The sequence below is a fragment of the Microplitis demolitor genome, chromosome 1 (genome assembly GCF_026212275.2).
Source record: "Microplitis demolitor isolate Queensland-Clemson2020A chromosome 1, iyMicDemo2.1a, whole genome shotgun sequence".
Taxonomy (NCBI): Eukaryota; Metazoa; Arthropoda; class Insecta; order Hymenoptera; family Braconidae; genus Microplitis; species Microplitis demolitor.
In genome coordinates this window covers 1,414,733-1,535,716 of record NC_068545.1, presented here as the reverse complement: position 1 = coordinate 1,535,716, position 120,984 = coordinate 1,414,733, and the positions used below count along the sequence as shown (strand labels likewise).

Genomic DNA, 120,984 nt, shown 5'->3' with positions numbered 1-120,984 from the left:
ATCACATCTGGAAAAATATATTCTCTTTTACTCCGTATTCGGAGTAATTTTTACTCCATAACTCCGAGGGGCGGAGTAAATTTAAATAAGTAAAATTCGTAATTACCTCCGAATTAACTCCTGATTTTTTACAGCGTGAATGTGAATGTTGATTTAGATGTTTTGTAATTTAAAAAGAATGAAATAATTGTCAATAATAAGACAAACACTTGTGATGGGATTAATATGGTGTGGCTGGTGTGTTGCGATAAGGAAAATTGATTTCACCCTCACTTCTCACCCAAATGTATATGTATATGGGGATGAATGTTGAATTGCGTTGACGTTCATGGGACACTGCGCAAACTGGGTTTTGTTACGCCTCTTTTTTATTGACACACCCTTTTAAATAATTTAAAAAATTATTTTATACTACAAACAATACTCAACGCTGTGATAAAAAATAAAAAATGTTAAGTGCTTAATTAAATTAATCAGTTGATAAAAATTTCCGGCGGGAGAAATTTATGAAATTTGAATTTTTATAAATAAATATACTCATATTATTTTCCCACAGTTAAGATTATTAATATAACAGCTAATTTAAGTCAACATAAACTAAGTCAAATATCTTATTCACCGTCACGTGTGTGGGAAACCACAGTACCCTCAAAAAATCCCCAAGGGCCACAACGTAGACCGCAGACCCTTTGCAGAAAAATCATTTAAAAAAAACCTCATTCGGACTTTATTTCCGCGCACGTATTTTTTTCTATCGACTACTGGATAATGCAAATATCGATCAGATCTATTATGAGATCAGAAAGTTTATATATATTGGAGTAAGTGTATGGTGTGACCTTATTTCAGTGTACTGGACCCCTGGAAACGGCCCCAGTGGTGACGGCACGCGCCAATTGAGCAGAGATTAGCCCGCAAAAGGGTGCCGGTATAAAAAAGTGTTTTATATGACTTATTAGTCATATTAAATATTTATTATGTCCGTATAACTTATCACCGGGCATTTTTTACTACAGAAATATATCTGACGTTGATTGACGTCTCTTATCAGCGCATGTGTACTCAAGATTATTTTTTATTTTTTTCTCGAATATTTTCATTCTTCTGAACCCTCGAAAAAAAAGTAAAGATTTTGGGAATACTGAAGATTTGAATAAAATTTTTTAAATATGTTGCGTTGTCTAGATTTTAGAAGGAAGTCGAAGTTTGTCTTGATGAGTCAGGACGATAAAACTGAGTGTCCTGGAATTTTTTATGCTCTGGAATGATAGAAATTAAGTTGAAGGTTATTTTGAATTCCATATAATTTTGGCCTTAGGTTGCTGTTGCAGAAAAATATAAGACACTTTTTACTGTTAACCCAACGGCTGTCTATTATAAATTGAAGTTAATTACAAAGAAACAAGCTTGCAGTTACACGGAATTTTTTAAAAAATCACTGTCTTAAAATTTTGAAAACTTTTTTTTGTCACTTAAAGTATGAGTTTCAAAAAATTATTTTGTTAAAATTAATCAATACTCCAATTTATATAAATAAATTTGTCGCTTATTTTTTGAAAAATTAATTTTTTAACTCACATAAAAATTAAATTTTAAATTTATGACGTCAGTAGTTTATGTCAAAGTAAAAATTTTCTAAAAATTCCTCACAATACTTTTAATAAAAATTTATAAATTATCAAAATAATTGAAATTAATAAAAAAAAACTTGATAACAAATTCTCACGCAGCTTTTGCTGGTAATTACGGTCGAATGAGCACTGATGACACTCCCTAATAAAATCCTTAGTTCCTATACAAACTTGTCACAATAACTAAAAAGCCACACGTGACTAGTTGGCCACTTGACAATCATCATGGGGAACTAAAACGAGATCATCTAGTCCTTAACAAAAACTATCTCGTCACTTTATATTGATACACTATAAATAAATCCACTATTTATTATTCTCAGCCTTTTTATTCATTACCAGCATTATTATTTCTGTATCACTAATACAGCTTTGATTGCTCTAACAAAAACACCGCAAAATGTAACAATGGGGTGAATGTGTCAGTCGACAGGGATGCTGTATGGAGCATGGGATGTCCCAGTAGCTCCACCCACGTCTGCTCCGCCTCGCTAAATTAAATTTAAACTCACTGTCGGCCAGTGCTTTTCGATTAGTGAAATCACGACATTCGTCACCGACACGTCGTCTTTCAATTTTATATTTTATTACTTAATTTTTTTTGCGGTACAGCGAATTTAAATTTACCAACTACTGGAAAATATCATTATTTATTAAAATATTTTTTTTTAATGGTAAGTGTTGAATATATACAAATATGAGTTTAAGTATTAGTATAAGCATTGATAATAAATTATTAAAATGATAAAAAAATAAATTATATCAGAACAAAGTGTGTATTTATAGTTGTGAACAAAGTGCTGGATGTTGGCTGGCATATCTGACGAATGTCAGGGACAATTTAGTCAGGGTGTGATATCAACTTCCTTTTTAACGCAATGTAGGCTAATTTGTTTAGTGATTACCGACAAGAGAATCCTTCAAGAGAAAAACATTTTTTTTTATTATATTATAATTATAAAATAGAAGTGATATAAAAATAGTGACGGTGTATATGTATATAAATATATATACTTTTTTTTATAATTAAACTGATAAAATAATTTATAATTAGCCGATGCTGACGTACGGTACGAATAATGGAGCGACAGATGCTGAGGATAGATCACCAGCTACGTCACTCATATCTGGAGACGGCGAGCTCGTCGATGACTCGGGAGATTCTCCAGGAACGACCAGAGACACTGAGGAAGAGGCCATGCTATCTGATGAATTTTATTCTCATGATACTGATGATGAGGAGGATCCACTTAGGAAGAGAAAAGAATCTTTGCCTGTATGTTATATATTTTTTTTTATATAATAAATAAATATATGATAAATGTTGGTGACCCTAAAGTTGACAGACAATTTTTCAAGTTTTTTTTTTTTCAACAAATCGATGAAAAAAAAAACCAAAAAAATGCACGTGTAGAAAATTTTAAAAACTACAGGTGCAATTTTTTTAAAAATGTTTTTTTTTTAATTTATTGCTTGAAAAAAAATCCAAAGATTATTAGACGGGTAACTTCAGTTTCATGTCATTTTCTGAGGGTCTGTAAAAATAATTGTTTTTTTTTTTTTTTTTGTGTAAAATTTTGAAAAAAATTTTTTTAGTTTGATGGTTTATGTGGTGGCCGTCATTCAAGTTCGCCGACGGGTCAAATTGGCACGACGGGAGTTAGAAAATTATTTACAAACAGTCGGGAGCGTTGGCGACAGCAAAATGTTAGCGGTGCGTTTGCTGAATTACGTAAATTGGTACCAACACATCCGCCGGAAAAAAAATTATCGAAAAATGAAATTTTGAGGATGGCCATAAGGTAAATCTTTATAAATTTATATAAAAAAAACTGAGTAATTTAAAATTAATTAATTATTTTCAGGTACATAAGACTACTGACAAACGTATTGGAATGGCAGAAAACCCAAGATCGCAATGGAACACTTCAGAACCACGTGAAAATAAAATGCGAGCCAAATTTAAATCATTACCAACTGAAAGCTCAGTTACTGAAAGAAGAAAAGTCGGAAATAACCCGGCGATTTGACCGTTCGCGTGTACCATCTCACGGGCACTGTGATAAAAATGGGAATGATTTGTTGATGATCGCGCCTCTGGTCGCGCCCAATGTCCCCCTCAAACACGCGGCCTCGCAGAATCAAATAAATAATCAGCCAAATCCCAACCACAACCACAACCACAGTCGCAGGCTGTTTCAAAAACACAATACTCTTATCGTTACAAATGTTATGACCAACGGTAACTCGTCATCGACGTCGGCACCGTTGGTTTCCATAAATAATAACGTACGGAGTCCCAACAAACGTTTCAAAATCGAGCGGGACGAGGAGGAAGGAAGCGTCAAGTCGCCAAGGAATAAAAGGTCCAAAGTCTTCAAAGACTGCAAGAACTCTGAATGAATTGTTTTATTTTTATTATATATATTTATTATTAATTAGTTAATAATTTGTTATTTATATTGCATCCGTTTAATTGTGCAATTTAATACAGATACTGTAGCTTCCGCTCAGTGTACATGTACATATATAGTAATTTTTTATTTAAAATTTAATTTATTTATTTATATATTTATATATTTAATAGACTTAATTATGTGAGATAAACTTTGTACCTAGTGCTCTTGCGCTTGGATCTCAACATCATCAACTTGGACGGTAGATCATCGTTGATTTCATCGTTAGGTGGGACCGGAGTTGCTGGACGTTCCTCGCCCTGACTCATCGCCCGTCTCGGTGGTAATTCGATTATTTTGTCCGAGGATTTTGTTTCGACACTTGGGCACTTACCGATACTGACATAACTTGCGTCGCTCGTGCGTTTGGAAATTACTTCTGCGTAACTTGATCTCGAGCTTCGTGACTTAGTGCTCACACTGACGTCTGAATCTCTTTTCTTGCTGCAATTATTGTTAGAAGAAACGGTATCTATATTTGAGGGAAGATTGCCGATGGTTGATTTTTCTACATGCCAGCTGTGGCGATTTCTCGTTTCATAATCATCTGAAACGGTTCTTCTTTCCGGGGCAATCGGTTTGTGTTCGGGTGTAAAATCTTCGCTGAATCTCAGACGTTCATTTAAACGCTTCAATTTTGCATCTGAATTATTGTCTTCATCAAGGATTTCGTTTTCGCAATTCTGCCTTCGGATTTTTGGCCGAGTCGTTCTGTCGTTGAACTCAAGGTCTTGGCTGTTGCGACGCACGACTTCGGTATTTTTGTCATGTTTGTCATCTTCGCTGCTGTTGCTGATCCAGGTGTAAGCATTTGAAGCATCGGAGGCTCTTTTCGGCCACTCGTTTTCCGTTTTGAAGTCGTAGAGCTCGCGAATACGTTGGCTGATTCGCGCTATTTTGTCAATGGGATCCAGTTTCTTGGGCAGCTCGTTAAGAAATTCATTGTCGTTCTCGCTTTTAGAGTTTTCTGAATGAAATTTACGAACTGGCCACTTGGGTGTCTCTTGCAGCTGCATTGAAGCTTTGCGCTCGACGGATAAACTCTGCCGAGGCAAACTAGAGGGCAGTTGGTACTTAGCAAAAGTCATCCACTTTGTAGCAGCATTTTTAGCGAGTCTGTTGGCAATTTTTGGCGGATCTGAGGGATCGCTGATTTTGGGAATCGGTACCCAACGAAAAGACAAAATTTTTTCATGACCTACTTCAGTATTCCGACGATCAATCCGCCGATCTCTTGAATCGACGTCGGAGCTCATACTTCTGCAAGTGGGTTTAATTACTCGCGTTTCTTCTTCGAAACTCGGCATGCGACGACATTCTACGCTGGGAGACAATTTTTTCGGAGACGCTGGCTCTGGCCAGGTGGGGTCCAGCTTATCATTGGCACCCGGACTGAGCTTTTCTGCTTGCGAGGACTTTCGTTCGGTTGAAGGACTTCGCGAACTTGACCGTGATCTTGGAAGCCAGCGAGATGGGTTCAGTTTGCAAGGATCACTACCTTCAGTGTTGCGACGTTCTCCGATACGCTCAGCATACTTTCGAAGACGATCGACATCTGCGCTGCGGCTTCGTTGACTGCGGGGTGAACGAGATGGTCTCCGTTGACCGGCGCCCAGTGGGCCCATCCTGTCCTAAGCGAGGTGAAGTTTAACGTAGTCCGATATGTGCAAGAGACCGTGTTCTGGTGACGCGATATGCAAACTCGTTCCGCAGATACGGGAGTTTATCATGGGATTGTGCAGTTCGGATATTTGGCTGCTACATGCGGCTGCTGGGTCACCACTCGCTGCTAAATATCCGCTCCAAAATTCATTTCCTGGGAATGCGTTTCCGTCCCAAGCGTATGTTACTACCAGAAGTTTGTTTGCGTCTGTCGAACGGACTAGTTTACTGTGTGGTTCTCTTAATGCAAAATGTATTTTAATATCTGTTAAGAAAAAATTTTTTAATTATTTTAAATAATTAGGGGAAGGAAGAGGGAAAAATTAGCTCCCTAAATTTTTTTAAAAATTATATTTCAAGCTGCGAAATAATTTTCTCAGAAATTTTTGTTTAAGGAGGTAAAATAGACCAGGGGCACTTTAGGTCACTCAAAATTTTTCTAAAATATTCAAAAAATTTTAGCCTGATAAATCAAAAGTAATTTCGCTGAAAAAAGTGAAGGTAATTTTTTAAAAATTACGAAATTATAAATTTATTACGAACCTCCTAAATAATCACCATTACCAGCACCGCCACATTTTTGTTGACTAAAATAAGCGAACATAATATCCGATACATATTTTAATTTTCTATTCATTTTTTTCAATGCTATTTCGAATGTTTTCAAAAAATACATTTCTTGATCATGCATTATTCTCCAGACACCTAGAATTAATTAAAAACTTTGCTGATAAATATTTTTTACATTAAAAAAAAATAATTATTATTGATTGGGCGTAAAATACCTAGACCAAAACCAACAACGTGGAGAAATGCTGTAGTATTTTGTTTCTCAGCCCGAGTGTTAGCTTCCAGTAGAATTATTTCGACTGACAGTAAAGTTCGCTTCATATAATTTTCTACGTCAAAAATTGTCTGGTTTGTCAAAGAAATATAGCGTTTGTTTTCTCTGGACCTAATTCGTCTCACAGCTTGCTCGTAAAGTGGGTGATAGTCTTCGCCGTAGAACCGCGACCAGAGGGTGCGCAGTTCTCGTATTTCCGGCACCCCGTCCACAGAAGGCCCGTAACTAATTCCAATAAACAAATAAATAAAAGTAACAAAGTACACAAATAATTAAGTTACCCATTGTCCATATTATTTTGCAAAGGAGTGATGACGATATCCTGAAACTCCATAAGACGCGATCGCTCGAACCTGGACCCAATCACACCCATGATAACTCCCCGAGGTTGGAACCCGTCCGGATCATTGCAGACGACTCCGCGGTTTTCGCGAGCTCCGTCATTTATGAACTCAGTGTGCGAGGACACGACCATCATAGCCGACAATTTTATTTCGTCATAAGACAGACATTTGGACAAAACAAGCGGTTCCTTTTCTTGATCAGTGCCGACAAATTCCCAGCCGCCTTCGCCAGTTTTTTTGTCTATCAATTTCCATCTGTCATCGGAGCCGTAAAATGCCACCGCACGTTTCTCCAACAGTCTCTGGGTAAATTGTATCAGGCCCATATTTTTGTATACTGATTTCTCAACAGCAGTCCCATGTTCTCGTTTGTATTTCAACCAGCCAGCTATCAAAGGAAGCATGGCCTCATGGATTATTGGATACGCCGAGTTTGAATTGAGCTGAAAAAAAAAATAATCGATAAATTATAATTGTATAAAATATATAGTATATATAAAAGACTTTTACCTCAAGTATGTCAGGTTTAATTCCCCTTTCTTTTAAAAACGAACACCTGACTGTCTTTATTGGAAATTGAATCGGAAATATTTCACTTCGCTTCATTAAAGTCGACAGAGTTACTGGCGGTGGCATACAAACATGCAGGCAATTGTTAACCAATTCTTTGGTATCGTCATCAAAAGGAACTCCATTCGGAGATCCCAGAGTATTTTCCCAGGATATTTCTGGCGGCTCCATTATAATCGGGATCTTGGGATCGTCAATTCGTAAATGCTTCTGAAATTTAAAATTTAATCATTTTTTTTGGTATTGAGTTTGCGTTAAAAATAAAAGCTACTTATGGAGAAGGATTCTATAAACTACAGATAATCTATTAATAACCAAACTGTTTAATTACACCAAGGACGTACGGGCCTTTGATAGTTGAGCATGAAATTGTCTAAAGAGTGGAAAATGCAACCATTCACCCACAAACGCTTAACGTGTTCTACGTTATTATTTATGACTTAGTAGTAAGTAGTAAGTAGTAAGTTGTAATAATACAGTATTGATATATTTATATATGATAATAAACACAACTGAATAAATAAATCTGCTTAAATAAAAATAATAAATTATAATTAATAATTAATCATATAAATTAATTTTTAAATAATTAAAAAAAAAATTTGAAATTTTCTATTTAATTTTTCCCTTTTATTTTGTTTAGAAAAATAATTAGTCAACTCACCCGACGAAAGCAACAAGCAAATATCGACATCACTTATTTTTATATTTAATATTTAATATTTATAATAATGATGATAATTAAGTAATTAAATTACTTGGTATTAATTTGGTAAGATATATATTTTAATTTGTGTAGACCGTAATTGTTTTAATGGTGATTAAAATAATTTAATTGTTTGATAACTGACAGGAGAATGAGCTTTCGAACGTCGCGGTTTCGACTGACGGTCGCGGAGCAGAATTTCGCGAGTGCGCAGAAGGGTGAAGTGAAAAAGTTGTTATCGACATTCAATACTCAATTTTCTGTGTAAAAAGTAATTGAAAATTTTAATTGTACATTTTTGAATTCGTAAATTCACTCACTGTAATAAATTTTGATTTTTTTCTATTTATTTATTTAAATTTTTTTTCTACTTGACCTTGGCTGCATACGCGCTGGTAAAGTCAATGCCTTAATGACCTCTTGCGAAAAATACCAGCACTGGGTTCGAACACTGGACCTTAGGGTCACTTGGAAATTTAAATTTCTATGACGAAATTATGCTCATTTTTGAAAAATAAAAAAAAATAAAAAATTTTTTTATTTTATGAATAAGAATTTTTTTTAATCGATTGTTGGTGAGAGTCCGACTGATAGTAAGCCTGCCTTTTAATCAGTTGATAAAATTTCCTGTAATTAACTACGTAATTAAATTTCACGTAAAATAAATTTTTTTGAATTTAATTTAAAATTCCATTGACTTAAAATAAAAAAAAATTTCAGAATTAAGTCAAAAAATTACATTGCAAATAATAATTATAAAATACTTACCTGCATAAATTTATACTTGGAAAATAAATTAAATGTAATTAAAAAAAGTAAAATAACTTTTAGATAAAAAGATAAAGTTAACTTGGGTTAAAATATTTTTACAACTTGATAAATTATTTTGAACAAGATGTTGATTTATTGAGTGCGTGTTTCACACTTTGCGATCTTTGCGATTACTATGAGTCATCACTTAATTTTTCAAGGAATTTATGTGTATATATATATATTTATCTACATAAATAAACAAGTTTATTTTCATTTATAATGTATGTAAATTACTCGGCATCGGAAATTCAGATTTTCTTATAATTATCAGCATATCATAAATATTCTGACTAAACTCTTGCTGATAAAATGCAGCACCTACTTATTTTTATTGAAAATTTTCTGATACCTGTTTTCAAATATTATTTTTTTAGTAATTAAAGTAATGAAAAATGATGATAATTTGTATGAAATAAGGCAGTACTTAGCAGAGTACAGTGTAGTATAAAATATTTATATGTTTCCCATGAGAAAACCGAAGTAAAGTAGGTAGGTCGTGTCTGACCGAGAGAATGGTATGCGGACCATCTTCATCCAGAGAAGACGTAGTGTAGAGTGCACATAAAAAAGTCCCTCTCTCTCGAAAAATTACCAGGAACGTAAAAGCGGGCCGCTATTAGGCCCTCCCTACTCGCTTAATATTCAAGGGAGATAATAACATTTGCCTGAAACTATTATATGATTAACGGTACTCGTAACAGAATCACTGGCTCACAAGCTAAGTACACAATATACCCAACGTTCATCCAGTCATACAACGGTCATACAAACACAAACACACATGCAAACTTATCAACGACTCGAAGACTTAATGTTTTATTTAGCTTTTTCTAAAACTTTTAAGTCGCGAAATCTCTTACGACTATTTTATACTTAACAACTTTACACTTCATTCAAATCTTTGAGCATCGAAATTTGTACCGACGATTTTGTTATAAAAATACAGGCTTAGTTGGACGCTACAAAGTACAAAGTTGTTAAGAGAGAATTTTTAAAACTTTTTTTATCTACGGCAAAAATCAGAGTGGGTGTGGATTTTATTTAAATTCGAATTTACTCCAACCCGGAGCTATGGAGTTGAAAAAAATTACTCCGCGTATGGAATCAATAGGATTTTTTTTTTTTAGTTCGGTAATTTATATTTTAACCCGCGTTCACTCTGATCGAAATTTTGAATTTTTAAAAAATTTCTCTATGGAGTAAATTTTGTTCTGAGAGTAAATAATTAACTCCGCTAATTTTTTGCAGTAAAAAATTTACAATATATAAAATTATCATAATTGTCCTTGGACTTAATTTTAAAAAAAAATAAAAGTATAAAAATTCATTAGTCGATTCACCAAATTAATTATTTATTTACTTAAAAAAAATAATTAATAAATTTGAATTAATTAAAAGTAAAAGTATAAAAATTAATGAATTCTCTATTTTAAATAAATTTTTATTTATAATTTATTCAATGCAAATTTACTATCAATTATTATAATAATTAATAAATTAATAAATTTTTTTGAATAAATTATAAATCAATGAAATTTTTCTTTCGTAGTAAAACTAAAATTTAATTATAGAATTTTTTTCACTTAATTATACAGAGGATGTCGGCATTAAAAATAATAAATAGCAAAATGATTAGTCATATAAATAAACAATGATAGTTAATATCAAAAGTGAAGGGAATCAGATAGATATATCATTACACCAGCAAGGTTCCCGCAGCATACCCGCAGCACAAGTCAATCATAATTCTTTCCAACATAAATAAAACCTGTACGAGGAAGTCTTGTGTGTAGAGTTGAGTCAGTAGGCCTAAAGTCTTCCGGTCTATCATAACAAACCGGGGTTCAGGACTGGTGAACACGTACCTGAGGTGGTCTCACCATCGAGGCTCCTTTCAAACTCGTTTGTATACCGTTTCAGTCTTCGGCAAGGTGTGGTTCTCCAAGTCTTGTTCAGGACAATGTAAACTACGTCAATTAGTGTCGGGTTTTCGCGCTTTCCCGCGGTCTTGTAAAAAAAAAATTCAAATTTTCAACCTGAAATTTAAATCCGACTCAATAAAAAGAAGTAAAAATTGTGTCTAAGACACGAGTCGCCTTATTAAAAATCTCGGAGACTCCAACGTCTACATTAACTGTTTTATCGGCAGTATAAACATTTAAAATTTAAATTGTTGTAAAAATAAATATTAGCTTACACATGAGTCTTTAGACTGATGATAATCAACGTGTTTGCGTCAAGATAATACACACTGTGGTTAAGTATTAGTAGTTTAATAACTTGTGTGTGACTAATGACTTGAACAGTTGGCTTTAGTGACAGCTCACAAATAACTTAAACTCTTAAGAAAGTTGTTACTCCGTAATACGTATTATTTTTATTCAAATTATTGTCTGCAAGCCAGTAAACGTCGAGATGAATTACCGTAAGTTTAACAAATTATTTAAAGCAAACAAAGTCAGTGAATTTTTTTTTTTATTGATAATTGACAGCGCTTGGATGTCATTGTTGTTTGATTCGGATTTTTTTTAAATAAATAAACACGAGTTATTAAAAATATTAAAGCATTAATAATTAATGGTGATTACTATGATTACACAAGTGAGGATCAGACAACTGGGAAAAAAAAAGTTCAATGTACTGTTTCGCGTGCATGCGCGTATATCCTCGTGGTATACAGTCGATATATATTTTTATGGTTATTATATATATATACATATATATATTATTTATTTATTTATATTTGTATTCGTATGGACAAATATGAGGGAAATTTTATATGGAATTAAAAACTTATAATTTGCTGGATTTAATCCTTGATTTTTTGTAGCAAAGTTACATAAAAATCCGTTTGCTGCAGTTTTATTTATATTTTAAAATTACGTAATTATATAGAATAAAAATATTTTAGAGTTGCGAGGGATTATTTTTTGGTTGATGTTAATAAAAGTTAATTAATTATTTTTTTTGTTGCGAGATAATGAGTAATGAGTAAACGGTAGATAATAAATGGGGAAATTTTAAAAAATTACTCGTCTCCGGTGACAAAATTTCTCATGAAATGACGATTTATATAATTATACATTTATATGTGTATATATGTATATATGTATGTACAATTATATTAGAAACGTTTGATATGTTGTGAGATATATGTATTTATTTTTTTTCTATAGAAATAGTGGTGATATTATATGTTTATATGTATATATATTTCCATATGAGTATATTGTAAATATATATATAGATATATACTTGTTAAAAAAACCTTGTACTCGTTTTTTGCTAACAATGTGAATAAGTTCGTTGAAATGTCAAGTGGTTTATTTTTTTCCATTTTTTCTCCATTTTAACAGTCATCAGGATAATTTTTTTTTTACTTTTAAAGTAATTTGATTCATACTAATGACACAATTTTTTGCTATACAATAATTTTTCAAATAAATACATACTTATTTTTTTTAATAAAATTATTATTAAAAATTTTTTTCATAAAGACTGGTATTAAAAAAATTTAATAATATTTCATAGACTTCATTATTGAACAAGTATAATAAAGTTTTTTTTAAAGATTTATTATAAAAAAATAATAAATAATGAATTTTATATATAAATAAAATATTTAATGTTCATTCCATTAATTATTATTATTTTCTAACACATAATGAAATTTACTCTAACTGTGATAGAGTAATTCAATTTTCCATGTTTTGAATAATTAAGCTTGAAGCTAGACGACAGAATAAATACCGAAAATATATATAAACACTAATGTATGTATACATATGTATACATATGTAACATAATTTAAATTCAATAAAATTCAAAGAATTATATATGAAAATATTGAGGATGATCAGCGCCTTGTCATCGTACCGTAAAAAATCACGTCTCCTCATCTGAAGTAAATCGTTTGGAAAATAAAGTTAAACTTGCGCTCTCAATATTCCACTAAATTTATCTCAGTACATCGCATAATAATAAGCATATAATACTAAAACCTACAAATATATATTTCTGATTGATTTTGTACACAAAAAAAAAATTTCTTTATTCAAAAAATTTTTACCCGCCAAAAAATTATGAATTCAAAAAAAAAATTCTCTAGATGCAAGGAAAAATTTGTAGTTTTGAAAAAATGTTTTCTGTGTATTTAAACTTCGGTTTTAAATTATATTGAAGATTTATATTAATCTGCTTATATTAATTTAATTATTATCATGACATTCCATTTGAATTCAAAAATATTTAATTTCATATATAATATAATATAATAATAAAATAAAAACATATTTCATAACATTATTTTATAAAAATAAAATTTTGAAGTCACGTGACTTTTATTTAATTTTAAATTCCCGTGTAAATGGAAAATTTCATTAAAAATTCATAAATATTATTTTCTCTGTTGATTAAAATAAAAAAAAATACAACAGCGACACATTGCATGAATAGTGAATTGCAAGAGAAATAAATGCGCTGAAAGAAAACGCGAGACACGACAGCCTGCTGCTGCTGCTGCTTTCACTGGCAGCGTCGCCAAGTGATTTCCTAATTCGCGCATTCCTAAACTTGAGCCCCAACAATTAACGTACATACTCTTGCAGTATGAAAACGAGGATTTCATTCATTAAACTTATTTTCAATTATATATTTATATACATGCGCGTTCGTGAGAGGAATCATCAAATTATTAATAATAATTATTCATTTTTATTTTAATCACTATCTTTTTTTTTTTCACATTCAATTGTCATTGAATTCAGGTCAAAATATATGTCTAACAAGGTCATACTTTTTAAATTTAGATTAACACTACACTTATGCGCACGTATGACAAGGATAGAAATTATAATGTAAGAGAGAATTGTGTCACTTTTCAAGGCTCTTACTTCTAATTTATACTGAAATGTTAATAAAAAAAGTTCATTTAAATACTATGTGATAGTTTTGGTATACTTTTATATATTTAATTAGTGTCGGGTTATAAATTTTCTTTTTTTTTCGTGCACTTGCGTTAGAGTCAAGTGTCTCGATTAAGATTTATATTAATGATTAATATTTCGGTTCGTAGATTTTATTTACTGATTAAATTTGATGACTTTTTTTGGTTCGGAGATCGTGATTTGAATAATTATTATGAAATTAATGAAATATTGATAAAAATATAATTGAGTCATTTCTTTATTGTATGAATATTTATTATGTAACTGTTGAATATGATTATGATTATTGTTATTCATATATTTTTATTAATACCGATAGCGTTATTTATATTTTTACATTCGAGAGAATTTTCGAAATTTTTATTTTTATTGAGTAATTTTTTTTTGTAACAAATTTTGGTTGAAAAATTTTCCAGACAGAAAGGCGTAGGTTCTAACTATTAATGTCAAAAATTGATAAGCAGATAAAGTGATACTGATAATGATAGTGATTGTTAATGTCGTTTGAAATTGACGTCAATTAGTAATAAGTTGAAGTTTACTGTGATAACCTTTTGGTCATGAGGAAAAAATTTTTTAGATAAAATTTTAAATTTCGAGATTATGATTTTTGATTAAAATAATTTTTAAAAATTACTGCGAGATAAGTTTATTTTAATAATTATCAGCAGAATAAATTCTTGAAACAAGAAATAATTTGTTGTTAAAAGTATTTTTTTTTTAGTTCAGTATAGTCTGAAATGTAGAGCAACTAATTGCGAGGTAAACAAGATTCTGTGCATTGAAATTAGTTGATTAGTATTTGAGTTATCATGTAAATTTTTTTTTTAAATAAAAGTTTTTTTAGGAACAACTTTTAAGTCAACAAAAGTTTTTTTTTTTATCAAAAGTCCGCGAAAAAATAATTTAGATTTACAAAAATGTAAAACTACACAAGGAAAAATTTTCTATAAATTAGTGTAGGCCTGAAATTTAATAACAAGATTTAAATTAGAATTAACTGATTTTTTCGCGGTCTTTTATAAATTTTTATTAAAAATAAAAATTAGCATAATTATTTTTTTATTTAATGAAGACCGTAATTTTTTTTCAGTAATATTAAAGCTAATCTTATTGTGTATGGCCACAAAAATCCTCGGATTACCTGATGGTGCGCCGTTAAAAGCATGCTTTGACTTAATTCCGCACCACAGTACGACAAGTAGTCTGGCGTCATATCCGCCTTACGAAATACGAGCCATTGCAGGACAACACAGGATCCACATGACCCTTGGAAGTCCCCAGGGCTTTGCATTTCAAGGATTCATTATTAACGCCCGAGATGTTGAGACCGGTGAATTAGTCGGTGAATTTATAGATTTGCCGAGTACTGTCCAAGCGCTCCAATGCACTCCCGGCATAAACGTAAGTAACGATTCCCTTTATAAAATAGTACCAAGAACCCGGACCCTTATCATTAATCAACTTTCCAATACCGGCGAATACTGAATAATAAATGTAAAATATTTCCAGAACACGGTGACCCATAAAGACAAAGTAGAAAAGCGTAATTTGGAGCTCGATTGGATAACGCCTGAGGATTACGAAGGAACAGTTATTTTCAAGTATGTTAAAATGTCTTATGAAAAAGACAGTTTAATTATTTATTTAATAAAAAAAGTAAATTACGATTGTACAGTGATAGTAACAATTTTTTTTTACTGCAGTTCCACTTTTCTCCAAGATTACGCAACATACTGGGTCGGCGTGGAATCACCGCGAATAACAGTTTTAAGAGATTCTATCCAAGTGATGACGACAATACCACCACCAACAACCGAAAGAACAACTACGACACCGTATTATGAGCTTGATACCCAGCAATCGGTTGGTATAATTTATCCATTTATTCTCCCCCTTTTTCATCACATTATTCATAGTAATAAATGATAAACTAACATTTATGTGTCTTGACACAATCTCATAAATTATTTACAAATAAAAACATCCAGCTAAGAATTACCCTATCAAATATTTTATGTTTTAAATAAAATTTCTTTGTTTCATTTTAAATTTTCAGTCAACTATTTTTTATAGTCAAGATAAAATAGACAATGAAATTTCGAATTTCCCGCACTAGCAGCCTGGCCGACTTGCCCCTCCCTTTTTAAAAATTACTTAAAAAAAAAATTAAATTTTTTGTTTGACTTAAAATTTTCAGTAAACGATTTTTTGTAGTCAGGGTAAAATGGACAATGAAATTTTAAATTTCCCGCGCTAGCAACTTGACCAATTTGCCCCTCCCTTTTTAAAAATTACTTTAAAAAAAAATAAAATTTTTTGTTCCATTTAAAATTTTGAATGATTTTTTTTTACCCAAACTATTTTTTGTAGTCAGGGTAAAATGGACAATGAAATTTTAAATTTCCCGCACTAGCAACTTGACCAACTTGCCCCTTCTTTTTCAAAATTACTTTTAATCAAATAAAATTTTTTGTTTCATTTAAAATTTTGAATAATTTTTTTTCAGCCATACTATTTTTTGTAGTCAGGGTAAAATGGGCAATGAAATTTTAAATTTCCCGCACTAATAGTTTTTAAAAATTACTTTTAAATAAATAAAATTTTTTTCTTTAAAAATCGATGTCCGTTTTGCCCTGTCTTCCTTAATTTTGTAAGACAACAAATAAATCTATTGAAGAAAGTATAAAAGGATTTAATGTCACGGTAAAAACAGCAAAAGCCTATTGTAATTTATTGAATAACATCGCAGGCTTGTAAAGGAATAATTTCGTCATTGAACCAAAACATGACTTTCTTAAATCCATTTATAAGTATATATATTTATATATAATATTAAATACTACTCAATGTCAGTCTTCCAAGGCCTTCTCCTTAAACTGACAATCGCGCCCATTCACGTGAATAATCGCGTGAGAAAATTTAAAACTGATTTCTTACCGTATTTACTTTGATTTCTCGTGCTTCCCTTGTTATCCTGTGGAAAAAAAAAAAACAATAAAAATAAAAATAAAAATAACAATAATATCATAGTTATAGTTGGAGTAAATTGACTTACATCATTTATAAACTCGTCCAACATTGACATTAAAATTAATAGCCAGTACTTTTTTTATTTGTTCATTTTATTCGTCCATTTTTTTTCCTCTCGGTTAATATTTTTATTGTTATTTTGCTTTTATATAGACTGAGTCAACAAAACGACATCCAATATACGAGGGCTGTGGTTCGACAAAAAATTGCTTTGGTAGTTCCGACAGATGTATCGAAGAAGGACTATGCAATGCTGTTGTTACGGTTGAAGTCAAAGGAGAAAAATATATTTTTGAATTATTGGGCATGTCTTCAAAATACGTTGCCGTTGGTTTATCTGATGATCCTAAAATGGTAATACATTTTCATATATATATATACTTACTGTAAAAAATTTTGAGTCTAAGTATGAGGTGTTTTTTTTTTACATGAATTTGGATTGAAATAATATTTGAATTCACTCCCGATTTTTTACACTGTATATTTTTAAAATTTAAAATAAATGAATTAAAGGGAGAAGACAGCGTAGTAGAGTGTACTGATGAAAACGGACGTGTGGAAATACACATGTCCTGGAACAATGGGAAGACTAATTCAAGAATAGCTACACCATCAGGAACATTATCTATCCTAAATAGATCAATCGTAAATGGCGCGCTTTACTGCAAGTTCACCAGAGATAGAACAACTTTAGTACAGGGACGTGAGTTTGATTTGGCGAACAGAGCTTACTGTCTGCTTCTCGCATCAGGAACTTCACTTAAATGTAAATACAATCAAACTAGTCCTAGTATACTTGTATATAATAGACATACATACATATATATCTATGTTACTTCAATCAATTATAGTAAAGTAAGCTCACAAGTCTAATCAGTCAATAATAATCATCAGACGTCTCGTTTGATTTTAATTGCAGCAAATGGTGTAGGATTTCATGATCTCGCGTACCGTGGCTCAGATAAACCAATAAAATTAGCTGATATACGTGAAATTGTTGCATCGAGTGATTTACTTATACGAATTCACGGCGCTCTGATGATTGCGTCCTGGATTGGTACTGCGTCCATCGGGATTCTTATGGCGCGTTATTACAAACAGACATGGCTGAGGTCACCAATTTGTGGCAAAGATCAATGGTTTGCTGTAAGTAAATAATTTTTGGTGTAAGAAAAAATTTTTTCCAAGTCCCAACTATTCCTTCGAGTCTGGACCATGGTGGCCACCCAACGGAAGTTAAATTAAACACATGGAAAAATTTATTTCCATAGTAATTTTTCCATGTTCATTTAAACTTCCATCAGATGGTCAACATGGACCGGCTTTACTATGACACCACAATATTTAAAAAAATAATTTATAATTTTAGTGGCATAGATTCTTCATGATATTGACCTGGTCAATGACGATAGCAGCCTTCGTGATAATATTCGTCGAACTCGGTACTTGGAGCACAGAAACGCTCCATGCATCTCTGGGGCTCGCTACAACGGTATTAGCATTCGTCCAACCATTTATGGCTGCTTTGAGGCCGCACCCCGGTACACCTAGACGACCGCTTTTTAATTGGGCCCATTGGTTTATTGGAAATGCTGCTCATATTTGTGCGGGTAAATTTATTGATTTTATTTATTATCCACTTCCTTTATCAATCACAATCTTATTTACTTATTTATTTATTTATTTTTTTTTTTGCACAGTAATTGCGCTGTTCTTTGCGGTGAGGTTGAACAAAGCCAAACTTCCAGACTGGGTGGACTGGGTTCTTACGGCCTACGTTGTTTTCCACGTCCTCACGCACATTATACTCTCGGTAAAAGGAATTTATAAATTTATAATTAAATGTGACGACAGTAACAACACGTGTAATGACACTAATTGCTCGGTCTTGTGCGAAATAACTCGGTGACATTTAGTCACGTGAAGGCACGCGTGAAATAGTCTTTGAAGTAACATAATACTTTTAAAATTAATACGATAGATTTGGTATCACTTGTGGCTCATGCCTTTGCACAATTATAATTTTCCGTAGAGTTTGTGATTGACGTTTATGTAATGACTTGATAATGATAATAATTTTAATCAATAAGACAGCTGGTTAATGATACAAATGTGTCATTAAGGAGCTTTAATTATTTAAGGCGCCTTTTTTTCGGACAATCAATAAATTTGTTCTTTACAGTTTGCCGGTTGTGCTGCGGATAGACAAGATAATCAGAGTATCAATGCTTTTCCAATGAAGGACATGCATGTCAGAGGGTCTATAGGTCATACTGATTTAAAAAGAGATGCACCTGTAAGTTTTATTAATTACAATCAATTAATTATTTTTCGTTGAAATTTAACGGAATAAATATAAATTTTTTATGCAGAGTAAAGTGGGCAAAATAGATCTTATAGAATTTTTATCACTGTTGTGGGGTAAATTGGGTCATGTAATATTAAAAAATTCAAAATTATCCAGGAATGATTTAATCAAAATTTTGCAAATTTTTTTTTTCTCAATAAATTTAATTTTTAGTCGAATTGATAGATGACCCATTTTACCCCAAATTTTTTTATTAGACCGAAAAAATTTTGCATATTTACCAGAATTTGTTTTGTTAGCCCATTTTACCTCTGTTCTAATTATTTACTAAATAATGAAACAATAATTTATAAATAATAATAATAATAATAATTATTAATTACAGCTGGGTGGATTAAGAAAATTAGTATTCGGTGTTTACTTTGTAATAATTGCCGTATTTGCCGCAGCATTGATAGTAATCACCGTAATGGCGCCTATCGGAGAATCATGGGACAAATTTACTCGAACAATATCTACATATTAAGCTCCAAGATCCCTATAAACACCGACTCCACTTAATAATTAATTTGTTAAGTAGAGTAAAAAAGAAAGTAATTAAAATAAAATATTATAAATAAGTAAAGCATTTATGACAGCAACAATACGACAAGCCATTTGGGATAATTCTGAAAGCTGTAAATTAGGGAGGTCTGGTGGCTTTCGGATAACAGGAGCTACCCTATCGAGTTGCATTCGCAACTAGCGTGAAACATGTGATTATCGGAGCTTTGGATGGCGAACGCCCAAGAACTTGGTTTCCTTCCGTCCTTCCTGCAGTAGGCTCCGTCCTCTCACTCAGTCTCAGTGTCTACCACATAGTCCTCCCATTCTCCGATCCCGCAACTAGTACCAGCACTCTATACGATGCATACTGCTAATCGAAATTACCCTTCTAGTCGCTTGACTACGCGAGTACAACCCATCCATTGTGCCTACAATCTATACATATACCTTCGACAAATATATTTATTGGTCGTACCGAAAATCAACAAAGAATACACTGAGAAAAAATAACCTTTTTAAATATTGGATTTTCTGTTAACAAAAAATTGTGATATTGGAAATTTCTAATCTGATATATTTTTAGGAGAAAAAATTTGAGATTTTATTTAAAATCATTTTCTTAATTAAAGTAATCTGATATTTTTTCAGCTCTATCGATTTTCTTCATTTAAAGCCGCATTAACTACGATTCGGAGTTGTGAGTATAAATGTGGCAGACAAGACAAATTTTAAATTATTAATAGAGTAAAAAATTAATAAAATAAAATTTTGAAAAAATGGGCATTTAGAAAATTTAAAAATTTATAAGTGCATTTTTTATAAATATTTTTTTTTTTAATTATTTACTCTATTTATTTATAATTGTAAATTTGCCTGATGTCTGTTATCGGAGTGAATTTTACTCTGAGGAAATTAAATAAATAGACTCCGAACTTAATTCATGATCACTCCGAAAATTTTTGACAGTATGTCAAAAAAATTATTCTCCATCTATAAAGTTAAAAAAAAAATAATTTTCATTGACTTACATAAGAAAATATCGTTTTTTCCAAAAGTTATTTTTTTTCAGTGTAATGTGAAAATAATTATCTTGTTATCTTCGTTCTCTTGTGTACTATTTTATTTATTACGTGTGCTATATTTATATGGATACACCATATATATTCGAATATATATTATCGTGTTATCTGCTACTAAAATGTTGACTTGCAGAAATACACGATATTGTTATAAAATAAAAAAATATTATTAATTATTTAACAATATTGTTAATTAGATTTAGGAATTGTTTAAATTTTTTCCAGTATTAGAAATACTTAATTAGTTTTTTTTTATTTTGCTACGATAAATCCGAGTGACTCGATAATAATTAATGAAATTTTTTTTATAAAAATAAATAATTATTACTATTGTTATTAAATAATCGCGTTCACTTGGTTAGATTTAATTGGCGTAAAAAAATAATTTAATTCAACGAGTAAACAGATGCATTTTAGTAAAACAAAATTAATTATAAGAAATTACAGAGATAAAAAACTTTTTTTTTTTAAATACACTAGAATGAATAATTAATTTATGTATAATTAAAAATAAAATTTATTCGGTTTATAAAAAAATTTGTAAAAAAAAATCGATTAATTTGAGCATTTATATTTAATTAGTAATTAATTTTTTTAATAAACAAATGTATAAATATTGTAAAGTTAATAAAAAAAAAATTAACCCATGTGAACTTTGTTTTATTTTTTTTTTTAATTTATATTTTATTTTGTTTAAAAAAATAATTAAATTGATTTGGGGGTCAAGGAACTGGGGGTAAAAAAAATGAAAATAAAAACGTAAAACTCAACAGAGTAAACTCTTATCCCTGTCTGACCATTGAGAGATATTTGGTCGTGGACGATAGTGAATGTGCGCATAAAAAAAGATGGCTGCCGATCGAAGAGACGCAAAGGCGTCTGTTATGCGACGCGTACGCTGAGCTGTACTACTATGCAGCACCAGCACAACTACACCCCCAGGGCGAACAGTAATATCAGACTGTAGTAAAACCGAGGGTAACTTTACTCGGGGTTACTGTTAAACGTGAGCTTGTGATAGTATCAGAGTATGGCGGCGCCACATTCGAGCATCCCCTCAGTTCGATTGAAGACACCGGCCGGCTTCGACGTCAGCCTGTCCCACGGTCTTCATATCGCGCTTTTTTACCTCCATCGTACTCTACAGGCTACGCAACTTTACATGCAACACACAAGTGCCCTCGAGTAACCCGTGTACAGATAAATAAGTCGAGTATGATTAGAAACCCTCTCGTTCTGCTAATTCTATCACCCACTGATTCAAGTGTTACACAATCCGCGACGTAACTTTACTGTGTTGTGCTACGTGTGTTTCATTTATTTACTTTTTTATTAGTTTGGTAGTTGGCTCAATATATTTTTCGTATGTTTAATAATAGTAATAATGAGGAGAGATTTACTGGGAATTAAAAAGTTATGAGAAAGCTTTATGATGTTTTAAATGTCAGCATAATTAATGAGAATATTAAAACAACAGGGGACGTTGTTAATGAACACGAGCTTTGATAAATAGTGGGTGGGTGAAATTAAGGGTGGGTAGACGGGATACATTGTTATTCCCTCGGCGTGATCAGTCGTGAATTGAAGGCTTTAAATATCAAGTGTTGATGAGTGAGAAGAAAAATTTATATTTATATACAAATAAAATACTGAGAGGAAGTTGATAGTATTTACACGAAAGCTTATGGAATCAGTCGGTTATTTAAATTAGATTTATTTTGAGTCGTGACTTATAATTAAATTAAATTTTTTTAAATAGAGTTGCTTTGGAATAATTATTTGTTTAACTCATTTACCTAGTGTTCAATTTTTTTAATTTTTATTAATCAAAAATCGAAGTTCGAAATTAGGAGTGAAAATTATTTTTTTGTTAAAAAAATAGTCAGTATTAAAAAAATTAAACATTGTATCGTAAAAAATCGGGAGTAAATTAGGAGTGATTTCAAATTTTATTAAAATCCAAATTAATTCCGCCACTCGGAGTTTCGGAGTAAAAAAAATCTCTTATGGAGTAAATAGAGTTTGTTTTTTTCAGAGTGACCAGAGTGATCCAGATTTGATTCTAATTCATACTCACCCATTCGGAGTTTAAATATTTAAATAAACCCTCCGGAGTAAATTTCACTCCGAGGGATTTAACCCACATTCACTCTGCAAATTTATTCCAGTGTGGGTAAATAATGAGTTAAACAAAACAACTTGAAATAAAAGTTGAAACAAAACTTTATCAATCAATAGCTGATTGTTTTTGTTTAAAAATTTCCTGAATTAGATTGTACAAAGTTAGATTGAGTTTAATATTTTTTTTTTGCTATAAATTTTTGATACCTATTGATATTTCGTTGGCCATTTCACGTGATTATTTTGCCGTGAAAAAGTTATATCCAGCACTCGACAATATGCACGATAATACGAGCCGAGGTCCTAAAATCTAGTGGATGTGTTTCAGGTCACGCAAAGAACTCCAACTAAAAATAAAATAATAAAGATAAAAAAAGTTATCGGCAATAAAGAGTTGGTTTATAAGACAAAATAAGTTTGCTAACTTGTATGTATTTTTTGGGTATACCTGACTGCTCAATTGCTTAACCCACCCGTATTTTATTTCATTTAATGCCTGACAAATGGAAACCTGTATAGCGTATACTTGAATTGGAAAATGTTTTTGTTAAATCCTGAGTAGGTATATATAGATCATGCTCACATACAACACATTGAGCATTGAGTATATTGCCTACAGCACTCAATTGAGAACACACTCACTCACACATTCGCACACATGCACACAAAACGTTTAATCGCAGGGAAACATACTCACTTCTCTTATAATGCGTCCGCGTCAGACTTGTACCAGCTCTCTCAGTTATTCAAAGTAGAACAATTGAAATTAATTGTCAATTGTCTTTAAATCATTTGTCAATTATCTAAAAGCTTTCTCATTATTTAATATAATAATAATAATAATAATTAATATTTTAAGTTAAGTAATTAATAATAATAGTTTAGTCATCCAGTTAATACCGAAATGAATTATTTTTTTGTCTAGCAGTGAATGAGTTTTTGAAAGTGGACATAAAAAAGTGAGTGAAGCTATTCGGCCAGGAGATGTTGGAGTGAATAACGAGTATATCAATCAAGTGTCCGACGGTTTAGCTAGTGAGAGTGTATGTTGAACGATGGCTGTAAAACAGTGCTATTACTTAATCGTGACTGTTGGATTGGCCGCAGTGGTTATCTCACAAAATCCCATTGATGAACGGACCACCTTCGAAGCTGCATTCCAGGGTAAATTTCATTTATATTATTATTGGTTAAGTACTGAGGTATATTTAATAAAGGTGGATGCTAAGGCTACAAATCAACATGGGTTTTAATAGATGTAGATTTATGGTTGTGGTGACAATGCGGGTATTGTTATCAGTGTAAGTGCGTCGTAATAACACCCTCAATATGCTCTATAGGGATGACTACAGTCTACTTCTCTTACTACTACACTCACTATTACTTCTACTCCTACTACTCCTACTACTACTACTACTACTACTACTACTACTAGTGCTGCTGCTATGACTAATAATGATAATACTAGTGTCATTGCTGCTCTGGTGTTGTTGTTGTTGTTAGCATGTATATTCATATATGAAAAGGGATGCGTACATTTACTCAGCAATAATGTTAATGGCAAATGCCACACTGCGTTGTCAGGTTCACTTTGTCTCTTTGCTTTTACCAACTCACTAATGGCTAAGGTAACAATTAATAGGACTGCTTACAATAGTGGCGCGGTAGAAAAAAAAAAAATTTATAAATTGAAATTTAATGGACGTTGACTTGAGTAGGAAAAAAGTTATGGAAAAATAATTAGCTTCCAAGCCCGTTGTGAGCAACTACCGCGCTTTTCATTCCGAATTTAAAGCCCCACTCGCTCGTTATAGGCAGGGGTCATATTTTTTAAAATAGTAAATTATTGGATTTTTTAAGACAATTTAAATCGCTGCACACATGTAAGAGAGGGAGAGTAAATCTTGGATTTTTTCAGAAATTTTTTATTACCTCTGCTGGTTGCTTATAACGAGCTTGGTTGCGAGCTAAAAATTTAAAGCTAGTGGTTCATTTTTAATATTTAAAATTTTTTTGTGAGAAATAAATTTCGTGAATAAAAAAATAAAAATTTCCATGAGTTTTTTGAAACTGAAAATAAATATATATTAATTAAAGTAAATGGTGAAATAAACGGGAAGCTCGTGTGTGGAGACGGAAAAAAAATTCAAAAATGTACGAGGTTGTAAACTTAAATACCGTAACTTTTTTCAATTTACTTTTCATCAAATAACAAATCCCAATCTAACGAACTGGCTTTCATACGATATAATTATCGTTCATTTCGTCGAGTCAATATGTATATAAATTTTTTTTTTTTTCGATCACACATTTTTCTTCCTCTATTTGCCTCTTGTTAAATGGAAGAGAAAATTTTTTTCATTTAAGCTAAAAGGTGAATGTAATAGGTCACAGGTGTGACCTTTTTGTCGCAACATTCTGAAATACAATATTTATTATTATTATTATTTTTTTATTTAAAAAAAGTCATTTGTTGTGCACAAAGAAATATTCCTGTTGGTTTGAGTGTTAGTAAAATAACGCGAAATTACAGAAATGCTGGGGTAGGAAGTGGACGATGGTAGAGACGTTAAGTTGTTCCGGTGTGCGTTATATGCACTCTTCACTATTTACTCGAGAGCTTTGAGTACTTTTTTTTATAAATATTTTTTTTTTCTTTTATTTTTTATTTATCCACCGACTTTGCGTATTTTTTAAGTAAATAGATTTATTTTTTTCCCTTATATAAATGTAAATAATACTATTTTTGAATAAGTATATAAATCTTATTGAATTTCACGCCAATTAAATTAATTTCACTGCTTCAATTTTTTTTGGCATTGAAAAGTTGTCAGTATTTATATAATTGGATTCCGGAGAATATATTTTCCCAGGAATATATTATATTTCATGAATATAATATATATAAAAGAATTTATAGAATACATTTTTTTCGGTAGAAAAATAATGTATATTTTTTTTTTGCTTTTTAAAAAATTTAATTATGAAAAAAAAAATATTTTTGTGCAAATAAAAATTTCTATTTAATTGTAAAAAAAATTAAACAGTTTAGATTAAAATATGACCGACCTTAATTAAAAGGTTTTTTTGAAAATATGAAGTCCATTTATTGTGTGATGTAAAAAGTAACGTAAAAATGGCCACGGAAAATGGGTTTATGATAATTTAAATGACTTTCTTTAAGGTCTTTGTGTTTAAATAAATTTTCTTGATGAGTTTCCAGAATTTTTTCATAAATTATTGTTTCATTTCATGACTGAATTAAGTCTTGTTTAAACTTTGGACAAAATAATAAATCGTGCGCATTAATTATTTTCTACAACTCAAGTTCCTGCTTTGAACACAGCTTTTCAAAGAGAGTACTTTCTCGAGATGGAAAACTTCCTGCTTCGTATCATCAACTTTTCATGTTCTTATATATATATATATATATATATATATATATATATATATATATATATATATATATATATTAACGTGATAATTATTATTATTTTAATTTATGAATATTGTAATAATTGAAAATATTTAATGTGACGTTTACCTAATTTTGAAAATTCATAACGCGATTGGCAATTTTAATTTTTGAGTCCGTTGCATTTTTTTGGAAATCGATGAATGGGAGTGACATTTTTTTTTTTTGAAAAGTTCTTCATATAATAAGATTGTTGTTCTCATATAATTTTATTGATGTTTGAAATACGTTCAGTAAATATCAAGTAGAATATAAGATATGAAAACTTATGGCCTGTCATATTTTTAGCTGAGGAAATAAATTCTTATATAGAGGGCTCGTAAAAGGGGAGCCTAAAAAAAAAATAAATATTTTTTTGTCTAATCTTTTGCAAAATTTCCGATCGCCATTTAAAGTTTTTTTTGCGCAAAATGACGCAGTTTGAAAAATTTGAAAATTTTATTTATATTTAACAAATATGAAATCGTGTAAATTTATGAGTTTCAAGGCAATTTATAAATGAAACCATGGAAAAAAAATTGCAAAAATAAATTACGGTTAATTATCAAAATTTGAATTTTTCATTGTAATGGACGTACATAAAAAATTTTCAAAAAAAAATAAATTAAAATTTTTTTATTAATGCTCATTTTGTATTCCACAGTTTACATATGTAACATATATTTAAATTAAAAAGTTAAATATTTATGAAAACAGAGCAGGAAAATTTGAAAATGTAATGACATTCGTAAAACAATAATGTACTTTTCATCGCGTTAGTAAATATTAAAACTAGACGTGTATAAATGCACATAAACTTTCCTAACTGTAGAAAATGATTTAAATTTTAAAATATCCGCACTATTTCTTTGTGAATATTTCACTCGCACCTTTACTGTTACAACTATTTTTTACATTTAACATTTCCACATAAAACTCTAAAGAATTTTCATGTCACGGATTTCGCTGATCCAATTTGATATCGAATTTTTCCATTGGCCTTTTTTTATTTATTATATATATATATATATATATATATATATATATATATATATATATATATATATATATATATATATATATATTTTTTTTTATGAAAAATCGCGAGTGTAATAAATGATACGAGTACATGTTTCGTACAATGAATAAAAAATATCTAAACGTCAAAATTTACGTTAAAAACCGGCGGTAGATTTTGTTGCGGCAGAGCTTTTTCCGCATAATAGATAAACTACACAAATAGTGCAGCTCATCTGTACATATAATTTGAATACACTAGTCAGTATTTACAGCATCGCGATGGTAATCGAGTCTATTTAACAGAAATAAATATGTCTGGTAATTGAATTAAACAGATTATTGGCAGATGGCAGATCAATAAATTTATTTCGTGTCTTATTTAACTCTAATCCATTCAAAAATAATTGAATTATTATTTACAGAATACTTAATCAATGTCATTAAATAAAATTAATTAATTGGAATATGGAATTTAATTATTGCTAATTAATTATCACTCAATTTATAATAGTAAGAACACGGCTATTTTCTTTAATACCCTTTGAAAGAGATGTTAATTTTTTTCTCATTATTTGAAGATAAAAATATGAAAAATAAAATTTTTTAATGTGATTTTTTTTTTATTTTTCATTAGAAGCTTTTTAATAAATTTTTTGTATTTTTTAGTGAGTTCAACTCTTGAGTAAAAAAAATAACAAATGTAGAGTGAAGTAGATCAAAGGAAAGAGTGTGTTTAATGTTTAGAAGAGATAAAAGAATAAAATGAAAATTAAATAGTAAAAAAGTTTAAAAAAATTCATTGATCTTTTTTCGTCTTCGTTTTTTATGTCAATAAGTATATACATATACATGTATATATTTTGTACAAATTTGCAGTAAATTTGATGTTAAAACCTCGAGTGTTAATTCGCTCAATTTTGAAAATCATGAAAATCCAAAAAAATCGAATTTTTTTTCAAAATTTCCTATGGTAATTTTACGGTATAAAAAATAAATTATCTAAAGATTTTTTACTGTAAAATATGAATTTTATGTCACTCAAAAATTTTGATATTTTATGAGATTTCCATTTTTTTATAATTTAGTGATACGAAAAAAGAATAATAGTAGATTTTTTTAAATCACCGCCCAATGGAATTTTTCGCACGAATTGGAAAAAAAAAAATTTCTTAGGGTAAAAAGAAATTTGTCCGACTCCGAAATTCTCTTTGTTCAAAAAAATTTAGTTTAATTGAGGAAGGAAATATTATTTCGCGCTCAAATTTCTTTTATTTTTTGTGTGTCTAGAAAAAAGTCAAAGAAAGGGTAAAAATTTTCGAGAGATTTTTGTCGAGTGCAGAATCGTATATAACGAGTTTGTTCTATTTTATTGCTAGCTTTTCCCATTGTTCATGCATTATAAAAGATGACAAGATAAAACAGATTGTCACAGAAAAAAGATGCTTACCTATTTTCTCGTTTCATAAGATATACATCTTGCTTTCATGCGCACACCCTCGACTACTCCTTCAAATAGAAATAATATTCGTCCTATATTTCATTTATTGTGCATATATATCTCTCGAGACATAAATTTATTCATTCGTACATACAATATGTGCATATGTTCACATATAAATATTTTCTAAAAAAATTTTGAATAAGTGGTTAAAAGAATCAACAAAATTTAGCAATGAAATTAAATTCAAATTTTGAATCTTAGTTAAATTTTGAGCGGGAAAAAATATCTCTTTCTTTTTTGTTGCAATTATAATGGTACATTTTTTAAATCGAAAAATGCGGGAAACATTTTCCAATAGTTTTTAAAAAGTGTCCAGGTTCCGTAGTTAAATTGCTTGGGGCTATAGGCCGGATATACGTGAGAAACTTGCGCACTCAAATCGCAATCGATATTTAAGGCCAGTAGGTGATAAAAACAGATTGAAAAATTTAATAAAATGTATTGAAGTATAATATAGACTTTTTTTATTCATAAGTATATATATATTTGATTTAAAATATGAGTTGGAAAAAAGTTTAAAGATATGAAATACTTGATGTGACTTTCAAAAGAATAAATAAAAGATCTTACGACTGAGTTTTTCTTTGGTAAATTTTCAAAAGGTCACATTTTGATATTTTTCAAAATTTTATACTATAAAATTCAAAATATCAATTTTTTATAAATTAATTTTTTAGTATGCGATAAAAAAAAATTTTCCATAAAAAAATAAACAATTTACATTGTGACTACTATATGTATTATAAAAGTACTTACATGAAAAAAAAACTCATACATTTTTATTAAAAATTTAAATAAAAAAAATATTTAGATTTTAATAATCATTTAAGTTTACTTACTACAAACATTTAATATTTAAATTATTTTCTGTCTGAAAAATAGTTGCTGATATAAAATATTTCGAATGAATAATTAATGTACATATATTTAAATATATATTTGCATATGAACTAATATTTCTAAATTCAACAGATTTGGAGAAAACAAATTTTGAATAAAAATTAAATTCTATTACTATCGATTTTGGTTTTTTTTTTTTTTTTAGACATGTCATGTTTTACTAGTAATTTAATTGTCCGCACGAATCGTCTTTTAAAAATATCGCGGGACATTTAATATTGATAACTAGAACGATAACAAGGAATCGTGCCGAGTTATTTATTTTTGAAGCTTTGAAAAGTTTTAACATGCAAACAAAATTTTTTTGATTTATCACAAATTTCATCACTTGCTCCTTTAAATTTTATTTTTAATTAAGTTTTTAATTTCCCGCCCTACATAAAAATATTTGAATAATAGAACTACATTATTCCCGATATTAAATACGTCCTCGTTAAATTATTTACTGCACAATAATTATTTTGTACGTTGGTTATTAAATGTGTGTTCGTACCCATCATTGATTGGTTTTGTCAGCTTACATATATTTATGGATAAAAATTTGAATTATTAGAGAGATTAATTATATTATCGATTTATAATGCTTCCAATTGTTTACCTAGTATTAGCAATTATTATTTACCGATTAATGATGCCATTATCCGATGATTGAAAATAAATATCCAAATTTACTGGACAAAACAAAATTTATTGTCAAGTCTTGAAATTTGACTTTTTTTTTAAAAGAAGCGGGATACAAATTTCGAAATTAGTTATGAGGAAAATTATAATCTGGTATTTAATTTTGATTGACAGCTAATTTTTTTGAGTATTGAGATCGATCCCATACCTAAAGAACTTTGAAAATTGTCAACTTTTGCACTTTGAACTAGACAATTTGAACTTTGGTAAATTTAAATTTTGGTAAATTTGAACTTTCCTTTTTCTTAGGTTTTACGTGCGTGGAAATATAAATTATGTAAACCTATACGCTTGAAATAGTATGATACCTTTTTTCAGGGGTTTTGTGTGCGTGAACTTATAAAATATTCAAATTTTCAAAAGTTTAAATTTACAAAACCTGAGAAAAAAGGTAAGTTTAAATTTACCTAAGTTCAAATTTACCAAATTTCAAATTTACCAAATTTCAAATTTACCTAAGTTCAAATTTACCAAATTTCAAATTTACAAAAATTCGAATTGCCAAAGTTCAAATTTACCAAATTTCAAATTTACAAAAATTCGAATTACCAAAGTTCAAATTGGTAAAGTTCAATTTTCAAAATTCATTTGATTGGTTACCATTGAGATCTGCAGTGATTTAATTAACCCGAAATTAAAAAATTATCAGACTGAAATTAAAAATTGTCAGACTTGAATTCGAAAATTTGTATTTTAAATCGTAAATGATCTACGGAATCCTGAGGATCTATGAAGATCAATATAAACCAGAAAAAAAAAATTATATTGGTCTAATTTGATCTTGTTAGATCCCAATTATTTTTTTCCAGGTCGTCGCGGGAATAAGAATATTAAAAAACGATGATAGTTGTAGAATCGTTGAATTATAAAGAATTGGTACGTGAGATTTGATAAATCTAGGTTTCAGGTAGATGCAGTTCGATTCGGTATTTCAGCATTTCCTGTCGCGGGAAACGCCGGAGGGAAATCTCGGAATAGAAGCTCGGGTAAAACGCTCAGAGACTCAGCGACAAAATTATATTAAAAAGTAGCAGTAAGAGAATCAGTTGAAGTCATACGATACAATAGCTCCAGAATTCATTTAAATTCCATTTACTTTACAACTATATTTTTAATCCCTAACTTTACTTTATTTGTTTATCATTACACCATTTTTTCCCCAATTAAATAATCATTTTTTTTTTTTTTTTTTTTTTTTTTTATTACAATTTGCTATAAATTCTCGTACTATAAATTCAAATCAAATTCAAGTTATAAATAAATTTTCCATAGAAATAAATTTTTCACAGTCGGGGAATAAAAAAAAATGTTCGCGACACTTTTTCTGAATAAAATAAAAGAGAAACGGTAATGAGTGGTGTACGCGTCTAGAATTGCTGAATAGTTTTGTATGCCTTTGATGTAATATTCGCACAGGTATCACCCCAGGATATATGATATAGGGCATTACATACATTTCTGCAAGCATTCATCCATATATATATATCTACACACACATACACAAAAATATATACATATATGTCCTCACTCCCTTTCGCGCTTTATCTTGCTTGCTGATTCAATGTTATCTGGAACGTGAGTTTTGTCAATGAATCGGATATCTATTCAACTCTTATGAAGTCACACGTGATTGCTGGGTAAATCAATAGCACATACATATCAAACTTTCGTATTATTTAGTATACGCAACTTTTAAATAATAATTATCCGCGTAATTAGTGACAGATGTCATGCCAGACGTCATTTATACTGTCTATACCGAGTATCAATTTACCAAATTTCCTAATAATTTATTTATCAGTTAATAAATCAACATTCTATATATTTTTCTATGGAAAACAAAACCCATCAGTTAATTAATTATAATTGTTGGCACATCAATTTTTCTAAGTTTTGTTTACATGGAGAAAAAATTATAGGAAATGTTCCTAGTACGTTTATGAAATTTCATTCCATACCGTTATGGTAATGACTACTTGGGATTATGGGATATAGACCCATACTTTCTGGGAAAGTTCCCATAAGTATGGGAACAATTCCTATCATTATGGTAACAGTTCCCATATCGCATGTGAAAGAATCATGGTAATGATTACCATACTCATAGGAATAGTTCCCATAAGCAAATAGGAACCAATCCTATAACCACATTGTAACGGTTCCTATAATATTATGGTAACCATTCCCATAATTCCATAGGAACTATTCCGATACCATATGGGAATTATACCCATAATTATAGGAATGATTACCATAATATATATGGGTGCCGTTCCTATAATCAACATTTCAAAAAAACCGGTTACTATGCAGTATGGAAACCATTCCCATAATATATTGTAACTGTTACCATAATTTTCTCTCCATGTAGTTTGAGCTTAGGATTTCTCTAGGATTCAGAGAAAGCTTCTCAATAATGAAATTTTTGAAAATCATCGATTTTCTAAGCGGGAAGTTAAAAAAATTTAAGTGCGGGCTGAAATTTAAAATTCTATTAATACATAAATTATTCATTTATAATTTCCATAATCGTATTAATGTTGTTTTTTTTTCTTTTCCTACGCTTTGTTAATTTTCATTTTAATTACATTTTTCGGTTCTTATTTTCTACCCCCTTATGGCAAACACCGGTAAGTATGGAAAGTAAATATAGGAGCCGCCTCGTTAGCTTCTACTGGTGTATTCTACGCGGTAGCGGTCAAAGTACTTGCAAGTGCACCCGCTGCAGTCGGAAGACTCAAAAGTCGGGGGTTTTAAAAATAAAAATTCGTGTAACACTTGTTGAATTTTAAGACAAAAACTTTTTGGTATTTAAATATTCGGTATTTTATTTTTGAATTAATTTAATATTTATAATTTAGTTATTTTTTATTTTTTATTTAAATTCAAAAGTTTTGCAAACTACGGCTGAGTTTTATTTTATAGACAATTAGGCGCGATTTCAAAATGATTACGGTTTACGGTTTTTTTTTTTTTGCAGATTAAACCTTTTGTTTTTCTGTTTTATACTTTTATGGGAAAATGTTTCGGGAATATTGTCAAAAAAAATTCAAACCGGAAGTCTAAAAAGTTTAGGTTCTACGGCCATTTAACTGGTACGCGTGGGTGGAAGTCAATGGAACAATAAAAACGCGGCATTTTTCGTAGTACGAATTTTTTTGAACGAGAGTAAAAAATTAAATTATCTATTGCTTTACAAAACTCATTTGACATTTAATTTTCTATTAGACGTGATTCTACCCACTTACAATTATTAGGTCCTTGTTATAAATTTGAAAAAATTCGTATTTGAAATCTGAGCAGATTTCCGATACGAAAAAAAATGAAAATTGAAAAGTTTCCATTAAGAAAATAAAAAAAAAATTTGAATTTATTTTTTTAAAGTTTTGCAATAATGTTGAGTGAAACATGTAAATCCTCAAGCAAATCCTAAGCGTTAGTCGACTCTGTGATTCACGGATTAACATTGGAGGCTTTCAAAACAAATACTCATTCCAGTCACCCTCTAGACAGCTGCGCTAGGAGTAGAGAAGAGGACGCTTCGACTCAATGGACAGTTGACTAGAACGATTTAGGTGCTTTTCCTTTAGTGAGATGCTTGTTCTGTCACTGCTATATATATATATATAGCAAAGTAGTATTTGAGGTTCTTATATTTCTGTGGGACGACGATGTCCCAGTCGGAGGGTTGCTATAGAAACCCACCCCTATTTCTTTAGCTGGCTCAGAGATTCTCAACCTCTTCAACTGTAATCATTTGTCCCGACAGATGTAAAAAATAATAAAAAAAAAAAAAAACATAATTAATAATAACTATAACACAAATAAATAAATCACAAAAAAACCATTTATTCCATCGCTAATGAGATTTTTTTCTATTGACCCAGTTCGATGATAGATTCTTTTTTAAATTAATTTCGTGTTAGCTAAGGTAAAAAAATATATATAGTGTACAAACGAGCGACGGGTGATAAAAAGGAAAATAAAAAGTTTGAGAGTAATCAGAGCGAATCGATTGATATTGGAGTCTTATGTTCATCAAGCAAAAACTTTTCTATCTTTAGATATATTTTATTTATGACAAAAGAATGAGATTAAAAGTTATATTTAACAACAAAGTATCCGCGATTTAAAGAGTTGATGGGTAACAAAAATAAATGCAAAAATAATTCATTGAAAAAAGTTATTGAATGGTTTGTTTGGTATATTGTAAAAATATTTTGTTGATTTTGCATTTTAGTTGCGGAAAATTTGTTTGGAAATTTCTCTGCCTGGAAATTGAAGCATTCAAATGGCTGGAAATCTTTTCCGCTTGAGTATCACAGCTATGGAATTATATGTTCATACATGTACATATATATATATATATATATATATATATATATATATACAGATATCCAACGTGACAGGTCGTACGACCGACATGACCACAATGTGAAATTGTATAACGCGAGCTAAAAAATGTTGGATATTACACTAAAATTTATCGTCAGTAAATGTTATTTTTATTTTTAACAATTAACACATTACCAAGTGATAATTAATATTTATAATAACGTTAATTTTAAAAATAAATAAATTTCCACGTCATCGTTGAAAAAAATTTTTTATAATTTAAGCTCTTGCCATTTATCTATTAAGCCAATTACTCACATTCTACTATTTGTCAAAAAAATATGTGGGTAAATAATAATATAAAAATATTTAAAAAATAATCCAACATGATTTATTGCAGGAAGATGCGGTCACAATTCACCCTGCGAGCAGCTGTGTTACGAACTTCACGATGGAATGTATGAGTGTGATTGCAAAGACGGATTTATCCTTCACAAAAATGGATATAGTTGTGCAAGTAAGTTATTTTGTACTTTTTTTTTTCGTAATATTTTATAGAAAAAGCTAAATGTTTTTTTTTTAATTTAATTGAGTTTATTTGATAAAATATTAATTAAAGTGTACAAAAATAATTAATTAAATTAATTAATTGTACAGACATGTGATAATTATGAATTGTTTATCAAATAAACCTCGGCCACTCGAGTAATTCAAGAGCCGAACATCCATTTATTCATCATCCTCGGTCCGAGTCCCGGTGCGTCAATTTGAAAGTCGAATATGACTGTTAGCAACTAAGCAACCATACCTCTCTATGAAAACTTTATCGAGGAGTCCATTAAATTAACAGACAGAGAAGTCCTTAGAAATTCGCAATTTATCTCATTACATTAGCACAACAAGTGCCGCATGAAAGTTTATCAAAAAGTATCGACAGACAGAGAGTGAAAGAATAAATAAAAAAAAAAGCTCTCACCACTATAAGAAATTTAAGTAATAGAGTGTTATTAAATTGTCTCGTAAGGTCTATTTTATCTGAGGACTTTCAATTTTTATTATCTAAAGTTCGGGGTAAAATGTCAAGAGGAAAAAATATGAGAAACACTTCTTAAACACGTTCGATCTCTCTCTCTCTCTCTCTCTCTATCTATCTATCTACACAACATATTGGATTTTTTTGTTATTCTCGAGGTGTCGAGATAGCCGCTTATCACATACAGACACACATGCACAACACGTACATATTGTAGATACTTCGAGTTCCGGGTTAAAAAATTTTATAACTCAAGTATCAACTGTATAAAGCGAAATGTATTTTTGCTAGTTCAATAGTTTACTTTTTTATATATATATATCAAATAATTTTATCTACGTCTACGTCTATATTTACGTGTGTGGGTGTGGGTGTGGGTGTGGGTGGGTGGGTGAGTGCCAATGGCAATGGACGACAATTTTAACGTAATAGAGCATGAGAGTTTTCAGTCACGACAGATGGTCCTTTATCAATTGTCATGAATCTGTGTATATAAATATATATATATATATATATATATATATATATATATATATATATATATATACATATACATAGGCATATATGAAGTGACAAATGATATCGTAGAATCGTAATAGCCATCTTGAAACTGAGATCCCTATGCACACTAGTGTTCCATGATAAGTCTCATTATAAATCTGTCATATATTTATATATATGCATTTATTATTACTATCAGTAATTACTAAAATTTCTTTGGAATTTTTTTATAAAAGAAATCGTTTCAAAAATCATTACCGTATTGAAGTTTAATGTGAAGACAGCGGAAACTTTTAGAAGACAATTTCAAACTTTCTTAAACTTACTGAACTTCATTGAATTTAAATAATATTGGAAAATATTTGAGTTTATGCATAATTTTGTGTGATCGAGTATACGAGTTTACTTATTAATTTTTAATCTGTATTTTGGGTCACATGAATTTCAAATCAAGCAACTTTACAATTTTATAATTTTGAAATTTAAAATTGTCAACTTAAAGTTTTTCATATTTATCATATGTAAGATTAGCGAAAAAAATTTTTTTTTATTTCCAGTAGCAAGTATTCAAAAATTCTTATTCGGAAAAAATTAAATTAAATTCTATAAAAAAATACCTCAGATCGGAATCGAACCGCCGACCTTTCGCTCTGCGAGCGGCTACTTCGATCCTTTTAGAATCCAATGAAATTCTTCACAGAAAATGTCAGAATTTTCTTTACCAGATTCAATAACTTCTTATCAATTATTTTGAAATTTCTTATATACCATTAGCGCAATTTTACGAGCCGGAATTAGAAAATTTTGAGAATAATGACAATTGGTCAGAAATAATATATCTCGAAATTTGATTTACGAAATAATTACCCTAAAATATTTGTAATATGATTGAATATGCAATTGAAACCAGGCAGTATGAAATATAATAATTGAAGTAGACGTCAAAATATCTTAAGTATTTGAAGCCTTAGAGAAATAGCTGGCGATAGCGTATATAGATCTTGTATAATTAAAACAAGCCGGATTGGTGGAAGTGAGAAAACAGAAGCTTATAAACGAATGGTATTTAATTAGAGAAACCGCTAAATTGTGTTAGTGATAAATGTTGTATGACTAAAGTATATACATGTATATGTATAAGAGGAAATAAATGTAAGGGAATAAGGCGGATTGAAGTTAATCTAGTTGACGCTAAGACATATGTACAACTTACCCTCTGTTAATTAATTAACTTAGCTTACATTTGTTGACAATGGCTCTCATAACTATTGTAGTTAATTGAGACACAATATTTTTAACAGAAATTTGAATAAAAAGCCCGTTAGTTTAGGGGAAATCGCCTACTTCCCTATCTGAAACTCCAATCTCCTTTTAATGTTATACTACTCTAGGGAGATGTTTAAGTATTTAATAATACGACGACTTAATTTATATTGTAAGATGTTAAGTTAATTTTTGAATTTTATGTTATCAAATTTACTGGCTTGGCTACTTGGTAGTATTGACAATGCAAGCGGAATTACCTTTTTAAGTGAAAGTAATTAATTTCAGTTTTTCTTCGCCAATTTATATACGTTCGGCAGTAAATCTTCCCTACAATCGCCACTTGAAGGATAATTCATTGGATTTACAGTTAGATCATTGTTTCTCAATGGATTTATAATACATCCCTATAAATTCTCACTTGTTGGTTTTACACGGAGGAAACGACCGGTCCGATAAATGTTTTATTTTATCACATAAATAACCAAAGCTTTTTAAAACCGTTCAAAATTTTTTTTTGCAAAATTTTAAACTTCAGAAATTGTTACCGAATTTTTTTTGTTGCTTGTTCATCTAAATTATGACATATTTTTTTTTTTTACTAAATTTATGAATTTGGTAAAAGTAAAAAAAAATTTTTTCATTTTTTTGGAAACACCCAATTTTGTCCAAAAATAAAAAAATAATTTTTGCTGCATATGAAAAACTGTTTTTTTTTTTTTTAATTTAAAAACCGATAATCAAAAATTGTATTGATTAATTTTTTTATGGAGGGTTAAAAGAAAATGGAAAAATTTTTAAATTTCTCAAGCTGCTCAATAAGAAACGGCTTCAAAAAATCATAAAAAGTCTTAGACAGTAACAGAACAGCTGGATATTATTAGAAGTGAATTGACTGACACTGACACTGACAATATTTAATTAAAATTTGAAAATAAAAATAATTTATAATTAATTTTTCAACGAGCTGATGACAGACCAAATTAAACACATTATAAAACAAGCCACTTTATATTCCGTTTGTGTGTAAATGCAATCACATATACACTTGTGATCACGTTGTGTTGACGATTGTTAATTGGACTGGTGGATGAACTGAGTAATTAAAATACTAAATTGAATATACATATACATATCTACAATATAAATAAATTCAAATTTTTAGAAAATTATAAAATCCATAATAAGTTTACATTCATTATGGGAATTTTTGCTACTTCGCATGACCAACAAGTTCATTTAGAGACTAAGGGCAAAATGTGATACCACCAAAGGAAAAAATTTTATTTACCAGAACCAGAGTTGGGGCAAGTTGATCATGACGTAGTTCAGTCATTTTTAAATAAATTAGGATCAAGATTGTTTTTTATTGATCCAAATTATCCGATCAATTTTTTTCACTAAAAATTTTGGCTGCGCTACCGGAAGTGGCCAATTTGCTCTAGAATTTCTCAGTCACCGTAAATATTTACAAACAGAGAAACAATTTTCATTAAAGTGGTGTTTCATTTTCCCTTAGATCTCTCTTCCATTATTATTATATATATATATATATATATATATATACATATATTTCGATGCATAATGTATAGATGCTAAGTTATATAGACACAATATTACAGAGTATTAAACTATCAGTACATTTGTCAAGTACTCGATTGTCTGAAAAGTTTAGGTAGCTATCAAGTCTTGAAATTTCTAAAGTCATCCAAGTTTCAAATTTATGTATCAACCGATTTTGCTTCCATCATAGATACCTATATACATATATATAGATACATATTCTCTTACATAAGACTTTACGATACCATCATTGTGTTTCCCTGATATAGAACTTTATACCAAAAACTTTGCCCTCACACTCTGAAACTTAATACTTGTTCTCTTTCTTTACATCTTCAGAGTACAAATCAAGATTTTTTTTTTTTTTTACGACTTATCTCTAATAAACTTCAAGGATCGTTATCTCGATAATTTCAATAACAATCACGCTTTTAAAAATAGAAGATAAAATAATAATAAAAATTAAAAATAGAATTTTTTTTTCATCAAACCCTTACTTTTTTCATCCACAGATTTATTATCACGCGTCTCTTCCGGATTTGCTGCAATTTTTCCCAACTTATTCTACGTCATAATTAACGCCGTAACAATAGACTGAAAATTTATAATTTGATATTTACAGAGGCGGGATTTTTTTTTTTAACAATTTGTTCAACACTTTTTTCTATCAAATTAAATTAATTTTTTTTTTACAATAATTGATGGTAAGGTAAATAAAATATATGTATATGTATATGTATATGGTATTGAAATATATAGATACTGATTTATTCAGAGGTAGTATCGTTCAGTTGTGGTTACTGGGTGCTATCGATTTGCCAAGAGTGACGCGAATTCAACCCCGTGTACACCCTTTCGAGTCACCTTCTGCAGTTACGTGTGCGTTCTTGCGCAACCGTAACATCCAATCTCTCGGTCTCTGTACCATCATTCTATTCGTTTTAATATACGTGTGTATATATCTCGCCATCTATCTATATATATATCATCTCTCATCTGCACATCGCACTCTATACAACCGCACATATGCGTGCGCAAATATCCCATGAATCGTTCGCTCTAATTTCCGCTTAACGGAAACTCATCGGTGGGATACTATTCATTTCTCATGTTTAATTCGTTATTATATAATTTTTAAATATCATACTCAACTTATTAATTCAATGAATATTTCAAAGTACTGGCTGAGTTTCATTTACTATTTTCGATATTTATAATCCTATAATCTATTTATTCTGACGATTGATAATATTTTTAAATTCATTATTCAGAAACGAGATATTTTTTTTTTTTACCAACTTATGTTCTTTAAATAATTATTTTTGAAATTAAAAAAAGTTGAGTAATTAATTTAACATATATTTGAATATTGTCATTGTTTGTAAAACAATGTCGAGCTCTGTAAATGACAATGGATTTTTTAATTAAACTCGTCAGTTTAAAAAATCGAAAAAAAAAAATTTTATTTTAAATAATTATTATTTTAGAATTTAATTGAAGATTATTTGTTAAACTAATTGATCGAATTGTATAAAATTCATCGTAATTGAAAGAGTTCATCGAGACAGATCTCATTAAATTTTTTATCCAATCAGACTTAGCCGCGCTATTCAAAGACCAAAAGGAAAATAATTATTTTTTAAAATTAAATAGTCCAGCTTATGATCCTTCGACCGAATGAACCGATTACCATTTTTTTACCAACTTAAAAGTTAATGAAAAAATTGATGGTTTAATTTTCAAAATTAGTCTAATTCCAAAAAAAAAAATTTTTATATAAATTTAATTTTTTACCGAGCATTTAAAAAAAAATAACTCAGATTTCGATTCGTAATTTTTAAAAAATTCAAAAAATTAAATATTTAATTAAAAATAATAAAATAAAATTTTTTCTATAATTTAATTAGATTTTTCCTAAATAATTTATTCACATCGATCCTTTTTTTTCAATTCCAAATCTATTTATCTAAATGACCATGCAGTATTGACATTCCTAACATTTAATCAATAAGATTAATCGTAAGTTCCTTTTCAGGTTTTTCTAAAAAACCGACGATGAAGTCGTTTAGCTATAGACCCGTAGCCGGTTGCCGGTTACCGGGTAAATAGAAAAACAATTTTAAAGAAACACTGTGGTCAGTATACTGAGTATACAAGTACATATAAAAGTGTCTTTCACCTCAATTCAGCTCCGTACAGCTCCGATACAACGGACCTGTACACTACCGATGCATTTCACTTCCGCACAACGACAACAAACGCGTATACGTAACAATAGAACAAAACAACTACCGTATCTTTTATCACCCTAGCCAGTATGCTGGGGTAGTATCGCGAGACCACTTTTGTGTTGTGAATAAAAAATAGACGAGTGCACTTTCTTTACAAATACTCTAAAACCCCTTAGACTCTCTCGAGGATGCGTTACGGAAAAAAAATATGTTTTAAAAAAAATAATACAAAATATACTCAAATATATATTTGTAAGTCGGGGGCAAAATAGGCATATTTAAAAAAAAAGTAATTTTGTTTGTGGTCTAGAGAAGTGGGGGTAAGTTGGTCACCGGAAGTGCAGTTTCCGAAATTTCGGAGCGACTCATTTTACCCCGAAATTTTACTGTACTTTAGAGAGACGACTGAAAAAAATTTAAATAACAAAGATTTAAAAAAATTTAATGATGGATCATTTTACCCCAGTGTCTACTTTAACTTGGGCTCCCTTGTGAATTTTTTTGTTAAAGTTAAAAGATGAACAAAATTTACTTAACTTTTCTTATTGCCACTGCAGCGTTAGTGTTCTTATTCTTTTTAACAGTAAGAGACACTACTTTGTCGCAAGTAAAAGGCAAAATGGGCAATTTGCCGTAAAATCGTTCGTTGAGAGAATCTTTCGCCACTCGGAATTTAATGAGCCTGTCTCCGGGTTTAGTTCTGCTAACTTAGGGGACGAACAACCTCTCATCCTCTTTTTCTTTACATCAATAACTAAGAGACGATAATTTAAATGCGTTTATCCAAGGATTTACTAATTTTATAAATTTCATTTATTTTTATCACTCATCAACAAATAATTAATTAGTTAATTAATTAATTAATTAATATTTTATTTATTACAGAATTGAATTCAACATCACCATCGGCGACTGATTCTCGCGATCCTTTTGATGACACCGACAGTGATGAAGAAACGGAAATAACGATTGATGGAAAAGAAAATATTTACTATATGCCAGATTCATTGTTTACAGTACGTTTGGAATCACTGAGGGAAAAATTGAATCTAACAGACAGAAAAAACCCTCAAGATTTATCTAATGAAATTCCGAATGATCCCATTAGTTTTCCAACATCAGAGGTAACTAATTTTGAATTTACAAATGAATACTCTATATTTGTCTTATTTTTTGACACAGGTTTCACTGTAAAAAATACGAATTCCTACTTCATTTCGCCATTCGGAGTTCTAAAAAAAAATAATTCCGCATACAGAATAAATGGGATTTTTTTTTTTTACGCGAAACAATTTCGGAGTAATCTAGATTTTATTTAAATCCGCATTCATTATGATTCAGAGTTTTAATATGAAAATAAACTTCTTTGGAGTAAATTTGACTCCGAACCGGAGTTTCAGTTTGAAAATATTCTCCCCTAAATTTCAGTCCGACCCAAAAAATTTAAAACAGAACGTTTTCTAATACAGACACATTTTGTTACTGCGTATTTAAAAAAATATTTGAAAAAAAATTTGAAGTTAATTAAACTGCTTTGCATTAAACCTCGGTATTGAATTTAAAAATGAATTTTATTCTCGAGATAAATTATTAAATCGTAAGTAAAATGAAATGTAAAGAAAATAAGTTTTTCATGTAAAATATAAAATTCAGCGCAAGTATAAAAAGTTTAAATAAAAAAAATAATTATTTAAAGTTTTAATCTGAAATGTCGTTACGTTACAGAGCCCAAACTTGGAACAGAAAGTTCCGGTAACAACGGAAAACGTTGTGACAACGGAGCCAGCTTGTTCTCTGGACTGTGGAGCTGCGGGAAATTGTTACGTCGAACAATTTCGTAACGACGAGGAAGGCGATGGGAATGGAGACGATGTTGCTCGCATTGACGACACGAGACCAAGGCGGAGCTCTTACAAGCAAAGATGTCAGTGTCCACTCGGCAGAACTGGGGATCGATGTCAAAACGGTTTGTTGATTTTTCATTTATAGTTATAGATTGTCGTTTCACGTGATGATCGTTGGAACGGAAGGTTTTTAATTAATTAGCTGACTGGTGCATCAAAGCCAATAAATTAATTAAATCAAATATCAATACATCGGATTGCGAGTTTTAATATCACGAGTAATTAATTTAATTTATTGGAATAACTATCGAGTTTCAATAGTAAAAAAAAAAAATTAACATAATTTTGTGACGATCGATTGAGTAAAACCTACGGGAGAATTTATTGAAGCCAAATAAATTCAATTGGGTATTAAAGGAAAAAAATATAAATAATGAAAAAAAATAAATTTGAGAAAGGAATAGATAACGAGGATCTTTTCATTTTTCCACTATAAATTCTCTAAGGACTATTAAATGAGAGGATCAAATCGATTTGAGAGACACTACAAGGAAGCATTAAAAATAAAAAAAGAGACGTCAAATTATTGGAAAACGATTGACGCTACCGATACGCTGGTTCTTTAATTTCTGTCCACTCTACTTCTGATCATTTGTTTCAAGGATTTAGCTCTTGGGTCACTTTCGCTTTCCTTCTTTTTTTTTAATACAATTATACGTGTATACATGTCCTTTATATTCTCCGTACAGATAAACTTTTATTTTATTTTATTCCTGTAACTAAATAATCTCAAGTTAGTTTTAATTTTGAAAACTTTGTCTTTGGGTTTTAGTTTTTTTTTGTCTGAGACTTTTGTACGGCTCGGGAGTTTTGTGTGCCTGTTTTTCTTCTCAGTTAATATAACGACCTAAGTTTGCCTTAGGGTACGCACGTGCCTAACGAGCAAACAACTTTATCGTACGAGAGGTGTGAAGCTGCGTGGTCAAGTGATAAAAGTATACACCAAGTTACGGCATGGGGATTAAGAGATACACGCATTGTCTAAATAAATTAAAACCATAAATATCTGAATTAGCTAACGGTTAGAATATTACTTTTATTATTCAATTGTGTCCACAATTAGCCACTTACTCGACATTTTCAAAATTAATCACCAATTCTATTGCAAATTAAAAAAAAAAAAAAAGACTTGGAAAGTTCTTGTGGAAAATTTCATTAAAATTTATTTCAAATATTAAATTTTCAAATCGAAACGAACAAACTTTAGAAAATGAAATTTTTTTTACGAGGCTTCATCTAGAAAAGTTTCAAATTTGACTTCATTTCTCTCCGACACGTGCGACAAGCCCTGAGTTTAGATTTTCTATCGAATTTCTATAGAATTTCTTAGACGGCGATTCTGATCAAAATTAAGGCTTCCGTTAGACGTTTGGAAGCCTCGGGGTATCAGACAAGTCTCCTAGAAGAACATTACCACCGGAAAGTGAAGGAAAAAAATTTTTTTAAGTACCGAATTTTGAGTCTAGATTTTCTATCGAATTTATTAGACGGCGATTCTGAACAAAAGTTTTTTAAAATATTTCAAATTTCAAATTTTCATGGCGGGAAGTTAAAAATCAGGTTCATAAATTAGAAATTAACTTGTAAAAAAAAAAAAAAAAATTATAAAACCCGTGAAAACATAAAAATATTATGTCAAATTTTTTTTAGGTGTAAAAGGTTTATGAGGCAATCCACCCATGAACCCTCTCAAGCCATTAAATATCCTCGCATTCTCCTTACAGAACTATACACTAGACGTACTGTTCTCAGTTAAAGTCTACTACTCTAGCTTTCACATAACATTACATCACCAGAGGGAAAATACCACAGGGTCACATATATAAACACACTGAGAGAGCGTGAGGTCTTTTGGAAGACTTATAACTCCAGTAGAGGGTGCATGGTATAAAAAAAAAAATAAAAATAAGTCATAGGACAAAACATCGACTTTTTCACTCGACATTCACACACACTACCCGCCCTTTACGAGTATTACGTGTCGCTTAATGTAAAACAACACACGTGTCTCATCTATCCTACATAACACGTCTCCAGAATATCAACATCTCACGTTTATGAACATTTGTATTGGCAGCTAGACGTTTTCTCAAGCAAAAAAACTATAATAAGATGAATAAAAAATACATATTGTTAGATATGTAAGTTGAATTTATTTAAGACACGATTTTATTTACATACAAGACACGAGTTAGTATATTTTTATGCTTCTTAGCATCAAGTATAGTCACGTAAACCATAAAGGGCATCCTTTGAATGACCTATAACTTGCCGTACGAGCACTCAAGACTCGAGACCCAGGGCTCCTTGTTCAATTCTCCACATGTAAAGTGATACTGGGTAGCAAAGGGTTCAGAACTATCACATTTCCCAATTGTTGTTACAAAGGGGTTGCTCTTATTCTCTGCGCTGTATATCCCAGAGTCGTAACACATTAACTTGGTTAATTATAACGGTGGTATTCCATCCCGAGTTATAAAAGTTTAATTTTCTCCTTATTATCATTTGATATTTTATATTTCTGTATATGAAATAAAAATGGTTGGGCGATAAGTTCAAGCAACCGGTATAAATATACTTTATGAATAATTTAAAATATGATACTTAAAATACAATAGAGCTGAAGCGAAATACTTTAAGTATCAAAATTTATGTAATCAAAAATTCAAGTTTTATTTATCGTGTTTAGTATCATCGTTGGTTGCCGTTTATAATAAATACTATTAAATATTTATTAGTATGTAATATTTAATGAAGTGTAGATAATTCATTGACAAAAGGACACTCGGGCACGATGGCCAAAAATAAAAATTTTGCTTAAAAAACATTTTACTATTTTACCTCGAATACTATTTTTTGATACTATTTACCAAATTTTGGAGGCTGAACCATTCTGCCCAAATAGTTCGTATCAGTATGAAACTTGGAAAATATATCAGATGTATGACATTTTGGATGAAAATCGACGATGAAAAAATTTTTTTTAAACAAATTTTGAAAGTTGGCCGGTTTACCCCAGTGAGCTATTGAGCTCAGAGCTTTTCTATGAAATTGACCGACATTAAGAAGTAAAAGTGAATTTATATTTTAATAAAATTATTGAAAGCATTCTCTTGAAATAAATCTAAATGAAAATTACTCCGATCAATGAAAATCGTTTGATTTATTTTTGGAAGACAATATTAATATAAATTGATTATTTATTCAAAAGATTGTCGGGCTAAGTTTTGATCGGTTGCCTTAGTAATAGTTCAGACATTTTAATTCGCTGTCGTAATTTGTGGTATTTTACAAATGTAAATTCAATTCATAATTAAAAGGAATTTTTTGAAGATTTAATGCATTCAAATTTGCTCCATTTTTTTTAAAAAGATATCTTTATATATAAATTTAATTTATACTCCTAAAATAACGATTTTCTGTCAAAAGCGGATGTAATATATCACCGTCAGTAGAAAATTTCCTAACTCAATTTCTTTAAATTTTATGGAAGAGACAACAAAAAGTCATAAAATAACTTGTTTTAAACCCGACGCGAAATTTGAAAATGCATTATATCTTAATATTTTTTTTCCAAAAAAAATTTTCTTTTCCCATGCAAAAAAAATGTTTTCACTCTTCTACCAGCTATCAATCTCAAATTTTTGGTATCGAGCTCAAATATTAATTATCACAGCATTTTCTCACAAAAAATGTAAAAAAATTCAATTCCTCAAAAACGGAAATTTTTTTTTACCAAAAATGCCGATATGAATATGAAAAAATTAATTAACTTTAACAAAATAATAAAAATTTCAAACCGTCTGATTCCAAATTCGTTCAGCTTTGATAAAATATTCTTAGGGTCGGCGAATTATATTTTTTTTTGGCTAGAAGCATATTTGAGATTAACTGAAATTCGTATTAAAAGCCGTCTACCAAAGCGGAAGTAATCTTACTCTTGAGTCAGCAATTTTTACATCAAATCTATGAGTTTGCTATTATATCAAATAATTAATTTAGCTTTCAAATAAAACACAATAAAATTTGACGCGTAATTTTTTTTTCGAGCTTACAAACCCTCTTGTCTCTCCCCTTACAATATAAAGAAGCTTTGCCACAGAAAAACAAATAACGTTTTTCTAATTATCCAGTCGGCGAACCGAATTTATCGGAATAAAATAAAGGCTAGAATACTGTTTATTATTAATTCTCATCAGGAAAGACATTGAATCTTAGGGGTTTCTCGTACAATACATTACTGCGGTATATTTATAGCCTGTAGTATACAAGTACAATAGAGTCTAGGAAAAGCTTTCGAAATCGCGTGACTGTAAATGTAGTACCAGCAAGTCGGCTGCAAAAGTATTGACGAAGCAATTATCGTTTGGGTGTGTACACCGTTTTACGAGCAATGTCTTTGGGGAATAGCAAACTCGTTTCTTGGCAACAACCCCCGACGCCCAATAATTATTCCGCGCCCTTACTCGCCGTGTTTTATGTGTCTTTATACCTTAAAAAAAAAAAAAAAAAAAAAAAAACAAAAAAAAAACCTCTCCCTTCCACACAAATACCTACACGCATATATTTCTCATTACCCTGCCAATTAATATACAGACTCATTAAACTTCTCCAAAAAAACAAAACGTCAAACGTCATTTCAAAAGTTAACTTTACACAATTTCTTCGTAATGAAAAAAAAAAAAAAAAAAAAAAAAAAAAAGTTCTTACTAGAAATTGAAATGGAATGGAATTTTTTCCTTTAAAGTTAAATACGTCAGAAAATATTGTATTCCTTTGACGATAAAAAGGTATATATTTTTATTATTTTTTTATTGAATATAATCCGGTGAGTTATATGACCAAGTAAAGCACAATATGGACCTTTTTATATCTCCTTTGGCTATTTCACTAGTTGTACGTCACACAATAGAATTTTCCGCATGGTAAAACATCGCTTGACGGAAGAGTATCGATTGACCAGGTACCAACTAGTCGTAGTCGTAGACGTAGTTGTAGTGATAGTCGTCAATGTGCCACAGGTGCATACGAATTAGTGTTATGTCGGCGGCCTCGATGTATATCGTCAAGAATATTCAACAGATAAAAAAACTACAAGTAAAAAAAATTTAGTACTCAGCCGTAAAAAGGCTGGAGTACATAATGATAAAAATTTTTTAGCGATCGCGAAGCTAGATAGAGACAGTGGGTCGGGGCTGTAAGCTACGAGCTGTACTAGGAGCTATTAGCATAGGAGTTAGGAATATACGACACGTTCTGAGAACTGGTGGGTATGTGCCGAGAAAGGAGAACGAGAACGAAAACGAGAACGAGCAAGCCAGTAGCTGTATATAACTACCGACCGGTTTGTCATGCTAAAGTAGAGACTCAGAGACCTGCTAGTGATCCCTCTGGCTTTACTTAATTTGCATAAAAGCTCGCGGGCTGCATGACGATCGATAGTTTAATGCGAGTGCAAGAAAGAGCTTTGTGAGAAGTCAATCAAAGGGGATGTTTCGAGCAGCGATACCGAAACCAACTTGCAGTAGTTCGTTAAGTACCGAACCTTTGACTCTTCTCTCTTACTCGCTCTCAGCCGAACTCTCGAGATATATATTTGCTTGCTTGAATAATTCATTAAAACGTTTAACGTAATTTACCGTCAATTAATTTATATTATTCATCAACAGTAATTAACTTTCTTAAAATAAATAATTATAAAAAATTTAACTCGGCGAGCTGGCTTTCAAATAAATTATATATATTTTTTTTTTGAATGCCACGGACTCGATGAGGAATCTCGGTAATTTTATTTTGACATAAAGCGATGTATAAATGAATAAAAGAGTTCGAGTACTAAGCATTTTATGAAATTTTTTTCTTCATTCGAGAGCCGAAAGTACTCGAGAACCGACAAATATTTTAGCATTGCCTCCGAGCCGAGTAGTCACCAGATGTATATTTCGAGTGGGTAAAAAGAGGCCTGAAAAAATGGGAATTGAAGATGATGGGTATGGTAGATGTAGAAAAGACGAGAGGCTGAGCTCGGAGGGAGAAGATGAGAAGGGCTGAAGAAATTCGCGGGCTTGAGGAAGTACAGAAGAAGAATAAGAAGAAGAAGAAGCAGATGATGATGACGATGATGAAGAAGGGCGACTGGGGTTAAGCACCGTCTTTGCAAGCTAAGTACGTAACTAGAAATGCAGATTCAGTGTGGGTGGACTTGACTCTGATGGTCGGCTAAAAAAGAATCGAGTGGAGTAAAAAAGATTGGCTGAAATCCAACCGAGGAAAACTATCTAACCAGCAATGCTGGGAACGTATGCCGGATCCTGATTATTTGTCCTCACGTTACAAACTTTCATTTAAACTTTTAATTGTGCTTTATCACGGTTACATTAATCAACGCTATAATTACACCCAACTTTAAGGCTTTTCAGTGTATACCGATAATTTGCCATGTAAATTAGCTGATAAAAGTCCTGGTGATAATAATAAAATTATTATTGTTAGCGGGTATTATGTTTCTTTGAAGAAAGTTGTGTACTCAGAATTACATTATGGAGAAGCCATTGACTGGTAACGTAAGCGCCTTGGAAAGTTGTCAGATTGACGCTCAAGGAATTTCCAAACACTTTTCGGAATCTGGAAAGCCCGAGCGGATTTTCTAGCAACTCAGCAGACTAGTGCACTTTACTACTGATTTAACAGTCTGCTAGTCTGCTACAACAGATTGTCTAAAGAAATTCTTGTGACCGAAATTCACGATCCAGTAAAATATTATACAGAAAACAAATCGATAGTTAAAGCTAAAAGTTTATTTTTTTATCCCATTGATTTATAGTCTCGAGTTTCAAGTCTCCGGCGTGTACTTTCTCGTACCAAACCCTCGTCTTGCTCTTCGTTTTCGATACCTCCGAGTGATTGATACGACGTCCGTGCGGGATTTTCGCACCCTACGTTTTTTTTTTTTACTCGAATAACTTTCAAAAACTTTTACTTTTATATGGATTTAATTTTAAAAAATTTTGAATTTATGAATTAGTAATAAAAAATGGTTAAAATATTATTATTAATATTATTATTTTAATAAAAATTTTTTCAGAAGCAGAAGTTAAGTCACCGAGATTTACGGGACACGGGTGGCTGGCATTTCCAGCTTTGAAGGCTGCTTATAAGCACATTCAGCTAGACCTAGAATTCAGGCCGGAAGCTTGGGATGGAATTCTTATACTCACGGGCGAACGTGATGATCTACAGGGTGATTTTATGGCACTCATACTTCATCACGGTTTCATTGAGTTCAGGTAATTTACTATAAGTTATTCTAGTCATTGTTTTATAACATCAAAGAGTTTGAGCTTGAAGAGCAGAAAGTCACTCAGGGTCGAGAACACGTGTGTTAATTGCTTGTTTGAAATCTGGGTGGTTACAAATGGAGAAGACTCTTTTTACATTTGGCCTCTCCGAATCCATTTTGTCCAGAGTCTATTTCCTGAGATAGAAGAAATATTAGGCTCAAAAATATGAACTCATGGTGGTTGTGGTTAGACAATGGGGTCAATGGGGTGAGGTTCGAACCTCTAATTAAAGTCCACCTGTGGACTCTTGATTATGTTTTTCGACTAAGGGCATCGCCTCGGGGTTAGATGGGGTTATTTGAAATACGTGAAAAGGTGAGGAAACAGTCCCCGGAAAATGGGGTAAGCATTTGAAAGTAACGCCACCAGTTAGCTTCGCTACACTAATTCATTATTGTTATTGTTTTAATTTATTAGAAAACACGGAATTTCATAGACTGCAAATTGATTTTATTAGAATGTTATTATTAAATGTAACACAAGCTTTGTATGTCGCGATATATAAATGTAAATTATAAATTGTATATATATAAAGATGTATGAAGTTATATAGTTCTATATATATATATATATATATATATATATATATATATATATATATATATATAGACGAACACGATCTCATGAGAGATACTCAGTTGATCTCGACGGGAAAACCAATTTGAGTTTGTAACAAGTTCGTTTCGGAAATACGAAACTACTAGAATGCCATCAAGATAATGGCACTTACATCCACGAAAATTAAAACTCTTATATTTATTTTCTACTAGTTATTTCATAATAATAATAATAACATTATTAACTGACGTGACTTTCTTTTTTTTTTAGTGGTTTATATAGAGCGTGAAATAAAAATTAATTTCTGAAATCAATAAAAAAAACGTAGTGATGGCGTATAGGAATTTTTTCATATATTTTAAGCTTCTATTTTTCAAGGAGACATACTTTAAGCTTATATCGGATTTTTAGCCAATTAAATTATTGAAAATGTATTAGGAAAATTATTATCATCTATCGATCGTAAGCTTTCATTTAATACCCAATGTGGAATTGTAGAAAAAAATTTTAACTGGAAACAAATCCCAATAGAAATTTTAACATAGAAATCGGGATTTTCATGGGCTTTGGAAAAATTTATTTCGTTCCTATGCCGCGTTTCATGGATGGTTAAATATTTAAAAAGATGTGTGACTTTTATTGAAATTGAGGGACTGACAGCGGTCTAATAAATGTTCCATTACGGATACTCTAAGAGTACAACACTATAAATACCGTGGGAATTTGGTTTTTAGATTTTTATCTTTCCGAAATAGAGTAATTACGAAAATTTTCTGAATTTTTATAAGAAATTTCTATATTTTACCGAGAGTTTTTTTATTTTTCACCGAAATAGACTAATGGCGGGAATTTTCAAAATTTTGACAAGAAATTTCTATTATTTACTATGAATTTACTGACTTTCTACCGAAATGAAAAAATTACGGAAATTTTCTGAGTTTCCATTCAAAAACAATCTACTGCAACTCTGAATACTGAAATTTCATTGCTTGCATTAGAAATACAAACTTTCAGTTTTCCATTTTTCGATTCACAATTTTCGATAAATTTTATTTCCGTAAATTTTATAATTTCCATATTAAAAATAAGCTAGATATTTCATTTGATTTTTTTTTTATAGAAGTCAAATTTGAAATAGAAATCACAACTTACATGTGCAGAAAATTTTCTGTTAATTAAAATTCTTGACCAAAAAGAAATCAAGTATTTAAATTCTCATATTTGCATTACTTTCTTGATCCCCATCGCTGGCACTCCCTTAAATGTTTTATTAATACTAATCAATGATTTTATTTATGAGATTATAAATTATTCATAACAATAAGAAGAGACTATCCATTTTACATATTACTAATCAATATAAGTAAACTCTTTGATCATTAAAATTCATTATTCCAAAGTTAAATTTAAGTAAAAGGTGAATTTAATATTGAACACAAAAAACTGTGTTAGTTATTGAACCCCCCCCCCCTACCTTTACAATAATTTCAATTAAAAATTCTGTTTATAATTAATTATTTATTAATCAATAAAAAATGAATTTAATTAAATTCACTTTGAAGTCCTTCTTAACTGATTAAATTAAAATTATAGTATTAATAATATACAAAATAATTCATCTTTTACTTGAAAAAATGTTAAAATAAAATACAAAATGCGAAGATACATTTATAAGAGTAATGAAAATAAACACAAGTAAAATTAAAAGATGAAAGAAAAAAAGTTGACATTAAAAAGTCGTTTGACCCAGCGATAATAATTACTAAATTTTTTTAAAACTTTTTATCCAGCTTCCGGCGAGGATTAAAAGGCCCCGCCTGGAAACTCATATTTCAGTTCTTTCTACCGTAAACTGAGAGCCCATGACTTTTCGTGATATCTGAGTATTAGCTCAGCACCTACGCGAATAAAAATAGCCAACTAAATCCCTGCAGATTCTTAAACTTAACTTTAGTTGATATTTAATTAAAGCACTAACAATAAATTATCTAAGTGATGTTTTTTTTTCAATGCAGATTTGATTGTGGCAGCGGAGTCGGAATCGTAAGGAGCGCAGAGACAGTAAAGTTGAATGAATGGAACACCCTGAATGTATATAGACACCGCTGGGATGCTTGGATTCAACTAAATGGAGGCAAACGTGTCCAAGGAAGATCTAAGGTACACAATTGTATACATAAACTTGTATATATATAATGGATAATTATAGAAGGCAAACAAAATCATGTACACCCAGCAATCAAAGACAAACATGTCAAAACAGAATTTGCAAACAATCGTAATTATTATTATTGTTATTATTGTGGTAATAATAGTCATAATAAGATCCGAACAATTTGGAGCAAGGTCTAGACTATTTAAATCCGTGACAGTTGAATCCACTTGTATAGTTATGCTCAGTTGTTGTTGGTCATACTAATTATGCTGGTAGACCATGTGGCTCTATCTACTAATTGCATCTCACCGCATACTCTACGAGAAATATCTAATAACATATTTTATATTTTTACGTATATTTATAATTATTTTGGTTTAAATACACAAGATCCTGACCAAAACATAATTACCGTTTATGAGTGATGATTCAAATGATTTTTTTTTTTTAAGAAAAACATTAAGTCAGAAATTAAGACTGTACATTCTGATGACTAACCAATTCTTCAGTCTTGTTCACGGTGAATGAAGCATTTAATGCCCGAAAAAGTTGAATCTGGCCGAAATTACGCGAAAATAATACAGTTTTATTATAAGAGGCCTAAAGTTCACCGAAATCACCGAAAACTGTAAAATTTTATCGGAAAAGGCCATTATTTCGCTGAAAACACACAGAAATGGTATTATTCTTGAAAAACAGGCTGAAAATTGGCCAATAAAGTTATTTTTTGTTAAAATTCTGAAGCTTGAAAAAATTTCAAGCATGTAGAACATAAAATTTTCAAGTTTTCGACTATTTTTAGGTCTACAGCTAAATTTCGGCCAATAGTAAAATATTAAAATGCAGTTTGCGGTCACAGAAATTTTTTTCCAAATGTATTCACATTGAATCATTGATATAATTTATATAATGTAATAAATTGCCATCAGTATAATATTTTCAAGACAAGAGGTTATGATTTACGTGATCGACAAATGGATTTATTTACGTGTAGATTTGTATGTAGAAAAATAAAATTTAAATTTGTGTTTCTAGTCATGTCCATTGGTCTATTCGTCCGTACGTTAACACGATAAAAGCTGTCATTCGCAATATATTAACCTGATTCCTTTTCAATAAGTTTCGATTCATGCTTGAGAGGAGCTCCCGTTAAAATCGATGACTAAGTCGCTGCCATTCGAAAGACGTCTGCAGAAACTAATGAACTTTATCAAATTTATTGTTTTGAATCTCAGAAATAACCTAAGCTCAACACTAATCCCAACACTAGTAGTTCCACAAATTACCACTAGGTGGCTGCGGTTTTTTTTAATTGTCCGCACGTGGTTGGAATTACTTTGCAAATATATTTACAAAATTTGTATCATTAATACCTACGTAGTTTTTTTTTTAAATGAATAATGTTTTTAGAAATGTGATACAAATATTTATTGATTGGGAGTGACAGTTAATTTAGAAAAAAAAAAGTTTAAATTCAATAATTGAGAGACATAAAAGGTGGATTACTAACTAATAAATAATCCATCCTACTATGGCTCAATACATCACTCACACTTTGACATATTCACCCAAGACAAATGACCATACTGTCCAGCATATATATATATGTATATAAAATATATGAAAAAGCCGTGTATAAGTGAGCTGCATGAGCGTGAGTTGAGTGTGTGCCGCACCTGTGTGAGCCACACCCTACAAAGTATAATCCAATCTTTTATGGTCGGCGATCCATACGAGAACTCCAGCAAACACCAAGGCTTAGTTCTTTTTTTTTTTTTTTTTTAATAATTTTATTTAAAGCAAAAAAAATTTTCCTTACGAAGTATTTATTTTTAATCACGTATCCATTTATATTAAATCAATTAAAACTTGAGATAAAATTTAAAAACAAAATAAAAGTATCCCCGAGCTTTCAGCGTAAAAGTTTTTTAAAATTAAAATAACAATAATAATTTTAATCAGCACACGTGTCTGCACAAACGGACTCGCTGGTGTAAATTTCATAACTTTTCAAGTCACATTAATTGTGATATGTGATCTTGAATTAACCATACTACTGAAAATAGGATTAAAAGAATATCCCGTGAGAATCAACAGAACACGAATCACAACAGTGGGGAAGAAATGGAAAATATTTAAACTAAGATGTATATAATAATAGTTAAATCTTGTGGACTTGTAATTAAACATGCGGTTCTGAAGATCTTTAATAGACTGAATATATGTATACAGACGGTTGAGCTTGACGGCGAGATAATGGCCTTAAAAGTTGACAAGAGCGGTGGCAAATGGGTCCTGATGCAAACCCACTTAAGCCCGAGTACCATTAAGCACCCGGTGTCCTATCACCGACAGGGCGTGCGGTAATTAGCACGGACCCAAACGACTTATTCTTCTCTTCCTTCTTTCTAACTATTTTTTTTTTCATTAATATTCAGGGCGTTTTATTACACGATTGGTCAGACTCACATTCAACAATTCCTTTTGTTTCTTCTCAACATTCTCTTCATCATGGCCTTAACTTATCTCTAGATCTTCTCTTCTAGCTTCTCTATTCTAGTTTTTTCACCCAATTTATACTCCTCAAAACTTAAAACTTTACCACCCTTTAAATTAAATTAAACTTATGAATTTTAATCTTGCGTCTACAGAATTACGATGCTGATGGTCGCTCTTCATCACTTTCCTTAATTATCCACAATTATTATTTCTTCAGCGATGTCACTAAATTTTATTGAAATTATGGTAATTTTTTGTAAGTATTATTATTTATCTCTCCGCTTAATTTTTTTTTTTTTTAATTTCTTGTACAAATTCTTGGCCGTTGCTACGAAATTAATGACAAGAAAAGGATTAACGTCAGCAAATATCATTGTCTTTTATAAAACTAGTTTACCCACAGCCAAGTCCGACCTGACAACTACAGAAAATGCGAATCCACGGATACAGTGAGCTTGTGTTGGTGTTGGTACACTCATTGAATAAGAGAATGGGAATAGAGTAAGAGAGAAATTTAACAAAAGACAGCAGTTTCCGGTAACGCAATTGAGTTCCTCTTGAACATTCAACATTATTCTCAAAAGTATACGTCAAGAATTTATGCAACTATACAGATATATACCAACACATATACATAATAAATACATATACCTTTATCTATAATAAAATCTCATGCGGGCATTGAAATTTTCCATAAGTTATCTTTGGCATTCAAAGCTTCTCTTACAATGAAAATTCACTCAATTGAATTTTATTAACAAATGTTTAAAAGTATTAATTCTCTGTTAAATATAATTCAATTTACAGGAGTAAATTTATTATCAGTAGAAGAATGTGAACAGAGAAATTGAACAATTCGAGCTGAATAATTTAAAAAATTTATTTTGAATGAAAATATTTTAATACTCGAAAATATAATTTTTCAGGTTGTCATTATCCATAACTAATTTTTTTAATTAATTTACCAAAAAATATACTGCATTTAATTTAACAATTTATGATTTTGATAAATATATCAATCGGATTATTATTAGCGCGGCAACTTTTTAAATAATATAATAAATTTGTCCCCTTTTTGGGTAAACCTCGTGACTGCATTTTTTTCAAAATTGAAATTATGAGTGAAAAACATTTTTTAGAACTGCTATTGCGTAAAAAAAGTTTCAAATTTTGATCATTATAACAGAATATCCGAAAGACTTTTGAATTTTATTATTTTTATTAATGCACGATGTTTTGACCGATTTCGGAACAAATTATAATTCTGCAGTTACGAAATTTATCCAAAAAGAAGAAGATCTAGGATTCGGAAAATTTTGCTCGCTTTAAAAATTTTTCGGGCTTTCTTTCCAATCCTTCAAATTTTTGTCAAAAATAAATAGAACTCATGTACAAATCTACGAAATAATAACTTTTGGTTACTTTGAAAAACTGAGCTCACCATTAAATAAAAATGGGACCAAAACCAATATCTTCCCTTTTTTGAAAATTTGAAATTTTCTTAGCGGGAAGTTCAAAATTAAATACTTGAAAGTCGATCCAGATTCCCAGATTCAAAACAGAAATTTAAAAAGTTACAAATAATCAGAAAATTTTCGAATGATTTGAATTTGAATTTCGAATCGCATTGAATAGCACACCCCTAACTATATTTTGTAAAGTTAAATTTCTTTAGCAATCGCTAATCAGGATCGGAATAAATCGGCGGTGAAAAACAAAGGGAATTTATCTATATATATGTATAAGTTTTAAAATCGACTTAGTGACAGTTTCAAGAGTGCAGACAGTAAAACAAGCAGTGAAGATTTATATCAGTTCGAATGAGAATGTCAGTGAAGCGTTAAAACTATCCTTTTCTTAGCCATCTCGTAAATTGTCTTTACTCCATCACTACTCCTAACTCAACTCCAAAAACCATGTCCCAGGTCTCAGGTGATCCGCATCTCCTATAACTCTCCCTCTCTCTCTCTCCCTCGCTTTCTTTCTCTCCTTCTTTATATCTTTAGCTATCTATCCATTCTATTATCCTTCTACTAAATCGAATTGTCACTAACAACGGCCAACGAAAAATAATCGTTTATCCTTCTCTGAGATAACTTAAATTACCTCAATATTTTTTTTCGCAACACCACAATATTACTTAATTATATTTTGTCATTAAAAGTGTTTGGGGTTGTTATAATTGCTAATGGCTCAAATTCGAGTTATATTAGTTAGTATACAATTCAATTTGTAAATTCATTTATATAAATATATATAAATATATATATAACATTCATTTCCATGTTTGTTCCTGAATGTTTGGTAAATTCGTTAACAACTTTTAGACTTTTTGAGTCATTTTATTATGCTTTTGTCATTTGTTTGAGAATTTAATAATCCCGCATAAAAAATTTCGCGCCAAAACAGTAAAACAATTTTTTTTTGGCCAAAAAAAAAATCAGGTAGTGAACACTAGACTGAAAACTATTCATTTCGAAAAATGGCCGATAATTAGGCCTGAAAAATAACCAAAAATAGGGTGACTCAATTTATCGGTTAACTTTGACCTCGTCCAATAAAATTCTATGGTTTCACCGTGATCTCGGCCACATATTTTTACCCGGGATGCTTAAAATAAAATGTCTTATAAATAGAATTTTATTACCCTTTCGCGAAGTTTTATTGGGCAAAAATTTTCCTACTTCACAAAATTCAATACCGATAAAAAAAAAATTATTAATTGGATCAAAAATGGTTCTACTAATAATGATAACAACAAACTATAATGAATCGGGTAATTACAATTACACAGTAATGTAACATACATTATAAATGTTTAATAAGTTTGAGTGCATCAATTTAATCAACACGGAAGGCACGCAATCGAGACATTGCATAATATAAATATATATATATATATATATATATATATATATATATATATATATATATATATATAACCACATATGCATGTATATATGTATCCTTACATATACACCCCATATATATACAAAGTCAAAAGCACACGCACTAATTCATAGATATATATTTACCAGTCATCGTATTTACGTGACTCCAGCAACAGCCCTCTACAAATTCACATGCTCGAAATGTACACATCCCAAATATACCTTCAGATAGGGCATATATACATAGTTATACGAATATATATCAGACGTACAGTAGGTACATGTGCATTTATAGGTGGCAGAGATGTATAATATAGAATAGGTCCGGGTTGCCGGTAGCAACCCTAGCCACAGTCTCAACTGCCGGCATATCTCAACTGCTACCATAGCACAAGTAATCTACTCACCATGTAAATTTCTGTCAGCAACCAGTGTGGCTGCATTTTACATGACAACTCTTGTCTTCAAGTACAGCCCCAGTAGCTGTATTAATTAATTCCCGTTTATTTATGTAAATAAATCCGATTTATGACTCGCAGTTCGTCTACTTACAAACCCGCAAAGATCTACTTTCTTATAAATATATAAATGTTGAAATATATTTATAAGTACTGTATATATTGTCTTTAATTAAATATTTAATTTATTTTCCAACTTAAATTCTCTGAATCCTTTGCTAGTATTTTTTTCTTCTCAATCATAGCAGCTTTAAAAGTTATCTTTTGAATCCTTTTTCAGGGTTTATTCTCCAGAATAACATTCCAAGAGCCGCTGTTTGTCGGTGGCCCTGGTAACACAACCGGTCTGGATCGACTTCCGGTCAGGACTGGATTCAAAGGATGCATAAGACATCTAGAGGCCAATGAACACCGTTATCGTTTTCCTCTTGCGCCTCAGGGAGATGCTGCTAATGGCTTTGACGTTGGTTTGTATACATATCTATATATATAGTATATACATATATATTTACAAAGCTTGTGTACAAAGACTACATTTTAAATTTGCTTTTCTCAAACCAGAGTTATGTATAGTTATAGTCATAAACATCAAGATTAATTAAATAAAATATTTAATTACTAAATATTTTAAACGCCATTCAAAATTCGCGCCCTTGTAAAAAAGTTATCATTAATGAATTTGTATAAGTTTGTGAATGGTATGAAGGAAATTTTTTAAATATTGATATCATGTCGATAACCCGAGTTTAAATATTTGAACTCCGTCATAGATGACATATTTCTAAAATAAACTTCTTTTATTTTTAAATTCCGCGCCGGTTATTTTATCTAATTCAAATTGACATTTAATCGATATTATTAATTTGAACACCCGATTTAATTTCAACTAAAAATAAAAGATAAATCTTAACCCAGTTTTTCTTTATTGGGAAAATTATTATTAATATTCGAATTATTTTTTATACTTTTTAATTTTCAAAAAGTTCAAATTTTTATTTAATTTTCAATGTCATTATATATTATTGTTGTTATTATTATTATTATTATTATTATTGCACGAGTGTTTTAAAGTTGTCAAGTGTTATTTCCGACACTTTGATACACAGAGCCGATTATTATTATTTTGTACTTATTTATTTACGCGGCTAAATTCAAAAGAACAAAAAATAAGTCCATTATCCTCGGCAAAGCCCATTGATTTGGTATACAGCAAAATAACAACAATAATAACGTAATATCAGGAAAAGAAAGTTGGAGGGCAGGAGCCAACCACCATACCGAGGTCATAGAGCTGACTTCATATCGATCCAACGAAAGCTCCACCAAAGCACGGTTTTAAGTTTCCGTAGCTGCGAACACTCGATTAATATTTTTTTTTTTTACTTTGATCTACCCTCTGCTACAAATCAATAATAATAATAATAATAATAATAATAATAATATATAATATTTAAATTGAACTCTAAATAAAAATCAATCAAGTGAAAAAAATAAAATCATATTTTACATAAAGCTTAAAATATTTCTATTAAAGATTTTTGTTCATTAGTATAATCGAAACATAAAAGATTTTTTTAGTAAACGCGGAATTAAATTTACTCAAAAATTTTATTTCATGAGTGAATTTTTTTTTTACTCCAAAACGAGTCAGATAAAAAATAAATTTTTTATTTTTCACAGTACCCATGATAATGTACTGTAAAAAAACAGGAGTGAATTCGGAGTGATTACAAATTTTATTTAAATCCTAATTCACCCGTAGCTCAGTTCCGGAGTTTTTACAAAAAATCACTCCGCTCGGAGTAAATCGGAAGCTTGTCTTTCCATCGGAGATATTTGGATTTCAGAGTTAATTTCACTCCGAAGGGATTAAATAAACAAACAGTCAGTCCGAAATTTTTTAAAGTGCGTTATTTATTTGAATATGATGCTCGATAGATGACAGTGATATACTATAATAGTAATAATAATTATAATTGTCAATACAGAGGTATGCATACGTGATTTGTCATTGTTATAGAGGAATGCACAGCTGACAGATGCAGTAAGGTACCATGTTCCCACGGGGGTAAATGTCTCACCACTGGCGGAGACACGGCAGTTTGTCTCTGTCCCCTTGGTTACACCGGCGATCTCTGTGAAACCCGTGTCGATTTACAGGTAATTATAGCCAACAGACGATTAATATATGTATATATATATATATATATATATATATATATATATATATAATATAGCTAAACTCACTTTCAATAATTAATATTTACTATATACAATCACTTACAATCAATATAAAGTAATTTTAGTCGCAAGTAATCTTAAAACGTCTAGACTACAGACAATCTAATATTCAAAACCAATTGGGATTTAATCATTTCCTGTGGTTTAGTAAAATATTCTCTTCAGTCCTGTGTAAAAAAAATATACAAACATTAATATTATTAATTAATAATTAGAGCATTACGTGCGTTTGTGTTATAGAGTCAAATATTTGCTTTTATAATATATACAAAACTATATACTTACTTGAGTTTATATATTTAATGTGAAATGTATATGAAGTTGTCGTAAAGTTTCAACAGTATATATAAGCGTGTCGTATAAATAAATTATTTTATCTAATTTTAAATTTCGTAGCAAGTTAATTAAAATATTTAAAACTCTAGTTTATTTTATTACCACTAATTAAAGTTTTTTAATTATTAAATTGCCCTAATTTATAAATATAGTAATAAAAAGAAAATCCATTGGCACAGAAAATTTTTGACGTCAGTTTTTTTTTCTACAATTGTTTTACCTAAAATAATTTAAATTAATTTCATTCTATTCAATTTAAATTCTTGAAGGTAAAACTGAGAAAGAAGAAATTTGTTGAATAATTATTAAAAAATTATAATGAGGGTTTAAAAAGGTCATGAAGTTTCAGAAGGTCATGAACAGTTTCATACAGTTGGAAAACATTAGTAATAATCCAGTGAGCTAACTTTGTACTGTGTTAAATTAACCCAAAACTATAACGATAAATTATAGATTTATATTAATTCAAGTATGTTAAATATTGATATATTATTTATATATTAACTAGAAGCTTATTGATTTTTTCATCTAAATTTATGTTACTGTAAGAGCGGATTATTTCAAGACAAAAATATTATTTTTAAACTGTCAAAAATTTATTTTTTGAATCATATATATTCGAAACCGGAAGTTTAGTATAGTCTGTTAACTTTTATCACAATTTTCTAACACCTGTGGTTTTGAAACTGGGACACACGCTTAGTGAAGAACCAACGGACCAAATTAAATAACCGAGTGCCCAGTTTTTGTCAGATTCAAACCCTTTGTCAAACGAATACGAATATTCATATTTATCGAGTTGAATTTTTGAGGAAAGCAAAAAAATAATTCATAAAAGTAACACTTTTTTTTTGACAGCCTGGTTGTAAAAATTCATTTTTTTCCACAAATATAAAAATACTGGCACAGAAATATACAAAAGACCTATAATTTTTCCAAGATCATTTCCTATTGCACTCAATATTTACCGAATGTCCTCTAAACAAAGTACAGACCAAAAACAGCAACATACTTGTCCAGTAAAAAAAATAAAAAAATCTCTACTCAAACGAGAACACTCTTCGTGTTAAACCGAGCGCTTGAAATTTTCGGTCTTCAGTCAATAATATCTTGGAATACTTCTGTAAATTTGTAAAGCCCCATTGAAACTAAACTGGTAACAATTTTGATACTTGCAAATACCCATTTGCCCGGGATCTATTTTACTGCTCGTTTCACAGTATCATAAATTAATTCCCTTTGGAAGCATAAATTACAAATAATTTCGTTTGAAAATATTAATAGCTACTAAATTAGTTGTAAAACATTATTAACAGGTACCATCATTCAATGGGTCATCATATTTACGGTATCCTGGGCTTGGAGATAGTTCCCTGTCATGGCTCGAATTGTCAATAATACTAAAGCCCACGACACAGGACGGTGTAATCCTTTACAATGGACACCACAGTGATGCCACGGGGGATTTCATCGCTCTCTACCTTTCATCTGGTCACGTGGAATTCACTTTTGACTTGGGAACTGGTCCAGCCACGCTGAGGTACTCAACGAGACAGCTAAAATAAAATACAAAAAACTAGACTCAACAAAACTCACCAGAGCAAACACTCATCAGTACTTTTTTATTACGATGCCGTGTTTTCTCCAGTTCCCTTGTTCCGTAGTCGTTAGTCTTCGAACGGAGTAGTCTATTGACGGTAGGATTCGTTCAATCGATCAAATGAACCGTGAATAATTCATGTTTAAAGTTAAAAATGAATTGATAACAAAGCGGACAATTGGCAGAGCCAATCGATGCTAATCTCGTAAGTCTTGAGTTTATAGTTGGCTGCGAAGTCGGTTCTGCAGAATAACCAGCCACTGGCAGTACCAGCAACGTCTAGGCGTCCAATCAAATATAATCTACTGGTATATTGAGCATAATAATTGATACTCGGGATAGGAAACTCGTACTATTGGAAATACCACATCTGGTTTACCCTAAACCTGCATTGGCATATATATCAATTGCATTTGTATATGTTATATATGTTCAGCAATACGAGAATTGTCTCTGTACTCTGTAGCGTATATATTCCGGTTCAATTCATTCGGGATTTAGTCACACGTAAGATATTCCGATACCCATTATTTCCATTCTTTCATACTTTTTTTAAATATTTTACATATTTATTTATATTTATACATATATAAGGGAACCGGGAAAAAATAAGACATCATTTTAAACAAAAAAATTTTTGTTTAAAATTGCTTAGTTACGGTTTGTAAAAAATGGGGTAAGTTAACCAGCCTGGAGCCGGTGAATTAAATTTTTTTTATTACTGTGGAAATTGACTGAGATAAAAAAAAAAACCCACGATTTTAAAAAAAAAATTTTATAAGAAATGAAAAATTTGTCCGATACTTTTTTGTAAAAAAATTTTTTATCTTAAAATGGCGGTCCATGGTAACGCGATTCCCTCACTTTTAAAGAAATTTTGTGTAGAATTTTGAGATAATTTATGTTGTTTGAAAAAACAATAAATTTTGAAATGATGGGAAAAGAAATTCGGTGATAAAATAAATCAATACGCGCATTCGGATGGCCACGAATAATTTCATTGAATCTGATCGAGCGGACAAAGTGCAATTACACATATGATGATCAATTTAAAATCAATACAGTTGTATCCGTCATTTGTATAGATGAGATTGGAATCGCGCATTAAATTCCATGGCGAGGTGCCAATTCGTCCACTTGATATCCATTCGTATAATCCCAGTAAAATTATAATAAAAAAGTGAGAGACATAAAACAAAATGGCAAGTGTACAGTGGACGGTTTTGTTTGTAAAATAAAACATAAAAAAGGTAGAAAAAAAAATGTAAAAAACAATTGGCATTTGCAGAAGTGAATCACCAGTACAACTTGGTGAGTGGCTTGAGATTCGTGTCTCAAGAACAGGAAGACTGGCTTCTCTAGAGGTTGAGAATGAACCAGCGCAAGAGATCTTGGCCCCTGGGGCTTTCACTCAGCTCTCGCTCCCATTAAATCTCTACCTGGGTGGAGCACCGTCTCCTGAAATGTTCACACCTAAAATGAAAACGGCAGCCAGCTTCGTTGGATGTATTCAAACTGTTGTTCTTAATCATCGCGAGGTATTTATATATTTAAATTTAATATAAATCTTCAAACAACTCAACTAGTCAGCTTTAAATTGGAGACAAAAATCACTTAGACTCTAGAGTATTCCCCAAAAATCACATTATTGTTTACACAATTTATTTAAATTATTTTTATCACTTTTTTATTGCCGACAATAAAAAAATTGAAGGGTAAAATCTCCAATTCAAAGTATTTTTAATGATTCTATTGATAAAAATGTTTTACAAACTCACACGTCATTAATAAGAGACAAAAAATTCTAAATTCCATCCAAAAAAAAAGGATTTTTAGTGCAAAAAATTTTTACTCGCCCCGATAAATTTTTTGAATTTCAAATTTAAAACAAAAATTTTCTTGGCGCGCAAAAAAATGTACTGTGCCAAAATTCCTTTTTTTTGTGTAGAGCAGCAACAATTATTTGTATCCTATTAGTTATTGTTATTATAAAATAAACAATTAACAAAAAAAAAAAATTGATTTTATAAAGGTCGGTATCCTCGCCGAAGCACTTGGTGGAGTGAACGTGGGTAATTGCGGTCATGCATGTGAAGCCCGTCCATGCGGCGATGCTGAGTGCCGACCTTTGAGAGAGAGATTCACGTGCAGATGTCACCCAGGTACGCCACATCCATGCCCAGCTCCAGAAGAATTTATATCATCACCCCCGGAGCCCTCGCTACCCGCAAGTACAAGCGCTTCTCTGATGCTACTCAGTAAATACGAAAGAAGTGTCCCCAGCTTCACTGGAACAGACAGCTATCTTCATTACAGTGATGCTGATACCATGAAGAGGTAATTAATCATCAGCTATTAAATGTCCTATTAATTATCGTACCCAATATATTTGTTCTCTTCAAATAATTTTTTTATTTTTCAACGAGTTATTATTGAAAAAAGTTTTTAATTTATTTACAAATTGCGTAGATTAATTAGTAACTTATTTAACCCAACACCAAGACCGCTTCTGAAAACCTACCCGCTGAATTTTAAATTCTTTTCATAATTATTTCAAACTCTCTAACCTTTTAATAATAAATCAATTTTACCTCACGGTTTTACTTTTAAGTACAAAGTTTTAAGCGTTAAATTTTTATTAATTTTATCTACTTTGTATTTAATTTATTTATCAAATATTAAATTACCCATGAACAAAATTAATTTTTTTTTTAATAAATAATTAAAAATTTTGAATTTATTTTATGTCAATTACTTTAAAAAACTTAAAAAATTCCAAAGTTTAAAAAAAAAATTCTTCGTATACGGAATTTTTTTTTCTGCGGAGTAATTTTGAAGGGACGTGGATTTTATTTAAATTCGCATCTACTCTAATTCAAAATTTGAATGTTAAAATACTAGGGGTTTAATACTCCGAATTTAATGGGCGTTTACTCTAAAAATTTTTTACAATGTAAAGTATTGATAAAAACTAATAAATAAAAATGTTAACAGGATAATAAGTTATCGAGTAGACATAAACATGAGATTTAGAACAAGTAGCAGTAATGGATTGTTACTGTGGAGTGGAAGGCAATCAGATCCTCAAGAACAGCGTGACGAAAACGAGGACTTTCTTGCGCTTGGTTTGAATCAGGGTTATCTTACCCTGGCCTATAATCTTGGCTCGGGGGAGGCTGTACTGAGATACAATCTTACTAGATTGGATGACGATCTGTGGCACCGCATTAGAGCCGTAAGGTAAATACTTAAACTGAACTACAAGTATTGAGACCTCGGTCTCGAGCTTACAAGCTTTGCAAAAACTACCTTTTCATTTCAAGACACGACATTGTACTTTCAATTTTATTAAGATCAGAAATAATCTCAGTGAACTTGAATTTTTTTTTGACACAGACTTATAGTCACTAATACGGAGTTACTTGATTTGAGTTTTAAAAAGTAGCTTTTTTATTTCAACAAAAGATTTTTCATCTTATGAAGATTCAGCTTCAAAAACTTTAAAATAAAAAAAAACTAACAGTAAGTAAATACATTTATATTCTTTGGTAAAAAAGTTTATAATACTTTTTTTTTTATTTAAATCCAATAAAATCACTCGCCAAAGTTTTCACATTAAATATATCCTTAAATAACAATTTTGTGAAAGATTACGTCACAAAAAAGTCTTATAGAAAAAATAGATAAATTTAAAGTTTCGGAAATTTTTAAATTTTTAATTTCGTAGCAAAAGACAATAAGTAATTCTATTAAACTATTAATTATTTTACTGCGGACAAAGTGAGTTACGAACCCGAAAATTTCTGTCCGTTTTTCGAGAATCGTTTCCGTTTTAGAAAATTTTGAAGTCATCAAAAAAATTTTAAAAAAATCAAGAATTATTTCTACACTCGGAAAAATTAAAAAACTATTTGCGATATTTAAACTTTTTCAAGTTCAAAAAATTATGAATTTGTCTAAAAAATTTCAGAAAATAATAAAATTGTCAAGTCAAGAAAATTCAGCAATTTTATCTGAATAATTCGAAAAAATTTGAAACTGTCCCCTATATAATTCAGAAAATTCAAAATACGCCTGGAATATTCAAAAGAAAAATTCTATCTTTTGAAAAATTAATTATAAAAAAAAAAAATCATGCTTTAATAAGAAAAAATTGAAAATTCAGTACAACTTGAGAAATCTAATTATATCGTCAGTATTTATATTGAATTTTATAAATTTTTCTTAAGAATTTATATTAAATCTTGCCCCAGTTTATAAAAGAATAATCAATAAAAAAAAGGCGGTGATCTTTAAATTATTAAATGTAATTACAGCAGAGTATCGAGCTCATTTTTATTTAAAGAACAAACGGCGTTTATTACTCATTACTCGGTTCTCTGACTCGATACCGTATAATTGCTTATAATTTTAATAAACTTGATTACGCTTCGAAAAATTTAAATCAATTTAATTAAATCGAAATTATATTACACTCCTTATAATTAAATATACAAATATATAAGTCTATGAATACTTATCTATTATCTCACACTAGAATTATTATTTTCACCCCATCAATACATCAGATAAAATATGTGACGATTATTTAAACCGAGTCATGCATAAAATTAAATAATTCATATATTTATAATATTTTAATAGAGTTTATGTTAAAATAACTCGTAAATTAAACATTTACTTATGTTGCAAAAATCTCTTCACTTCGAAAGCACAACAATCGATCGTCTGAACGTAAATATTTTATAACTTTTTTTTTGTGTGCATTTACATCCGCTTTTTTCGCGATAAATACACTAAAAAAATAATATTTACCTTGTTCTCGTTTACGAGATTAAAAGCGATTGGAAAACAAAAATACATTTTAAAAAAAAAATTTTGTTATTAAATTGTAGCAAAATATTTTTTTATTGATATTAAATTTATATTTCAATCAACCAGATTTTAATTCAAATTAAAATGGTTTTATTTTCCTCAATTACGTGACCACATTTCCAGTTCAATTTTATTTGTGTATTTTTTTTTTTTTATTAAATAAATAAATAAATAAATAAATGATTGATAAATTTTCTAGGAATGAACAATGGGCGTCATTAGTCGTGGATAGTGGAACAGGTGTATCAGCCTCATCACCAGGACAATTGAGAGAATTAAATACCGATACTGGTCTCTACATAGGTAATTAAAATATTTAAATTACCTTGAATAATTTATATTTATTCTCCTGACAAATTTTACTCTGCAATAAACTTGTTTAGTTTTTTATCACGTTTATATTTTTTTTATCTATATTTTAAAAGCGTTCGATTAAAAGCAGTTACGGAAATGAAACACAAAACTAGACTATCAATTTGTAAAAAAAAAATTTAGCTAAATTTTTTGTATAACATCCGTTTTAAATGCAGTCAGTGAAGTTGTAACTAATCGAATGTCATAGCAAGCTGTAAATCAGAGATACTCGGACGACATTTTCAAGCACTTCCGATAAATTTACGGGCTGAATATATATATAGAAATATACATATGACGCACACTCGTTCATAAATTTTTTTTCCTTGGCTACTTGCCCGATTCGCTATCAAAAGAACTAGTCACACTAGTTTTTACCTGGTAATTAATGTCTCGATAAAAAATATAAAAGATCATTTCTTTTATTAAACGAGATATATTAAGATAAAAACTACTGATTCAAATTTTTATGACCCAGCAAAACAGAATCATTACAAATCTATTATTGAAGAATTTCGTAATAAATTTATTTAATATTTTCTGAGCTTTCAATAGTCAGGTTGTAAAAAACCGGGAGTGAACTCGGAGTGATTATGGATTTTAATTAAATTCGAATTTACTCCGTCACTCGGAGTTCCGGAGTTTAAAAAAAAAATTCTGCATACGGAGTAAATGCGGAGTTTATTTGAGGAGAGATTTTGGAGTGAACTGGATTTTATTTAAATCCGCATCCACTCCGAACTGGAGTTTTAATATTAAAATAAATTCCCTTCTAAATTCATGTATAATAATATCATGATTTTTTTTTTAATTAAAGGAGGAGCGCCAGACGTAGTGAGAACAACTGACGGAAGATATACTAAAGGAATCGTTGGCTGTATCAGTGATCTAGTACTGGATTCCGATTTCTCGGTGGTTCTCTCTTCGCCTGAGCAGGCAACCAACACGCACTCGTGCATCCCCTGAGCCTACCGCAGGACCACGGATGTCCAAGTTCGTAAGCACGGAGCGTGAAACCGCGACAGGAAAATTCATGGACTTGGAGTTGATAGTGTACAAGTCCCTTAGGCCAATCCATACACCGTCAAGACTTGCTCTCGTCCACCAATTTATCTATCCCTTATTTTTTTTTTCTTTTATTACAACTTTACCTCACCACCTAATGGTAAACTCATGTACTTTATTTATTTTTTATTTTTTAATATAAAAAAAAATGTATATCAGTAAATTAATTAAGGCGACAAATATCTAAGAAATATGTAAATATAAATGTAAAGCTTTTTAAGCACCAAATTTATTTAATAATTAGTTACTACTGTGTAAAGATAGTCATTGGTGGTCCAGGATAAAAATCTAGGTCATTTTTATTTAATTAACTAAAGTAAATATACCGGAAAATCTTTATTTACTCATTTTATCAAATGTATAAAACACATTCGTCGTAATTACTGTGATAGATTTATTATTTCAAATAGAGAATCAATTTTTTTTTTAATTATTAATTTATAAATTAATTAATTAACTGATTGATTGACTAATTAAACTATACCTCGACTACCATTAAATATAAAGCGAGTCTAATAATATTGAATAGTATAGTATAGATATATAAATAATTAGTGCGGCTAATTGGGCCTAAATGAAAGAGAGGACAAAATGAAAAAAATAAAACCCCTTTGTGTCAATTTTTAAATTAAAATTCTGGGAATAAATTTAAAATCCATTTTAAATAAACGTATACTTATGCACGACAGCACTTAACTATTGTGAATAATAGTAACAACAAAAATTGTGCACGTGCTTTACTTAAATTTCACGAGTGATTAATTAAAAATAATAATAATAATAATACTAAGAAAAAAAAAAAAAAAAAAATCATATGAAATTAAATTTTTAAAAAATAATTCAAGCCGGTAATTTTTATACGAGACAGAGCGCTCGTAATTTACTTTTATAAAAAAGAAAAAAAAATTTATAGTAAATATAAAATATTTAAAATAAATGAATGACTAAAACGTATATAACTTTTTCACATTTTTTAAAACGGCTCGTAGTGAGCTTAGATGTGAAATGCACAGTGTATACGTCCATATACATTAACAGTAACATAACTACATATATATATATATATATATATATATATATATATGTATGTATATACATTTCTAAATGTATATCATATATTTCAGCTTGATAAAAAATTTACCAGGTGACCTCTTTTTAGAACTTTCAAGATCGTTAAGTGGTCGTAACTACAGGGTGATATGGTTATTTTAAATATATATATATATATATCTTATATATACTTATTACATTTGAATCGTAATACAGTTTAAAAAATCGGGAGTGAATTCGGTGTGATCTGGATTTTATTTAAATCCGCATTCACTCCAATTTGAAATTTAAATATTAAAATAAACTCTCCGGAGAGAATTTTACTCCAAGGGGAGTCACCTGCTCCGAATTTACTCCGGATTTAATCCACATTCACTCCGCAAATTTTTCACAATACAAATCTACTGACAAGTAGTATACGTTTTAATTAAATGCGACTACTCATTGCATTAAAATAGTCAATTTAATTAAAAAAAAATTGAATTTGTTCATTAGATAAATTTGACATTTTTTCAAATTTTTAACAAATTATCCAGGCTACAGTCTATTAAACTTTTTTATATTAGGAGATAAAAATCTACACTTTCACTTACGCAATTTTTTTTTGTGAACAAATGGAGAAAAAAAAATTTACTAAAAAAATACCAGAATTGCTTTTTATGAAAATACCAGGAGGCTGGCGAGTAATCTACTGTTGATTTGAATAAATAATAATAATAATTATTATTATTATTATAATAGTAATAATTTTGCAATAATAAATAATTGGGTATATCAAAGGTTTAAAACCAATCATGTCATATCTAGAAAAAAATGAGAGACTCAAGACAAAAATTCGAGGGATATTAAATATATATAATAATAAGTAGATGAAATTGTCTATTTACTGAGGCAACAAATGTTATTTTACATGCTTTAATTATATATATATATATATATATATATATATATATATATATATATATATATTTACACCAATACACTTACACATTTCGTCAACGTAGAAGCAATCGGTTATAGTCAATTTTGTACAAGCTGTTATTTTTCTTGAAACTATATACATATAAATATAAAATATATATATAAAAATAAATTATATTAGAAAAATTACTTTAGAATAATTTTGACTACTGACTAGAATTTTATTCAATTTATAAAATTCTAATATTCATTACTTTCAATTTTTTTCTCATTGTCTTCGGGCTAGAGACCGACTATGAAATTAATTTAAACAGAAGCAATAATTAATTTATATTAATCACTTTTAATTAATATGGAGTTTTATTTTTATTATTAAGAATATGAATGATAAAAAATAAAGAAAGCGTAAATTAATCTAAATAATTATAAACTGAATAAATGCGTTAGTTAAAGAGTTCATATATATATATATCGTGTGATATATGAGCAAAAATGTCGCTTATAAATTTAAAAAAAAAATAATCCATTGTAAATTATCCCTAGATAAATTTCCCATAAATTTTTCGCACTAAGAATTTGAAAAAAAAAAAAAAAAAAAAAAAAAAAAAAAAAAAAGGGATTAGGTAATTGAGGAAGACTTGCTATTTAATGAGCTTGCGTGATTAACTCTAATTATTGTATAATAATTAGTAGAAAAACATGTTTTTGCACTTACGCTAATAATTGGCAGATGTCGAATTAATAATCACGCGCTCTTTGAATTATTTATTATTTATTGACAATTACTAATTACTGATTGCTCTATTTCTTATGTATATTTATAAAGATCGAAATGTTTTTCGCGCAATAAAAATGATTTCAAAAATGGTGACCGCTCTTTACATTTTAGTCAAAATATATCAGATGACATATTTCAGTCAAAATATATATATACATATATATATTTTGACTGAGATATTTTTGGCTGAGTTGCTATCAAATAAATCAATTTTTTTTTTTTTTATTTTTCTTAATGACAAATAAATATTGATAAATTTGATATGACAGTTGATTCAAATAATTTTATAATTTGACTGAAATCTATAATTTATTTGTGGTAAGTGAAATATATATTTATAGCAAAAATACTAAATTTGTGACATATATATTATATCTTTCTCACAATTAAATATATATTTGGCCATATCTAAATATACAATATCTTTAGCTCAAATATTGAGATACATTTTCTTTTATCGTCTGCGGACTCGACGCTTTACTTGATATTTTTACTGTAATGTATTTAATAAATAAATATTAATTTTCAAAGAGCTGCGTCTAATAAAGGCTGAATGGAAAATGATAATTGATCATAATTTGATAATAAAATCTATAGCTAATTATAATTTACCCGAAATAAAAAATAGTATATTGATATAAAAATAAATGAGATATAAATAAATATATAAATATATAAATTGAATATATAAAAAAATTGAAACATGATAGAAAAAAAAAATATATATATATATATAAATTATATATTATATTGAACATAATGCTATAAATATATGAATATAAATATAATAAACAAACTATTTCTATTATGTCCGTCTGCAAAGTCTATTAGAAAGAGTCTATCCTGTCTATATAACTAATCACCCGTCCTAAAAAACATTCCCCTATATAAATATGTATATATATTTATGTTTTAATGTGTGAGTATGACTAATGATTATGAAATGCGTGTGCATATTATTAATAATAATTGATAACAAAAATAAATTTATGGAACAAAAAAAAACTTAAAATAAAAGGCGACAGCCGTTTTCATTACTCACTAGTTCATGTGCATATCAAATTTTTTAGTAATTTTTTGCATCTATGTTATTATTATTATTGATAAGAATTTTTTTTTGTATCGAGGGTAGTTGGTTTTAATCTGCACACTTATTGTATGCACGACCACCGGAACCTGGTTCTATATATTATTTATACATGCGTGGATTTAAGTCATCAAACACACATGTTTCATGATTTATCAAAAAATAACTGAGTAAATATACATTATTATAAGATATGGGCGTATGTACGCGATTAACAAAATAAAATAATAACAATAATAATAATATTAATAATAATGATAACAATAATAATGTCTCGTATGTAAACATATGGGGGTGTGTGTTTCTGCCTATGTTGTCAAAATGCATTAATAAAGACAAGATTTTATAAACTACATGATTGTTTTTCATTTGAATAGACTTTTTGGTTTTATATGGCATCCAAATGAAATTTATTTTAAATTCACACTTTTTTTTTACGTTTCAAACCACTATCCTGTATTATGAATGGAGTTTTCCTGAGTTTTACCGACAATAAGTTTTTTTTTCTTCAGAATTTGAGTTTTTTCTGCTAGAATATGTAAGAACTAACAAAAAATATCAGGATTGTGTGTAGTTATTCTCAAAATGGGCAGAGTAATGGGCTACTGTAAATGAAAATGGTCACAGGGAAATTTTTTTTCGGGCAGATGACACGGAGTTCTGTCCTGTTCTGTTTTCTTTACACTGTGTGACCATTTCCATTGACAGTAGTCTATAATTCTGCCCATTTTAGGAATAATTACACACAATACAACCATTTCTTGTTAGTTTTGAAGTTTACTAGCCGGAATACTCAAATAAATCCCGGAGGAAAGATTTAATTTCCGGTGGACAAGGCGTGGAGTTTCGTCTTGTTTAAAAATAAATTTTTTAAAAAATAATTTCTCCCCCCATAATATCCCCCAACTTTACCATATAAATAAAAATTTTCCAAAAATGATGTCGGTAAGCAAGAAATTTATATTTCCTTCAATTTTATGTCTGCTGATAAACAAGAAAACTCTTTGGAAGCTTAGCAACAATAGTCAATGAATGAAGTAATTGTTGATTTGATTGATACACATGATTGCGGTTGTTATTATTATGATGACTGTACGCACATATGTGAGAAAACCTTTGACGTCAGTAATAATATCACCGCAGTTCCGGTTTTGAGGTTTTCCTCGTATTGTGGAAATTTTTTCATTCACCTGTTGTGAACACACTCACATATACTCCGTTCGATTGTTAAATTCCTGCTCTTTTTCACGTGAATAAAATCTTAGTAAATATTAACGGAGAAACTAACAAATAAATAAATAATTTTCCAACATAATTAATTTAATTAATTATATCAAATCGCTCTAATGTCAATACAGACGATACCAACTTATATATTAATATTTATCACAGATGGTCTTTGTTGCTCGTTTATAAATAAATATTTAATATTATAATGCCATTAGCAAACTTGACAGTACCTTGGAATCAGCAACATGTTTCCGAACAGGTAAATTTTAAATAATTAAATGATACTGAAGTTAGCTGACGTCTAAACATTTTTTTTTAATTTCAAAACAATAAATTGTAAAAAAAAAAAAATTGCACTTGTAGTTTTTTTAATTTTCTACATGTGCCTATTTTTAGTTTTTTTTTTTTTGTTATTGGTTCGTTGAAAAATAAAATCCAAAAATTTTTAATTGTCTGTTGACTTCAGGACATTAAAAAAATTAATTTATTTAAAAAAAAAAAAAATAAAATACGTATAAAAAAAAAGTGAAAAATTACGTCAAAATGATACTAAAGTTGGCTGACGTTTAATAATTTTTTTATTTTTTTCAAAACGATAAATTATTAAAAAAAAAAATTCACTTGTGGTTCTTTTGATTTTTTTATGTGAAGATTTTTATTTCTTTTTTTTTTATTGAAAAATTTTGTCGAATAAAAGATTCGAAAATTGTTGTCTATTTTAAGTGCATGTGAAAAATTTTATTGTGTATTTTTAAAAATTTTTTTATGATAACTGGAAATTAAAAATTTGAAAATTTTCTGGTCTGCTCCTTTCAGTATCATAATTAATTATTTAAAATTCAAATAAATAATTATTGTTGATAGCAAACACCTGATGTAGATCCGACAGATCATCACCAAGACAATCCACTATCAATACCAGCAATGGCACAAACCAGCATGGATGTTGATAACAATCACTCATCATCATCAAATGCAATGGATGTCAGTGTAAATTTAAATGTCAATGGATGTGTTGATTCACATGAAATAGAAGTTTGCGAAGTCGTACGTGATGGCCATGAAAAAGCAGACCCGAGTCACTTCGATCTGCTGAAAGTTCTTGGCCAGGGCTCTTTTGGCAAAGTTTTCTTGGTGAGAAAAGTTGTCGGCAAAGACAAAGGCACTTTGTATGCGATGAAAGTGTTGAGAAAAGCTACACTGAAAGGTGTCTATTCATATTTTCTATCCTTATCTTCATTAAAACTTTATTTTATCAAATTAATTTTTTATTTCAGTCAGAGATAGAGTCAGAACTAAAACGGAAAGAAATATTCTTGTTGATGTTGAACATCCGTTTATCGTACGTCTGCATTATGCTTTTCAGACAGAGGGTAAATTATATTTAATTCTCGATTTTTTGAGAGGCGGTGATCTTTTTTCACGTTTATCCAAAGAGGTATTTTTATTTTCATTTTATTATTTATCTCTTTAGTCATTTTCTGTCATAAATAATTAAACTCATTTTCTATCGCGGGATTAAAGTCCTTAGCCTCCAGATCTCCAGATTTTTATTCAAATTTTTATGGCAAAAATTATTAAAGGGAATTTCAAATATTTATTTTTAAAACAATTGATAAAAATATTTATTTGCAGGTGATGTTTACTGAAGAAGATGTTAAATTTTATTTAGCTGAGTTAGCATTAGCATTAGATCATATCCATAAACTTGGAATAATTTACAGAGACTTGAAACCTGAGAAGTAATTTTATTTATTTATTTATTCATCTTCTTTTTGTAATTTGATGAAGTAATTTTTTTTTTCTGCAGTATATTATTAGATGCTGATGGACACATGTCATTAACTGATTTCGGATTAAGTAAACAGCCATTAGATGACAGTAAAGCGTATTCATTTTGTGGAACTGTCGAGTATATGGCACCGGAAGTTGTTAATCGTCAGGGACATTCATTTGCTGCTGATTGGTGGAGTTTTGGTGTTTTGATGGTAACTATTTATAATAATTATATACGCAATCATATATAATTATTGATTTTAAATATAAATAAACATATTTATTTATTTATTAGTTTGAAATGCTAACCGGAGCACTGCCATTTCAAGGAGCTAATCGCAAAGAAACAATGACACAAATTTTGAAAGCTAAACTTGGAATGCCCTATAACATATCTCCAGAAGCTCAAGCGCTTCTACGAGTTCTTTTTAAAAGAAATCCAGCAAATCGTATTGGGAGCAGTAAATTTTTTTATTTATTTTATTTAATTTCTATCAATAGAAATTTTTTTAAATCTCTATTGACGTAGAGGTATATTTTTTTTTAAAATAAATATTTATACTGTAATAATTTTACAGACGGAGTTGAAGAAATTAAAAACCACGTATTCTTTGCGTCAATTGACTGGGATGCGTTGTACAGAAAAGAAGTCGTCCCGCCATTTAAACCAGCAGTGAGTCGTGAAGATGACGCATTTTGTTTCGACAGTGAGTTCACATGTAAAACACCCCGGGACTCGCCAGGTCTACCACCCAGTGCCAACGCCCATGAATTATTCCGCGGGTTCAGTTTCGTAGCTCCAGGCCTGCTTGAAGAAATTCCAAAGAGCCCGGAGATAATGAGCTGCGAGAATATCAGCAATGCTTTTCCCACTTACGTCAACCGGGCACCTATTCGCGACGAGTATGAGATAAAAGAAGAAATAGGTAACGGAAGTTACAGTACCGTTTACCGCGCAGTTCATAAAATAACTAAAATTGAGTACGCGGTTAAAGTTATTGAAAAAATAAAACGCGACCCGACCGAGGAAATTGAGATTTTACTTCGCTACGGTCGGCATCCTCACATCGTGACGCTGCGCGCTGTCCACGAGGATGAAAGACGTGTTTATCTAGTCCTGGAGTTACTAAGAGGTGGCGAGTTGCTTGACCGTTTGATACAACGACGTAATTTCTCAGAGCGCGAAGCTGCAGAAGTCATCTACACCATCACCAGTGTTGTTAATTATTTACACGAGAACGGAGTAGTTCACCGGGATTTGAAGCCATCAAATATTTTATACGCAAAACCAGGAGGTGACCCGAGCACCCTGTGCATATGCGACCTTGGATTCGCAAAGCAATTGAGAGCCGAGAATGGTTTATTGATGACTCCTTGTTACACTGCTAATTTCGTAGCTCCTGAAGTCCTTAAACGTCAGGGTTACGATGCGGCTTGCGATATATGGTCTCTTGGGGTCTTATTATATATAATGCTGGCTGGGTAAGTAAGTAAACGAGGTCAATAATTTATTTATGAGATGCAATAAATAATTTATTACCAAGTTACTTAGCACGATGATGCTTGTCCGAAATATAACATTTTTTTATGTGTGCAGACGCACTCCGTTTCCTAATAGTCCGGGTGACAGTGCCAGTGACATTCTAAATCGCATTGGACCTGGCTACGTTGATGTTGACAGCGGCATCTGGACTCATATTTCTAATGAAGCCAAGGAACTTGTGCTGAGGATGCTGCATATTGATCCTCACAGGAGACCAACAGCTGCGGGTATCTTGAAATACTCATGGATTGCTAATCGCCATCGTCTTCCGCAAAAATTCTTACCCGAAACTGTTGCTGATCCACTGAGTCTTAAGGTATTTTATTATTTTTTTTTTTGTTTTTCAATTTTTAATAGAAATTTCACATAAAAATACTAATAAATTTATTTTACTAAGATTTTAAATTAAAATATTTTTAAGAACTTCCTCTTGAGAACTTTAATTTCATTTTTAAATTAATGATTAATTACTGTCACTTGTAGTTAATTAATTAATTTATTTATTTATTTATAGACTGCAGTAGCAGCAACATATAAAGCTATGTCAAATAATCCAAGATCACCACACATTGGTCCAGTTGTGATGTCCGAATTAGCGCGACGCAGAACACAAGCTAAACCAGGTGGTCCCACAAAACTATAATATTAATTCTCTTAATTAATTCATATCACAAAAATTTATTTATTTAAAGTATCAAATTCAAATTTTAAAAAACTCAAAATCTACAGAACATTAAAAAGACAGAACTCTGAGCTTTAGTCCTAAGTTCAAATTTCTATACGCACGCTAGTATCAATTTTTAAAATTGATGTGATACATTTATAAATTGTTTTTTTTTTTTTTTATTATTATTGTTATATGTTTTGTTAACATTCGTGCAAGTTGACTAATCGATAACCAACAGTGCATTATCTCCAGTTTAAAATTAGGATTTCCCAGCCCTTGACCCTCTCGTCGTTTATTATAAAAATATTAAATTTAAAAAAAGATTATTATTGTCATAACGGAGTGTTTGTAAATATTTTACGTTTAAAGTTACTGATAATTAAAGAAATGGCCATAGTATATTCTAAAAAAAATAGATAGTAATTTCATACTCATTTAAATGTACAATTAAAATTTTTTTTCTCGTATTTTATCGTATCCTTTGAAACATTCCTTGAAATATTTTTTTTTAAGGACTTAGGTATTATTTAAAGCAGAATATTGTAGATATATATGTACACAGTGATCTCACGTATAGAAAAATTATTTTTAATACAGAATTTAAAGTTAATCCGTATCTTTTTTTTTTTTTTTTTTTTTTTTTTTTTTTTTATATTTAATTATTTATGAGAAACATAACTCTAGATATTAGTATTGTTCGATATTAAAAACATAATTGAAAAATACCAGTTGCCATATGAAAGTTTTTAATATAAAAAAAAAAAATATATATATATATATATATATTCTTGATCAATTGTTGAGATTTTTAACTCGTGAATTAAATAGTTAATTACATATTAAATAATTAATAATGAAACGGTAATGATGATTAGTTATTGTTATTATTATAATTATTATATGTTGGTATGAATAATAATAATAATAATAATAATAATAATAATAAAGTGGTTAAAGCTCGATAAATTTTAAACTTTTAAAATCTTCATGTCAATAGTCAGTTATCGCCGATAAAAATTGTGATGCTACAATTCTTCCGAGAAAATCAAGACATCTATTTATATAATGGCTCTAATTATAAGTTTTAAAATATTATCATAAATATATAAATATTGTATTACACTGTTAAAAAAAACGGGAATTTTGGAGTAAAAAAAATGATTCCGTATACGGAGTAAATAGACATTTTTTTTGAGCGGAGTAATTTCGGAGTGATCTTGATTTTATTTAAATCCGATTCAAAGTTAAGATATTAATAAACTCCGCTTTGAAAAGAATTTCAGTCTAAGGGAATTAATTAAATACACTGTCATCCACACCGAATTAACTCCGCATTCACTTCGTCAGAGTTCTAAAGTTAAAAAAAAATCACTCTGCATATGGAATAAATAGGGAGTTTGTATTTTGAGCTGAGTAACTTCGGAGTGAACTGAATTTTATTTAAACCCGCAAAGACTCCAATTCGGAGTTTTGATCCCCGGAGTTAATTTCACTCAAAGAGGTTTAAATAAATCATCTACTCCGCATTTACTCCGGATTTAATTCGCGTTAACTCTGAAAATTTTTTACAGTGTACTGAAAAAATAATTGTTTGATGAAATCTTTTAGAAATTTTTGGATATCAAGGCCTCGAAGTCATTTATTAATTACCGAGAAGGATATTCTCAGACAGTGCTCACTTTTTTAAAATATTCATTGACCCAACAGTCATAACTGTATTCAAATTTTATTAATTTCTTAAAAAAAAAATTTTTAAATTGATAAAATTTTTCCACGCTGACAATTGACTCTGAAAATTTAAAAAAAGCGGGCAATGTCTGAGAATTTCCTTAAATTAAAATCCTATCGTATCTAATTTAACCAAAAAGAAAAGAAATGAAATTAATCCTTAAAAATTATGTGCTTTAATCTATCTTCCTAATATTATATATATATATATAAAAACAAATTGTTTTATCTTATAAAAATATATTAAATATATGCCATATTTGTAAGAAATATATTATATAAAAAAAATATACTTAATTATTCTATGAAGCTGTTGGTTTTATTTTATTTATATTTGTCTCTTTATATATAAGTCAATATAGGAAATCGATACTTATAAGCATATATATAGATACACATATATATAAAGTATCAGAGAAATATGATTCGCATGGTCAGTTAAAAACACGCAGCAAAAAAAAAAATAAATAAGCACTCACATATATTTTTTTACGAGAAATATATATATTTATTTATCAATTATTATTACAATTCAAGAAAAATTGTAAAATATATATTTACAGAGTATCATTAGTAAAAGTAATTCGTACAATCGTATCTTAATTCATTGTCTTACTCAATAATTAAAGTTTAAAACATTACTTTAGTAATAACAATAATTTGATAGCTAAAAAAAAAAGTTTATTAAATTTTGATCAGTTACGGTGTAAAAAAATTCCAAAATTAATATAAAAAAAAAAAAAAAAAAAAAATGATGACACTTCAATAACAATATAAGTAAACTTAAACTCTAAGCGTAAATCATTAATCAGTCCATTAATTCCATTGAAAAAAAAAAAGTAACTACAGTACCAATGGCTCGTTCAGTTGAATACTGAATAGTCAGGAAGAATTATCATACGATCCATGAAATTAAGTTTCCATACATTCCACTTCAATCACTTCTAAAATATAAAATTAACTACAATCAATTAGTATATTACATGCCTAGGCCAGTAAAAGAAGAAAAGTCTTAGCCGACTTGGATTGCTAGGCTGACAAATATGTGATTGGAGGCTTTCTTTTTTACTCGCTTAGGTATGTAATATACTATTTCTGCTCGACGGAGCCGGAAAATTGTAACTTCAGAAAAAAATATTTTTGTTGTTCATCAGGATCTGATTTAATTTATGGATTTTTATTTACCAATGGCATTGCTACAGTTATCGTCTTGCTTATCAAACCTTTCGTATGGTATCTGTACCATCTGACTCTTGGTGATATTTTCTAGCGAGTGTGAATTATTTACTGGCATGCGAATCAACGGATCGGGAAGACTATGAACCGTTTCATACTCCAGTAACTCTGGTAATATCCATTCTTCCTTGGGTCGATCCATCAGTCTTGGAAGATCATAGAAAATTGTCTAAAATATAAAATATATCATCAGTAATTAGTTCATTCAATTTATATCAATTTCAGTGTGAATAAATATAGTAATTAAGCAACACAATACCCGGAGAGAGTAATTTGTATAAGGGTTGAATTTTTTAAAACGAAAATCTTCAGCCCATTGTTTATAATACTTATTAGCTAACAAACTTTTATTAACAGAAGACTCTAAAGCGCTGTATACATTAGCAAGATTCGGTGAACTTATTTTTAATAACTTCTGTAGCACTATCTGTAAAAAATAATTATAATATTAATTTTATTCCCAAATTTTTCAAATTATTTCAAAATTTGAAGTAATCGCACACTATTCACACATATATAATATATATAATTCATTGAAAAAAATAATTACCTTAGCAAAGAGATCAACAAATTGATTATCAGAACGAAATGATTCAAGTTTGGCTAATACGTTTGCAATAAAAATTTGTTGACGTTCTCTGATGCATATATTCTGCGAGACATGATAAAAAATAAATAAAACAGAAGTAATACAATTTGATTTCTGTTGTTCAGCCTTATCAAACATATCCCCCAAATTTTTCCTCAGTTTCGGGTACATCAAATATATCCTTATCAACAACCACTGTTCCAACATCATCACGAGCGGCTCATTGGTTTGCTTAAAAATAGATTCGCTTATCAAATCATTAATCCGCGACGCTTCTGACTCAAGCAATTTATGCTGAACCAACAGCAGCAATTGCAAAACTCGAATTTTACTTTTCACACTAATATTTTTACTATTGCACTTATCACATTGTTCCTCAAACGTCGACAGCAATAACGCAGTAGACTCTTTTATATGAGAAATCGAGAGCTGAAAGGACACAAAGCAAAACAAAATCACTAGTCTCGCTGGATAAATTACGTACATTTCAGATCGATTTACTTTTTCAGGATCGCAAAATTTCAGTGCGAAAATTTCAACCTGAAAGTTTTGTCTCTTCTCCTCAGAGTTTTCTTCATCGCAGATAAAACTTTTAGTTATCAGGCTCCCAAATCTCAAAAATCGGTTTTTCTCAACAGTAAGTAATTTTTTCATTATAAATTTTCTCAGTCGCGGAATATTTTTACTTCTTTCATACATTTCATAAAAATATTTTCTGCCTATCTCGTAAAGTACTTCATTCGAATAAGTAGAAAGTGCGAATACCACATTAAAAAGTTCACCGCAGTGGCAGAAAAATTTCTCATTCCGTTCAATTTTCCACAAGTAGTTCCACAAAGTGTCAACAATTGATTGAACGGATGCTACAGAACTGGGCATCAGACGTCTCAACTCCATGAGTTTTACCAAGACGAGCATCGTAAACGATCGTACAGTCTCATTATCAATAATGCTCTTAATCTTAATTAGATATATAATACTGATCAATATTTCATTAGCGTTAATAGTACTCGCAATTACTGAATGACTAACAAACTGATGAATAGTCTTCATTATTAGTCCACAGCAATAGGATATTAAAATCAATTGATCGCGCGTAATCTTACTCCTGGGGATCCTAAATATCTGGACACACAAATTTTTCAACATCATAAAGCTCGAATTTTCTGTTATCGGCAAGTATTCAACGCAGGTGTAATTGATGTGCAGAGCAAATACCAGCACAATATTTACAGGCCCGGGAGATTTGAACTGAGAAATCGCAATTTCGACGGCCTTTTGAACTTTACTAAAATATTCACGATAATCCTCCGTTTTGGCTGACGTTAGTGCAGCCGCTGAATGAAAAGATTCCGCGTAAACTTGCATTTCTTTGTAGGAATAATTAACTGGCTCCTCAAAAGTATTCATCACCGACACCAATACCGACTCCAAATTAGAAATAAATTTATTGAATATGAAATTAATCTTTTCCTCACTACAAATTTTCTTAACTTCCGCGAGGAAACAACTGAACAGATCTAGCATTCTCGTGTGACTATTTCTATCAATATGCTCTGGTGCTTGATCGATTATTATTGAGTCGAATAAACTCGACAGGACATTTAGTTCAGGACAAACTGATGTTTTAAAAATAAGCTGGGCTTCGAATAAATGAGCGGTCATTTTGGAGAATCCTTTCAAGTCCACAGAATCTGGTGTTTTTTCTTTGATATTTGTAGTTAATTTTGAGCAGCAGTCTAGAACATAGCCAGCTGCCTGATCAGCCGTCACGTGCTCGAGCAGTGAACTGGTAATTAATTTCGCTGACATACCGGAAGACTCAAGTTCTAAATAAATTTTTAATAAAAAATCAAAGGGAATTGCATCTGGGATATGATGATAAATAATATCGATTATATTGAACAGGAAAATATTTTTCAACGTTGATTGGGCACCCAGATTTTTTGCGACGATTATTTTCAGGGCGTCCAATTCTTGTTCAGCCCATCTATTAAACTCATTGGGGTAATTGACCATGTGTCCGGATTTGCACAGAGAATACGTGATGTAAAATAATGGAATGAATTCCCAAGTGATTTGTGACGCATGACAAATGAACCAATTGGTCAAAGAAACTTGTGCGTACTCGGCTCTGACGAATAGTTCTGATAATTCCTTAACAACCTGAGGCTCTAAATCTTGCTGATCGTTATCATAAATACCCGGGGAATTCAACGCGTTAATTAAAGTAATTAACAAATCTTCGTAGTAATATCGAGGGTCTAATCGTAATAAATTAATTACTCCTAATTTGACTACTGCAGTTTCCTTGTGAAATAGCGCGCGTTTAAAAATACACTCGAGCCAGATAAAATCGAAGCAATTGAAACATGTCAGATGACAATCATGAAATTTTACTAATAATTTCAAACGACATAGCGCTGGAATTATTTCATGTACCTGCTTCCGGTCAAGGCTCTCGATTATTGAAAAAAAAAAATTCATCAACTGTGCGAATGACGGAATTGCTTTGTACTTTGGACAGCAGATAAACGGAACGATATTCGTTACTTGACTAGGTATCACCTGATACTTATCAATGAACTGTATTATTTTTTTCATGCTGTTCAGTCCATATTTGTGATGCTGCTCTTCTGGAGACATCAGTCCCCGTATTATTAATTCCCAGAGTATTTCGCTGTGACAGCACTTGAAATTCAGTGATATTCTTTCAACAGAAGGAGAAGCCAAGACGTCATTTATCAGATCATCGAGCAATTTTAATGAATTTTCCCAATTGTCCTTTGAATAGTTTAATATCAGCACCCAAAAATGGTCCAGAGAAGTTCTATGGTTTAATGTCAGAGTTATTTTCCAGACAATTGAAACAAAAAGGTTCCACTCATCATTTTTTATTTTTTCAAACCAGTGATTCAAATCTTCTAAAATTATCAGACAATCATCAATCATTTCCTGGTGATTTATTGAACCTTTTAAATACAAGGCATCGATGAAACATTCAATTATTTTATAATAAATATTAGTGCCATTTAATTTCAGTGACGACTGACAGTTGACGAAGTCCTTAAATAAATTACTGACCTCTGGTACGCTGCAGTAAAGTTTTAACTGCAAGACAATTATATCGTACAAAAATTCGATCGAATCACAATTCGGATTTTGGTGATTGCAGAGTATATAACTAAGTATATCATTAAAAAATGATTTGTCTAAATGAACAGATGGAGCAGGCACTGGACTATTTAATGTAGAATTATATTCATAACAAAGTAAATAATAAAAAATGATTGGCGTTCGTTTATTGACGCGATTTTGACGAAATTCATTGTTGTATTCGTTGACTATTTTGTGAATAAATGACAGTGGATTTTTTGCAAAATCTTTATTGGGAATTCCGAGCAAATTTACCGCCGACACGACAACTTCTTTGTATTTCAAATGACGATCATTTACTCTCACCATTTTTATTATTTTTTTTTAAATTCACTAGATAACTTATACACAATCATTGTTTACTAACAGAAAAATAAAAGGTTAGAAATGTTAACACGTGGTGGTGGATGCGCGCGCTTATTTAAAATAAAAAAAAAGAAAATTTTAATGAGTAGATGTTAGGGATGGATGTCTATGACACAGATCCTGATGATCGGTGATGTCCATAGACATCCGATCACTTGGACGGAAAATTTAAATACTTGAAGAATAAATTATTAGAAACGAGAAAAATTAAAAATTGTAAGACAAAATAAAATGGCGGCAGAATATGATAAAAATATTTAAAATATTAAAAAAAAAAACACTTGAGTGTTTGAACAAACCTTGGCGGGGAAATAATATGCAGAAGGGTGTCCTAATACACTTGGAGATTTGAATTAAATTGCTCCAAGTGTATTGCAGCTAAACAACGTCACTTAACTGCTATTTCCCCACCAGACGATGCCAGATGATTTGGATCAGGAACTTGGAAGTTGTCAGCATCAGCATCAACCATCAGCAACACTTCACACTAGCACTCAACACAACACTTTACACTCACTCAACACTTTGCACAATTTTCATTTTACAAGCACTGCACAATTTAATTAAACAATAATGAGCAACAAATTTAATGGATAATTACACGACGTAACTGCGATACTGAGTTTTAATTCAAACGTAACGAAAGATCTGGACTACTACTGCCATTTTCTATGATACTAACTGCCGCTATCGAACCGTCCGTTGCTACAATGCAATCGATTTTGCGATTCGTCGACCGCCCCCCTTTAGAAAACATTTGAATGTCGAATGCAGTGACGCGCAGTAGCGCCATCTTAGCGCGAAATTTAAAAATTGAAATTTAATAATTTTATTAAAAGTTATTTGAGTCGATAACTATATTAATTAGGGTACATTCGGAAATGCTATAGCTCTAGCTCTTGCGATATGGCAACGCTTGGCTGGAGCTAGATCTAAAACATTTCCGAATGCACCCATAATTCCAAAAATTATTTGAATAAATTTTTTCAAAATGGCGGCATAAAAAAATGTGAAAAAAAAAAAAATTATTTTTACACTAATCATTTGGTAAAAAAAATTGAAAACTATACACTAATGATCACTGATAACTTTTCAACACTCTTGTTTATAAATAATAATTAATAAAAGTCACTTACACGGATTATAAATTTATGTAGCGAACGACAACGACCACCGGTAGCCGAATAATGGAAAAGACGCAGCGAATTATTTAAATTACTTTTTTACTATTTATGTTTCGAGTACCGATTAAATTATTATTACAAAATGACCAATGAGTGGTCAAAATCATTTAGAAACACGAGTTATAATTTATTTAAACGAAAAAACCGTAAATTATAATTATTTATTCACGAGCTAAAAAGATTCCGAATTTCTGAGATGGTGGCGGAATGAAGTTGGATACACAACAGGCGCACTTGTGGCGTCGGTTAGAATGACTTGCGCAGTACTGATATAATTGGGTTGCGCGTGCGCCTTGAGCTTATTTCAAAGTACTCGGAGCCAGTCTCCCGCTGAATCGAGCGTCTCGGTGTCGTTCTCATCTAAACTTGTTAAAATAATTTATTAAATTATCGTGTCGTTTTATTATAAATCTAATACTACTTTTAAATTATTATTTTTTTAATGAGGAATATTCTAAGATATTTAATTATGTGTTAGTGAGTGTAAGTTATTAAATAAATTAAATTCAGTGCCGGCTTAGCTCTCAGGTTTTCGGGTTATTTAGCGCCATGTTTGCTGTCGGAATTTTGAAACGGGAATAAAAGTAATTAAATGTGTTTCCTGTCAAAGTAAAAATTAAATATTTCATTTATTAAATATTTATCTCTTACAAAATATATAAAAATACTTATATTTGTATAATTATTTAAAAATATATTGTTGTGCGTATTGCCACATACAAATAGCACCAGTTACGTGGACATTTAGAGATCTTACGACTCCTGCCTGAGGAATTTCCACACAGACGTCCATCAGAGGAATCAAGTTTGCCGGCATTCCGCTCTTTTCGTTACTAAAACGTAAGTAATAACATTAATTGCATATTTAATTATTTATTAATATATTCAAATTTATATATAATAATTACCCCAAGACAAGGACAGTTTTTTTATCAAACTCTATATCCGTGAGACAGACGCTATTGACCGTCTGTTCAGCTCCGACAATTTTCCATCCCAGAGAACTTTTTTCCAGCAGATAGTCTCTCAGCTCGTGGGCTTTTACTTCCGTTATCTGAACCCACTTTTCAGCAGACACACTCAGAACCTGGAACTCTTTATGTTCCACGTACTTCATGTTGCCCAGGACCAGTTGCTTCGCGCAAAATATTTCAGCAGTTCGTGCCAACCCGCCCAAATTGGCCATACTGTCGATCAAACTCGCGACGACAATCAGCCCGGTATCGTCAGCAAGCTTCTGATGTCTCAGTGTCGTAATTCCAGTCGAGTCTGCATCAAAAGGGATAATTGATTTCCACGGAATTATTTTTTTCTGGATATCAGCAGCACTGTCACTGCTACTGATGTCCTCCTCATCTAATTCTTGACACCGGGTTTTGGTCATTTGAGAGGACAGCGTTAGATTTTCTAATGTATGCTCATTATTTATTTCAATATGAATATTCCTTTCATATTCATCAGGAGCATCCATAAAAATTTCTTTAAGCATTTCCGGTAATAGCCATTCATCTTTCGCCATATTTAATAATCTTGGTACGTCATAGAATATTGTCTATTTTAAAAATTAATAATGATAATATTAAATTTTTACAATTTACTTTCATTAATTTAATTGACGTTTTTGAGTAAATATTTACCGTGAGAGTGTAATTTTTTAGAGGATCAAATTTTGTAAAATAAAAATCTTCAGACAGTTTTATTGAATTCTTGTACATATTTCCACGCAATAAACTTTCATCAATAGATTTTTTTAAATTTTCATAATTAGATATATCAGATAAAGGAATCATATCAAATAATTTTGATAATACTGTCTGTAAAAAATATATTGATTATTATGATATATATAAATATATATGTATATTTGAATACGTAAATTAATAGAGAATTACATGCCCATTAAAATGAGTACCCACATGCCTGATATATTTTTCATAATTCAAATACTTGATATATATACATATATATATTTTTTGAAAATTATGAAAAATAAATATGGCTTGTGGGTATTTATTTTAAAGAGAATTTTATATTTTATCACTTAAAGAAGAATATATGTATATATGTATATATATTTGTCCATTTTTCTTACGGAAATAAATATAAATAATGATAAAAAAAATATATGTTACCTGACAATAAAGTCGGACAACAAATTGCTGACTAAAAGCGCAGGATAAAAGTTTATAAATCGCATCTCTTATAAACAACTGCTGCTTTTCATCTGAAATATTTTTTGAAACATGATAAATAATTGAAGCAATCGATGTAATACTCCCAGGTCTCTCTTCTTTGGCCCTCTCAAGAAGTCCCCAAAGTTTATTAACCATTTCAGGACAATCCAAGTATAATTTAATCAGCAACCACTCCTGCATCATTCTCACTGTTGGCTGATTGCTCTCAACTATAAGACACTCCCCAATAACGTCATGAATTTCCATCAAACTTTCCTCCTTCAAACATGGGTGGATTATCAGCAATAGCTGCATCACCCGGTGCTTCACTCGGTGTAAACGCGAGTCACCGTAGTACCGCTTGCCCTGTTGAGCCTTGAGCGTCGACAGAAGAATTGAAATAACGCGATCCTCTCTTTCAGGAAACAGATCAGGACTAGCTTTCACCGGAGCTATAAATAAAAATATCAACTGTGCACGTAAGAATGCATCGATATGAATATTTTTGTAATGATCAAGATACCAGTCACTGTAATAACAATATATGAAACTAAAATTATTCAACAAAAAGTCATGAGTCTGCTGCTCCATTTTTCTGTCACCCCGCCCACTGTTTGCATCAACAAAATTCGATATTATCAATTCCCAATAATCGATTGCTTTCGTCGCCGTTATCCGTAATCTATCCCACATCAAGCTTTTTAATCCTACAATATCTTGACTCCTTGAATTCATTTTATCAACATAATCTTTGACATTGATTTCCATTGATAAGCAATCGCTGTATGCTTTGATAGTCATCAGACAATCAATGAAGCAAATGCTGGTTTCCCAAAACAGACTGTCCCGTTTCATTTCCCATAAATTTACCCAGGAATCATCAACCAGAGATTTTATTAGACTCACATGCTTGATCAGAAATTCTTCTCTGAGTGGCACGAGGTCCATCAGCGATTTTATGACAGGACAGATAGCGGACTCTTTACCCCAGTCAACTAATTTTACAAAACTCAGTAATACTTCATGGTTATCATCAAATTGAACCGAGTTTGCAAGCAGGCAGTGGAATATTTTAGCGATTAGCATGTAGCAATCGGATGCTACTTTTCTGTCATCGCTGCTTTGACTGTCACTGGAGTTCAAAGGTCGCTGGCATAAATTAATCATCGTCTTCAAAGCTAGACTATTTAGCGCAGAACGAACTTCAGCGATACTGGCCAATATATTTAATCCAAACAATAATTTTATTTTACTGATTGGATGACTATCATTATCCTGCTGATCGATTATTTGTCGAGTGTCATTTTCAATTTTGTCAAAATAATCCCAGATGTCATTGGGACAAAACCAGTCGCATTTTTTAAAAAATGTCAAAATTATCTGGAAGCATTGGGTGTAAATTTCAACTTCCATCAGAGAATTGTCAGCCTGCTTAGAAGTTTTCACAACAAAGGCGAGTACGGACTTGATGTGTAGTATAAATTTATTATAGATCATTTTTTTATGATCATCATGGCCGTCATACTGGACAAAATAATTAAGGAAGTGGCTGAGCAGACTGATGGCTTGCAGGTAACTATTTTTATCAGCGTACGGTCGGGATTCCAAGTTGATGAGTGAGTTGACTGTCGTAGCAAACACCTCCAAAGACGAGAATCTTGATGATGTGAATATTTTTTCAGCGTCGTACAAAATGGCCATCATCTGGGCAAGTGACTTGACATTTATTTTTTTTCCGTCTGATAAACTCTTGCACCCGGAGACTACATAATCATCTGCAGCGACAGCTGATAAATTATTTTTTATATATTTATGAAGTAGGCAGTAACTTATACTAAAGTGATGAAAGCTTTGGTTGCGAGTAAACAGATGATATATTTTAGCTAATGAGTCTAATGAGGGTTCGATCGAAAAATGAAAAATTACAGTCGCTATCAAGTCGCGGAAGAAATTTCGCAGAGATAAAGTCTGGGTGTTTAAATATTTATCAGTGATCGTTTCCAAAGAATTCAGTTCATTTTCGGTGAAGGCGTTGCACTCGACGGGGTAATTCAGCATGTGTCCGGCTTTACATAGAGAAGACATCACGTAGAATAGAGGAATAGGAGTCCAACTGATTGTCGATGCGAGAGAGACGAACTGATTTATCAAAGCAACTTGCGAGTATTCTGCTTTCACGAATAATTCGGCCAGCTCTTTAACAACCAGAGGCTCGGGTTCTGGTGTCGGATTGTCATAGATAAAAGTAGTGTTCAGAGAATTTAATAACAAAATTACCAAGTCCTCATTGTAGATCCGCGGGTCCATTTGCAGCAGAGTTATTACTCCGGATTTTATTACTCCGTTTGTTTTGTGACTGAGCACTCGTTCGAAGATACACTGGACCCACTTGCTGTCAAAGCAATTGACGCATGACTGGTGATCTACGTGGAGTTGGATGAGTCTTTCCAGATGAGTCAGCACTGGAGTAACCAAATGCGCTTGCTTCTCTTCCAAGCTCTCTAGTATCAAAAAGAATTTGCTTTTCAAATCTTTTATCACTGGTTCTTGTCCGTACTTTGGGCAGCGGATGAATGGAATTATTTTAGACACCGTGGGAGGTAATTCACGAGTTTCTAGAAAATCTAAGATCGTTTTCATGCAGTACAATCCTTGTTTCCGATACTGCTCCACTGGCGACCTGAGGCCTTGGGAAATCAACTGCCAGAGTGTTTCAGCGCCGCAATAATCGCGATTCAATGATGACATTTCATCAGAAGGTAAAGCTAGAATGTCGTCTATCAAAATACTTAGCAAAGTTAATGATTTCTCCCAATCATTTGAGTCCGAGATCATTGTCCATAAGCTTTCTAAAATAATTTTATGATCAAATACCTGGAGGATTTTCATTATCAACGAAATAAAAAGCTTCCAATCAGTTCTTTCAATTTTCTTGAACCAGCATTTTACTTCTTCTAAAATTAGCATGCAGACAACCATCAGTTCTTGATGGTTTGAACCTTTCAACCACAAGGCGTCGACGAAACATTCAATTACTTGGTAATAAATGTCAGTATTATTGTCTTTTATCGATAATTGGTGTTCGATAAAATCCTGACACAAATTACTGAGCTCTGATTCGCTGCAGTAGAGTTTTAATTGCAGGACAATTATCTCATAAAAAATTTTAATAAATTCTCTGGGTTCTCTTTCGTAATTTTCACTTATATATTTTACAATATTTTTAAAAAATGATTTATCAAAAACAGGTGATGCTGATACTGTGCTGTAATTTTTTAAATTGTATTCGTAACAGAGTACAGTATAGAATTCATTTATTATTTTTTCGTTGATGAATCCTTGATATATTTTTTCGTTATATTTATTTATTATTTTATGAATTACCAGCAATGGATCTGCTGCAAAATCATCATCTAGGATTCTAATGACGTCTATTGGAGACACAATTGTTTTTTTATACAACAAGTCACGATTATTTATTTTCTCCATTATTTTAAATTAATTAATTAATTAATTAATTGATAATTTTTTAAATGTAAATAAATTTCATAACATATTTTGGTATTTTTTACACGTGGAAGAGGTTAAGAAGAACATAAACATGCGATTTATCAGAGACCGCGCGCGCAGTTAAGAAATTTAAATTTAAAAAGCGCGCAGAAAAAGTGCGGGAAAATTTAAATGACTGAAATGTTGATTTATTAAAAAATAATATTTTATTATTTATAATAATATAAATAAAAATAAATGTTTGTATATAAAATATCATACATGACGAACATGAAAACTGACGATATACTCAGCATTAGTGCGTTGAACTGATATAGCAAATGGATCAGTTGGATGAAAAGTAAACGCGACGAGTCTGCGTGCTACTACGGGAGTCGTTCTTCCCAACATTCCTGCATGCATACGAAATTTCAAAAGCCCTGAGTCTCTTGCATAAAATCTATAACAAAAAATAATATAAATTTTTATTTAAACTTTAAACTTTTAAAGAAAATATAATGTACCATGTGATAAAAAACGACTTCATCTGAAATCGTCTGATGAAAGAAAAGATCGACTTTCTTTCCTCTAAACAGAGCAGGAATTGTAGACAATAATATAAAAAAATTACCTAATAGGATGTTCAGCGCAAGCTTTAGGTCTTTCCATCATCGATACCCACTTGTCGTCGTAGCAAAACAGCGAAAGATCAAGATACGGAGAACTGGAATATGATTGAGCACAAATTGGCAGTTGGGAGAGCAGTCTCTTGGTCGCTTCAGTCATGCCGCCGTATCGCGCGCTCACAATCGTCTGTTTATATCTCTGCTGCATCAGTCGCGCGTAAATGTTATTAGAAGGCGAGCAAATGTACGGAGTGTCTGCGTTACGGAAAAAATCACTGAAGTTCTCAAACTGCGTCTGCATGTGAGACGAAGCGTTGTCGTAAGCAGCAATCACTTTAGCAGACACCATGTCATAAACAACCAGCAACGCTGGATGTGCATTTGGATCAGTTGTTTGCAGAGTCGCTACTTCTTCGCTCGCATAACGGACTAGTATGTGATTAGTGTCCAGTAGCTGCATCTTCCACATCCTCAATGCATTTAACTGTTGAATTATCAATTATTTTTATTGTTGAATCATAATTCAAACCCAAGATTTTATTTTATTTAAATTACCTGATCAAAGTACTGGTAAAAACGACGCAACTCATATGGATCATCTGTTGTTTTACTGATATAAGCAGCCCGTTTATACAAATGTATCAATAATTTGTGTTTCAATGTATTTATTGTTGTATCTTTAAACGGCCGTATGTTAATTTGAGGATATGCTGTTGCTAATAAATAACTTTCATCTTCCAAACAAAACCTACAGCAAAAAATTATTTTTTTCACCATACCCGCACTGGAAGTTTAAATTTTTTCCCTGTTCAGAGGAAAGAAAATCGTTCTTTTTTTTATGAGAAAAGAAATGATGAAAATTAGCGCATGCGCAATTTTCCCACGGAGGCAAAAATTTAAACTTTCAGGTGAAGATCTGGTGAAAAATTGTATGGACACCACCAAGGAAAGCCTTGGTGTGTAATATACTATTTAAATTGGGCGGGCTTTTATATAATTTAAATAATTTACCTTCCAATAGTTCTAACATTAATAAACATCCCATCAAGTATTTGAAATATATGAATAGTTTGATGTTGTACTGATAAAACTGCTAAAATATCTTTATACAAATACAGTCCTAATAAATAATTAAAAACGTTATAATTAACATGATCTACTTTTTTAATTTTTATGAGCAAGTAAATAATTGACCTTGATTATGAGATAAATAAATTTTATCAACTAAAAAACGTCGAAAATCACAGAGTTTACCCCCTTTGAGATCAACTAGATGAAGAGTGTAGTCTTCAAGCGGTGATCGGGGATTTGGTGTCAAAGCTTCATTATTTGAGTAAATCTACCGTCAATTAAATTAAATTAATCACATAATTATGACATTATTAATTCAATAATAAAATTACCTGGTAAAAATGTGGTCTCAATTCCTCAGAAATATGTTTTGCTGATCCAACAATGACGTATCTTCCGTCATCAGTAAATAAACTACATTCTCTATTTAATTGCTCGTTGCTATCAACTACATTAATTACCCATTTTGGCTGCAAAAAATAATTCATTAATTCAAATAAAATATCAGCGTACACTAAGATCTCTGCTGTCTACAGATCTACCAAAATTACAACTCTATCAAACAATTCTACGATCTTTCGACATTTCCATAGCAAAGGAAACACTTCCGAGTATACAATTACTGGCGTTATTGATAGAAATTTTTTTTTAGCATCGATATTATTCGATAGAGTTAATGAGGCAGTAGTAGAGTTGATTGATCTGGTGAATTTGTAGTTTGGTAAAATATATGTACTATAAATATGAAAATGCACCAGCTTTGATACCTTAAAAAACTGATGAAAAATATTATTGCGTATATGAAAACTTCTGTCATCATTTTTGTGACCAATGTACTCGCCTTTGCAGTCGACGAGTAATTTTGCGGCAGCTGAAGCTCCTTCGTACTTGTAAACTTCAATTGAAGTCTGGTCGGCGCTGAAGGCCACGAGGTATCTGCCGTCAGGACTAAACTTACGCAAAAAACAGGGCGGCTTTTCCACATTGACAACAGTGAAATTGGGAAATACATTCTGGTAAAATTGACGGGATATCAGTACCTGAGTACCTGGGTACTGACATGCAATAGTCTCGCGACGTCTTAACCTCAGGACGATATTTTGGGCTGAAAATTTACGGGGTTTTATTGTACAGGGTTCATTTACAAATTCTATTTTCCCCTTCTCCACTGCCATTTTTTCGTTTTCTTAATTCCATAACTTTATCTTACATGACAAAACTTTTTTTTATTGTGGGTCATTTTATAATTTTATAAAAGTTACCGCGAATTTATTTCTTGTCACTTAATATTTAAATAAAATTAAATTTATTAAAATCTTTATGATTAATTATGAATCTAAAAATAAATTTATTTATTTATATATTTGTTATATTTTTATAACATTAACCTAACTTCCATTAAAAGTTTATTGTCATTTATTTCAAATTGTAAGGATGTTAATTACTAATTATTTAAAAAGTCGTCCATACAATTTGAGCATATAATTAATTAATTTAGTTATTAATTAACGATTTTGGAGTATAAAAATTTAAATAACAATTATCACAGTCACTTTTCATATTTTTTCAGCTATTTTTTGACAGTAAACAATCGATCAATCGATTTACGAGTTTAAAATTAGAAATCAACAGAAGCGCGAACGGCGCGAAAAATAATTTATTTGAATTTTCAGATGTTTTAAGTAATTTTTAACTTTGTCACTTTTATTAATTAAAAATTACAATTAAAATAATTATAAGTTAATTCACTGTCAAAACTCTACTCAAAATTTAATGTCTTTTGTAAAATTTATATAATTTAAATTACGAGCTTTTTAAACTGAGGACAAGTCTATATTTATTGAGTTGAAAAAATTTTGATTGCTGGTATTTTATAAATAAATCACTGAGTTTTTATTGAACATTAATTTAAAAAGTATCTAATTTATGTTAAATGCATGTTCACACACGAGAAAAATACTTTTTATGTCCATCTAGCGGTCATCTTATTAATTAATTTTTTTAACCGCAACAAAGTTATCGAAACAATCAAAAGTTTATATGAGTGTGAATATAGCAGACCAGACAAACTTAAAATTATAAATAAATAGAGTAAGTAATAAAAAAAAATATTTATAAAAAATGCACTTATTGATTTTAAAATTTTTTAAATGTGCATTTTTTTTAAACTTTATTTTATTAATTATTGACTCTATTTATTAATTATTTTGAATTTGTACGTTCACACTCATAAGTTTGTGTGTATTTATATTTAATATTTTAAAAAATAAAATTGAGGCATAAAAATAAAACTCACAAATTAAATATTTTTTTTTTTATTAACACGTTTTTTCATTTTTGATAGGTCTACGGTAATTAATCGATAACAAGAAAAAAAACGTTCTTCATCCATGTTTTTTCTACATCAGTAATTATTAAAAGGTACAATTAGCAAATTACTATATCGTGTATTCGCTTTTGCATAGTAATAATAATAATGATAATAATAATAAGAATAATAATAATAATATTAATTATTAATTAATTATTTAATAAAGTTGTATTTTGTTTGTTTGTAAACTTTATAATTAATTAATTAGCGTCCACTCACGTGCCTGATTTTTTTTTTTCATTTTTAATTTTTCTACAAATATAATATCAATATCTAATTTTTTTTAACTACACTTTATTTATTATATTTTTCCACGCGTTATTTTATTTATAATTATTCACTTTTGAAATACTAAAAATACAAATTATTTTATTTTTTTGCACGCAACTTTCAAAATGCTCCCACACTAATTATTTTGAAACTTATCAAATTTATACATATATTTTATCATATTTTTTGTCCCACTGCTTACATGATTAAAGGGCTTATCGAGACATAATTGCGTATTCTTTTAATATTTATTTCAATTAATTAATCATTAATGCAATTAATCACACAAACATACTTAGATTAAGACACTTTGAATTATGAAATTTTTAAAATATCAATTTTTTGCCGCCATTTATTTAAATTTAAAAAGTTAAATAAAACCTGATTTCAATCTTTGAAAATAAATTCAACTAGAATTTAAAATTTATGTAAAATTTTAAAAAAAGTTCACAGAAATTAAAAAGCAAATTGTTAATTATGTAAATTAATGAATATCTAAACAATTAATTGAAATAAATTTGATGATTTTATACGCAAATGTCCTAAACAAAATTAAAGCCCCTTAATAATGTGACCGCTGTCAAAAAATAATATTATTTACAAATTAAGCTTCACATTTCTTATTAATTAACTATACAATTAATAGATAATAATAATAGTAATTAATAATAATAATGATAATAATAATTATTAAAAATTACCAAAACATTAAAAACATAATTATTCTATTGTTAAACGGAATATTTTACAGTTTAAAAAATTACAATGCAATTAATAATTAATTCAAAATTAATAATCAATTGCATTACTACGCATTTAAAATTGTACAAGTTACAATAATAATTATAATAAAAAAGAAAAGAAACAAAACAAAAATCATTAAATTTAACATGTGAGTTACATTATATTTTATATACATTTATATTTTATAATTAATAATTAACTGATCTATTAATCAATTAATAAATGAATTTAAAAATACGCATGCTATATATACAATATATAATAATAATAATTAAAAAACAAGCAACATTTAATTATTAAATAACTTATATTGTTTTTATATAAACAAATTAATTAAAAAAATAAGACATTAATTTAATTGCAGATTTTTTTTTAAAATCCTCCAATGCCTGATATTCTCATTAATTTACTGCAATATATTTATATTTATATTTATAGTAGTAAAGTATATCAATAGACGAATTTATAAAATTTATAAATAATAATAATATGAAAAAAAAATGTGTTGTATTAATATATATCTATATTTATGAATGTATTTAATTAATTGATTGATTACTAATTAATGAATTAATGAATTAATCAATTATTAAGGGAAAGTAGATCGATGGCTATAAAAAAAGCGGTACATTATTGTTAATTATTATTATTTTTTTTTTAAACATTTAAATTCTTAACTGTATAATTTACATATTTATACAATAGAAAACTAGATTCTCTGACCGCGAATCAAACAATAAACCATCGACATAATTTCTACCGATGTATAAATATACATAAGTGTTATAATTATTAATTATTATTATTATTATTACTCATTATTATTATTATTAATTATTTATTATGTATTACTTATAATTAATGTATATTCTTATATTATTTACTATCATTATTATCATTACTATTATTTATTAAATTAATATATATATAAATATACATACTAAGTGTGTGTTATTTTTTGATGTGTGCTAAAGAGGAAGATTAAATATTTAATATATATTTTCTTTGTTATTTTAAATTCATTATTTTTACGAAAATTTAAGAGTGAAAAATACTTAATTAATTTATTTATTTATTTATTAATGACAATAAAGTTGCACATTTTTTTTATATCTATTAATATTAATAGTAATAGAAGTAGTAATATATATTTATATTTATATTTATAGATAGAAATTTAAACATTTTTCATTTTTATGTTGCTTTATATTTACAGTGTCAAGTGCTTGTGTTATTTATTATTTATTATTATTATCATTAATATTTTTTTTTATACAAGAAATTATTTACAAAATATAGTCATCCATATATTACCTATCAAATTAACATTGTATCCATTTTTTTTATTACTCATTACTTAGTAATTAAATTTCATTTTTTTTTTTTGTATTTTTTAGTTTTTTTTATATTTATTCAAATTACCCCGACGTTTTGTATAAATAAAATAAATCCTTTTGTTTTATATTTTTAAAGTATACATTTTTTTTTTTGGACATTTTTACTGAAAGATTTTCTTTTGGAAAAACACAAATTCAATTTTTTAAACAATTGAATAATTTTCAAAACATTCTCTACAAAAAAAAAAAAAAAAAGCAATTCTGAGAACTAAGAGAGAAATTTATAATCACAATTAATATAATTACTCATTATTTTTATCTATTAGCTTCCGATTGCCAGACTCCCATATATTTAAATATTTAAATTTATAAAAGAAAATAATTTTAATTATTTATTTTTTAAATTTTGAATTGATTTATTTTAGTACTTCAATGATTTTTCTACTGATAACGACGTGATAATTTATCAATAAGCATAAAATCAAAATTTTGTTACTTGACAATTTAAAAAAAAAACATTTTCAAAATTGGGGACTAAATAATTTACCCTACGATACAAAAAAGAAAACAAACAAAGCAAAAAATAAATATAAATTAAAAAGAAAATCTTTCAATAATTAATGTGATGTATTTCAAAATTCAAATTTTCCCCCACAAATTTGTCCAAGGATTTACTCAACGATTTTCTTAATTAATTAAAATCGCATCGTCAAGAGCGTATAGTAATTTGGTATTTGATATTAACAACGGCAGTACGGTCAGATTATGGCGCGTAATTAATTTAAACTTTTTTAAAATAATTTAACAATTTTAGTTGCAGCTCTTTTGACCCAGTCTACATGTCATTATCATCATTATTTTCATTTAAATAATTAATTCTTTTTTTTTCTTTTTCTTTTTTTGTACAAAAGATCATAATCACCAGGAACAATTACGGACACACGAGTATAGTGAAATATAAATATTATTAAAATTGCGAAATATTTATCAAACTTTCATTATTGATTGATTGATTGATTAATTAATTAATTAATTATTAATTATTTTTTAACACGACCGTAGATCGCAACTATTGTAAGAAGAATATAACAGGGATTTTAATTATTTTTCAACAACTCGGCAGTTAGTAACTGATACTCGTGGTAGTTTAGTTACTTAGTCTACAATTAATATTACAAAGATAATAATTATAAATATTATTTAAATTAATATTATTATTATTATTATTAATAATTCTAAATAGTGATGATGTAAAAAGCTAAGTAACTAAACTAGCAAAAGTAAGATATCTAAAAGTAAAATGCACGTTCGCCAAAAGACTTAACCCAGCGAAACCCCGAGCTTTGAGCTCATTAATAATAAGCATTTAATGCTCATGTTAATAATTTTTAATTATTTATTAATAACACGTAACACATTGAGATCAAGTGTCATAACACGGCCATGCCTTTTACTTTAGACACCTTTACTTTTATATATTTTATATTTATTTATTTATCTATTTGAGACTGATTTTAGAGCATGTAGTATTTTATTGTATTGTTATTTTTTAAATATTATTAATAATAATAATAAGTTGTGCGCAATTTGACACGTACATGGGATTCACCAGGTGGGGTCCAGCCACACGGCGATAGATATCAAATAACCGTTGGCACTAGACAAATAACCAGACAATAAATGCCTTGACGAGCGACGATAGCTAATCACTGTCAAGGTCGCTTCCCGAAGGTCATTTGTTTTCTCGTGATATTCGTCTCCGTTTCGCCTGTTCTGCTGTCTCAGCTGTCACTAAAACAACGTTCCCACTGTACCATTTTATCCATTTTAATTAAACAAATTATAATTATTATAATAGTTATCTATTTATCATATAATTTAAGTCAAGGGTTAAATTCACCATTTTTATTGTTCAATTAACCTGTACGTCATCAGTCTACAAACAATCTAAATATCACCTGCATAAAACAACTTTAGTTACGAAAATATACCGCGGAATTTAAAAAAACGTTAACATAAAATACTAGACCGACTTTGGTCTATAATTTAAAATTTTTCAAAGTTAAACTCAAATGTGGAAAAATATTTAAGGCCATTCTCTGACAGCTCCCGCCACTTTTTAAAAATATTTAGTCGCTTTTATAAATAAGTAATTTTTTTTTAAATCTATTTCTCGGCAAAATTGTAACAGCGTTCTCATTTTTTAAATTAATTAATAAAATTTAGTCATTTAATATTTTTAAAAAATGGGAGGTAAGACGGCGATGTACAAACTGCTATTTTTAAGGTTAAAATCTTTGTTTAATCCTAATCTTGATCTCTTCTGCCATTGGTCTACTATTATCCAATAATATGGCAGACCAATCACAGCAGAGTAAACAAAAATATACAAGGTTATAAATCCTTTGTTTGCAAAGTAAGAAGTAAAGCTTGTAAATTGCACGATAAAAAATAAAATATATAAATAAACAAATAATACTTTGAAGTAACTCGCAGTTAGTTATCTCAGATATATAAAAATATTTATTTGTTTCATTAATTTTTCAGGTTATACTTTGATTGTTCTCAGTGAGCTTACAGTCGATAATCTAAACAATGACAACTAGACTCAAATTATACAATGCAACAAACAAATTTCGTTTGATAAACAAAATAATATTAATAACAATAATAATAATAATAATTACATAACAAAACACTCTACTCTATTTTGTAGTCTACTCTAGTCTATTATTTTTTAAATAAAAAATGAATACTTAAAATTTCTAATAATAAACATAATTATTTAAGTTTTTTATTTTTACATTGTTCATTAATTAAAGATACTTAAATTAAATAAAATTAAATTTTGTATAACACAATATTATAATAACAAAATTTAATTTCAATTACGTATGATACTTACCAGCACCACTCCGTGTTTTTCGTCTATTAACATCCTCCATAGATCTGGATGCGCCTCTTGTATTGCTTGCTGGTGTAGCCAATGGTGAGACGGCACTTTGTCTTACAGATCTACGTGTCGTTACTTCACCAACGGATTCATTACTGGACACAGATGTACCACGTAGTCGTTCTTTACCCACCGACAGTGAATTAACATTTCCCGGTTGTTTTGTCGTTAATAGTCTACTCTCCCTTTGAACACGTGTTGCATTGAAATTCGATACATTACTCGAGTTTAATTGACCACCCACTGGAGTACTCAATGTTGATCTATTAATTATATCAATCATTAGTACTAATTACTATTATTATTATTATTATTGTCAATAATTACTTACTTTTGATCTTTGAGCTTTGATGATGCAGTTTCATCAGTCAATCGCATTCTTGCTTTTGCTGCCATATCTATCAGAGGCTCATCATCTGACGATTCAACATCAACTAAAATTGGACCTAAAATTAAATTTTTAAAATAATTTAATATTTATTCAAATGAACTTTACACAGAAAAAAAAATGAATCAAAATATTAGATATCAGACAAATTTTAAATTACTAATAGTTTTAAAAACTAATAAGTGCATTTTTTATAAATACTTTTTTTAATTATTTACTCTATTTATTTATAGTTTTAAATTTGTCTGTCTGATACATTCTGTGTGTCAGAAGTTGATAACCCAATACCTGATAACGAGTTAATTATCCAATAAATTTTGATACAATGTATATACATTTATATAATTATTATATAAGAAACGATAATTAAAAAAAAATTACTGATAGTAAAATAACTATCGGACGTACATAAACTAGATAAAATATTTAAATACTTGAAAAAAAAAAAAAAATAATAAATAAATTACTGTTTAGAACAGCAAAAATTTTGAGTTTTTATATTTCCCATTTGAATAAATAATATTTTTTAATAAAATAATTAAATTTCAAAACCAATAAAAATTTTTTCTCAAAGTGGGGGAAGGGGAAAAAGACTCAGAGGAAAAATGATCAGGCATTGGGTCTCTTATTTTATAAATAATCAAAATAAAATATAAAAGTACCTTTTTTAGCTTTAGCAAGTATACTAAAACCCTTTTTGGATTGTTCATCTTTAGCGTGTAATTGTTTTTTAATATGACCAGCTTCTTCAACGCCCATGTAAACTTTTATCAGCTCAGCAGCATTTTCCGATGATTTACGTTTGCCCAATTTTGGTGGTGGCTCGTCAGCAGTACTTGAAGCAACGGAACTCTCACTCTCTAATCTTCTGCGTTTATTACTTTTAACTCCAACCGTTGTTCCAGTAGCTGGTGTTGGTGTATTTGTACTCGGAGTGTTGGCAGTGTTGGGTGACAGCTTCGACAAACCTAATTTAGGACTAGCTTTTGCGTACGGTGATATACTACGTCGTTCTTCGGCTCTTCCAGCAGTAGCAACACCAATACCAACACCAACAGCAACCCCAACCCCAACTCCAGCATGCGGACTGCATTTAGGTGTCTTGGCAATATCCGGACTATTCAATTTCTGTGATCGCGTACGTAACGAACGTTTCTCACTGCTGTCATTGGGTATTTCAATAAGCAATTGTTCAAGCAACGATTTACCACCCGTACGTTTAACAAAATCCTCAGAGTTCATTGTCGGATTAAGTCTGTCGACAAAATGAGTATCGTCATTGTCTTCAATACAAATAACATCCTGACGACCTTCTAACTCTTGTTTTCTCCGTCTTTTTCGTTTCATATTTTCTACTTCACTTGATCCGTCGACGTCAACTTGCGCGGCCGGACTCGGCGTGTCATCGCGTTGAAGTACCACAGGATTTGAGTAAGTGTACAAGGGCGGTGTTATTCTTATTGGCTGCGGATCATCATCTAGTGGCGAGGGTAAACTTTCCGGCGGTTCCGTAGCCTTCTTCGTACCTTCATCAGGACTTTTTTGCTGACCAGGTTTATCGCGCTTGACAATCCGTTGAGCAGAACCTTGTACTTGAGCTTGAGTTTGAACTTGAGCTTGCGGTTGAGACGAAACCTGACATTTATTTTCCGCCTCAACTTTAACATTATCAGCCTTCAATACCAATTGACTCTTAGCTTCATTTTCCTGCCTCGTATCATCAGGCTCAACTTCAGTCTTACCAACTTTATTATTGTCCAAATTTAAATGCTCACTTTTATCAACATCCGAGTTATTTTTATCATCACAACTCGGACTACACGGCTTTGGAATAATATTTTTGCTATCAGACTGCTCACCATCTTGGATAATATTATTATTTTGATGTACAGTATCAACAACACCACTATCTAATTTTTTATCCTCAACCAATTCCTCGGTCTTGACAACATCATCGCTCCCTTCTTCCTGTTTAATCTCACTCACATTTTTTTCAACTTTATCACTTTCAACAGGACAATTGTCCTCAGTGTTTTTTATTACCATACTTTCAGCAACACTCGTTATTGTTGTCGCAGTAGCAGTAGTAGCACTAGCACCAGTACCAGCACCAGCACCAACACTAGTACCAGTACCAGTACCAGATGTCTTAGCACACTGTAATAATCGATTATCACAACTATCACTGTTAACAACAGTAGTGGTAGCAGTTATCAATGGACTTGCAAGATTATCCTTATCACCGGTATTGTTTTTATCACTCGCATTCAATCCATCGTCATTGCGTTCATTATTATCACTACCGCTACTACTATTATTACTATTATTATTATTATTATTATTATTATTATTATTATTATTATTATTGTTATTATTGCTATTGCTATTACTACTATTATTATTACTACTATTTAAATTAGTTCGTGATGTCAATGATACAGATTGTTCACAAGATTTCGGGGAACCAACAGAATCACTAGTCGCAGCGGTGTCTTGCCTCAATTGAGTATCAAGATAATTAGCGACAGACACAGGACTCAATGTCTTTGGATCATTGGACTTTAAAAGTTCGGTACTTGAACACATATCACTGCTAGTTGAGGAAGGCACGTTGTTATTTTTATTTGTTATTGTTGATGATTCATCTACGGTTATTGCTGTGATTGGCAAATTTTTCGAACCAACTGGAGCGGAACTCTGGCCAACAGATGATTCGGTTACTGGTCTGTGGAGTGGAGATTCACCTTGATTTGGTGACTTTTCCGAGAGCGCGTCCATTGATTCGATACCCGAGTCTTCACCGGCATTGGCATTGCCGCCGTTGCCTACGCGCTCGGCGTTGCTGTCAATTATTCCGATGGGCATCACCGCGTTGTCTGGTAGCTTTGGTTTTGCTTTTTCAAGCTCGACAGTCTCTGGAAGACTCTGCTGCTCTTGTTGCTGCTGCTGCTGTGGTTGAGGCTGTTGGGGCTGTGGCTTATTTGGAGGCGAATCGACGTTAGATGCCCGAGCTTCAACGTTACCCGGATTCTGTGAACTTTTTAGCAAACTGACTTTCTGCTCCAGTTTAGCCGTCGCGATAGTCCGCTCAGAAAACTTTATCACGTGATTTTGGGTCAGTTTTTTATGACTCGGATGCTCGACTTTGTGTTTACTTAATGTTACTTCACTGCTTTTTAATAATGAATTGTTTTTGTTTACTTTTTGCAATACGCTCTGAGTTTTAGCAACCGCATTTGACTTAATATCCAACTCGGGTTTACTTTTACCGGGAATTATTTTATTTGCTATTGTATTTGTCTTTGTTCCGTCATGCTGGACAGAAAGCGAAGACGAAGAAGAAGACGTAGATGACGTTGATGATGATGTAGATGTAGTTTTTACTACGTCATGTTTACCCAGTGATTGACTTTGAGCAGGACTTTGGCTCGGCAAACTTAAACTTTTTGTTAACGTGCTGTCATTTTCGAATGACGATGAGTTTGACGTAAGTTTTGATGCTGCGTGCGTACTTGAGTCTGACTTGTGTGTTGTCTCTGGATTTTGAGATTCTGTAACAATAGTAATAATTTACTTAAGTAAATAAATAATAAATTAAAAAAAAAAAATTATAAAGTTGACAGCTTACCTGATGAATGAAAGTCTTTTTCTTCAATTAAACTCAACCGTCGTCGCTTTTCCTGGTTAACAAGATCTTTTCTAACACCATTGACTTCAGCAACACGGGGCGCGACTCCACTTGAAGATTTTCCTTTGTCTGCGCTCCTCGTGGCGATGTCACCGTCACTCGTTCTTCTGACGTCGCCGACTCTTTTAATTGTTCCCGTATCATTTCCATGCGACTCAGCATTACCACCAGCTGTTTTTTTATTGACAGGCTGATCAGGATCACCCTTGTAACCAAGTTTTCTCCACTTAGTTTGATTGTCCAGTATCCTACCACCCGACAATAAATTTTGTTCACGATGCGGACTTTCGCCTGCTTCATTTTTCTTTTTCGAGTCTCTTCTCTTTGTTTTACCTGTTACAACAAAAACAATAAATAATTATTGATTTTATTTTTTTTTCTTCAACTTTTGAATTGACATCTAAAAGTTATTACAAAAAAATCAAAATTCTAGCTAAACTAATGCAGATACGCAAAAAATGTATTTAAACAAATCAGTAGCTGATAAAATTCTCTACAAAAAAGGTCTAGATAAATTTTCCCGTACGTCTAATTATTTCGCCGTAATAGCAACTTGAAGTAAAAAAACGAAAATTTTAATATATTATTTTTAAATTAATTGATCTCTTATTTATCGCCGTAACTTTGAAACTATTAGAGATACGTCAATAATCCTCAGGACCTTTTTTACAGCAAATTAAATTTCCTACAACTTTTGTCTGAAACATTTTTTCCTAAAACCTATAGATCCGCTGGAAATTTAATTTTAAATTAAATTGACATTGAACAAAAATCTTACCTCCACCAATTTTATGTTCATTAGTATGATTCTGAACATCATCACCCTGATTTTTATTGAGACTCTGTGCATTTGACGACTGTGTGACGATAGTTTTGTGTTTCATAGGCGATGGTATCCTACTATTTAACGGAATATCATCAACATCACTGCTTTTACTCGAACTAGCTTTACTACCAGCTCCAGAAACTTGTAGCCGAGTCGTAGGATCTTGTATGCTGTCCTGCTGCTTCAAAGCATTGGGTTTCGAGACAACACTCTGCAGCGAATTATTCATTTTACCAGCAACACTCGCAGTATTAACAACCGCAGAATTACTCAATGGCAACTTGGTTCCCGAGGTACCACCGCCACCACCACCACCAGCGATTATCATATTCAATGATTTTTTCTGCAGCAGTTTATTGCCATCAGTACTGTCCTTCATTTTTTTAAATTTACCCCGTCTCTTGACATTCCCTGGGTTTGAATCGCTGTCGTCATCACGCAGTGATTTCTTTTCTTTTTTTCTTATCTGCACAACAGAAGCATTGCGGCCTCTCAGGGATATATGAAGCGGAGGTACACGTGGTTCGTCAGCTCCACTGTTACCACCAGCTCCAGCAGCTCCTCCTCCACCAGCAGCACTACCAGCACCGCCACCAGAATTAGCCGCGACACCTGTAAATATTTTATTAACCGACTTGTCAGCTTTTCTCATCGGCGGTGTGTTGACGAATGAGACGTCAACTTTATACGCTGGTGTAACAGGTTCTGATTTTTCTAATTTCAGCCGTAATTTTATTTTTTCACCCGGCATTGGACTGTCTCTCGAAGATTTTAACCTTCCATGTTGTTTGAGACTTCCTTCACTGCCAGTAGATTTTCCCGTTGTCTCTGAATCCGACTGATCTGTATTTGTCGTCGTATCATTCCGACGCGAAATATTGCTGTCAGCGTCATCGTCAGAGAATATAGAATTGGAGCGATCATTTGACGGCGACGGAAATGAAAAAAAATCGTCTTGATTGTCAACAGCACTTTCAGGCTCGGATTCTGAACTCTCACTGGGCATCGGTTCCAAATGACCCGTCAGTGGATTTATCAAAAACTGACGTATTTTACCAGTTGACGTGTACTCTGGTTCAGGCTCTTCAATCAGCGGGCTCGAGGCCGTCGTCGTCGTCGACGCCGAGTTATCATTCACTTTAACCCCCGAGTCCGACACTGCGGGCTCTTGTTGCTGAATATTTAAATTTGTATTTGAACTTATTGGATTATTTGCCGTCACGTGATTAACACGCGTTAAATTTTGTTGTGTAAAGGCACCTGGAGCTGTCGTCTGGCTAGTAACTGCTGCTAGACGTTGTTGATTAGTATTTGTATTTATATTATTATTATTATTTGTAGTTGCTGTTGTTGTTGTTGCAGGATTTGTGTTTGTATTTGTATTTGTTTGAGCAGCCTGTGGTACAGAGCTGCTGGCTGTTTGTTGATTCCAAGTAGTGGTGGTCCCATTAGCGCTTGTCGTTCCTGATGACGTAGCAACGTTATAATTTCTACTGAGGATATTTTGGCTTTGACCATAACGAAAATCATTTGTCGCACTGGTATTTATATTAACATTTTTTAGTTGATTGTGATGTAGCTGTTGCTGTACATTTAGTGTAGGAATTTGTTGCTGCTGCTGCGGCTGTTGGGAAGCAGTGGCAGTGGCAGTCGCCGCAGGCGTTTGTCGGGGATAAGGCGGTGGAGTTGGTTGTCTTGGACTATTACTCAGATACCCGAGTCTCTGTTGGGCGACATTGAGACCCACTGACGGCTGCTGGATTATTTGCTGTGAAATCAATTGTGAATTTGATGGGACGGATTGCAGGGATACAGACTGTTGTTGTACTGTTTGTTGAACGGACGTGTTAAGCTGCTGTTGCTGTAACACTGAATTGCTTACAATATTCTGCGACTGTGCTAATAATTGCTGCTGGTGCTGCTGAAGAAGAAGCTGTCGCTGTTGCAACGACGTTCTTATTTGCTGACCATTTACTGGATGTCTTACGGTCATTTGATTATGCACGATCTGATTTTGCCGATAAGCTAATTCTTGCCTCACTGGGAATTTTTGTTGCTGAATTTGTACTTGTGTATGTAAAGTTTGTGACGGTATTTGACTTGATACGGGTACCTGCTGCTGCTGTTGAATTGTCTGTTGCGTTACATTAATTTGCTGCTGCTGCTGCTGGGGTAAAGTTAGCGGTTGGTTAACATTCACAGTAGCAAATGCTGACGGTCCAGTAGACGCAAGATTACCAATAGCTCCAGCAGTACCACCAATCAAATCTTCAGGTCTCAGTGAATCTAAATTAGGTGGCGATTCACTGGCCAATGGCATGTCTTTCCTGCGAGTTGGTTTTTTAGTTGGTTTCATCCGACTCATACCCGCAGCATCAACCAACGCAGCAGGTGGCTGCATTTTTTGTCCTATCGTAATATTATTTGGATGAGAACCTCCGTCATTTTGGAGTAAATTAACAAGGAGTGGACTTGACAGCGCAACTTGGTTGCCATTTGAAGTACCAGCATGACTGCTGGTTGATGTCGAGGGTAGATTAGTTTTAAACTGTCCAACAACTTGGTTAGGTGGAACAGAGACAGACGTTGATTGTGTTGTCGTGTGTCCGGTATTTAGTACATGGGAGGTTGTCAGGACTTCTGTTGCTGGATAAGGCGGAGGCGGTTGTGTGTGATGTGATTTAAATTGTTGTGTTGTTTTTATAGTGCCAGCTTGCTGCTGTTGCTGTGACTCGCGACTGTGTATTGCTTGAGCCGCGTGTGTCATACTGGCAAATGGGAATGGTCCATTATAATTATTACGAGGTGATGCATTCGAATTGCTAGCTAACGATGACTGGTTGCTAGTAATATTATGTGTATTAATAACATTTGAAGATGATTGAACTGTTTTGGCGAGAAACGCTGGTATAGGATCACAGTCTGTTGGTGCAACGACATTCGGTGAACGAAATTGTGGCGGCTTATCTCCAGTAGCTTCAGCTCCAATCAACTGAGCGACATCCCGTATCATCGTCGATATATTACACGCACTACTGGGACCTGGGAGAGATGTTGAGGCATCACTGCTGTCACTTGATGATGACGCACCATTGCTACTCGTATCACTCCTCGATTTACTTCCGTCTTGTGTGCCACCAGAGTGTAACACTATCTCCTGTGTCTCCTCGCCAAACCGGCTGGCAATTCGCAACGATATCACTTGGTCTCCTTCCACTTGCACCGATAATATTCCCAGCTGAGTTAGCGTTGACGAGCCTTCGCTCGCTAACTCTCTCAACCGTAACGCTGCCTCCCGGGGTATCGAAAACGTCACTCGTACTGAATTCCATGGTTCAACTTTATTTACTTTCAATACGTCACCTTTTTCTACAAACGAAAAAATCATCATCAACATTTTAAAATAAATAAATAAACTATTTATTTATTTATCAGTAAATTTACGCGGCATTAAATTTCAAGTCTGATTAAAAACTTTATTTTAAATCCGTGATTAATTTAAAAACTAGCACTCAGTACAACATTTATAATTTAAAATCACTCTCAGACAGTACCCCGGGTTTTTACAAATTTTCAATGACAACTGTCATAAATGTATGGAAAATTTATCAATTTGGAGTCAAACGAATTTTAGCCTAAAAATTTTTAAAATTCAAATGACAAAGATTTTACTGAAATTTATTTTTCAAATTTCGTTCAACCCCGAATTGACATCAACTATAAATAATTTTTTTTTAAATCTACGTCTCAGCGAAGTTGTCCTCTTTTAAATTAATTGATAAAATTTTCATATTTTTATGACAGTTTAGTCACTGCACATTTGTAAAAAGTGAGGAAGGGGGGAACACTGTAAGAATCTCCTCAAAATTCAAATTATTTATTTCAAAATACCACCTAACCTCAATAAAAAAAATCGCGTTTGCTAAAAAAAAAAAAAAAAATATTTAAAAAACATACCCTTTGATAGCAGGTACTTTAGCCGGTCAACAATTATTTTAAACTTATTTGGAAACTCTGGATCACCTAAATCACCTTCACAGGTTACCACTGTCTCAATCAGATCACCATCACTGTCTGCCGCCATGACTAAAATTCAAAAAAACAATACATCACATATTTATCTAATATTCAACATCAAATGTCGATTATTAACCAAATAAATTACCAATCATTAATCACATAACTACCCAAGAAGCCTGGATAGGTCTCAGGTTATTTTTTGTTGCCTGGCCGATCGCAAGCTGTTTTAAATCCACGCCAGGCTTTGTTATTTAATTAACTATCATAATAATAAACTCCCTAAAATAAATAAACTTCCATTAATCACTTGGAGTAAAATTACATTTTTCAAATTACAATTACAATATTAATAAAAATAAACACTCGGTTTTTTTTTCTTAACAATCGATTGGAAAAATTGTCACGCCCTCAACAATAACAAGTAAATAAACAAAAAAATAATAATGGAAACTAATTACCCGATATTTAATTAATAAAAATATGAAATTTAATTAAAATAATTAAATAAACAAATAAATTTATAAAAATTCACTTGTAAAAATTAAATTCGGAGGCTAAACAAAATTATCTCCATTAAATAATACGAGTAATTAATTTGAAATTTAAATTTAAATAAAATAATAATTTTGAAAAAGTTTTTTTAAAAAATAATTATTTAGCGATTATCAAAAGGCGGCTTTATAATTATCATTACAAATAAAATAGGTTATACAATAAATATGAGAAAGATATATAATAAATAATATGTATAATAAGTACCAATATGTATGTTGATAATAATTGACAGGTGATAAATAGTGTTAAAAATATTTAAAAAAATGTATTATTTTAAAATAATAAATAAAAAAAAGGCGTCAAAAGAGCATTGGCAATATATAATAATCGGGGGGGCCACCATTTTGTCCGTCGGGGGAGGCGAACGTGAAGTGGGCTCAAGCATGCTCACGATAGCCCCGTCAACCGCACGATTTAATTTAATGTACTTATTTTTTTTAATCCACAATAACCGAAATATGGTTTTTTTACCCACCGCAGTTATCACAAATCTATCAGAAGACACAGCACACACGGTACCTAATAAATATTAATAAAATATATCTATCTTAAGCGAGTTATTTAAATCAGGGTGATTTTATACCGTATGAATGATAAAATATTATGTTGAACAACGTTACCCCATTTCTCAAAACTATCCGATTCTTGATGACTTTTAGCAAGAATATTATGAGGTTCAGTTCCTACGAGTAACTCCAGTAACAACTCAGTAATCACTTATTGTTACAATAATATTGTATTTAAATAACACTGTACAAAGATAAATTCATCCACTGGACACAGTGTGTCGTGTTAATCACTTAAAAACTCGTCATAATCGGCAGATATAAAGGGACAAGTCATAAAACGCCATGAACAATAACAAGGAGCCGCCATTTGCAATGCAGCCAACTGACATGCGCAAATCAATCGCGCGAAGCACTATGGGATATCAACATTACTGACATCTACCTCGGGAACCAAACTTAACCTTTATTGTTTTTTCATTATTTGTTTATTTATTTATCATTACATTGGTATTATTCGAGTTACAATTGTAATTTTTAATGACAGTACTAGTTTATTTTTTTTTTTACTTTAATTTTACATGATACCTATACAGATTTTTAAAAATTACTTTGCGCTGATGGTTTTTACTGGGGACATGACTGAAGTAAACCATTTTCCATCATTATTCTTTCATGGATCTCAGCATCGTAGTAGCTGTGGATAATTTTTTTAATTAGTAATTTTCCATAATCGTAATTTTAAAAATATCCGACATTTATTTTTAATTTTTAAAAAATTAAACTCTTTTAAAATCCAACTTTTTCAATATAGCAGACATCAAATTTAAAATTATTAATAAATAGAGTAAATAATTTAAAAAATGCTATTTTTAAAAAATGCACTTATTAATTTTGAAATTTTATAAATCCGCGTTTTTTCAAAATTTTATTTTATTAATTATTTTAATTTTAAATCAGTCTGTCTGCTATATTCACTCATAAAAAAATGATCCTAAAGTTGGCAGACACTTGAAAATTTTCCAACAAATCAATAAAAAAAAAAAAAAAAAACTAAAAATATGCACATGTAGGAAATTTAAAAATCTATAAGTGCAATTTTTTCAAATATTTTTTCTGTCATTTTTAAAAAGTAGGAAAATTATTAGATTGTGGCTAACTTCAGAATCATAAAAAAATGGTAGACGTAAGCCGACGTTTAATAATTTCTGATTTTTAAAAAACAAAAATATTTGAAAAAATTGCACTTATAGTTTTTAAAATTTCCTACATGTGCATATTTTTAGTTTTTCTTTTTTCTGTGATTTGTAGAAAAACCCGGAAATAGTTGACCTTCGACTAACTTCAGGATGACTGAATTTAATTAAAACCAAAAACTAAAAATAAATTAATAAGAAACAAAGGTGAATTAAAAAATGTATTACTTCCAGTAGTTGTCGTAGTCACGTTTACGTGGGTCCATGTAAAATAATTTCCACAAGATTCCACCAGTAATACTAGTCAAGGTGGCTCCTACTAAATGGATCTTTATTTTCCTTGCGTAGAGTCCACGCATCATGGGCTTGGCGATTGACATCTGCGAAAAATAATCATCATCATTAATTTAAACAGAACTTCACAGCGTAATTATTTATTAATACTATAAAAAATATATTAAATATATAAACTCAAGTTACCTTTGTAATTTTAGACGTCTATATTTTTTACGAACAAAATAGCTTCTGGCTGGAATTGCGAGTTATGTGATCGCACGAAGACCTGAACTGTAGAGTTGGTAACAAAGATTTCTAGTTCACCAGCCTGATGATCTTGGTACAGTTTAATGTCCTGAGTGGTTAAAAAAAATATAACCGTAGCTCGCAGTCGCAGAGAACGTCACTACGCGATTGGTTGTTGGCATCCAGTTGATTGGTCTAGGTCTAGCCATGGAAATTGTCAGAGTGATTAAGGTAAGCAAAAGTTTCACCAATTATTTATATATTAATAACATGACAACAAAAAAAAATAAATATTCAAAATATCAGGTACTGTGAGATAAATTAACGTTCATTTATTATCATCCATCAGTTGCTGTCATAAGTTCTGTTTATTATTATTATTTATAATAATTATTGAAGCGTCATGGTGACCAGTACATCTGATTGGTCGAGTACATATTGAGTGCAGGTGTACTGAAGGCTTGATATTTATTTATGACTCAAGTGTTGGTCTTTTTTCGAGTTGAGTGCTAGTGTCCTTATCATCATATCATCATCATAACACTGGGACGGGACTGGAAATTGGGATTGTCGTTAAAACTTAATTGTGCAACCACGTCGAAACGGTACGTCATCATCACCATCTTTTGAATAATTATTGTTAATTTAATTTAACCGAGTACGTATTAATTATTGTAAAATACTGTTTTTTTTTAAATCATACAGACCACGCATGCGAACATATTTCTTTGTTCTAATACTTGAGCTAACTTTATCATTGTTACTGTTATCAGTCATTAATATAAACAATATTTTAAAATTAACATACATACATGAGTTATAAGGTAATTTTTGTTGTTTAATATGTAAAAGTTAAGAAAGTTTTTGTTTTTTTTCTGCACAACTCAATTGCGAAGCAATGAGATGTTCTGCTAGCGCTTACTCCGACTCAGCTGATTCACTCATGTAAAAATCATGTTGACAATTTTAAAATATTATCAACTAGAAAAAAATTCGTAGCATTTGAATGATAATTTATTTATAAATAAAACCAAGTCAATTTTGAATGAGTGAATGTAGCAGACAATTCTTAATTTTAAAAATTTTGAAAATAAATGTATAAAATGTAAGGAGAGTAAAAAATTTAAAAGTCATATTTCGCATTTTTTTACATTTCATTATTTCAATTAATTTAAGTAACTTTTTTAAAAATTTTCAATTTTTGTAGCGGGAAGTTTAAAATTTTTTTTTGAAATTGTTGATGTCTGTCACTATGTATGGATGTTGGTAAACAAACTTAAATAATACACTACTAATTGATCTATTTTATTTTTTATTGTACTTTAATTCTTAAGTAGAAGAACGTTTTGAAATTTACTACTCAACTCCTTTTGGTTTAATTGTAATTAATAAATAATTTAAACTGATAATTCATGAAAAAATTTAGCTGCCATTTATGATTATTATTATTATTATTTTTTATTTTTTTTTGTCAATAATTTTTTGTATAAAGGAGCGTTATCTATTGATCAGTTTTTTGAATTTTTGGATTTACTTTTAATATATGAACTATAAAAAAAAAAAAAAAAAATGCACATGTAGAAAATTAAAAAAACTACAAGTACAATTTTTTAAAAATAATTTGTTGTCAAAAAATTATCAGATGTCGCTAACTTCAATATTATTAATTTTTCGAATGAACAAGTGATTCATGCAGCTTTTGACTTCCCACCTTTTTAAAATTACAATAAATCCGTATGTTTGTCTTACAGTGAACTGCTGTGCAGTTCGTGGTTTCATTGAAGTACAATGGATCAAATGATTGCACTGAGCACTCAAAATCCACTGTCATTGCTAATGAAATTCGGAATGATGGCTTGGAATAGTACTTGCAATGATAATTGTTCTGGCCATGGAGAGTGTCATAACGGTACTTGTTTATGTGAGGTAAATATTATTTAAATAATTGTCAATGACCTTCACTGATCGACATTTATGTCGCTGATTATTTCGTTGATAAAATTCAAACCTTTAAATTTATTTATGTTTATCAATTACAGTTGTAATTAATATCACAATTATCGTGAATCATTTTTAATTGCGGTAATTAGTTAGCTAATGGAGGTATCTTATTATTATTTCAGATCCAATTTGACGGGAGCGATTGCCATGTCCCGAACTCGAGTTACTACATCGCATTTGCTACAATATTTTTTATACTTGCGTTTGTTTGTTTAACGCAACTGGTAATGTGCATCGTTGCTGAGTGGCAAAAAATGAAAGCTCCCTCATTTTTACGGGCTTGCAGAGTAACAACGCAAAAAGTACTTTATTTTATTGTATTTCTTGCCACTGCTGTTCGCGGCGCTTATTTTACCTGTCCTGTAAGTCCAATTATTATTTTATTTTAAATTAACTGGCCCAGTTTCTGACCTCAGGCGAGCAGATAACGCTTGGTACATAAATATTGTTATCGGTTAATGAACACATTTGTTGTGTAACTTTTAATTTTATTTCGCTAACTTTTATTATCGTTAATTATTTTTTTAAATAATTTACTCGGGATTCATAATCTGGTAATTGAATTTTAATTAAAATTTTTAATTTTAAATTCATGTCAGCAAACGAACATTAAATTTTTTATTTACACAACTGGGCCATTGATTTTTTTTTTGTTTTTAATTAAAATTTATAAAATAATTAATTTTATTAATAGGCTGCATTTAAAGAGGGCTGGTCAAGAACACTGTCATCAACTTACTACCCGCTATTATTAAGTGGATCATCTCTGATTGTTTGTTTCTGGGCCGAAGTATTCCATGTTCCCGATATCCGTACCGACAAACCGCGATTTTTATCAAAATCTTTCTTGGCATTCGTTGTATTCAATATAATAAACTATTCATTACTTCTCGCGGAGTTTATTACCTCACAATGGAAATCGGAAGTGGATCAGAGCTTTTATACAAACGTATTCAACGGTTGCTACGCCGTATTACTATTCATTGTCGTTGTCTTCTTTTTAATTTACGGCGTCGAAGTTTTTTTCAAGGTATCCCTCCAACTCTATTTTTATTTTTATTTCCATTTGAATATATACTTAAACATCACAATGACCCTGATATTTATTTACTTTCATTTAGATTCGTGGCGGGTTCATAACAAAATATACCAAAGTGTCAATAGCAACGAACGTCCGTACTCCGGGTGATGATAAAAATAGCGAAGAACCGATAACAGCTAAATTATTTGAACCGACAGCATCAACATCATTGGAGCCTATCAACGTATCGCAACATGTCAATACTTCGCAATTGAACCAGTCACGTCTTGGAATGGTGTCACAGGCATTTATGTTATTTGTCATTGTCGCATTTTTATTCAGCGAGACATTGAGCGAATTCTGGAAGACTAAGTAATTTATTATTTTTAATAATTATTATTTAATAAGCGGCTGCCTAATAATTAGCACTTATTTACCAGGGTCCCATTAGTGAGCCGTAATTACCACGCTGTTGTCTTTCGTGTAATAGAAGTAGGCGTATCACTTTGGTTCCCTTGTGTACTTTGGAATTGTATGAGGTGAGTATTTGAACTAAATATCATTAATGATAGTAATATTTAATGTTTATTGTTTATTATAAAAGCCCGGAGCGTCTGTGGATACTGAACCCAAAGAGAATATTGAAACATTTCGACATAGAGCCGTCTAAGTATCCCAGAGAAGCTGAGCTCCAGGAAAAACGATGCTCAGTTGATTCAAAATTATTGAATGAGAGTGGATCTATTAGTACTAGAGACTGCTGGATTTGCTATGACAGCGAGACACAGGATGCTGGTCCATTGATTCAGCCGTGTCAGTGTAGAGGGGATGTTAGTACCGTTCATCATGACTGCCTGCGTCGATGGCTTGTTGAGGTAATAATTATTTAATATTTTACCTCGGGTAAAATAATCATACATCATCTACCCATTGCACACTTGGCATTATGACATATATATTACACAGAAAAAAATGAACTTTAAAAATTAGAGTTTGAAATTATGACCCGGAACCTGGATGTCAATATGGGGAATTTTAAAATTCAAAATTATAAATTTTATAATACGTGTCGTGAATTTTTCAAGTTTACTAATCACTTTATCATTCAATTTATATTACTTGTCATTCTCAATACATATAGTTCATTTTTTACGTGTACCTAAAAAATTATGATTTATAGTTACGATTTTGCTGCGGTATCAAAGTAATAAAACTTTTTTTTAAATATAAAAAGTATATTGTTATATAATTTAAATCCAAAGTACTTGTTGATTTATTTATTAATATATTTTTAGAGCTCAATGAATGCAGATAGTTTAACGTGCAAAGTCTGCGGTAGCAAGTACAATGTCGAACGTGCCACCAAACTGGATTGGCAAAATAGCATGACACCGCGTCGCTGGATTAAAACGATTGCTGCGGTGACAGCAATGTGCGGAACATTTGCTGCCGCTTGGATACTTATTCAATTTGTTGAGAGCCCAATCATACGCATGCTAGCTGCTGGTGCCACTTTATTGGTAGCGTATGTTGGGATAAGGTAATAATATATATCTTTATTTTATAAATATGCAAATATTTTAAAACTGGATAAAATTATGAACCAGGTCGTAAAATGTGTCATTGAATTTTTTTTTTTTTTTTTTTTTTTTTTTTTTTAATTAAATTTAATGACACTCAGGTTTAAAAATTTATAATCAGTAAAATATTTATATTTATTAATAAATGATTTTATTTTTTACCAGATTTCTGAGTCTCAATACAGTGGTCGCTTATCAACGTGCTAAGATATCAGCACTTAATATCGTGAGTTCTGATAACGGTAATTATAAAACAGAGCCGGTAAATACCGTCAGCAATACAGTAGCATTAAATTTGCCAAAAATAGATCCTGCTACAGTGTAATTAATAACCACAAGCACGTGAGCCCTTCTCCTGATTGGTACAAACGTGTAAAAAAAATACACAGAAAAAAAAAAATTTTAACAAATTAACAAAAGCAAAAGCAAATAAACAAAAATTTTTACTATTTAAAGGGACGAGCAATTTATTCTTAATACTTACTTGCGATTGGATAATTTCATTAAATCGATCGATAAAAAAAAAGCTAAAATTAATTTTATTTTCTTTACTTTATAATTATTGATTTATAAACAATTAGTTTTATCTTTACTTTTATTACAAGGACTTGTCTTTATTTTCTTTACATGCGATCGACCTAATTTTTTTTTTCTTTTAAAGAATGACGAGTAATACAATGAAGTTAAAATTTAAATTGAAGTTTAACTTTAAAACTAAATTTAAATTGTAATCAGTACAATAAGATAAGAATAAACATAATATATATGTCATGATAGCCGTAGAATTAAATAGGAAAGTAATACCGATTATCTTCCAACTATTTAATGTATTTTTTATTATTATTAATTGTTTAATAACTGATTAATTATCTTATTACGTACCATGTATACCTGACTGTTGAACTTATAATTTAATAATCCAAGTTAATAGTTTTTAAAATAGTTAATCAAACGAATAAATAGAGTTAAATGAAACGAAAGGAAGATAGAATATGTAGATCATAAATTGTCGATTTAAAGTTGTCAAAACCATAATAATTAATGCAATGACCATTCGATTTGCAGTATTAATTATGAGGGCGCCAATTTTTTTTTTAATTTATAATTTATAAGAGGCATTGATTCGATGGACATGATATTTAATTATAGATATAGGATATAGATTTAAGGTGTAAAGTCATAATTGTCTAGTGTTAAATTTAAATGGTTAAAAAATATTATAGTGACTTATATATTTTGTTATTATTATAAATTTATGATTAAGTTTTATATATCTGATAGTTTGTTTAAAAATTTAATTATTATTCAATTAAAATATTTTATTAATAAAATTCAAGTTACGTTTATTTTTTTTTATTAATTAAAATTAATGATTTTAAGGCTCACGTCTTTATATATTTTGATATTTTATAATTATATTCTTATACTTTTTTTTTACTGTCGCTGTTAAAATTTGAATTAAAAGTAAACGAAAGAAAATTTCTTGATTTAGAATCTGAGATTTAATTAAACCAAATTAATATATATGAAAATATATAAATATAAATATATTTAAAAAATGTCCCTCAATATTTAAGTCATTGTAATATTTTTCTACCCTTATTTCTTGATATGCCACTAGATTTAATTAATTAATCGTAAATTTTTTAATCCGTTAATTAAAAAAAACAAAAAACAATTATTGGCACTAGATATTTTTTTTAAACTGATATTATAAAATAGTTAAAGATATTTTAAAGTCTGATATCAATAAATAATTAATACAATCATTTTATATTAATCAGTGTTGTAATCGATATTAAACCAATTAATTAATTAATCAATTAATGGCTAAGTAGCTGACCGTGTCATGGTGCTTTGACAGCCAATTTATTTTAAAATAAATCAGTCAATGTCATTAACCCTAGTAATCATTAACAGTAAAATCATTTATTGTTTTTTTTATTTATCCACTGCGTACATCACTTACACTTTATGGTATATATATATATATATATATATATATATATATCAATGTAATGTTAAAAAAAAATAATGATAAGAATAAAATGAGAGAGGATAGTAAGCTGTGATATGTTAAATGTAAACAGGACAGAATTAAAAATAAAATCAAACGTGCTTGTGTTTTGTAATTTTAAAATAGTACATTGTGTAACGAGGGATGAAACAAGACTTCAGACCAGATTGAAGTTGGCTGATATCATCCGCAGTTTGAAATCGTCTTTCATTCTGTCACACTGAATATTTTTTATGATTCCTGCATTTGAACTTAAAGTTTCAGATATTATTACGCGGCATTTTACTGAAATTAGTTTCCACTGGCTGTAGACACTGAAACTTTAAGTTTCGATGTTGGTGTCATAAAATAATATATTACACACCAAAGCAGGAAAGTAGGACATTCCCACGTGTGTAATTGCCACCTTAGCCGAAGGCGACTCTTACTTTCCTACGAGGTGTGCACACAATTTTTCACCAGGTCTGTACCTGAAAGTTTAAATTTTTGCCTCTGGGAAGA

The 120,984-nt window shown here is 30.4% G+C and overlaps 11 protein-coding genes and 1 non-coding gene across 27 annotated transcripts; 5 read left to right on the top strand and 7 right to left on the bottom strand.

Annotated features, from left to right (window-relative positions):
- The first annotated feature begins 1,826 nt into the window (after positions 1-1,826).
- LOC103569405 (uncharacterized) lies at positions 1,827-4,044 on the top strand. Its single transcript, XM_008546693.2, has 4 exons — positions 1,827-2,305; positions 2,686-2,907; positions 3,228-3,433; positions 3,497-4,044. Exons 1-4 carry the CDS (start codon positions 2,303-2,305, stop codon positions 4,032-4,034), a joined length of 969 nt encoding a protein of 322 aa, XP_008544915.2. The 5' UTR covers positions 1,827-2,302; the 3' UTR covers positions 4,035-4,044.
- Positions 4,045-4,108: 64 nt separating this feature from the next.
- On the bottom strand, positions 4,109-5,712 carry LOC128667988 (uncharacterized; the record flags this gene model as incomplete). Its single annotated transcript, XM_053740040.1, has 1 exon — positions 4,109-5,712. A coding segment is annotated over one exon (1,488 nt), but the record flags the coding sequence as incomplete, so codon positions are not given.
- On the bottom strand, positions 5,630-9,141 carry LOC103569415 (uncharacterized). 5 transcript variants are annotated; one of them, XM_053740026.1, is made up of 6 exons: positions 8,982-9,141; positions 7,448-8,850; positions 6,875-7,380; positions 6,535-6,818; positions 6,293-6,454; positions 5,630-6,014 (listed from the first exon to the last, which is right to left on the bottom strand). In XM_053740026.1, exons 2-6 carry the CDS (start codon positions 7,676-7,678, stop codon positions 5,719-5,721), a joined length of 1,479 nt encoding a protein of 492 aa, XP_053596001.1. In that variant the 5' UTR covers positions 7,679-8,850; positions 8,982-9,141; the 3' UTR covers positions 5,630-5,718. The 5 variants fall into 5 exon arrangements, with proteins under 5 accessions (XP_053596001.1, XP_053595996.1, XP_053595995.1 ...); XM_053740021.1 differs by having other exon boundaries at positions 7,448-8,840; XM_053740020.1 differs by having other exon boundaries at positions 7,448-7,717.
- Positions 9,142-10,762: 1,621 nt separating this feature from the next.
- Positions 10,763-21,409, top strand: LOC103569435 (putative ferric-chelate reductase 1 homolog). Its single transcript, XM_008546736.3, has 11 exons — positions 10,763-11,451; positions 15,066-15,376; positions 15,485-15,576; positions 15,679-15,838; positions 17,159-17,359; positions 17,519-17,771; positions 17,925-18,151; positions 18,375-18,615; positions 18,706-18,818; positions 19,188-19,301; positions 19,699-21,409. The coding sequence occupies exons 1-11, from the start codon at positions 11,442-11,444 to the stop codon at positions 19,837-19,839; spliced, it is 1,863 nt and encodes a 620-aa protein (XP_008544958.1). The 5' UTR covers positions 10,763-11,441; the 3' UTR covers positions 19,840-21,409.
- A 615-nt stretch (positions 21,410-22,024) lies between these two features.
- On the top strand, positions 22,025-70,032 carry LOC103570240 (pikachurin). 3 transcript variants are annotated; one of them, XM_014439931.2, is made up of 15 exons: positions 22,025-22,244; positions 23,988-24,223; positions 35,351-35,467; positions 42,427-42,665; positions 43,267-43,507; positions 50,530-50,731; positions 53,359-53,503; positions 59,627-59,813; positions 61,367-61,506; positions 63,240-63,463; positions 64,812-65,061; positions 65,556-65,860; positions 66,518-66,763; positions 68,598-68,701; positions 69,570-70,032. In XM_014439931.2, exons 2-15 carry the CDS (start codon positions 24,115-24,117, stop codon positions 69,716-69,718), a joined length of 2,658 nt encoding a protein of 885 aa, XP_014295417.1. In that variant the 5' UTR covers positions 22,025-22,244; positions 23,988-24,114; the 3' UTR covers positions 69,719-70,032. The 3 variants fall into 3 exon arrangements, with proteins under 3 accessions (XP_014295417.1, XP_053594166.1, XP_008546139.2); XM_053738191.1 differs by having other exon boundaries at positions 22,025-22,278; XM_008547917.3 differs by having other exon boundaries at positions 22,025-22,278; positions 23,985-24,223.
- Positions 70,033-74,749: 4,717 nt separating this feature from the next.
- LOC103569452 (ribosomal protein S6 kinase 2 beta) lies at positions 74,750-79,502 on the top strand. Of its 2 annotated transcripts, none has more exons than XM_008546769.2 (9): positions 74,750-75,142; positions 75,764-76,090; positions 76,161-76,321; positions 76,519-76,625; positions 76,694-76,871; positions 76,955-77,120; positions 77,238-78,141; positions 78,257-78,518; positions 78,717-79,502. In XM_008546769.2, the coding sequence occupies exons 2-9, from the start codon at positions 75,808-75,810 to the stop codon at positions 78,843-78,845; spliced, it is 2,190 nt and encodes a 729-aa protein (XP_008544991.1). In that variant the 5' UTR covers positions 74,750-75,142; positions 75,764-75,807; the 3' UTR covers positions 78,846-79,502. The 2 variants fall into 2 exon arrangements, with proteins under 2 accessions (XP_008544991.1, XP_008544982.1); XM_008546760.2 differs by having other exon boundaries at positions 75,748-76,090.
- A 1,857-nt stretch (positions 79,503-81,359) lies between these two features.
- LOC103569443 (uncharacterized) lies at positions 81,360-85,986 on the bottom strand. The gene is made up of 4 exons (XM_008546749.1): positions 82,384-85,986; positions 82,093-82,260; positions 81,783-82,002; positions 81,360-81,541 (listed from the first exon to the last, which is right to left on the bottom strand). Exons 1-4 carry the CDS (start codon positions 85,885-85,887, stop codon positions 81,510-81,512), a joined length of 3,924 nt encoding a protein of 1,307 aa, XP_008544971.1. The 5' UTR covers positions 85,888-85,986; the 3' UTR covers positions 81,360-81,509.
- A 1,746-nt stretch (positions 85,987-87,732) lies between these two features.
- Positions 87,733-92,909, bottom strand: LOC103569466 (probable methyltransferase TARBP1). The gene is made up of 4 exons (XM_008546780.2): positions 89,261-92,909; positions 88,766-88,942; positions 88,037-88,680; positions 87,733-87,961 (listed from the first exon to the last, which is right to left on the bottom strand). Exons 1-4 carry the CDS (start codon positions 92,789-92,791, stop codon positions 87,811-87,813), a joined length of 4,503 nt encoding a protein of 1,500 aa, XP_008545002.1. The 5' UTR covers positions 92,792-92,909; the 3' UTR covers positions 87,733-87,810.
- A 96-nt stretch (positions 92,910-93,005) lies between these two features.
- LOC103569475 (DET1 homolog) lies at positions 93,006-96,106 on the bottom strand. Its single transcript, XM_008546793.2, has 7 exons — positions 95,256-96,106; positions 94,821-94,958; positions 94,612-94,756; positions 94,429-94,537; positions 93,973-94,165; positions 93,423-93,901; positions 93,006-93,251 (listed from the first exon to the last, which is right to left on the bottom strand). Exons 1-7 carry the CDS (start codon positions 95,661-95,663, stop codon positions 93,068-93,070), a joined length of 1,656 nt encoding a protein of 551 aa, XP_008545015.1. The 5' UTR covers positions 95,664-96,106; the 3' UTR covers positions 93,006-93,067.
- A 3,409-nt stretch (positions 96,107-99,515) lies between these two features.
- Positions 99,516-112,508, bottom strand: LOC103570246 (serine-rich adhesin for platelets). 4 transcript variants are annotated; one of them, XM_053742866.1, is made up of 10 exons: positions 112,261-112,508; positions 112,116-112,159; positions 111,231-111,364; positions 111,023-111,151; positions 107,018-110,434; positions 106,180-106,572; positions 103,214-106,102; positions 102,495-102,609; positions 102,116-102,426; positions 99,516-101,001 (listed from the first exon to the last, which is right to left on the bottom strand). In XM_053742866.1, the coding sequence occupies exons 3-10, from the start codon at positions 111,235-111,237 to the stop codon at positions 100,943-100,945; spliced, it is 7,320 nt and encodes a 2,439-aa protein (XP_053598841.1). In that variant the 5' UTR covers positions 111,238-111,364; positions 112,116-112,159; positions 112,261-112,508; the 3' UTR covers positions 99,516-100,942. The 4 variants fall into 4 exon arrangements, with proteins under 4 accessions (XP_053598841.1, XP_053598843.1, XP_053598837.1 ...); XM_053742868.1 differs by lacking the exon at positions 112,116-112,159 and having other exon boundaries at positions 112,224-112,508; XM_053742862.1 differs by lacking the exon at positions 112,116-112,159.
- A 103-nt stretch (positions 112,509-112,611) lies between these two features.
- LOC103569516 (uncharacterized) lies at positions 112,612-113,924 on the bottom strand. The gene is made up of 3 exons (XR_008403384.1): positions 113,823-113,924; positions 113,571-113,722; positions 112,612-112,843 (listed from the first exon to the last, which is right to left on the bottom strand). It is a non-coding gene; the product is annotated as an uncharacterized LOC103569516 (transcript).
- A 79-nt stretch (positions 113,925-114,003) lies between these two features.
- On the top strand, positions 114,004-119,802 carry LOC103569485 (uncharacterized). Of its 6 annotated transcripts, none has more exons than XM_008546805.2 (10): positions 114,004-114,095; positions 114,214-114,469; positions 115,616-115,790; positions 115,988-116,227; positions 116,560-116,895; positions 116,987-117,258; positions 117,327-117,425; positions 117,491-117,761; positions 118,182-118,426; positions 118,632-119,802. In XM_008546805.2, exons 3-10 carry the CDS (start codon positions 115,653-115,655, stop codon positions 118,789-118,791), a joined length of 1,761 nt encoding a protein of 586 aa, XP_008545027.1. In that variant the 5' UTR covers positions 114,004-114,095; positions 114,214-114,469; positions 115,616-115,652; the 3' UTR covers positions 118,792-119,802. The 6 variants fall into 6 exon arrangements, with proteins under 6 accessions (XP_008545027.1, XP_008545044.1, XP_008545035.1 ...); XM_008546822.3 differs by having other exon boundaries at positions 114,214-114,522; XM_008546813.3 differs by having other exon boundaries at positions 114,009-114,095; positions 114,171-114,469.
- The last annotated feature ends 1,182 nt before the right edge of the window (positions 119,803-120,984 follow it).

What these genes read in the sequence shown, in the direction of transcription:
- LOC103569405 (XM_008546693.2), top strand. An exon ending in AGAGAAAAGAATCTTTGCCT is followed by an intron (nt 2,908 to 3,227) that starts GTATGTTATATA and finishes AAATTTTTTTAG; the next exon opens with TTTGATGGTTTATGTGGTGG. An exon ending in ATTTTGAGGATGGCCATAAG is followed by an intron (nt 3,434 to 3,496) that starts GTAAATCTTTAT and finishes AATTATTTTCAG; the next exon opens with GTACATAAGACTACTGACAA.
- LOC103569415 (XM_053740020.1), bottom strand. An exon ending in TTAAACCTGACATACTTGAG is followed by an intron (nt 7,381 to 7,447) that starts GTAAAAGTCTTT and finishes TTTTTTTTTCAG; the next exon opens with CTCAATTCAAACTCGGCGTA. An exon ending in CGTTGTTGGTTTTGGTCTAG is followed by an intron (nt 6,455 to 6,534) that starts GTATTTTACGCC and finishes AATTAATTCTAG; the next exon opens with GTGTCTGGAGAATAATGCAT.
- LOC103569435 (XM_008546736.3), top strand. An exon ending in ATCAGGAACTTCACTTAAAT is followed by an intron (nt 17,772 to 17,924) that starts GTAAATACAATC and finishes TTTTAATTGCAG; the next exon opens with CAAATGGTGTAGGATTTCAT. An exon ending in ATTTAAAAAGAGATGCACCT is followed by an intron (nt 19,302 to 19,698) that starts GTAAGTTTTATT and finishes TATTAATTACAG; the next exon opens with CTGGGTGGATTAAGAAAATT.
- LOC103570240 (XM_014439931.2), top strand. Translation starts at nt 24,115, where the DNA reads ATGGCTGTAAAACAGTGCTATTACTTAATCGTGACTGTTGGATTGGCC. An exon ending in AAATGGATATAGTTGTGCAA is followed by an intron (nt 35,468 to 42,426) that starts GTAAGTTATTTT and finishes TATTTATTACAG; the next exon opens with AATTGAATTCAACATCACCA. An exon ending in ACTGGTCCAGCCACGCTGAG is followed by an intron (nt 63,464 to 64,811) that starts GTACTCAACGAG and finishes TGGCATTTGCAG; the next exon opens with AAGTGAATCACCAGTACAAC.
- LOC103569452 (XM_008546760.2), top strand. Translation starts at nt 75,089, where the DNA reads ATGCCATTAGCAAACTTGACAGTACCTTGGAATCAGCAACATGTTTCC. An exon ending in GAGAAAAGCTACACTGAAAG is followed by an intron (nt 76,091 to 76,160) that starts GTGTCTATTCAT and finishes TTTTTATTTCAG; the next exon opens with TCAGAGATAGAGTCAGAACT. An exon ending in TTTCACGTTTATCCAAAGAG is followed by an intron (nt 76,322 to 76,518) that starts GTATTTTTATTT and finishes ATTTATTTGCAG; the next exon opens with GTGATGTTTACTGAAGAAGA.
- LOC103569443 (XM_008546749.1), bottom strand. Translation starts at nt 85,887, where the DNA reads ATGGTGAGAGTAAATGATCGTCATTTGAAATACAAAGAAGTTGTCGTG. An exon ending in TTGTTGATCTCTTTGCTAAG is followed by an intron (nt 82,261 to 82,383) that starts GTAATTATTTTT and finishes TATTTTTTACAG; the next exon opens with ATAGTGCTACAGAAGTTATT. An exon ending in TAACTGTAGCAATGCCATTG is followed by an intron (nt 81,542 to 81,782) that starts GTAAATAAAAAT and finishes TTTATATTTTAG; the next exon opens with AAGTGATTGAAGTGGAATGT.
- LOC103569466 (XM_008546780.2), bottom strand. Translation starts at nt 92,791, where the DNA reads ATGGAGAAAATAAATAATCGTGACTTGTTGTATAAAAAAACAATTGTG. An exon ending in TTGTCCGACTTTATTGTCAG is followed by an intron (nt 88,943 to 89,260) that starts GTAACATATATT and finishes TATTTTTTACAG; the next exon opens with ACAGTATTATCAAAATTATT. An exon ending in AAAACTGTCCTTGTCTTGGG is followed by an intron (nt 87,962 to 88,036) that starts GTAATTATTATA and finishes CTTACGTTTTAG; the next exon opens with TAACGAAAAGAGCGGAATGC.
- LOC103569475 (XM_008546793.2), bottom strand. Translation starts at nt 95,663, where the DNA reads ATGGCAGTGGAGAAGGGGAAAATAGAATTTGTAAATGAACCCTGTACA. An exon ending in TTTTTCATCAGTTTTTTAAG is followed by an intron (nt 94,959 to 95,255) that starts GTATCAAAGCTG and finishes TATTTTTTGCAG; the next exon opens with CCAAAATGGGTAATTAATGT. An exon ending in TGAGACCACATTTTTACCAG is followed by an intron (nt 94,757 to 94,820) that starts GTAATTTTATTA and finishes AATTGACGGTAG; the next exon opens with ATTTACTCAAATAATGAAGC.
- LOC103570246 (XM_053742868.1), bottom strand. An exon ending in TGAACATAAAATTGGTGGAG is followed by an intron (nt 106,573 to 107,017) that starts GTAAGATTTTTG and finishes TTGTTGTAACAG; the next exon opens with GTAAAACAAAGAGAAGAGAC. An exon ending in ACTTGCTAAAGCTAAAAAAG is followed by an intron (nt 102,610 to 103,213) that starts GTACTTTTATAT and finishes ATTTAATTTTAG; the next exon opens with GTCCAATTTTAGTTGATGTT.
- LOC103569485 (XM_008546805.2), top strand. Translation starts at nt 115,653, where the DNA reads ATGGATCAAATGATTGCACTGAGCACTCAAAATCCACTGTCATTGCTA. An exon ending in AGCGAATTCTGGAAGACTAA is followed by an intron (nt 117,259 to 117,326) that starts GTAATTTATTAT and finishes CTTATTTACCAG; the next exon opens with GGTCCCATTAGTGAGCCGTA. An exon ending in GTAGCGTATGTTGGGATAAG is followed by an intron (nt 118,427 to 118,631) that starts GTAATAATATAT and finishes ATTTTTTACCAG; the next exon opens with ATTTCTGAGTCTCAATACAG.